Source organism: Cupressus sempervirens, chromosome 3 (assembly GCF_028749045.1).
Source record: "Cupressus sempervirens isolate cs-2001-9-10 chromosome 3, ASM2874904v1, whole genome shotgun sequence".
Taxonomy (NCBI): domain Eukaryota; kingdom Viridiplantae; phylum Streptophyta; class Pinopsida; order Cupressales; family Cupressaceae; genus Cupressus; species Cupressus sempervirens.
Window position 1 is genome coordinate 605,133,599 of NC_143120.1, and position 144,179 is coordinate 605,277,777.

Genomic DNA, 144,179 nt, shown 5'->3' on the forward strand with positions numbered 1-144,179 from the left:
GCCCTATTAGGAACCAACCTTGTTAAAGGTTACAAAACACACTGTTAGGTGTGACCCTATTAGAGGATTTAATCACCCTATTAGGAGTGGCCTTGTTAGAGGCCTTTAGACAATTCAATAGAATTGCCACCTTGTCAGAGGATTTACAAATAGCTGTTAAGCCAACTCTGTTAAGAGATTTAGATCACTGCTACAATGGTTAGAGAGTAACAATGACATGACCTAATTTGAATGCAATCGAATTGTTGATTACAGATCTCAATTTTGGCTTGTACTTGATCCTTCCTAATTGAATGTATCCTTTCAGCTTCACAAGGATTCTCAACTTATCCTTCTAATTCACATCCTCTTTTCATCACTAGATCTTCAAAATCTTTCATGCATTATCATTCACATATATTTCACAATTTCTAGCCCACAACTTGACCTTTTATTTATATCTTTCATTTTGTCAAATTGACTCAAATACAACTTAGAATAAATAATATTCATCTTCTCAGTCGGCTAGAACCATCAGATAAATCAATTGAACTTAATATTCCAAAATAAGAAAATCCTTTGTTAGCCAACCCTGCTCGATAGACACTAACTTAGAAATGATTTTCCTATGTTATCCAACTAAAACTCAGTCAACACTGCATCCTAGCAAAGTTCCTTTGGTAATCGAGTGAGATTGGTTAACATTGGTTCCATCCAAAATTTCCTTCATTAAGTAAGCTCGGTTAACATTCATCTTCTGCAAACTTTCCTTTGATGCTCGAGTGAACTCAGTAGATATTGCCTTCTAAACTAGGAAAACTCTAGATTGCTTGGTAGCCACAAAAAAACGTCTTCAATGCCCGAGTGAGCTTGACATACATTGTCTAGTAATGATATGACATTTTGTGTAACATCAAAGACAATACACAATTAATTAATTGTATCCAACAATTTGCATCCAAGGAAAACACCTTTCCTTTATAATAAGTCCTAAAGAATAAGTATTGAGTTGGCCTTGAGGATTTCCCAATTTATAATAATAACAGAGGACCATCTTAAAATATATAATTAATGTTACATTACAATTTCACATTTTATCTTAGATTACAATCAAACCATCAGCTCATAGTGTTCATAACTTTCCACTCGATGATCTTCTGCTTATGCCTTCTAAGCCAAGACATCTCTAACATGTCTTCAACCTCTATCTTAGTTCTCTTAAGCCAATTCCATCTTTGCGAGGAGATATAATCAAAACAATAGTACCCACTTTCCATAAATGTTGTCTTAAGGCCCCCTTCACTAAAATCCTCATAATTTTATCCAGACTTCAAATTTTTGTACGTGCTCTTAGATATAGCATCTAGACATACTGTAGAAGTGTGCATAAGTTGATCTTCAATCCTTGAACTGCATCAAATGCTTCTATCTCTGTAACTCTATTGATATTCACATAATAAACAATATGTTGACATTAATGACAAACACTATCATGAATGCAACACATAAACATTGAATCGTGTCTTCAAAAATGCTAATATACTCACCCATAGGAATATCATCAACATACATGCTAAAAAAATTCCTCATCCCCAATTTGTAGACAATATTGTTGCTTGGATTTTCTTCTTTGAGAGAGGCCAGAGTGATGTGACAAACTTTGGACATATACAGTAAGGTCTCAGGGAAAAAATTAACTATCACAAATCAACAATCTTCTTCTTCCACACCTTTGGGGACAAACATAGAGAAATTGGACCTATCCTCAACATCGATTTGGGAAAGCTATCGGGTAACTACTTGGGTGTACCACTGTTTGGAGGAGCAAGTAAATCTTCATTATGGAAGAACTTGGTAAGTAACTATTATGACAGAATGAACAATTGAAAGAGAAAATGCTTGTCCTCTGCAAGCAAAATTTTGATGTTGAAAGTAGTAATCTCAGCAATTCCTATTTACTCAATGATTTGTTTTAAAATTCCCAAAAAATACTCTAGAAAATTGAGTAAAAAATGAGGGAGTTCTTATGGAATGGGGCACAAGATCAAGATAAACTCTCACTTCTAGCTTGGGAAAAAGTTTGCACTAACAAAATAGCTGGTGGGTCAGGTCTTGGGAAGTAGAATTTGTTAAATGAAGCCCTAGGTGCAAAACTGATTTGGAAAATGTACAACAATAAATCTAAGTATTTAGATACAAATAATGATGAGAGAATTCCAACAATCATGAAATTTCTAAAGGTTCAACTATTTGTAATTTCATGATGTCTTCTAGACATGTTATAACTGATCATTTGACTTGGAAAGTTGAAAATGGAGAATCTATTGCTTTTTGGGCTAACTCTTGGAATGGTTTTGAGAACATACTTGCAAATGATGATTGGGCACAATTGAGGGATTGGTGCACGACAAACTAGGTAGAGAAATTAACTCACTACTTAAAATTTAGGAAAGACTCCTCAGGAAGGACAAGATCCTAGAAAAACCCGTTTGAATCTAATGTACCGACCCATCTTTTTTTTGGGGAAAGGATTACCTCCCAAATGGAGGATCCTTTGCATGGTTAGCCTTAAGAGGCAAAAATCTTACAAAAAAGAGGTGGCGACAGTTGGGTATCCTAGGTCCTTTTAAATGTCTTTTAAGTGAAAAAGTAGAAGAATCAGTGGATCATTTGTTGGTGACCTATAGTGTAGCCTAGACATGTTGGTCTATGCTTCAATCTAAACTCATGTGGCACAGTCCATTGCATAGCAATCTAAAGAAACTCTTTTAAGCTTAGACCTTTGCTCCAATTAGATCCACATTCCACTTCATTTGGAATTTATGTCCCCCAATAGTGACCTAGGAGATCCGGAAAGAACAAAATAGGGGAATTTTTCTAGGAAAATTAAAAACTTTAGAGAGACTCCTTTTAAGGATCAACCAAGCCATTCATTAAACAAAAAGTACAACTGCGAAAAAGTATGGCTCCATCAAGAACTGTTTACAAGTGTTGATCAAAGAATTCAATTGGAGTGGCTTGGGATTCTTTTTTGGCTTGTGAATATGCTTAGTACTATTTTTCTTACTTCTGATGTTGATCCTAAGGAGACTATGGTTTGGGAAAAACCTCCTAGGGGATGGTAGAAATGCAACTTTGATGGGGCCTCAAAGGGTAACTGAGGACCCTTAAGAGAAGGATTCATCATCAAAGATGCCTTAAGAGACTTAATTGTGCTTAGTGGTATAGATTAAGGGGTGATACAAATAATGTGGCCAACACAAAAACAACCCTTTTGGTCATCAGAGCTTCCAAGAAATTGGGGGTGTCCAAGCTACCTATAGAAGGGGACTCCCTTATCATAACTCCACTTTGGAGGATTTTAAAGTTACACACATCAGGAGACTAGGAAATCAGGGAGTGGATCGAATCTAATTTGAACATCAATAAAGCTGTGATAGAAGATTTTGCACAATTAGTTTTACCTGTGGGAGATGGACCTTCCACAAGTAAGTAGTTGGATAGTGTGCAATCTTTTTAAGAACCTTGAAAACTATAGATTGGATGCTAGTGTTGTTTGGAGGTAACCTATCATCACACACGATAAATTAAAAGAAATTTAGTTGTTTTAAAAGATAAATATAAATTATTTCCACTAATGAATGATGACTACATTTAGCAATGTGTGATTCATTAAATGAGCTGATAGGATGTTTTACAACTTCATAGTGAGGCTCTTGCAATTTTTCTCTCCATTGCCTAGCTTATCAAGCTGCTTATTCCTCGAGATAGAGGTGGGTGTTGTTGGGTCCAAAAAATAATAAAGATGGAGACTTCCTTTTCTATGACGGAAGTGAACCAACAAAATCCCTTTTATGGTCAAGCCACAAAACAACAAATGTTTGGTATGTTCACCTTCAAGGATGAATCTCTTTAAGAGGTTGTGAAAATGGTGGTGGGTGAAATATTTTTTGAGGTTAACAATAAGCATTGTGCAAACATGAATGTCTAGTCCATGATTATGTTTTGGGTTCTTTAGCTAGGTGAGCAAAATGCAAGAGTCGGGTATGTTATGACCAAATTGGTTCCAACCAGGTCAATAATTGAAATGGAGGAAATTGTTTATTTTTCCACTCCAAAAGTGGGAGTGTGGATTGGAGAGAAGAAATTGAGGATTGAGAGAATTGAAGGAACAAACCTTGTTCCCTTTGTGTGGAGGTTTATAGAAGGCCAAAGATATGCACATTTTAAACAAGTGTTGGAAGGGTGATACATGCTCAAAATGTTGGTTATGATGCATCTACTTGATGAAGATGTGAAGGCAATGCAAAACATGGTGCCATGGAGCCATGCTGATGAAGTAACCATGGTTCATAGTTTGCAAGCCCAAGCCCAAAACCCTCACAAGCAGAGTGAAGATGAGATGTGCTCGAATGAAAGACTAATGCATTAATGAGGAGAAAACAAGAAAAACTACCAATTGACATGGGTAAGACAATTTGTTTATGTGTTTTGCTTGTGTTTTGAAAATGTGAAAATGTAAAATAAAGAAAAAAAAAACAAAATGTAAACACAAATTTTGTTAGAGGCAGTTGAAATTACGAATTGCATTGGTTGGAGGCATAATTATCCAAATTATGAAGTTTTGGTTTCTTCTAGTGGTTAATGTATGGAGGACGACACCATGGGAGTATGTTTTTTTTGCAGTAATGACATGGTCAAATCAAGTGTAAATTTTGAAAATTTGAAGCTAGGGTTTAGGATTAAAAGGAGGAATTTGCGACTCCAATGGAGCTTTCTTTTTGGTGACCCAATAGTTAGCGGCCACTTGTCATATGGAGGACAACACCATGGGAGTATGTTTTCTTTGCAGTAATGACATGATCAAATCAAGTGTAAATTTTGAAAATTTGAAGCTAGGGTTTAGGATTGAAAGGAGGACAAAATTGGGACTCCGATGGAGCTTTCTTTTTGGTGACCTGATAGTTAGCGTCCACGTGTTAGGAGGAATGTTTTCGAGACTTTTTTGTAATCATCCAAAAAAAAGAGTCTTTTTTGAAGAACTTATGCTTAGCACTTATCTTTTTAAATTATTAATACAACATAAGCTCTATATGAGCTTGAGTCCCTTCATTTCTGATTAGTTTTGGAGGATGGATACTGTGCGTGTGAGCGATGAAATGTTAGTGTATTCTGTTACAAAATTCTTAGTACAATATCCTTGCCTACGATTCAAGATTTTTCTTACATGTGTAGCAGAGCAGTTGCAAGTTAAACATATCCATATTCTGAACAAATCTATTTATGCATATCCAAGTATCATGGCATGCCATGACCATATTTCTTTCAAGCATTTCTACCATGGAAATTGTAATTATGTCAAAAAAATCCATTATATTTTACAAAACGAAAAACCATGTGTATGACAATTTAAGTTATTAATAAGTTGTATACATCATAAATTTGTGGCTGGCTAAATTTAGTATGCAACATAAATTTCATGCATTGTAATTGAAAAATAAAATCCCTACTTGACTATAGCATGTGAATCAAAATCGATTTAAACAACAAAAAGTCAAAAATGGAGAGTTGTTTCAAAATTTAGAGTATTTCATAGGGTCTGAAAAATATGTTACAAAGTTTTTAGTACTATATAGAGCATATTTCAAATAGCTTCATGTTGTGAGTATAATGTTTAGATGTGAAATACAATGTGACATAAATACATTCAAGTTGTGGCATATTTTTTAGTTACTAACTTCTATAGTGTCAAAAATAAACATCAGTTTCAAAAATTTGAGCGGATGCTTTTTGTCATGTTTGTTGATGGTATTGGCACTGGTTTAAAATTACCATAACCTGTTGAATGTTAAGTTTGCAAATTCAGAGGGATTTTAAGTTACTAATTTGTCTTAAGCAGAATGCATGAAAGAGAAAGAAAAGAAGATATTTTTTTGACCTTTGGAAGTGTTGTTGATTGGTGCAAAATTGCAGCATAGGAGTTAGATTTTTTTTATGTGCTCTGTAATGTTAGTGCAACCGGTTATTTGTTATTAGTAGTAGCTTTTGATAGTGTAGCTTGTTCAATTTATAATTGAAAAAATGCAAGTTGTAGTAGCTTACAATAGTGGGCTCATTTATGATAGCTACGATTGTATTGTTCATGGTGATGATGAAGGTTCCTTATAGCTCAAACTATCGCATGAGATAGATTGTGTGTGACATGTCCTATGTATATTCTTCAAATGGTATTGCTACTAGCTCTGGAAAGTACTGTTGTAGAAGTCTTCCATTGAAATTGCATTCGAGGAGCTTGTCTTCAGTTTCAAGTATGCATTGCAGGTAAGGTTTGTATGTAAACATTATGGTCTGTCCATATTTGGTGCAGTGAGTGTTGGTTTTGTTCATAGGATCTGTTCAAGAAACAATTTGTTGGCAAACGTTGCATATAGCGTGATATGGTGAGAGATGCACATTCTTTGCCCTTAGATTTCCTGCTGCCTTTTGTTGGAGACAAAATAATTAATGTAAGTTAGTTTCAGAAGATTAGTTATAGACTTACAATACTGATTTGAGTGTGAGTTGGAGAAGGTTGTGTTTTTGTTACTTGTATGTTTGTTGAGAATAGTGCTTTTAGTGATTTTGTTGTTGAGTCGTCATGCATAATGTCAATGAAAGTAGATTGACCTAATCGAATGATTGCTAATCCTCTTGAACCTTGGCGGACCACATTCTTCAGCAGTAGGAGCAGTGGGTCAAGGAGTGTCGAGGATGCAAAGATTTCTTGGAGAGTGTTGTATGGGCCAGTATGCACCTTTACAACTATGAGCTGCATGAACCATAAATATGGATGTTAGATCTACAATGTATTTTAAGATTGTTTTCTGTAAGCTTTAGTAAATGTGGCTTCTGTTTAAGCAGAGTTACTTATAGTAGCTATGTCCGAAGGCAATGGTCTATCTCTAATTTGTAGTCTAAATTTAGCTGCCTCTTGACTATGGGATGCTATAAGGACACCCAAGATTTCGATTGGATATGTGCTTTGTGATATTCTTGTATCGAGTGTTAGCCTTTGCTGTTTGCAAACTGTTGGAATTATTTGTATTTTTGTTTCGGAGGTTAGCTGCAAGTAGTATTCAGCGTCACCCCTTTCAAATTGGCCTTTCTTCCTAATTCTGAACTTCTCCAAGCAAACACTTGCACCAGGTTGTAATGATGGTAGTAGTTTTTCTACTAGTGTATTTGTTATATTTTCTATTATGGTCATCTGTCCTTGACTATCAGTGAGCTCAACATGTGCAATTGATGTTTTCTGATCAATGCTTGAGTTGTTCTTGCATGTTGGTCCATATGTGACTAGAACATCACCTTCAAAAGCATTTGTTGATTGTTTTTTCAGTATCTCAAGTATGGTGGATGGCTGAGGTGTTTTGATCTTTGGTCTACAATGAACGAAACTGGGTTAGCTTGTTGAAGAATTCATAAAGGTTTTAGAGTTGTAAGTATTGATAGTAGAAATTGAGTCGTCAAGTGTACAATGCCTTTTTGTAGCATGTCCATTGTTTATTGAGGTGATGTTGTGGGCATGCACTTTGTCTTCTACTTTAGTGTTTGTAGCAGCCATGTTCTGAAAATAATATTGTTAGTTGAATTTTGTGAATGCATATTGATTTCATCTAGTAATACACAAATGAAGTTGTGGTTGGAGGACAACTTGTGTGAAATATTTGCAAAAAAGTCAACAAGCAAGTTTTGTAGGATTGACTGATTGAGGGGCAGATTGCAAAGTTGTTTGTTATACCTAAATGCATAGTGCTATTGCAAAATGGTCTATCCAATAGGTATTTAGTGTAGTAAATATAGGTGTTGCATTGTCAACATTGTGTATCCAAAAGTGGTCAAGCATGATTGATGCATGTGTTGTTGGCTTATTGATAAGAAAGTGCAGGTTTTGTTGTTGCATAAAGTGGGCAAGCATTATCTTTCATTTTTTTTCGAACTGAGCATGTCAATGTTGAAGTCTCCTACAATGATGAGTTTTGAATTTTGTGGTAATGAACTAGTAATATTTTCAACAAGTTTGAAGAGTTGTACAATAGGCGCATTTGGTCTCAAATACAGACTTGTGATGCGTAAGGGAGTTTGGAAATGCATGATGTCAATTGTTGTTGATTCCAAGTGGTTTTTTGCAAAGGTTTCTAGATTATTGAGTATGTTATCTTTTGCCCAACATGTTAGCAAACCATGGCTATGAAAGAAAGGGTGGCAATTGAAGCTCTTGTTTAACAATATGATATTGTCGATGTTTCCAATCCTTGTTTCTTGTAGGCACAATACAGTTGCATCAAGTAATGCATGATCATGAGCTATGTCTTGTTCATGTGAGAGTAAATTGTGTGTATTAAAGAAGCATTAAATCTATTGACCTGGTAGGATAGTTGGAAGGTTGTATTGTAGTGTCCATTATGCTGTTGTCTGAAGTCGTTGCATTTCATTTTTAACTTTTTTTGAGACTTTAAAATTGGCATGATGTAATTTTTGTATTAGGTACAATGATTCAATTTGATGAACACATGACAAAGCAGTCTGCGTTAGTCCATGTTGGTACACTCTAGTTGGGCCAAAGGTGAGTGCATCCATTGTGAGTCCTTGTGCTCTGTGTATGGTTCTTGTAGATGCTAGCCATATAGGGAATTGTGACCATGTTACTATTCTTGTAATTGTTTTGACTCTTTTGGCAATTCTTAATATTGGTGTCCAGCTGAGGGGAATAACATTGTTGTACAGGCTTTGCATTCATTGTCAACGAGATTTTCCTATTGTAGGATCATTGAATTGTATCCAAACAATGTCTTGTTGGGCTATTGTGTATGATTCAAAGATGCCATCAACACCATTCACTAGACCATCTTCCGTATCAAGATTGCTTGCTATGAGCTCTACCAATAACTGTGGTTGGCAAAGATTGTTGCCGGGAGCAATGTCTTTTCATTGTGGTATTCGTTGAAGTCAAGTGGTGTGTCTTTTGTGTCAATTGCTTGAAGGACGTATAATGTAGTGTGTAAAAATTTTAGCATGTTTTGGTTGTGTTGGTTGACAGATGAGTTTCTTTGAATTAAATGTGGTAAGGATGGATCAGTGAGAGGGTTCTCGTGGCACATTCTATTCATTTACAAAATGTCTTCGTCTGTTTGTGTAGAGGTTCTAGTTCGATTAAGTATTGAGATGAATTGTTGATCTGTTTGTCTTACAACTACTTTAAGTTCAAAGTATTTCACTGATTTAGTCCAAAATGTGTATGAAATTTGATCATTATGTAATGAGTGTGAGTCAAATATCCAATTGTCACAAACAGGTTGTGCTTTGTATAAGTCACCACAAAATATGATGTCTACATTTCCAAATGGTTTTGTTGGTGTGTGCTTTATTTGTCGTAGTCGTCGGTCAATGTTGTATAACATTGTGGAACCCACCAAGGAGATTTCATCAATTAGGAGGACTTGTACTTGTTCAAGCTTTTTGCTTAAGTTATCAAGTGTGTTTGAATCAAGGGGTAACATTCTAGAAGAATTGCAAGGTAGATGGAGAGTGGAATGTGCGGTGGTACCTCCTATGTTAAATGTAGCTTTACCTATTGAGGCAACTATGATGCCTTTGGGTTTAAGTGGGTCATTGTCTAGTTGTTTTTCATATAGACGAATCATGGCTTGGTATAGTACTTTCGTTGTAAATGTCTTCCCTATCCTAGCTCCACCTATCAAGAATAAGTAGAAAGATGTATGTGGTGCGAGTCTCTTGGTCATGACCATATCTTTTACTATTGCCTGTTGTTCTTTGTTCAAGTGTCGTCAAAAGTTGAAGTATTCATTGTTATTAAGCAAAAATGGGTGTGGTACTTCTAAATATGGTGCCTTTGGAACAGTGTCTATGCATTTTTGCTTGTTTGCTTGCATGATATCGCCAATAATGTCACAGTTTTCATGTTGAGCTTGTTGTTCTACCTCATTGGTTTCATGTTGGAAGATTGTTTGTGGATGGTTCTTAGTGTCTGTTTCTGTGGTAGCTTTGTCTATGTTTCCCCATCGATAATCAATTTGTGCAGTGAACATTTAGTCCATTTTCTCTAAATTTGTTTTATGTGCATTTAATGCTTCACTCCATGAGCTATGATTAGCTAGAAGTGTTTGCTCACTTATCTTGTAAGGTAGGTACAACATCATTTTCTCTCTACAGGAGTTCTCTTGATCAACATGTGGATTGTATCTAACGTAGTGTATGATCTATGGTCTATGTCTTTTTTGGAGCTTTGTTCTGCTACAATAGTAGAATGTACAATACTCTGCAACTGATAGGTTTTCTAATGCTTGTGGTCTCTCTATGTATTTGTCAATTGCAGATGCACACACTATGTTTTCTGAGTCATCTGCCTCTTTTGCTAGCAACTTTGGGCTTTTTAACATGAAGACTCTACTCTCGAATGGTGCAGTGTTAATGAAGATAGTTTTCCTCGATGATTTTCCCAAAGGCAATGACAAGGCAATGTGAACAGCTTGCTGACTTGACATTTGTTGGTAGTTCAACAATGCATTTCCTAGTTTTCTTATAAACTAGACCTTGTCATCATAAGCATATGTGCATTCTTTTCACAATCGAGAAAATGCAGTGGACATTGTCTTGTCTTGCTTTGTCATGTATGAACAACAATAAGAGGCTACATCATATGCGTCCAATATAAACTGCGTCTGTGTTTGTGTACCATAATCTTGGAACATGTTTTGCAAATGCATTTGTCCAAATATCACTCGGTTGTCTTTTTATCAAAAACACTTTCTTTGTCAATGCAGATTGCAACATTGTAATGTAATCATGTCCATTAAAGTTGAATTCATCCAAGAAGTTGTCAAATGTAGTTTCCCTTGCAAAGTGCATATTCTGTAGTTGTTTGAAGAATGTCTTTCCCTTCTCTTTCATTGCGTTGTTGATTATTACAAGGGGTTCTAAGATCATTTTTCTTCTCATTGGGGGAAGGGGGTAGTTGAATCAATAAGTTGATGTCCAATATTTTTTACAAGTTCTTGCGTGACAGTGTGTTTGCATCTTGATCAAGTTTTCATCAAGATATGGTGAGTTAGTTGAGATGTACTTGTCAACAAATTCTTCTCTCTTAGTATTTTGAAAAGCCCCATATATTGGAGCATCTTTTATCCATAGCATAAAGTGAATGTGTTCATTTCCACAATTTTGAAATTCTGTTACAAAATAATAATCTTGCACGTTTCCAAATAGCCTATCATTTTTCATCATCATTTTGTGGAATGCATTGACTCTATGATTGAAATATTGGCTGCAAAGAATTGAATTTTTTTTAATTTTGAAATCTAAATGTTTCTCTTTAATTGTTTCATTGTGTTTAGTCTCTTGTGCAGGAGATACATGTTCTAATGCTTTGCATAATGGTTGCCAATAATGTTCAGCACTAGTCAATGTCACAAAAAAGGAAGGAGGTCCTAGTGGCCTTATCATTGCAAATATATTCTTTCTTGTGTTGTCCAAGTAATTGGGAGATGTGCGTATGTTTTTGAATAATCTAAATCCTAAGGGTGATCTTAATATGTTGTCCAACTTTGTTGTGCTACGCATATCCTTTGCCAGCAATTTTCTACCCATCAGTTCACCTTCTCTTATGCAGATCCAAGCAATGGATGATATTTGTTGTATGATAACCTTAATGGATTTGAAAAATATATCTGTGATATGGGTTGCAAAGTCATTTTCTTCATGCATTAGTTCCCATTTCACAATTTTTTGGTAGGACAGGTTTTTTGTAATTTCAGCTGGGCATGGGAAACCAAAGAATAGTATAGGAAAGTTCATCTCTTCCAAGTATTTGTCTTGGAAAATGCCAAGAGGCTTTATGCCCTTAGAAGGTGCAATTTCAATGATGGTCATGTCAAGGTCTTTGATTGAGTAGGAGTCATTAAACCAATGTATAAGTGATTCAACTATTAGTTCTTCATCATTCTCGATGATCTCATCAGCCACTTCTGCGTTTGTTTCAATGTCTAGGGTCATTTTTTGCTTCTTATTTGCAATCCAAATTTCCCATTATGGGTTTATGTGCACATGTTTGCTACTATATAGTGGTGTTTTTGATAGAGCTGCTAGTGCATTCATTACACAAGCAGGTTGTACGTTGCCTTGGGCATATGCATTTTCATATTCTAACTTTCTTTTTAGCTTGATTGCTATTGTTTTTGTTTCATCTATATCTCTAGGTAGTGCTTATTGCACCTTGTCGAAGTCTATAGGAACATTAATAATTGATCCATTCAATCCATACTGTGCTCTTTTAAATCCTAATTGTCTAATTTGTGCAAAAGCTATGCGCAAAGATACTAGTCTCTCTTCTAAGGAACTTAGCATATTCACTGCATCTATTCGAGGGTTACGTCTTATGTTCCAAGGTACAACATAGGAAGGCACTTTGCCAAGTGACATTGCTTACAAATTGATTGGTTTACTTCAATCTTCTTTTCTATGGTTGTTATTGGTAGCATTGAAAAAGCCTTCATAGTTTCTTCGTTGACTTGGCATATATTTTTACGAAAGTGTAGCATTTGACACATAGTGCATGTTTTTGTGGGTGTGTCGTTGATCATGTGTTTGTATTAAGTAATTGACTCTTGTATTCTATTTCTACAAGTGCATACTTGTCTAGTTCTTTGCTGTTGGGACTTGCTTGCTAGTGTCTTTCTCATATTTTGGTTTGTAGTTGTCTTCATCTTGTTCATGTTGTTGTCATTATGTATTTCATTGTTGCTTTTGTCACGAATGACAGCTTTTAGAGAGTGCAAGGAGCAATGGTTTTTAATGTTTTTGTGAGTTGTACCTGAGTTGGTAACTTCAAATGAACTTTTGCCAGTTGTACATATTGTCTCTATTGGTTGAGCAATGTCACATCTAATGAACTCTATGTTGCTACAGTTAGTTGATTTGAATGTTGACATTGTAAATGCTAGCTTTTTGTCTTGTTTATCCAAATTTGACTATTGTTTCCTAAAGTACTTTAGTGGTAGAAGTGATGTTGAATTACAACATTCAGATAGCAGAAAGCTAAATGCAAGATTTTAGAATATAGATAAAGTACTTGGTTACTAACCTTGTATCAGTAGTAGTTGGCAGATTTTGTTACCTTTGTCTTGTTTAAGGTTGAAGCTGACTTGTGCTATCCTGAAAACCACAATATGTGAGAGAGATAAACATTTAGATAATGTTAGTAGTAAAATATATAAAATATTCAAATAAAATAATTTTAAAATATAGTTAAATAATTTTTAAAAAAGAAAATAAATTTTATAATATAAATTTTAATTGTACTTGTAGCTTGATTTTTTAATCTATCAAAATAATCAATAAATTTATATTTGTAAAACTTAAATAAAAGAACTTTTATGATTTGACATATGTTTACAATTAAAATTACTAATAAACAATTCTTTTAATATTATTATATTTATAAATCTAAGAAGTTATAATCTATAGGAAAATTATCATTCTTCTATTTTGAAATAAAATTAGCTGAATTACCTATTTTGAAATAAAATTAACTTTGCATTAACTGAATATATATTTTATAATTGTTAAGATTAAAATTCAGCCTAAACATAACTTTTACAATTCACTAAAGTTCTAAAGTTGATTTTGATTTTTAAAATTTTTTGTATCAACATTTAAAAAAATACATGAAAAGAGGAACAAATTTTTCATTCACTTTTATTTTTTCCACCCAAATTATGATTTTTGGAAAAGGATATGGGGATTCTCGAAATTTAGAGAAAGTACTAAAATATTTATATAGAAAAACAGAAAATTATAAAATTATAATATTTATTGTTGCTAGATATTGGAAAGATTGCACACTAGAACATTGTAATTTTTTTAATACTTCTTTTAAAGTAGAAGATATTAGAAAATGGAATTTAGTTTCAGCTCTTGAATACCATGCCAATTGCCACTAACTACTGAGAGTTGTACTTGGCCTGCTAAACGCTTCCCTAGTTTGCATGCCAGACACGTGTGTTGCCTTGGCTTGAACATTTTGTTTATTGTAAATCAACCTTGTATCGTGCATGAAATTTATCATTTTCAACAAGTGTAGTGCATGTCAATGGTATGTGTGAGCAAAATGATGTAAACAATTGTCGTTTTGAATGAGAAACGTGTAGAGAGTCTTGTAGGTCAAGTTAGGCTCTCTGCGATGGAATGTGTGCTGCTAGTGTTTTTTCTATTTTATTTTGGGATTGTTTTATGGCACTAGATAAATTATCTGTTCTAAATTTTTTTCCAATAGGGTTATCATGCTTCAGGGGATTCAGATATCCTTGGCCCTTGGTGTCTTTGGCCGACATGTATAGGTTTGCCAAGGCTGATTTTAAGAAAATCAGTACATGAAGGCATCTAGTTTTATTTTAAGAAAATCAGTACATGAAGGCATCTAGTTTGATTTCTTCATTCTTCCATGTGAATTTATGGTTTGATCATGCACAAATTCATGCTTCTTATCATAGACTCAAGGGGTGAAAGAATGAGAATTCACTGAAGAGATAAAAGCCTGTTGTCTTGTACTTGGAGATAGAACTGTTGACCTGGGGCAAATCCATAGAATTCATTGTCGACGAAGGCCATACCAAGATTGCAATGTCATTAGTTACTGGCTGTAATGGAGTGTATGTAGAGAGTAGTAGCAATGGCAGCACTGACAAAGTGACAGACGCAGGGAAGGAAGCTTCTCGATGCTTCTTGTTTGGTGCATAGTTTTTACTAATTTTTGCTAATAAATTTTAATTTTCTCCTTGCCTTTTTTCCAACGACCAATAGAAAAATAGATAACTATCTATTTTGAACTTTTAAAATACATATAAATTTATAAACGGCTCAGCTGGGGGGATTTTATAACGTGCTGGATGTTTTCCTGAACCTAACATTGAGGGCCTAGGAACTCGATCACATGACCATTGAGGCCATGGTTTGTGGGAAGGCAGCCATGGTGTTGCACTTTGCGAGCGTGGTGAAGAGTTTGATTGTGATCGAGGATTTCGGGTATACATTTAGTCCCACGCTCGAGTCCTTGAAAAAGGGGTTGGAGAGGGTTTTGGAGGATGGAAAGGGGGTTTTGAAGGAGAAGGGGACGAACTATAGGAGGAGGGCTGATAATCTGTTCACGACCAAGAAGATGGAGGTTGCTTATGAGAGGCTTCTTCTGTGCATTGATTTATTAAACAAGCTTCCTAATATTAAGCCAACAATATTTAGGGTTTGAGGTTTCAATGTCATGTAGATTTCAAGGTTTAAGACTACAAGCACTCAAAATCTCTTTTCGCACTGATAAAATTGTTTAATCTTAATGATGAATGAAATTGCAAATGTTTAGCGAACAACGACGAATGAGAAAGTGGAAGATGTGAAAGATCTGAAAATCTGTAAAAATCGTCTGCATTACACTACACATGTAAATTGGAAGTTAAAACTGATATTTTTCCACTACGTACCTTCGGTTCACAAACTTTGCTTCTCAATTCCTACTTGGTTCTGTGCTCTGAACTTTCTTCTCTTGTAGATATATGTCTCAATAACTATGGAAAATGCCGCTGGTAAGAACAATTAAAAAGAGAACATACAACACTATCAAATTACAATAAATGATCACAATAATAGTTTCTGACAAAGGCAGGTCTCATATTTATTACAACCTAATCTTTGTACTACGCTTCTCTTGTTTATATCTTTATTTTTTACAATTTTCTTTAAAAAATTACCCCTAGCAAAATAAACGTCCAACAATAAGAAATTATAAATTAAGTCACAAAAATAAATTAAAAAAATTAATCATCTCCGAACCTTAAGAAATGATATTTTTACTCCAAATGAAATTATTAGTCCCTGCCCCCACCAAAACCATTAGTTCCCAAGGAGTTGATATGGCCAACATTTTTACCCCTTTCAGTCTGCCAGCGTAACAAATTGATCCACGGCGGTGGATTTCAGCCTATCGGCGAAAAAAATCCACGCTCTCTCAGCAGGAAACCAAAAAATTGGTGTATACGGAATATTGTATTAAGTACGGCCGAGGTGAGGTTTTTACCTTCTAACGTAGAAAGGAACCGGAAAAAATAAATCAATGTTGAAAGATACGGTACCAGTATTTTAATATTGGAATTTGTAACCTGGATGATCTTGGGGAATGTTTGAGAAATTGTGCGAGACGAAGATGGATAGAGGATCGGCACAGAAGGCGAGAGATTCGTTGGATTTGGTGGTTTCCATATCAAATTTTCTGCAGACCGGGCTCGATCGGCAGAGTCTGGCAATTCTCATTGCTCTCACCGACCATGGAGTTAATCCTGAAGCACTCGCTGCTGTTGTGAAAGAGCTGCGCAGGGAAGCCGCCGCCATCAACCAACATTCTTCTTCTTCCTCTTAAGCAAGGTACGTTTTATCCAATTGAAAATGACCAGGTTTTCAACTCAAGCTTTCTCCGTTTGTTCTTCCATGCTCACTTACGACACATGAAAATGAATTTATGGGTAATGCACTTGCATCCCAAGCTACAAGTGGCAAGGATATCTAGGGCAATAGTAATTGTTGGGAAAATTGACAATTTTTTTAAAGTGAACCCTAAGAACAGCAGTTTTTGTAATTTCTCGTGCTGGTTTTGCATAAGTAAGCACTTTCTAGAACCGCCCAGTAGACATTCCTTGGATAATATATAGTGACGTAGAGAAAGAAATGTGTTTATTTTTTCTGAACCAACATGTATGGTCACTCTTATTATGGCAATGCTTGCATCTACAATACTGTGGATAGTTCATTCTTCATTGCAGGTGCAATGTCATTTACCACCTGAAATATCTACTTAAAAACTTCAGATTTATATGCTCAGACCATAAAATAAAATTACGGATTTCTCTTTAAGTTGCTCACAGCCTCTAAAGTATACCAGATCAGAAAATCTTACAGATATAGAATAATAACTGTCTTCGACAGTATTTTCAATTATTGCAGTATAAACCCTGGCTTTTTTAAAGAGGCATTTTGACATCATTAAGTATCCTCAGATCGTCAAGTACACTTCAAATCATAGATTGACATAAATTCAGATCAAAGCAGGATCATATCTACTTACAGGCCTTTGATTAATCATTATACATATCTGATACAGTTCATATTTACTTTCTCCGAGTTGCCTTTGATTAATCATTATACATATCTGATACAGTTCATATTTACTTTCTCCGAGTTGATTTCTGCCCTCTGAAGGGTGGACCGATTATTGATAGGATGCCTTGGAAGTGGTGCGTCCACATAGTGGTGCCTCTTTGCTAATCGTATCCGAAAAACCTCCTGGAAATCCACTTTTCTGGAAATGTCTGCTCTCTTGCTTGAACCCGCCACTGCTGATTTGCAGCTGTCTTGTGATGCTCCTAACCCTCAGCACCACGTAACCAGTAAAATATATATACAAGCCCAGGGATTGGCAAAGCTATTTGAACACTCCCAATATAATCAGTGAGAAAATAATCAAGAAAATTGCCTTGGTTATATGACTTAACAATTTTCTAGGAAGCAATACATTAAGCCAATGGAGAAGCAGTGATTATCATCATTATATACAGCAGACATTGAAGAAAACAAAAGGAAGTGATCACATTATTAGAAAGTTTGATAAAGGATTAACATATAAGCGCAGGGGTAAAAAGAGATTGACCAGTGTTATTAGTTTTAAATAAAATAATAATAATATTGAAGGTCAGTGACTTATCAGAAAGGTTGTGTACATCCCTCAAGGGCAGCAGTTTCCAAAAGTTGTGCCTCTGAAAACATGAAAATATAATGGCAGAAGACCACGATGCAGGAAGGCACTAAGGGAAGCAATTCAATTACTATGGTGCTTGAAACTCATTGAAAGGGAACCAACACCAGAGATAGAGGGAGAAACTGACATTATAGAAGATATTGTGGCAGTTTAAGATGGTTACACACAATTACCTACTGATACAAGACAACTAATGGACCTAAATCAATTTATAAATCGACGAGAAGATAAGAGGCAAGATAGGAGGCCTTGGGGTCTAGCTAGGTAAGGCAGTCAATCTGTGGAGTACAAAGATGCCTTAAATAAAATAACAATACCAACCTTCAATGGAATCAAAGGCATATCAGCAAGGTCATGGGTTCACAAGTTGGATACTTTTAACACTCAAGCCCTTGGAAGAGGAAAAACCAACACAATTTGCTACCATGGATGTGGAAGGAGTAGCACACGATTGGTGGCATCATGGGTTAGTTGCCTAGGGTCATGCCATGATTCACTTGTACGAGGAACTTGTTAAAAGATTGGTCACTCATTTTGATAGAAAAGATATGGAAATTTACTACAGGGAATTGGCCCAGTAGAAACATATTGGACTGTTGGAAACTGATGTTAATGAGTTTCAAAAGATTGCTGTAATGGTTTCAGATATGCCATATAGAAGAGATAATGTGTTTTGTCGAAGTTTTATGTGACAAATTAAAAGGTTTGGTTAAGGCTCATAGGCCTAGTTGATGCTACTGAGTTAGCCTATGACTTGGATGTTACACCCTTTGCTTAGTTTTAGAAGAAAGATAACAGCCCTTAGAATTTGATTAAAAAGAGTCAAACCTACAGAGAAACACAAGTTTCAATTATTTAAGAAGTGCATCTCCAAAAGTTGATCAGGAAGAAAAGACTATGCTTCTCTTGTAAAGAACCTTGGGAACCAGGACATCGTTGCCTAGCAAAAGGCAAACTTCATCTGGTTGAAGTACATTTGGAGAAGGAAGATCATGATGAGCCAGAAGATGGTTTTGAGGAAGATAACATAGAGGAGGCTTAACCTCAACAGATTGAATTGGAAGACACTATTGTTAGAGAGAAGCTGGACATAGCTACACTTTCAAGAATACTGAGAGGTAGACCTTTCCAGCTGAAAGGTGTTCTTACAGGGCAGTGAATGGTATGTTTAGTGGACAATGGTGCTGCTCATAACTTTATTGATGAGGGTTTAGTCAGTAGATGTGGTCTTCAGGAAGAGGAGTTTCCTGGATTACATTTTATTGTTGCAGATGTTTTTCTCCTGAGTTGTAACTGCATCATGATGTAGCTGAAAATTCAAATGGGAGATTATACTTTATCAAGTGATTTCTATGTTCTCGGTCTCATTAATGTTGATGCTATTATGGGACTTAAGTGGCTTGAGTCATTAGAGAGGTATATCTAGGGCTTCATTTATGGTTGAGGGTAAGGAAACAATATTGAAAAGCGATGGCAAATGGTGGACCAAGGATAGTTTTTGCTAAAAGAATTGAAGCTTTCTTCTAACACGATGATGTAGACTGGGCAACCCATTTCTTTGCTTCTAATCAGTCTACCCCAGATAAGGAACCGTCTTACCATGCTGATATAGAATCCATGTTAGATAAACATGGCATGGTGTTTGGGAATATTCTTCGCAGGTGTCCTGATAGAGGATTTAAGCATGTGATTGAGCTTGGAGAAGCTTCAAAACCAATGATTAGTACAGGCATCCTTGTCAATTCAAACTGTGATTGAGCTGTATCTGAATCACACAAGGGTTTGTTATTTTCTTTTTGATGTAAATCGGGTACGCCTGTAATCCAATGAATTGTACTGAACTGATTTAATCACACTTATTAGCTTTAAGGATTGAAGCTTATGTAGAATGTTTAAATATGCAAAATTCAGTTTTAAATATGATGAAATAGCTGGATGATTGATTGTTTTTCATGAGAGTTTTATGAAGGTAAATATTTCTGAGACTATCATTGTTAAATGAATCAAATTTGTTAAGAATACTAGTTAGAATATTTCAAAGCCTTACAGATTCTGCTACATAATCTTCCACCTTTCTCTCTTGCTTCAGCTGTGCTAACTCTCAGATGAGAATCTAGATCCTTCCCCCCAATCCTTTCTAACTTTCAGATGAGATTCTAGATCCTTCCCCCCAATCCTTTCTAACAAAATTTGGCTGAAGTCCTCCAAGGTGGTAACTGAATCACACCCTTATGTTACTATGCATTGTACCACCATCCATGAGCCATCCCTTCAAGATACAAGTGGCAGGAGCTCTTGTCCATCCAACATGGGATGGGCTGCTTAGATGGGGAACCTATCTCTACCCTCTCAATCATATTTGCTTACTAACTCGTACATAATTGCTTCTATTCTTTAGTTTCTTTTCCAACAACCAACCATTATAGGGGTTGGAGAGAAACACATGATAGGGTGCCCAAAACATTCGCGGCAACTCCCAACGGTATGAGATAAGACCCCTCGGCGCACGAGTTGTAGTAACTCATATCCATCCAACATGGGGTGAGCTACCTGGATTAGGAACTTGTCTTTGCCCTCCCAATCATATTTTTTTACTAATCTCTACATGATCGTTTGTAGGAGAATAAATACCTGAAGAATCTAGATAGGCTTCATTTTTAACTCTATTACAATACATAAGAGATTATATATTGAACTATATCATCACATCACATACTATGACACTTGCTAGATCACAAGACTTCCATTTCATGCTGAATGCAGATCACTTGTATCAAATCCGGTGTTCTTCTATTGATCATTTGATGTTTCTATGAATCATTGGTTGATTGAATGGAATACTTTGATTGCATGATTTTAGGTGTTGGCGAGTGGTGATTAGGTGGTGGTTGATTAGGTGGTTGATGAGTGGTGATGTCAATGAATACTGGCTTGATATAATGGTGAATGATGATTGAATGAATTTTGATTTGATAGATAGATGCTTGATTGCTGAATTGTTTGTTTACTTGATCTCAAAATGAAGTGATGGTTGATGGATGAATAAAGGATTTGTTTTGATGGATTCATGAATGATGATTGATAAGTGATCCTGCAATGCTTGGAATGAATTCTCCTTTATTGGTGAAAGGGTCACTACCTTTCATAAGAGTTGACTCACCACTTTCCATAGTAGCCTTTTAATATTTGTACTCCCTTGTTCCAAGATCAATGAGTAAATTTGCAATCATAAGAAGAAAATTTTAGTTTGCACATGACGAATCTAGGAGGGGCCAACATGAACACTATAGGATAATCAATGCATCCACCAAGTTTTCACATCATGCTTGAAAAACAAATGGAGATAGCTACCTTGAGGTATTTGAAGTTTGATGAAGAGAAGCATTCCAATTATTCCTTCAAGTACAACTCAAGGCATGAAAAAGATGTCAATTTTGGATATTTCTTGTAACTCTTTGATTGAACTAATTACAAAATGTGAGAATATTGAAAATAAATTTAAAAGCTAAAAATTAATTTCAGAAAATAAGATCACATTTAAGGTTAAAAATTTGTGTCATGTAATGCCCCGCCTAGAGATCCTTGGAACACAAGGATAAAACATGCATTGAATATTTTTTGTTTATAGATAACAACAACATAAAGTAACCAAGCACAAGAGTGAAACATCTAATCAAGATAACAAAATAGGGAACATGGCTAAACTCACATGTTCACCTTCACCAGTGGAAGTCTTACAAACACTTCCAAAGATCCCCAAGCACTAAATGATAACTTAGAATCAAAGATCACATGAATCACGAGAATACTCAAAGGAGATCTGGATAGCATCCACGGATCCCAAGAGGGGAATACTGAACTATCAATCCCAAACAAGATGTTCTTTTTTAATCCCAAAGTAAATGTTCCTAGCATGGTTAAACATACATGTCCATTTCCAACTAACCATAGCATAATTATAAATAGTAAGTAGAGACCCTCAAATGGTCTTGTGCGAGACGAGGGCTCAAGGTTACAACTCATCTGATGGACACAATGCTGAAATACAAATGTTGAACCCTGAAATCAGGCTAAGTCTAAAATCTTGAAATCCTAAAATTTGGCCGTTTGAAATCCTGTCAACTTTAGAAAGATGGAATCTTTCTCTAACTCCTTGAGAGCTGGAACCTATCTCAAATGTATCGTCATATATATAAAATATATCTTTAGAATAAGAAAGTATGTCACTTATGCGTAAATGATATATTATTTTATACATCCCATAACTAAATGATCAAGGTATAGGGAATAAGAACTCCCAAAAGGGTATCCAAATCGCCTTCCAAAACATATCAGACAAGTTGGGAAGTACCTGCTGTTTGGCTGAACAGGTCTTCTAATAGACCCAATACGATACTTAACACTACTGTAGTATGATACTTCATACAACGATGGTTCGATACTTTACCAGTATCATACGATATTCCATATATCTGCAGTATGATACTTTTCCAGTTTTGTACGATAGTTTTGGAAACCTGGGGGCAATACTTCACTAGTATCATACAAGATGCTGTCCTAGTGTTGTCTAGGTTGGAAAACAAGATCAATAAGCCAACCTAGTAGGTAAAGAGGGTTATAACCTCCACACCGGGGAGTATCGGAACCACCAAACTTGAGGAATGAACACTTGAGAGCATCAAAAGCATAAGATGTAGATAACTCACATAAATAACATGCTACTCTAAACCATGATAAATAACGTTGCAATGAAGTAAAGCAACATCCTCATAGGATACATGTACATAAGAAACATCTCAAAAAGGAAGGTGCAAGCATATGATGTAACCAAATCAAATCGTTCGTGCTTGTTTCCTCCCTACCATAATGACATCATGAGACCTTGAGGGTCCTAGCTATATCCACGAGCATGAACTCTCATTTCACCAACAAGATTGTTGGAGTTGCCTCATGAGATCTTTCTCATCAATAAACCATCCAATAACATCACATGAAACAAGAAACATTTAACATGCTAATCTACGAATAATATCGCTAATCCTAAGTAGTGTTAAGAAACATCAACTAAGCAATAAGATACAACATCTTGATAAAGGAATGCATCAAGCAAAATGCCAAGCATCATCTAAAAATTATAACAATTGTATCCAAAGTAAAGCATAAATCACAAGGAAACATACTCCACATACACTAAAGTACCAAGTGAACACCCAATAAGGCCTCATCTGGAAGTAGACCATTTTTGTACTCTAGTCCCTAACAGTGGTATAGGAAACTATGCCTCCCAACGACGTGGTACCTGCAGGCCCACACCCGCTATGCTTATGGAGATAATGACCCAATGACAATCATATAAGACAATCACCCATGGCTACCACACATGCCGATCAAATATGATACCAACATCTATATGATCATGAAGACAATGTAGTACATAAGGTCATTGGTCAGACCCACTAAAGACAACTATGTATGGACTCTAGTGGAGTGTGAGTTGCTTGGCGTCGGGAAGCCCAAGCTATACGTGTTATGGCTCAACTCCTTTGGAGAGGCTACATACCTGGTATAACTCAATTCCAACAGGAGGCCTCATGCTTGACATGGCTCAACTCCAATGGGAGGCCGCATATCGTGCCTTTGTATGATATGGCTCAACTCCCTCGGGAGGCCACATACCATACGAGTGCTCTCTTATCTTATCATCAAGTTTTATTACCCATTTATTAATTTGGTCATCACTTGTTTAAAACCTCTTCACGTAACATTGTTGACTGCTTTTGGGCCAGGGTAGCCACTCCACACGTCTACCCTACATACCCATGCTCATCACATGATGAGTGCCTAAAGACAATGCAAATTTCCAACCCAACCTCCAAATGAACAATCCCTCAATTGACCAATATCTGGGAGTTCAGATCGCGCAAAATCCCATCATATGCACACGCACATGCTCGTGTGTGGGCACACCCAACCTCATGAATGTAATCACATAATACCAGTGCCATAGTGGGATATGAGAAAAACAACAAATGACACAAGTAAAACAAGCTCACTCAACCGACCTATATTTGGGAGTACGAATTTGACATGAATTCCAATAAGACAACAAATCGCCAAGCATCATGAACTTACTCAATTGGCCTAAATATGAGATTATGAATTCTACACAAATCCCAATGATGGTAAATTAAAACTATGGTCGGATTGGAAACCTAACATAGATTCCAAATTTGCAACCAAAACAAGTGCCAAGAAATACCCAAGAAATTAGGGCAGCACACAAAACGAGGCGATGTAAAAATACTCAAAAATCAACGTTGTCGAAAGTTGAAATTAAAACCCATTTCCCAAATGGGGGTAAAACACCCTAATATCAAATAAAATTCAAGTTTCAAGCTCGTAAACAAAATTGAGCAGCAATTCATTACAAAAATTGAAATTGAAACTTACAAAAACCCTCATATGTTTATAACCTCCCAACTGGGTAGAACTGGCATGCCAAAATGGAGGGAAACACTAGTTCTCAACCTCCAACCAATTTACTATAAAAAACGAAAACAAAAAATGAGGCCAAAACAATAAAATACAAGAGCCCTACCTCGCAGCTAAAGCGGCTAAAACAAGAATGGGCGCCACGAAATAATGGGACCACCAACAACGATGAAACTCTAGGCAAAGGAGGAGTTTCTCGCTCTGAATCCAATGAGCCTATCCCTGCGACATCCCACAAGTGTAGCTCTCACAATGAACAAATTTTCAAATGCTCACAAGAGGGTTTTGGAAGATTTGCTCCAAAATCCTGAATTAAAATGTGAGAAGTGAGAATAAATTCACTTTTAGCCAATATATGCACTTTTTACAAAGTGACATATAAGCTAGATTATTTAAAATACAATACCCTAATTGGCTCCCTTAACCCAAATAAATCTGGCAATTCCAATTGCTTGGAATTCAACTACGACAAATTAGCCAGTGAATTAAAATAGATTAAATCAAATATAAAATTCCCATTAAACTATTAAATTGCAATTTTTTAATAACTTCCACAACCACTGCAGATTCCTAAATGCATAGGGACGCTCATGTGTCTAATCACAAATGCATAATGAATCTAGATTTTACCAATTAACCGGATGGTTTATTATATTAATTAACACAAATATGTAGCCCGTACAGGGACGACATTGGCCCAGCATGAACCGTCGGATCACTAACTCCACACGACACTATTGGGGATATAAGTCCTGCACAATAAACAACGCGATCAAGTGTAGATGCATGATAATAATATAGTCGAAGCAACAGTGTGAGAAATCATGTAAATAATAATTTAATTAATTTAAAAAAAATCTATTTAAATCATTCATTTGCACCATAAGAAAAGTTTACTACAAGAATGATGTAAATATCTATAACATAAGCACATTACAATACATCCAACGATATCCATCGATAATCCAGAACCATAATCTCATCAATCAAGCATAAGCATAAACAACCCACTAAAACCATAACATAAATCTAATCTCACCAAGAGTGTAGACCACTCATAGGTCCCAATCACGATCACTCGCAAAGCAAAATCATCAAGGTTGCATCCATCAGGATGACTTACAGAAATCAAATGGGAGAGGCACCACATGTCATGCTTTTAAATACTCATCTTAATATATGGAAAGCTCATTTTTCTACTTTGCCTCAAAGAAATATCCAAAGTTGCCAATATAGGTTCTACTATAGAGTTTGGGTATAACAATTTTTTTCCCTCTTTATTGTAGGTTTGAGCTCATCCGCACACACACATGTTATAAATTTATTTATAAATTTTCAAAAATTGAAGTTTATATATAAAAAGAAGAGTGATACTCATAAATCCATAATTGACAATAGAATTATAAATAAAATACCTCATATATCACATTCATAATTTGCAAAAATGTTGATATGCAAGTCTCAAAATGTCATTGCACAATGAAAGTTCAACCTACTATTGACATTTAATATTCATATTTTCTTCAGCAGATGCATCATACACAAGCTTGGGTACCTCATATTTTGCTTATAAATATTTAAAGGCTTAATACAAAGTTTTGCATGGTATAATTTGTATAGAGATTTGATGAGAATTTAAAACTAATGCATATTCTATTTCATATGCATATGCATACTTTGGTATATGTGCTTGGGTACCATCCTTGGGTACTCCTTGGGTGCACAAGTTCATTGTGGGTTGTTCATTGAAGGACCCACATAAACCCCAAGCACCCAAGAAGAACCTAGGAAGTAGTATCAATACCAGGACCTAGGCGTAAATAGCAAAACCCAGAATCTTATGAGATATCCATAAAGCCATTCAAGGGTTTGGCCAATCAAAGCGGCTGTTTGCAGATGCATTTGATGCCAAAGGGGAGATCGATTTTTGGATTAATGTTTCCCTGACTTGGTTTCAAACAATGCTATTACAAGATGTCATAACTTGTAATATGACATTGTCTTACACATAAGACTTCAAAATTTCATTAATCTTAAAACTTGATGCTCTCTTCAGTCTCATCGCTTTCTCGATTTTTCACCATTGCTTTGCATAAGCCATTCCCGTGAACAAGCTTGGCTGGCTTGATCTCTATGTCATATTCTTGCACTTTGGCCACCCAAGCTCCTCAGGTATTGCATCCATTATCTTGCTGGGTGAGGATGCTCTTCACGACGGAGTTTGGTATGTGCACTATGGAATGTGAATGCAGTATGTAGAAACATAAGTTCTTTAATGCTCTTACTACTGCATATGTGTGCTTCTCCATTCGAGAGTACTTTAGCTCATGATCTTTAAGTGGCACGCTCATGAAAGCAATAGGCGCTTGCACTCCTTCCTTGTTCTCTTGCATGAGGATGGTTGACAACGTATGTGTTGATGCATAATAGTAGATTATGAATTCCTTGGTATAGTCCGAGTGGACAAGGATAGGGGCTTTTGCAATGACACCTTTTATGTCCTTAAACCGCTTCCTTCCGGTGACACTCCATCTAAAGCTTGCATTTCCTTTCATCATAGCTAGTATGCATTTAGTTATTGATTGAGAAATTAGGACAAACCTTCTTAGAAAATTCACCTGGCCAAAGAATGATTTGACTCCTGTTTTGCTTGATGGCAGGTTGAGCTGCTGGATAGCTTAGACTCTTTTTGGATCTATGGGAATGCCTTCTTGTGATACTATGTGTCTGAGCAACTTGCCTTTTGTCACACAGAAGACTGACTTCTTTGGGTTGAGCGAGATTCTATGCTCCCTGCATCTCTGCAACACCTTCTCTAGGTCTTTCAAATGATCCCTTCTTCTTTTAGAGAAGACAGCAAGGTCATCTAAGTAGACGACTATGATTTTATCCTTCAAATCTCTAAATGATAGGTTCATGGCTCGTTGAAAGGTTGCTCCTTCGTTGATCAACCCGAATGACATCCTATTGTAGGCGAACGTTCCCCATGGAGTGGTGAACGCTGTTTTATGCTGGTCAGCTTCGTCCACTTCTATGTGATTGAAACTTGAGAAGCCATCCAACATGGACATCATCTCGAATCATGCCATGGTCTGCAAAAGGTGATACATATTAAGAAGGGTGTAGTTGTCCTTTGAGCAACGCTTGATTGAGATTTTTAAAGTCTACACTTATCTCATCGCTTTTCTTCCTAACAGGCACAATATTCACAATCCACGTTGAGTGGTGGATTCAATAGATAATCCGAGCTTTTGGCATCTTGTCTATCTTTCTGAAGATGGCATCTTCAATCCTAGGATTGTAATTTCTCTGTTTTTGCCTAAAGGGCACTGCATCAGGCTTGAGGGGTATCTTATGTTTGAACTTTCCATCCATGAAGTTCTTCAAATCTTCATATCCCCAAGCAAACACTTCTTGATAACCTATGAGCAATTTCTTCATTTCTGCTCTTTCTTTTTCAGTGCAACATTTCCCAATGTTGATCATCCTTGGGCTAAGTTCAGTTCCAATGTTTAGCCCATCATACTCTCCTGTGGTTCCTCCCTTCCTATCTCTTTCCCTTCTGACGTACGCATCATGCTTATTGAAAGCTTTTCTAGTGAAACTAGGTGAGGAGGAATCTTATTACCTTTTAGTTAATTAACGCCTTGTTCCTATTGTCGTAGGTCGAGTAGGTGGCATAATCAGTTCCCCTTCGAGCTACCAAGTGTGCCTTGATGTGATCGGTAAGATCTTGCTTATTAGGGATGATTGACCCTCGGGGAAGCAAAGCCATCTATCTAGAAGAATTAAATGAGAATGAGATGGCAACTCTGCTGAGTGATGGGGGACGACCCCTAAGGGGAATAAGGGCAAGCCTACTATTCTATGAGGTTGTGGTGCATGCAACGCCTTGTTCCAATTCTTGTTGTTTGGTGTAAAATCATCACAGGATTGGCACTTCCTTCAAAGTATTGTCCTTCAAAAGCTTCAGCTCCTTCCAGGAAGTGTTGAATCTTCTTGTCATCCTCGAAAATTTGTTGTGATTGCATTGTCGGGCCTGTTGGGACGGAACAGGACCTCAACTTTGTAATGCTGATCTCCCAAGTCTGGATGTGGTAGAAGCATTGACGCCGAGATTGCTAATGAGTCAGCTCTTGTATTCTGCTCTCTTGGGACTGCCTTAATGGAGAAGGCATCAAAAATTTCTAGCTCGTTCCATACTCTGTTCCTATAGTTGCGAGGTCGATGGTTCTTCACAGTTTATTGATTTCTAACTTGTTTAACAATCAGCTCTGCGTCACCTTGAGCTCTTAGGATCTTCGCTCCTTGCTGTTTAGGTGCTGCAATACCCAGGAGAAGGGCCTCGTACTCAACAGTATTGTTTATAATTTTGAACTCCAATTTGTAAGAGGATGCATAATTTCCATCAAATTTCAGCGTTCACATTTGCTGACCATCAGGCAGTTCTGTTTCTTCTTGTATATCAGGTGCTTTCGTGAATAACATGTAATTCCCAAACTCCATTTCTTGGTACAGGATTTGGGCTTTAGGATCATTTGATTTCATGACAGCGAACTTCGCTTTCTCTTCTTGCTCAAGCTCGACCTTCTTACTTCCTACTGGAATGATGACATGAGACCAATCAAGTTCAATTTCTCCTCCCATGTCTTTGCAAAAGCTTAAGCTCAACAACATGCCATAACTGGCTGGTATGTGTGCCTACCAAGATTGTCAATTTCAATCTTCTTGCAGGGTGTGCTGCTAAGTCTACTTGGGCGTCCTTGATTTGTGCTATGAGGGGAACTTGCTTAGCATCCAAGGAATAGCAGCGTTCAAATGTCTTAGTTAGTGGCAGACCTAAAGCTCGGGTAACTGTAGTAGGCACGACGTTATCGAAGGCTACTGAGTGTATAATGCAGTTACTCAGCGTATGCCCGTTAATGAATAAGGAAACATAGAAGGGGTGGGGTTTTTGACCAGGGGAGGTAGCTAAAATAACATACTCTTCTTTCATGGAATAGCTTGGGTAACACAGGCTCTTCTTTAGGAGGTGAACTCAAACTAGCATTGACATTAGCATTTATATTATCCCTACTACCTCCTTTACAGTAATCTACTAGCTTTTGCAATTGAGAAGGATTAGATTTAAGATAGTCCAAAGGAGATATTTGAATTCTAGTATCCTTACAATATTGCACAATATCAAATGAGTCTTGGGGCTTACCACTTTGCTCTTTTTGCAAAGTTGAGGGAACAGGCTCGCTAGCTGTGGTTGGAGTAGCTATAGAAGCATTATTCCGAACATGCATTTAAGTGGCGACATTCTTGTTCTTTTTGCCTCTCATCATTATTGCCATGTGTGTTTCATCTAGGGTGGCGAAGCAGTCACCTCCCCTTTCTGAATCCGACTTATACTCTAGATAAAAATTTCCATAGTCGCCATTAGGAGTAGAATCGTCTTCACTTTTAAGAAATTCCACAAACAGTTCCTTGGTGGTTCTCATTTGCATGTATCTTGTCATCTCAGGGCAGGAATTTCCATTGTGGTCTATAGTAAGATGAAAGACGCACATATTCCCTTTCTTTGGAGGGCTTCAATGGCTAGCCTCTACTGAGCATGCAGCAATTTTAACACTTTCCCCTCGTGTGGCTTCCTTGGAATGTACTGGTAAGGTTGCTGAAATGAGGGACCAGGTTTAGCAATCTGTCTCTTCAAAGCAATGACTTCATTTGACAACTTTTGTAACACGGCTTCAACATTATTAACATTGCTTGTCCTCAAGTTTGGTCGCCATGTTTTGAGCTGCTTGCAAATTTGTTGTGCGCTCTTCTCAATTGGAAACTTAAATCGAGAGGTATAGAGCTTATGAAAAATGTCTTTAGGTTATCTAGATTCGGTCTGCTAGCAGTTGGGATGCAATTGATCAACTTGTTGAATATGGCAATGAATTCCTGCATTGGAACACTTGGCTCCTTGATTTGGGTCAGTTGTGAGAGCAACATGTGTTCATCCTCTGTGCTCTTAAATCTTGCTTCAAATCGTGTTCGCATATCATCCCAGGTAGTAATACATCTGACTGGCAAATGCTGGAACCAATCAACCATGCCTTCAACTAGGGTCTCAACGGACATGCATACATCAATGTCTTCATGCTGTGGTGCTATGATGCTATAGGCCGTGAAGAATGAAGTAATGTGTTCTTTGGCCGACACCTTCCCATCTCCACTGAACTTTGGGAAGTTCTTGGATGCTCTAGGTAGATCATTATTTGTTGCCAGGCGATCTGGGCCTATTGCATTACCCCAAGGTATTGCCATGGCTCTTGGGAGAACAAATGACACGCGGCGGGAAGTTACCCTTGATGGTGTGACAACTACATGAAGAGTTAGTGCGTCATACACTGATGGAGCTTGAGTTCATAAAATTGGAGGAGAAGAGGATTTGCTTCATCTGCGACCAATAGGATTAATTGTTGGGAACAAAGCCTTTCGAATTTCTTCGAACACTGGGTCTAGAACAGCTCCTTCCACTCCTTAGGGGGTCCTCCAGGATAGGAAAGTTAGCTTTCCTTAGCTCTTCGTACATCGAATCAACTTGACCACGTCCTTTCACACTCCTGTTGTACTTTGGATCCAGGGTGAATCAACTTCTTACGAACAGGTGTGTAGACTTACCTCAACCTTTGCTACTGAAGCAACCTATCTCAATTCTCAAGTTGGGCCTTTTCTCGTTCTAGTACAAGGTTCACTCTTCTGTACTCGTTCCAAGATCTGCTTCTCCAAGTGAGTGTATTCAACCGATTCACAATGTCTTCTTGTTCGTCATGAAAGCCAAGATTGGGCTATAAAATTGGGATGAGGCCCTCATGGGGAAGCAACATCTTTTTTCATGGCCTAAAAAGTGACGCAACATATATATAAGAGTGCCAAAAACTGTTGTAACATTTTGCTAGGGATACTAATGATTTCTCTATAGACCCTTCCTTGCAGAGTTGCCAAAAATTGTTGGTTAACAAGTTGTCTCTCCTTGGATTTGGTTTTTCTCTGGACTCTTGAGTGCCTAATGTGTTGGAGAAATAGGCTGTTACCAACAGAGGGGTCAGTGTATGGTGATATCACTGCCCTCTGAATTGAAAGGTACAACTCCCTTGTATGCAAAGATTTGCAATGAATATTGTTTTTAATAGATCTTAATCTGAACAGGGTTATGCTCTTAACTAGAGAGTAGGAGAGGAAATTACCAGATTGCTCGTAGTTACAAGCAACGTAGATTGATTGATTGAATTAGACAACTCACAACATCCACATTTATGAACACCATAAGCCACTTTCAACTCTTTCTATACTAACTTCTACTCTATGCCACTACTCCCACATACACGACTACACTACAGAGATGCAAACAGAAACAAGAAAGTGAAGATATAATTAATAATGTAGTAACACTCAAATTACCCCGCCTAATTGTAGCAACACTCATATTACCCCTAACTCTGTAGTTTCACCATTAATACACTTCATTCTCAGTCACCAAGATGAACATGCCAGCTAATCTAACAAATTCAATGAAATAGAGGAAACGAAACATAACTGAAAATGAGAATGACACTAAGACCATCCATATTTCGAACACAACAAATAACACTCAAATTACTACAAATTAACAACTTCACAATCAATTGTCTTTCATTTCCATGCATATCTAAACTATGCGAACAACAAGCATTCAAAGCAAATTCAGAGTTTCACTTAGTAGTCTCAGCTACAAGGGTGAATTCACAACAAAAGTTTGCCAATCCTTGTATTAACTTTCAAAATTACATGTATAGACCTTGTTTAGAGTCTAAGCATTACATTTATCATTACATTGCAAAGTAAGTGAGGAGGCATAGCCAAAATTAGGAATGACAACAGTCATTCATTACAAAGTATACATCTGAAAAGGATGCTAAAAATGGCTGCAACAGAAGGAGAGAGATAGAGAGTGACACTTGTCTAAATTCAGTTAAAGAAGCATCACGAGAAGAATGTAACGCTTTTGGTTCTGTCAGTTCTTCGTAGGTGTTACTAATTTGGACTCATGTGCCTTTAAAGCATCCAACACTGTCCTTAGCTCCTTGACACATGGGATGTAAACATTATCTGCTCTGATGACCTAGTAGTCATGGTCCTCTGTCAATTCTTCCACCGTGGTGACTTTGGATTGGAGCTTGTCTGGTGCCTTCTTCAGGGTACAATCAATTGTAGTCAACACTGAGATCTTTGAATCTTGATAGTTGGCTGGACGTCGTTTCCAAAATGAATTCTAAGAATTTTGATTTCATCCGCTCAATGTCCACCAACTGTTTATTTGGAGCCACGTTTGATTCGGTGTGCAAATCTTTGAAGTACACAGATCTTCTCAATCACCTTCATTCATATACATTTCTCAACTCTTGCTTTGACTTAATTAGGCTTTCTTTCTTGAATTCCATTGATTGCTTCCAGTGGTGTAATGGTTCCTTTCCTGATGTGAGAATTCCATGAGTGATGACAACATTAGTCTTCATATCTATTACATCTTGTAATAGAGGCAATTCCCTTGTTAACTTCTCTGCCTTTGATTGCGTAGAGACTTGGTGAGCCAAGTCTCTCTCAACTTCGCCGCATCCACCAATAGATTGCCAAGGTTCTTGATCAAAGGAGGACCTCAAACCTTCATGTCTTCTATCCACGCATGACCTATTTGTCCAAAATGCCTCTCTTGTTGCAACTTAACAAGTAAATTCTTGTTCTCCTCTGCAGTGGGATCAAATGTACTTGGGGTGGCACTACTTGTTGGAATAGTTGCAAGGTGCCTGAGCATTGCTCTTATATAATCAGTGAGCTCCTTGTTAGAGGCCTTCAATGTTGCCTTAGCCAATTTGAGCTCTTCAAGCCTATCTTCAATTCTCACATTGGTGTATTTCCACACATTGACCATGGTGTCATGCATTGGAGGGCCCATGCCATGTGTTTTCAATTGGAAATCACTTGGGACTAAATCTTGAATTTTCCCCTCCTTCAGTGGTTCTGCTATTTCCATGACTATATGACCAGTGTTGACATCCGTAGCAAGAGCGGCTAGAGTCCTTGGTTTCGTCAATTTTGAGCATGAGGTTGGCTGCTGCATTGTAGTGTAGAGGGATCAAATTGCTTTCTCACAACTGGAGGAGTCTCATTCTTGCTTGAAAATGGAAAAGTCACAGTTTTAGTTATAGAGTGAGCAGGGGGATTGCCTTGATTGCCTCCTCCTTGCTATAGTTGTGCCCTGCCTTGCGCTTGATCATCTCCATCTGGGCTGCCTTCTAGAGGATTGTCTTTTGGCTGGTTGCTATCACCACCTAAATTAATTACTGGAACTGTAGAGGAATCCTTCCTAGCCACTTGCTCCTTTTACTTCTCTTTTGCTTTCTCTGCCTCTGTATTTCCAACATTTCCAGTGTCCGACAAAGTACCTTTTCCACATGTAGGAGTGACTTGTACATTCTTGTGTTTTGGTGGCTGGTGACCTCCTCCTTCGCCCACTGATTGAAGGGACCCATAGAGGTAGATTTAGTTGATGCAGTGGTTGAAGCGGCCGCGAATGATGCTTGAGCTCCTCCAGAAGCTACGCCTGTAGAAGAATCACCAGCTCCAGTTCTTTTCCTTCTAGCTCTTGTCCACTCCACCCATTTTTCAGTCCTTTTGATGATACTATCCATTAGGATCTCCATCTTATCAACCGTATGGCCTTTTAGTGGAGTAGACACAATGGATGTGTCTTTGATCTCCCTCTCATACGTGGATGACCTCATATAAGAGCCATTATCTTCAACGTTATCAACATTAATATTCATTTTATACAATTTGACTTGCTCAATGGTGAGCCTCGACCAAAACTTCTCCCTGGTTTGTACTTTTGTGTAACAGTCGGCCCAATAGTCCTAAATGTTTGGTACATGCTTATGGCCAGAGCCAAGTTGAAGATTGTTTTTTACATAATCAATAGGATCAAATTGAGGCCTTATTACTTCATAGTCCTTGAACTTATATTTGCCTTCAAAGGCCTTTATTAGGTTCTTTGCTTCTGACCTAGATGAACATGAGTATGATCCTACAACGATCGAGAAAGGAATTCCTGCCTTCCTAACAGCTCTACACAGGGCATTCACTGTGAGTATTTGGCTACATAGCTCAATAAGCACGATCCTATTGTCAGGATACCTTGGCAACCTCCATGGGAAACCATCAAATCCATTGATTCTGCTATAGGAGAAGGCCGGGAATTGGATGAAACAACATCCAAATTGGGTGAGCATTGAAATTGCTTCTGGTGAGAATCTCCTTTCAGTACATCCTTGTATCTCTCTGCACAACCTCATAGTAAATGCATGATTCACCTTTATGAACTCCTCATAGCTCCTCTCGAGTTGCAAATAGGGATAGAAATCATAGACCAGTGTCGTCTTTCAAAGTCTTCTACGCAAGGCAAGCCTAGCCACAAGTGGTGTGTTGCCAAAGTATAAATCAGATATGAAGACATGTGGAATTGTTTGAAAGCTTTGGCAGAATTCATTCAACTTGTAAGCTCATCGTAGATAATCTGGGCCCAATCATTATATTGCCCATCTACACAAACTACTTGCACCAGAAAGAAATGGCGCTCCATGAAGTTTAGGACTCAATCATATTCCTATAATCTCAGCTGTAGGGCCAAGATATCCACAATCTCTCTCTTTAAGCTAGTTCCAAAGAGAGTCTTTGGAACTTTTCTCTTCTTGCTTCTAGGTGACTGGAACCTGGTCGCCATGATGTTTGCTCTTCGCAAGGTCTTCTTTTCGTTGAACATAGAGGTAGACGATCCAAAAACTATGTCATAGTATTCATCTTTGGCCAGAATGTCAAATGCACTCTGCATGAGACCTATGTCAAAAGTAAGCAAGACAGAGTCATTTGGTGTCATGTCCGCAAATTTGAATGTAATAATTTAATTTAATTAATTAATTAACTGGTCCCAAAATTTAAATAATATAATAAAAGGACCTTTAATTAGTTACTTTAATTAATTAATACGGGGCCCAAGTTATTATTTGTATTTGTGGTTATGATTGATTTAATATATCTCGGACCTATTTTTTTATATTAGTTTCCATTGGTAAGTGTTGCTGTTGGCTATCTTTGTACACCCTCGGAAAGGTTTTGCCCGACGGGTATTTAAGCACGGCTTGTAGGTAGTCGTAGGTATGCAATTTGGATTATATATTTGTACTGTGAATTCCAATTGGGATTCTTTGTAATTTGCCATTTCGGAAGTGAAAGATCTTCCCTACTTGGCTATTTCCGGTTTCGGTGGGATTCAACCCTCACCTTATTCTATAGTAACCCCTCAAGGAACTAATATTCAAATGCAATTCTTTTGGTATTATTAGTGCAAATACATGGAAACGAGATGTAACAATGATGCCAAAATTTTTGATTCTGAATTATTACAGCAAAGTCATATGCTGATGAAGTACAATGATAATAGTGATGCCTGAGAATGGAAATGAATCAAGCATAGATATCGTAGCACGACATCCTGCATGAATACTGTAGCAATCAAAATTTATTCTCCAATTTAAGCACAAAATAGAACTCCTGAATTGAAGCTCTCCCAAATACCAAATTCAATGGATATTTCACCACCTCAAATGGTTGCAACACTGAAGAGTTGACGTTCTTCAATGGCTGGCTGAAATCGGAAACCCTAGTTTCTTCTCCCAACTTGATATCAAATGCAATTCACAAAATCGGATGATAAACAATGAAGCTCTCACCTCTTTTTATACTTTTCCTTGACCCTCGTAGAAGGAAATAAAATATTTAATAATTGTATTCTCTAGAAGTTTCCCCCTCCCAATAATTAATGCACTTGCTAGAAGCTTCTCCCTTGCAATAAAATAATTAATGCATTCTCCAATAAATTAAATTAATTAAATATAGTCACTTTTTTTTTTGTGACTTTATAAGAAATTAGTTTAATCAATTTTTCCTTATTTCTCCACTTAGCCTTCAGAGAATGTAAAGGTTAAGAACTCCACTGATATGCTAAAAAGATGGGGACATTACAGTCCACCTTCCCTGAAATTGCTTGTCCTCAAGCAACTTTAAGTCCAGATGCTGAAAAATCTCCTCATTCTCCCATGTCGCATCCTCAACTGGCAGGTCCTTCCATTTCACCAAATACTCCCTTATAGTGCGCCGCCTCAAGCTCCTTTCCTTGAAATCAATGATAGCCTTTGGCACCGATATCAATTTTCCCTTATCATCCAAGGGAGGTAATACTGTAGAAGGCACCACATTCTGACTCAACGGCTTTTTGAGCCTTGACACATGAAACACATTGTGCACTCTGCTATCTACGGGAAGCTCCAACTCATAAGCCACCTCACCAACTCGCCTGACGATCTTGAATGGTCCATAATAGCGTGGCTTGAGTTTCTCTGCACCACTCTTCTTGAGAGTGGACTGCCTATATGGCTGCAACATGAGGTAGACTATATCATCTACCTCAAAACTACGCTCAGTCCTCTTCTAGTCTGCATATTGTTTTGCTGGTTCTGAGCTCTAGCAATGTTGTCCTTGAGAGTGGCAACTATATCCTTACTCTCCTGTAATAGTTCACCTGCACAGGGTACTCGACTGTCACCCAACAACAAATCTAAGAAACTGGATGCCTCATAACCATAAAGTGCCATGAAGGGTGTCATTTGTATAGTCATATGGCATGTAGTATTGTAGCAATACTCATAGAGATATATCCATTTGACCCAAGCTCGTTGCTGAGCTGCCACATAATTCCTCAAATACCCTTCCACCCATTTGTTCACAATCTCCGTTTGACCATCGGTCTGTGGGTGATAACTGGTGCTACGTGTAAGCTCGGTGCCACACAACCGGAATACCTCCTGCCAGAAGTGACTCATGAAGTGGCTGTCCCTGTCACTCACAATGTTCGGAGGCAAACCATGTTATCTGAAAACCTCCCTGGAGAAGACCTTTGCCACCTGAGCTGCTGAGTATGTGTTGTGAAGTTTTCACACCATCGCCCCAAAATTTTTGGGGACCCCCTTTTTCTAATCGCCTAGGCAAATTTTTGGATTGTCCAACAATTTTGAGTTTTGAAAATTTTCAGCCTTGGACACCTTCAGGGCCAGTGGGGAGAAGGTTAGATTTATTTTCACCCAGTTTCAACTTGATTTTCTAGAGCCACCAATTTCATCCTTGAGCCAAACAAATTTTAAAGAGCAACGCTGGGTAGGATAAAATTGTAAATTTTGTACTTAGACATTTTCCTTTTGAAAATTTGGATATAATTGTGTAAATTTCGATAATTTTCAAAAATGAAAATTTTGTTAAATTTGGTCTTTTGGAAAATCTTGATTATTTTTGGTGAAGAAAATTAATTTTTGTGATGGTGAAATAAAATTGCAAAAATTGATTTTTGGCTTTAGAAGAAATTTTATTTTATTTTTGTCAAAAAAAAAAAAAAAAAAAAAAAAAAAATTATTGGCATAGCAAAATCGTTTTGGGTAAGAAATTGCAAAAAATTGGCTTTAATAGATTAAAATTGCCTTGAAAACTTTTGCCTTTAATGAAATTGGTAATTTAAAATTGAAAAATGGCTTTTGGTTAGCCAAAATCCAATTTTAATGACGTATTAATTACTAAATCCTTATTAAATGGAAATATTTAACATCTCCAAGGCACCATTTAATTTCTTTTTGCAATTTAGAACTAATTGGCAATTTTAAAAGTTAATTTTCATCATGGCAAAATTAATTTTGGTTAAGTATTTAATTGTGGGCCATAATTTTGCATTAATTATTTGTTTTTCTTTCTCCCAGGGTCCAAGAAGAAAGTTGGGTATAAGAGGAGGCCTCTCTCTCAATTCTTCCTCACTTCTCACTTCTCCTTCTCAAGGTGTTGGTGATTTTGCAAGAGCAGATCTGCACTTTTCTTGCTTGGCGAATTTTGTGGAGGGCGAAATTTGTGGGAGCCGAAATTTGTGGGAGATAAAATTTTGATTTTTGCAAGTGGCTGCGATTTTTGCCCTAGGTTGGGAAATTTTATTTGGAGGTGAATTGCATGATAAATTTCTAATTTGCAAAGGGATTTGAACTTCTTGAAAGTCATATCTTAGGCTCCGAAAAGTCGCTGTAAGTTTACTGGTTAAGGTGAATTTTCATCATCTAGAGTTGTAAGGAGTGCTTAAGCTGACATCCATCTTTCGTTCTAGTCTAAGGATTGCTCCGCTTGGTTCTTCTTGCCTTTTGGTCCACCACTCTACCATCCCGTAATAGGGCGACGAGCATGGAGGATGATAGTGCAAGTGAGAATCCCAAGCGGGCGAACACTAGGAAAGACAAAGAGGATATGATGCCCAAAACTTCCTTCTCAAAAATGAAGAGAATAATCGACACCAATATCTGTACAGTGGACATGATACGGATGAGGGACAGACTGAAGGAAGGACAATCCCCCTTGGCTATAGGTAGAGGTAATTTCAAATCATTTAGAGTTGCAAGGGGTCCTTAAGCTGACATCCATCTTTCGTTCTAGTCTAAGGATTGCTCCGCTTGGTTCTTCTTGCCTTTTGGTCCACCACTCTACCATCCCGTAATAGGGCGACGAGCATGGAGGATGATAGTGCAAGTAAAAATCCCAAGCGGGCGAACACTAAGAAAGACAAACAGGATATGATGCCCAAAACTCCCTTCTTCTTGAAAATGAGGTGAATAACCGATACCAATGGTGGTACAATAAAAGGATATACGAAAGGCAGTTGCACATCACAGCCCAGGCATTGACACTTCCATTGTGACCATGATGAGCAACAATGGCTTAGCCCTTGATTTTGAAGATATCAGAGAAGAGGATGTCAATGAGGCAGATTTTGGATCGAGGTTGGATGAGTTAGGAAAGGTTGCTATCAAGAAAAGCATTTGGGCAACCGTTCCTCTCTCAGTGCTATTATTGGATTTGCGAAAGGATATGAGAAGGATCATGAAAAGATACTACAAGCAGCAAACAGCGTGGCGAAGTTAGCGGAACTCAAGGCGAAGCACACACCTTGTCCTCCTATGGAAGAAGTTAATGAAAGGCTAGCTAAGTTCATTGCCTTAGCTAAGAAAATGAAAGAAAAGGGAAGATTTATATTAGAAGATCATTTGATGTAAGCCCAAGTGACAATTTCCCTTTCTTCTAGAATAGGACAAGTGTCTATTTCTAATTGGCCACCATTTTGGTGCCTTCTCATTGGTTGCTACTTTTTGCACTTTTTTTATTGGTCCATTGATGAGGTGGCAGCTTCTCATTGGCCGATGGGGTGGCAACCCTAATTAGGGTTTTGAGGATCCAATCTGGATCATTGATCTTGTTTTGATCTCCACCGTCCGTTGTATTTTTGGCCCCTATAAAAGGCCATTTGCTCTCACTTGTAAAGGGTCAGAGAACTTGTTGCGAAGATAATACCAAAATGCTCTCTTTTTCATTGTTGCGATTGGCATGTTGATCAAGAACATTGGGTGTTATTGCATGTTTTCTACTTCCACTTAGTTAGATTTCATTTCAAGTTGTTTAAGTTGTTCAAGTGAAAGTAAAGTAGTTGAAAAGTTGTATGGTAGCATTGGTAAATGTTTGATAGGGATCAATACTAGGCCACTAGCATCCTAGCGGCTGGTTGGGAAGCTTTGTGTGGTAAACTAGTTTATCATTCCTTTGAATCATTGCACCTGTGGAAGTGAGGCCGCTGGTCAGCTCTCATTAGGTTCGATCCCCGTCCATTTGCTAACCTTTCATTCATAGGAGTAGGAGTAGAATAGTGAGTAGCTGGGTAGTTGAAGTTTAGAGAGAAGTTAGGAAAGTAAGTTAAGTATTAGAACACATGCACTCACCTTCCACCACCATCACTTTATCGTCAACATCATCATCGGCAGACACACCCTCCATCATCGCAACCATCAACATTATCTGCCTCCGCACATTTCACAAACCGAGTCACCATCACCTTCATTCCACCAAAGTCTAAGTCATCCGCGAATGAATAGCGTAAGGCCGCCTACGTGATTACCAACAAATCACATCGATAAAATTGAGCATCCAAAAGAGTAAGGAACATTGGAGTTATTCTCATATCCCATGAGTAATAACTTTTCAAGAGAGGAGTTGCATGTTTGATATCCCATATTGAATATTCAAATCCTAATATGTTATGTAACTGATACAAAACTCGCATCAACAGTATGTAGTAGTGATAGGGAAGAAGTGAGCATATTTTGTCAGCCTATCCACCACCACATAGATACAATCGCACCCCTAGGCCTTGGGCAAGCCCGTGATAAAATCCATGGATATGCACTCCCACTTCTTGTCAGGAATAGGAAGTGGTTGTAGGAGCCCTGCTGGATAAGTGTGCTCTTGTTTGTTCTGTTAGCAAACAAGACACTCACGCACATACTGCAAAACATCAGCGTTAAGCCCCGTTCAAGTGAACCGCTCTTGAACTAACATGTAAGTCTTGAAATACCCGGGATGGCCTGCTGTAGGTGAATCATGGAATGCTCTCAAAATCAACTGCTTCACTTTCGATCCTGGGACTAAGTAAATCTTGTTCTTGTAAATGATCAAATCATCTACAAGAGTGTACCTGGCGTCGATCGCTGTTCCCTCCACTATTTTAGAGGCCCATGTGTCTCTGGCATAGTCTACTACAATCAAGTGTCGCCAATCCTCTGATATCTGAATCATAGAAGTGAGGTGTGGCCTGTGAGATAAAGCATCTGCAACAACATTTTGTGTCCCCTTAACATATGTGATATCAAAATCATAGGCCTGTAACTTACTCACCCACTTCTGTTGACGATCATTCAGGTCCCGCTGTCCCAAAAAGTGCCTCAAACTGTTATGATCAGTTTTAATACAAAATTTGCTGCCCACAAGATACTGTCTAAATTTGGCCAAGGAATGCATGATGGCCAACATCTCCTTATCAGTATGCTAAATGATCTCTCGGGCCCTCTGAGTTTCCTACTCTCATAAGCTATAGGATGCTTGTCCTGCATGAGTATAGCACCAACTCCCTCTCCAGAAGCATCGCATTGAAGCTCAAATGGCTTCGTGAAATCAGGCAATGCTAATATTGGGTATTTAGTCATTATTTCCTTGAACCGCATAAAACAGTCTTGTGCCTCTTGAGTCCACACAAATGCCCCTTTCTTCAGCAAATCTGTCATAGGTGTTGCATGCCGTGAGTAGCCATTGGCAAACCTTCGATAGAATCCACAGACTAAGGAACCCCCTCAACTGTGTAAGGTTCTCTGGTGGTGGCGAATCAACAATAGCGCGGATCTTTTCAGGATCCATCTGCACTCCCTCTGCACTAATGATGTGTCCAAGATACAACAGCTTTGTCATCCCCTAATCACATTTGAACTCCTTGGCATACAAGGACTCCCTCTGTAAAATGCTCAATATTGTCTCCAAGTGTTCTAAATGTTCCTGCCAAGTCTTGCTATAGATCAAAATATCATCAAAGAACACCAACACAAATTTCCTCAACTATGGTGGAAGAACCTGTTCATAGTGGACTGAAAAGTGGCAGGTGCATTAGTCAAACCAAAAGGCATGACTACAAACTCGAAGTGCCCACAATGACATCTGAAAGCAGTTTTCTCAATATCTTGCTCTCGAACTCTGATCTGGTGATAGTCTGATCTCAAATCAATTTTTGTGAAATAACAAGCCCCATGCAATTCATCTATCAACTCATTGATGCGTGGGATGGGATACCTGTTCTTTATAGTTCTCTTATTCAACACCCTGTAATCAATACACATCCGTAGAGTACCATCCTTTTTTACCAAAACAACAGAAGATGCAAAAGGTGACTTACTTGGTTGGATGTGTACCATTGCTAGCAACTCCTTGATGGTCCTCTCGATCTCATCCTTGAGTCGTTTTGGGTGCCGGTATGGTGTGATCATGACAGGCTTAGCACCTTCCTCCAGCTCGATAATTTGCTCAATGCCTCTGTCTAGTGGCGTACTTAGTGGAATCTTGCCGAATACCTTCTCATACTTGATTCTCAATTTTTGAATATCCGGATGATATTCAGTCTGATGTTGCTCCTCCTGGGTAGGCATCAAGGTGCATATTGCCACCCACTCTATATCATCATGCCTGGTTAATCTCTCCATCCGCCTAAATGAGATAGTCCTGACATCACCATTACGGATAGCCTTCAGCACATGAGTCCTGCCATCCACCTCGAATCATATCTCCATATCTTTCAGTCTCAGGGTAACCTCCTCCAAAGAATGTAGCCACTGCATCCCAAGTACTATGTCCATGTCACCCATGTTGACCACATGATAGTTCGCCTTGAACTCATAGTTGTTTAGGCGCAAAGGTAGATCTTGCACCATCTTGTCACAATGAAGAGTATATCCATCAGCTACCTTGACTCTCAATCCCTCGAACTTTTTAGTAATGAATCCACACCTCTCCACAAATCACGCATCAATGAAATTATGTGTGGCACCTGTATCCAACGGAGTAATAACCTTCTGTCCAGCCAAGACTCCTCGAAGTCTGAAAGATCCCTCTCTCTGAATACTAGACAGACGTGTCTCCTGTAAATGTAGCTTTGGAGCATCTTTTTTCTCAGCACTATCTACCTCCTGTTCACCCTCTACCTAATTAGGATCCTCATCCTGGTGCTTTGAGTTATCTGAATCCGAACCCTCGTGATAAGCCCACATCACCCAGTTAGCCTTCCCCTTAGACCTCATAGGACAATCATGACCAAACTCATAGGGACCTTTGCAAAAGAAGCATAGCTTCTTCTTACACAGGTCATTAAGCGTCTCCTTATCCAAAGGTGCAGCTGACTTGCTTTTTGAGTCATTCACCTTCTCTTTACCCTTGCTGAATCCCCCTTTGTTATCTCTAAATGATGAAGAACCCTTCGAACTAAACCAGTTTGCCATAGGTGCAAGTTCCATACTGCGGGCTTTCTTCATGGCTTCCTGTAATTTAGGAGGATCAAAGGCCTTTACCCACCCCTTGAGTGGTTCAGTCAATCCCTTTGTGAATAAAATGACTAGCCTTCGTTCTGAAATGTCAGGCACCATCACTGCAGGCTTCTGGAAGTCATTGATAAATTGTTCTAAGCCTCCTGACTGTCTCAACTAGGCTAACTCCCAGAAATAAACTTCAGGATCTTTTTTATCAAACCTTTCTATCAATCTATCCAGGAACTCCTGATAAGTGGTTACCTGATTGTGTTGCAATGTGATCATGCCATGTGTCCACCAATCATAACCTGCCTCGTCTAAGTGTAAAGTGGCATACTTGAGTGCTTCAAATTCTGTCATAGACTTCAGAGATAGGAAAGTATCCACCTTATGAATCCAAACACGTGCAGTCATTTTCCCACTGCCATCAAATGTGGGTAATGCCAACTTTTTGGTGACCTGTTGCAACTCACTGTGTTTATCTGCCTGCTTCTGCCTGGCAGCTCTGTAGTTCAGGTACCTGTCAAATGTCCATCCATCTTGTACATATGTTGGTAATGAATCCCACTCATTCCTCGCTTGTCAGAGTTCATCTGCAATATCTGTTACCATAGCATCAGGTGTGAGTGCTGGAGTTTCTTCCTTGAATGTAGGACGTGTGGGTTTGTTAGCTGTCCTAGACCGAGTCCTATGTTGTGATCCTGCTATGCTCCTATCATCCTAGTCATTATTATGATTATTTCTCCTATCAATCAAATGTTGCATCATAGCCATCATTGCCTGTATACTTGCCTCTATTGATTGTAGACGCCTATCTTGACGCTGTAAAGCCTCATCATCTCTCATAATTCTGGGTGGGCTTTGAGAATGTCTATCAGCCATGTTCTCAGCTGTGCTGGTTCCCTGTGTAAATAGAGCCCTTTTGTTTTTGCTTTTGAAAACTAAATTGAATGGTGGCCGCATAAACCTTGTCAAGCTGGCAGGAAATGACTCTAATACCACTGTAGTCAACCCTCAAGGAACTAATATTCAAATGCAATTCTTTTGGTATTATTAGTGCAAATACATGGAAACAAGATGTAACAATGATGCCAAAATTTTTGATTCTGAATTATTACAGAAAAATCATATGCTGATGAAGTACAATGATAATAATGATGCTCGAGAATGGAAATGAATCAAGCATAGATACTGTAGCGCAGCATCCTGCATGCGTACTGTAGCAATCAAAATTTATTCTCCAATTTAAGCACAAAATAGAACTCCTGAATTGAAGCTATCCCAAATACCAAATTCAATGGATATTTCACCACCTCAAATGGTTGCAACACTGAAGAGTTGACGTTCTCCAATGGTTGGCTGAAATCGGAAACCTTAGTTTCTTCTCCCAACTTGATATCAAATGCAATTCACAAATCGGATGATAAACAATGAAGCTCTCACCTCTTTTTATACTTTTCCTTGACCCTCGTAGAAGGAAATAAAATATTTAATAATTGCATTCTCTAGAAGTTTCCCCCTTCCAATAATTAATGCACTTGCTAGAAGCTTCTCTCTTGCAATACAATAATTAAATAAAATATTTAATAATTGCATTCTCTAGAAGTTTCCCCCCTCCCAATAATCAATGCACTTGCTAGAAGCTTCTCCCTTGCAATACAATAATTAATGCATTCTCCAATAAATTAAATTAATTAAATATAAAGTCTTTTTTTTTTTTTTTGAGTTTATAAGAAATTAGTTTAATCAATTTCTCCTTATTTCTCCACTTAGCTTTTGGAGAATGTAAAGGCTAAGAACTCCATTGATATGCAAAAAAGATGGGACATTACATATTCCGTCGCCTGTAACACTTCGCTCAGAGCTGGCAAATCAGAGCACTATCTTTCGACAAATATTAATTAAAGGATATTCTTGTTCAAATCTCCTTTTTTGTTTGGTGTTACTTGATAAATTTAGGATTGATAGTTTATGGTGCATGACTGAACTTGTTTACCATTTGCACCCTATCTGTCACTCACCCTGCTCAATGCAACGTTCGTACCATCCTCAAAACCTACCGTACAACCTCCATTACTACATCATATGGCCTTCCCTGTTCCACCGTACAGACACCCCACACCTCCCATTCATACGACCTTATTGGCTACCTTCTACCGTACTACCACTACACCATACGACCCCTTTTGCATCCATCTACTATATGACCATTATACTGTACGACCCTCTTGCCCTCCATCTATCGTATGCCCATCACTGACTACATCGTACGACCATCAAACATCCATTGCACGATATACCTGTTTGTCACCGTACAACAACAATATCACTGCTTGCACTAGCATACGACCCCCCAGTCATTCATCTTCGTACAATCACATCGTCTTTGTAGTCGCCTACGGAGGTCAGGAACATCACAGTGGTATCAGATCAATTGCCTTCGGATCGAGATCCCCTTCGGATCAATTTCCCCCGTCGGATTGTGTTTCCCTTTGGATCAAGTTTTCCTTCGAATTGAGATCGCTTTCAGGCTGAGTTCACCTTTGGAACATTACAGTGGTATTAGAGCAATTGCCTTCGGATCAAAGGTTCCCTTTGGATCGAGTTTCCCTTTGGACTGATCAATTTCCCCATTCAGACTGAGTTTCCCTTCGGATCAAGTTTTCCTTCGGACCGAGATTGCTTTCAGGTTGAGTTCACATTGGGAACATTACAATGGTATCAGAGCAATTGTTGTAGGGTCTAGATTCCCCCCTTTGGAACAAGTTCTCCTTCGGATCAAGATTGCCTCCGAACAAAGAACCCCTTCGAGACGAGATTCCTCGTGTCGAGTTTTCCTTTGGAACATTACATTGGTATCAGAATTGGTGATCTTGCCAGCCTGCTAGGATGATTGAGAGATTTTGGTATTTGGATCACACTATGGCACCTGACAGCGATGGAGAGTGGTGGTTGAAGGCACTAAAAAAGATTGACAAAGAGCTTAGCGAGAGTGTTGATCTTCCATTAGATATATTGGAAGTGTGTTTGTGTCAGGTGAACCAATTACCTTCAAGATTTACAGAGAAAATCCTCTCGCCGATTAAGGATGCCTTAAGTCAACCTAGGCTTTTGAGACACCATGACAAGGATAAAAGATTGGCAGTTGTAGCATGTCTTAGTGAAGTCTTGAGAATTTCGGCTCCTAAATAACACCATGATAGAGATATTGCAATTGATAGTTGACAACTTTCAGAGTCTTGATGACTTCAGTAGTGACCCTTTTTGTAGGAGATCTACAATATTGGAGAATTGTGCAAATGCCAAAGTAAGTAACCTTGTCTTAGATCTTGAATTGCAAAATTTGGTCAATGATATGTTTCGTCACTTCGTGGTCACCATCAAGGAAGATCATGATAATAAGATTCCAGTTGCTATGGAGAGTCTTATGACTTCGTGCATTGAAGATATGGATGAAATATCCCAACCCATCACATCTATGTTATGGGTTCATAATCTAGAATGTATCCCCTCTATAGCAGCATATAGATTGGTCAGTAATGTTTTCAAGCATTGTGAAGAAAAACTAATATCTCATTTGCACAAGTGGGAGAAAATGGATGACAACGATAAGGGTGATGCTTTACATGAGGAGAATCAAGGCATGATTACAGGGCCGCTTCAGGAGGATTTGCTAAATCTTTCTACCACACCAACATGGGGAGAACACCAAAAAAATGAAGAGGTTGCTTGCATGGATCTTGTGAAGACATGGATGGATCAAGTTGTGCCCAAGGTTGTGCCTGTCACCAAGGCATTATCCGTTGAGGAAGTTCTATCAGTTGCCGAAGTTGTGTCCATCATAGAAGTTGTCTGTGGCTGAGGCTCATTTTGTCATCGAGTTTGTGTTCATCCCCGAGATTGTGTCCATCACTAAGGTTGTGTTTGTTGCCAAGGCTTTATGTTTGTCACCGAAGCTGTCTATCATCGTGGTCTTGTCTGTCGCTAAGGTTGTATGTCCGTCATTGTCGTTGTGTCCATCAATGTCATGTTCGTCACCGATGTCGAGTCCATGTCCGTCACCGTCGTGTCCATTACCGCCATGTCCGTCACCGATGCCAAGTTTGTGTCTGTCGTCGAGTTTGTGTCTGTCACCAATGTCGAGTCTGTCGTTGAGTTCATGTTTGTCACCGTCGTCATGTCTGTCACCGTCGAGTTTGTGTCCATCGTCAAGTATGTGTCCATCATTGAGTGTGTGTTCGTCGTCAAGTTCGTGTCCATTATCGTCGTGTCATCATCGATGTCGAGTTCGTATACGTCACCAACATCGAATCTGTGTCCGTCATCGAGTTCGTGTTTGTCACCGTCGTGTCCATCACCAATGCCGAGTTCGTGTCCATCACCATCATTGTGTCTGTCACCGTCGTGCTCGCAACCGATGCCAAGTCCATGTCCGTTGTCAAGTTCGTGTCCATCATCGTCATTGTGTCTATTGTTGTCACCGTTGCCATATCCGTCATCGTCATTGTGTTCGTTGTCATCACTGCCGCCTTGTCCTTGCCATGTTTGACGCTGTCGTTGTCGTCATGTATGTCATCTTTATTGTGTCCATTGTTGTCACTGCAACCGTGTCTATTGCCAAGTCCATCATGTTCGTCATTGTCGTTGCGTCTGTCAACGTCATCGTGTCTGTCACCGACGTTAGTATGATTCTGTTGTCAAGGGTGTATATGTCGCGTTTGTTGTGTCCGTCGATGACATCATGGCAATCTCTGTCATCATTGTGTGTCCGTTATTGTGGCTGCATTGGTTGCAATAGCTACGTTTACCGCCATTGAGACATTGCTCGCTATCGAGGCTTCAACTGGGGTTCTGTGTGCCATTGAGGTTTTATCTACAGCTAAAATTTTGTTTGCTGCCAAGGTACTCTTCGTTGAGGTTTCTTCTACCAAGGTTCCCTTTATTGAGGTACTCTTTGTTGAGGCTCCCATCATCATGGCACCCTTCACTGAAGCTCCTGTCGTCGAGGTTCTCATAGTCGAACCCCCCTTTGTCGACATTCTCACCACTGAAGCTCTCTTTGTCAAGGTTTCCTCTGTCAGGAATATAATAGTGGTTAGTGGGTAAGTTTGTGCCAGCATCAACTTCTGTGTGCATGACCATACCCAAAGAGATTTTTGAACATAATGTCGTGAAAGATTTCATCAATTTGTTTCATTGGGATCCTAATGAAGGCTATGACAATGTTTATATTGGAGTGGCGCAATGGATGCTTAATGACAGTATGGTGCAAGGGAGGTTTGATGACAATTCATTCATTTCGCCTGCGTGTTTGGTTTGGGATCTTGGTGACTTAGGATACGACAATATTTATATAAGAGTGGTGCAGTGAAAGTTTGATAGCAATGTGGTGCTGCAGAGGATTGACGTCATTTCGCTTGTCTTGCCTGCGCATTTGATTTGGGACTCTGGAGCTAATAGTGTTTCATTTGATCACAATTCACTCATTTCGCTTGCGTGTTTGGTTTGGGATCCTGGTGACTCAGGATACGACAATATTTATATAAGAGTGGCATAGCGAAAGTTTGATAGCAATGTGGTGCTGTGGAGGATTGATGTCATTTCACTTGTCTTGCCTGCACATTTGATTTGGGACTGTGGAGTTGATGGTGTTTCGTTTGATGGCAGATTGCTTGAGGGCAAGCAATTTTGGGCAGCGAGGATTTGTCATGTCCCCAAATTTGAATGTAATAATTTATTTAATTAATTAATTAACTGGTCCTAGAATTTAAATAATATAATAAAAGGACCTATAATTAGTTACTTTAATTAATTAATATTGGGCCCAAGTTATTATTTGTATTTGTGGTTCTGATTGATTTAATATATCTCAGACCTATTTTTGTATTTTAGTTTTTGTTGGTAAGTGTTGCTGTTGGCTATCTTTGTACACCCTCGAAAAGGTTTTTCCTGACAGGTATGTAAGCACGACTTATAAGAAGTCGTAGGTATGCAATTTGGATTATTTATTTGTATTGCGAATTCCAGTTGGGATTCTTTGTAATTCGCCATTTCGGAAGTGAAAGATCTTCCCTACTTGGCTATTTCTAGTTACAGTGGGATTTAACCCTCACCCTATTTCGTCGCTTGTAACACTTTGCTCAGATTTGGCAAATTGGAGCACCATCTTTCGACAAATATTGATTAAAGGATATTCTTGTTCAAATCTCCATATTTTTTGGTGTTACTTGATAAATTCAGGATTGATAGTTTATGGTGCATGACTGAACTTGTTTACCATCCGCACCCCATCTGTCACTCACCCTGCTCAGTGCAACATCCGTACCACCCTCAAAACCTATCGTACGACCTCCATTACTACACCATACAACCTTCCCTGTTCCACCGTACAGACACCCCACACATCCCATCCGTACGGCCTTATTAGCTACCTTCTACCTTCTACCGTACGACCACTACACTGTATGATCCCTTTTGCAGCCATCTATTGTATGACCATTATACCATATGACCCTCTTGCCCTCCATCTACCGTGCGCCCATCACTAACTACACTGTACGACCATCAAACATCCATTGTACGACATTCCTGTTTGTCACTGTACAACATCACTGCCTGCAATCCATACACCCCCCAGTCATTCATCTCCATACAATCACATCGTCTTTGCAGTCGCCTATGGAGGTTAGGAACATCACAGTGGTATCAGAGCAATTGCCTTCGGATCTAGGTCCCCTTCAGATCGAGTTTCCCTTCGGACCGAGTTCCCCTTCGGATCAAGATCCCCTTTGGATCAATATCCACCTTCGGACTGAGTTTCCCTTTGGATCAAGTTTTCCTTCAGACCGAGATCACTTTCAAGTTGAGTTCACCTTGGGAACATTACAGTGGTATTAGAGCAATTGCTTTCGGATCAAGGTCCCCTTCGGATCATATTTCCCTTCGGACCGCGTTCCCCTTCGGATTGAGATCCCCTTCCGATCAATTTCCCCCTTCGAACTGAGTTTCCCTTTAGATCAAGTTTTCCTTTAGATTGAGATCGCTTTCAGGCTGAGTTCACCTTGGGAACATTTCAGTGGTATCAGAGCAATTGCCTTCGAGTCGAGATTCCCCTCTTCGGAACAAGTTCTTTGGATTGAGATTGCCTTCGAACAGAGAATCCCTTCGAGACGAGATTACTTCAGGCCGAGTTTGCCTTCAGATCATTCATTTGGCATTTTAATTTGCTTTGTTGTTGCATCATATCTGGCTATACACTCTTGGACAAGCTCTGGTGCTTGGATGACCATTGGGAATCCAACGGCGTCTACTAGCCCACTCTCTTTGAGCTTTTGAGTGATAGGATGAATGGGCTCAAAATTCATTCTCCTGTGTAGATCATAGAAACGGAAGGAGGTATCTATTTAATCTTTCAATTTACTTTCGAAACTAGGCAAACAATCTAGCATGCCTGTTCTTACAACCATCAATCTATCTATAACGTCGCAGAGCAAGACGCAATACACACTTAGGATGAAACATTGCTGTTTCATAATGGAGAAGTGAAAACACCTACTTTTCGATTTTTATTTCGTTGAAATCTGATTGTTGGGCTTCAAATTTCTTGCATCACACGAGTGAGGAGTGGCCTATTAACTCAAAAATGCCCTTTAATGGCGTAACAATCAGATTTACCATTAATATGGTAGGTTAATGACTCCCCACTACGTCATTCACATCAGATTTACCTTTAACAGGTGGCCGTACAATAAATTTTGTAAGATTTAGCTTTTAAGCATTGGAGTAGTGAAAAACTTACTTTTCTGATTCTTCATAGCATATAGGCTTTCAGAGAATCACTACTTGATGGGAGACTCCAGCTTATGAAGAAATCTACTTTAGTCACGAAGAGGCCTTCCCTCCTCTCCGAAAAACACTCCTTTTAACTAAGTTGCGGGAGTAGCTATTTCATTACCTCTCTGACAAGCTTAATAACTTATAATTTTACCTTTGTCGGGGTTGTGGCACATGGACTACTACTTAGACATTGGAGAAGTTCATTTCCTTCTTTTCAACAAACTTTATACTTAGCCTTTTTCTCTCTTTCAGGTGACTTGGAAAACATTATAATGGCATCTTCAAGAGAATATTCCTTTTTAAAATAAATTAAGCCGCTACCAAAGAGTGCACTTTAACTTAGCCTGTTGGAGAAGTGGCACATAGTGTGCTCTTCCGGTCAAAGGAGTAGCCAAAACTAGTGAAGCTCCGATAACACGAACACTAAGATGGAATTTTGTCAATTCAATGAATCTCAAGCTCTAAACTCCTCTAAACGTCTTCCGAAAGTGAACACTTCATATATATACTCCATGCGTTTGATTAAATTCGTAATACTAGATGGAAATCCTGTAAGCATATTATCTCCTCTCATCACCAAAAATGCAGATCGACTTCCTCTGTCGAAAAAATGACTTTTGGACTACTTCGAGCGGGGAGCAGTCATAGAGGTGAAACTTTGTCTTAGTGCTAAGACTAACTCCTTTCTTCATTTTCGGGAAAATTTAGGGACTCCTTTGCCTTTAACACCGTGCTCTTATCATTTTTCTTCAAATTCCGTTAACACTATGCTTCTGGATGCCACCTTTCTTCGTGAGTCAGAATCTCCTTGAATGAGTTTTGCTTTTGGCTGAGGAGTAGCCAAATAGGTGAATTTTTGAAAGGATCGTACTTGGGCAACTTTTGAATGATTCAAATGAGTCTAAGCTCTCTTCTCATCAGGGGAAGACGCTCTACAACAATCCCACCTAATCCTAGGACAATGAAGACCTCGACACATCTGATTTGCATAAATCCTAGATGAAGGGTTGGGGAAGAAGGCAGAGCAGTGAATTCATGTAAGCCTGCATAGTGAGAGTGAAGTTGAAATCGATGTGAAGAAAACACCTAAGGGGAAAACTAGACTTGGACACTTAGAATGATTTGCATTGGAGAGCCCAAGCTAGAAGCTTAAAAGGGGGACTAAAATGTGGGCAACACATATGTTGAACAGTTTTTGCTTGAAGGGATCAATCTTCTTTCCTTAATGGCAATGATCTCCTCTAAGACAGAATTAAGGATCAGTAAAGAATAAATAATAGTGAATTAAAGGAGCGATTTAGTCATGAAAGGACATACAGTTAGCAGCAAAGGACACTTCTCATTCTAACTGTCACAACCTTGAAGATTATCACCCTTCAACCTTGATGGAGGAGTCTAAAATACATTGATCAGCATTCGAGGAGGACATTTGGACAGCAGAAGCAATCAGATATACAGCAGAGGAATCTATGTGATATCCTCTTGATTTATTGTGGTAAGAAGTAGTAGTTTTACTTGTATTTATGTCAATTATATATAGATTTGTATATATATTTATGCCAGATTATATACACATGAATTCATTTTAGTCATAAAGCATACACATGAATGCACGTAGTGCACAAATGATGAAGTATACACATGAATACTTGTAGGAATTATATCTAAGGCATAAGTCACGCATACAAATATATGCAAGGCATGAGTTATATACAAGAATGCATGAAGCTATTTAAATGCTTTCAAAGCAAAAAGTACACATTCGGCATAAAATAACGAATACATACTAGATACACAGCATGAAGCAATACACTTAAATACACAGCAGACATGTAAGACTTGAAGCAATACACAAATATTCATTAGACATGTAAGGCATGAAGCAAGAAATAAATACATGTGAGGCATGTAAGACATTAAGCAAGCAATAAGTACATGCCATACATGTAAGGCATGAAACAAGCAATGAGTACATGTAAGACATGAAACAAGCAATAAGTACACATCAGACATGTAAGGCACAAAGCAAGCACTGAGGAATGTTCTTATGGAGTAAACATGCATGAAGTTATTAGTTTGTGAAGTAAACACACATGTACATCTTATTATGAAGTAATTGGTAAAATACTTGTTTGTTATTAATAGGGACCGAAAGGTCATTATATACAAAAGAATAAAATGATGATTGTAAAGAATAGAAACATTCTATTTTAACAGAGAAAGCTAAAAAAGCGAAAGCTAACTAGATATTTACAATAGATTACCATTAACTAATAATAGACGACCATCTATTATCGTAATACTTTCTCTTAATAGTTAATCTATCTAGAACACCAAGCTGTCCTCTGAATTTGACAAACTTATTAGGACCAAGAGGCTTGGTGAGAATGTCTGCAGTCTGCCTGTGGTAGGAATATACGGCAAATCTATAGTCCCGTCTTCAACCAGCTGTTGTATGTAATGACAGTGAATGTCCACATGCTTGGTTCGTTCATGGAAGATTGGATTTCAGACTAACTTGATAACGCCTTCATTATCAACAAACAGAGTAGTTGGTCCTGCTAGTGACATCTGCATATCCTCAAGCATCCGACGAAGCCAAACAGCTTCACATCCTGCCTTAATAGTCCCTTTGTATTCGGCCTTTGTAGAGGAGAGAGAAATTGTTTGCTGCTTCTTATTAACCCATGTGACTACACCGGATCCCAAACTGAACATATCCAGAAGTTCACTTGTTATCATCAACAAAGCCTACCCAATTTGAATTTGTGAACCCAATGAGTTTAGGATTAGAACTTCGAGAGTGTAGAAGTCCATAATTTGAAGTGCCCTTCACATAACAAAGCACACGCTTTGCTGCCATCTAGTGATCAGCCTTAGTAGCTGTCATAAAGCGTAAAATATAGCTGACTGTGAAGCTGATATCAGGCCTAGTAGCAGAGAGGTAGATGAGACTGCCTACTAGTTGCTTGTATGTATTATAATCAACGGAAGGAGAATTAGACTTTGCGGATATCTTGAGACCTTTCTCCATAGGTGTAGATGCAGGCTTGCAATCCTGCATACAGAATTTGTCTAACAGGGCCTTGACATATTTGGACTAAGAGATGAATATATTAGAAAACAGTTGCCAAACTTCAACACCTAAGCAATAATGCATGAGCCCAAGGTCAGTCATATCAAAAAACTGGCATAAATTCTATTTGATTCCCTAAATCAAAGATGCCGAACTGCCAGTGATGATTAGATCATCCACATAAATAACTAGAAGGATGATGTCATTGTCAGTAGTCTTGATGTACAAATTTGAGTCTAAAGAACTCCTCTTGAAGCCTTGATCATTGAGGTACTTGTCAATTTTTATGTACCATGCCCGAGGGGCCTGCTTCAAGCCATAGAGAGCTTTTACCAATTTGAGAACTTGATGGTCTTTACCAGCAACCTTGAAACTAGGAGGTTGTGTCATGTAGACCTTTTCATGGAGATCACCATTTAGGAAAGCACTCTTGATGTCCATCTGATGGACCTTCTAGGCAAACTGTGCTACCATGGCTAGGACTAATTTGATGGTGCTCATCTTTGCAGGAGGAGCAAAGGTCTCTTTATAATCAATGCCCTGACGCTGAGAAAAACCCTTCGCTACTAAACGAGCTTTGTACTTATTAAAAGTACCATATGATTTGTATTTGATTTCGTAAACCCATTTGCAGCCAATGGGTTTCTTCCTTGGTGGAAGATTAGAAAGGACCCAAATGTTGTTCTTCAATAGGTTCTGGTGTTCAGATGTCATGGCCTGTTCCCACTCTGGAATTCCTTTAGCCTCAGAATATGTTTGAGGTTCAAACACACTATGAATGTTGGCCATGAGAGAAAAGTTAACTCTGTAGTTTTGCTCTTTTTTCGAGTAGTTCTCCCATCAATGAGCTCATCATCATGAAGATCAACAAGTGTCTTAGCCCACCACTTAGGCCGGATAGGAGAATGATCAACATGAGTATCAAGAGATGCATGATGATCAGGTTCTTCATCAGAACAATCTGGATCAAACTCAGGTGAAGCGTCTACAAAGCGAGGTGATCCTACAAGAGAAGCCAGAGGTGTCTTTACAGGTATCACTGGTATAACTGGAGTTGCAGGCGCTTTTGGAGCCCTCCCATCAGGTGGACCTGATGGAAGCCGAACTCCCAAATCATGAGCCTTCATAGGTTGGTTTGCTAGATCAGGATCAGGAGAAACAAGCATGAAAGGTCGTTGCTGCTCATCAAAGACTACATCACGACTGTAGATGAGACGAGATGTCTCAACATTGATCAAGTGGTAGGCTTTGTGAAGATTGCTATATCCAACAACCATGAGTTTCTGACTCTTGGCATCCAACTTGGTGCGTGACGCATCAAGGATCCAAACAAAAGAAAGGGAGCCAAAAACTTTTAGGTGACTGATTTTGGGCTTGTGACTTGACTAGGCCCCTTCCGAAGTTCTACCTTTGATCGCCATTGTAGGTGATCAGTTCAATAGATAAATTGCAGTGTTGATTGCTTTTGCCCAAAACTTCTTCGGAACATATTTATGTTCGAGCATGGATCGAGCCATCTCGGTGATTGTGTCCTATTTCGACGTTCAACTACACTGTTTTGTTGTGGCGTATGGGGTGTGGTTAGCTGGCGTTTGATGCCATGTGTATCCAAGAAGCTAGAGAAAACATTAGAACAAAATCCACCCCCCATTGTGTGATCTAAGAGTAATAATAGATTTCCCAGACTCTTTTTCAACTAAAGGTTTAAACTTTTGAAATATAGGAAATGCATCGAATTTCTTTTTAAGGAAATACACCCAAAATTTTCTACTAAAATCATCATCAAACAACAGAAAATACCTGGACCCAAGAACAAGAGGAGTGGCCATAGGGCTGCAGATATTGATATGAACAAGCTGAAGTACCTGAGAAGCTCCCCATGAATTGCCATTGGTGAAAGGTGTGCGATGTTGCTTCCCAACTTAGTATGCATCGCAAACTCCAAGCTGCTGAGGCTGAATCTTTGGCAATTCAAGAACAAGCTCATCCCAAGCAAGCTGTGAGAGATAATGCACATTTAAGTGCCCATATCGTTGATCCCAAAGTGTGCTGAGAGAAGACCGCCGAGCAGCCATAGCGAAGTCTCGAGAATCACCAGAATCAATAAGTCTGAAAAGATCATGATCCTCAAGACCCATTGCAACAGTATACTTAGTCGCTCGATTAGTGATGGTGCACTGATGTGAACTGAAGGTGATTGTCAAGTGTGGAGAATGTTGTAGCAACTAACTGAGTGAGAGTAGATTTTGTTCCATCCCTGGAACATAGTACACATCAAGGAATATCCCACCAGATTGAATCTGAATGTTGCCTTTGCCGACAACCGTGTACTCTTCTCTGCCACAAAAAATAACAAAGTCTGAATAAGGCTGGTAGTCAGTAAACTAGTCTTTGCAGTGAGTGAAATGACAAGAGGCACTTGAATCAATGTACCAGGCATACGACTTCACATGATCTATAGGTTTTTAGCCATGAAGGCATAAAAGGCAGACTCTCCCTGCTCAGTGTGCTCTGCACTATTCTCTTTGGGCTGCGAACCTAATTTCTCAGATTGTGCAGCTAAGCGTTTTCGACATTCAACCTTCATTTGTCCAAACTTGTGGCAGTAGTTGCATTGAATGTTCTTCTTTCGGGAACCATCTGATGCTGGAGCAAAAGAGTTCTGCTGAGATGGTTGCTGAAACTTGCTTTTATCCCTCTGAAAGGATTCAACAGCAAAGGCTTGCTCTGTGGAGGTGGAGATGGCGCTGCTACTGAACTCTTGTTTCCACTGATCTTGCTGAAGCAATAGTGTGCAGAGATCAGTGAACTTCAAATCAACACCAGTAGACGTGATGTTGAGAGTCTCGATAAAATGCTCATAGGACTTTGGTAAACTCCGAAGAGCGATAACCACAATATCCTCTTCATCTTGTGATCGATGGCAAGTAATTGATCACGGATTTCGTGAATCCTATTCAGGTGTGCTTGGAGCAAGGTTCGCTCATCCATGATAATAGAAAACGGTGTTCTTCAAAAAGAAAGCTCTGGTTTTGTTAGACGTCTCATGAAGACCTTTGAGATGTGTCCAGATCTCGGCTGCTGTCTTGTTGGATGGAGTATGAGAAAGCTGATCATTGGCCACGGATAAATTTGAGAAGCATTACCGCCTCTCTATTATTTAGATCCCATGTATCCTGATCAGAATCCCATGTATCCTGATCAGAACTCGGAGAAGCTAGACGCTTCATAACACCCAGTACAAGTTGATCGGTGTTCCAATATTCAAAAATTGTGATGATCCGATGCTTCCAAGTGCCATAATTTCGACTGTTGAATTTGGAGTTGTGCTCGAGCAGAATGTTTGTGAGAGATGCCATGGCACGTTTTTCAATGAAAAAAAGTGAAACTCTGTAAAGGCACATTCTTCAAGGCAAAAAAAATGGAAGACAGAAAAATCGGAGAGTGACCCAGAAGAGAGCTCGAGAAACCTAGAAGAGAGCTCAAAAAACCCAGAAGGAATATGGTGTCATTTTTTGGATTTGTTGGTTCGAAAATTGAGGCATCCAGAAAAATTTGACAACCCAATTGAGCTCTCAAAAAATCCACCAAGAATTTGAAATCAAAATATTTTTTCAAGGTAAAAAATTAGGGTTTCAAAAAAAAATGTAGGTGGCAGCCATGAAAGCTCGGATTTGCAGAAAAATGGCTGATTTGAGACAAAACTTGCTGATTTTTGTGTTAGGGTTTGACTAGAGGTTGAGACGAAACTAAAGAGGGTTGAAGACGTGGAGAGTTGACTCCACAAACGGCAGCAAATGCAGGTCTGAGGTCGCAAAAGCCGTCTGTAGAAAAAATGCCTCAAAAAACGACCATTTTAGTTGGTAAAAGCCATGGTTTTTGAACATGAGCAGAGGAGAAATCGCCCTTTACTGACATGTGCGGTTAATCACAATTTCACCATGCGATCTCTTCAAATTGTGATTTTTTAAAATCCTCAAACCTTAGCTCGCGATTTTCAGACTTTGTTCTTCGAAAAAAACCTTAGCCAAAAATTAAACAGATTTGTGAAGCAAGGTTTGTAAGGAAAAAAATATTTTGAAAATAATGATCTTTGAATTTCAATTAGGAAATTATTATTTTCAAAAAAATTTAACCATGCTTTGATACCATATTACGAAAGTAATTGGTAAAATACTTGCTTGTTATTGACAGAGACCGAAAAGTCATTACATACAAAAGAATAAAACGATGATCGAAAAGAATAGAAACATTCTATTCTAATAGAGAAAGCTAAAAAAGCGAACGCTAACTTAAAGCTAACTAGATATGTACAATTGATTACCATTAACTAATAATAGACGACTATCTATTATCGTAATACATCTGAAGAGTATGAATATAAAATACACTTAAAGCAAGTATGTTTGTATTAGTTAGGAAGTAATATACTTAAAGAAAGCATGTTTATATTATACAAGTAGTTCAAGGAACATACATATTGATATAGAAACACAATCCTAGCCTGCTTGATTATATTTTTAACTTATATTATACAAGTAGTTCAAGGAACATACATATTGATATAGAAACACAATCCTAGCCTGCTTGATTATATTTTTAACTTACTCAAGAAAGGGTTGAATAGTTAACCCTAACTAGGTGGTGATTAAGGTAAGTTTGTCTTGCAGAATCACAAGATCATACTCTGATATCAATTGTAATGACCCTATTGAGACGTTAATTGATTTACCCTAGAATTCCCAACTAGGGTTTGGATTGTGCTTGGAAATGAAAATTTTAATTTAACTTGGTCTTTGTAATGTTTCTTGCTAGGAGGCTACAAATTTCCAATCGCAATGCATTAAAATCAGATTAAATTAAGAATTAATTAATAATTCATAATACATTTGACAGCTAACATACTTAAGCCTCAATTCCTTACTTCTCTTCTAATCATTAACCCTACAAGTAGGCTCCCTCAAGGCTTCAGGACCCTGTCTGTACCCCATCTTGGGATTCACCTACCTTGCGAGGATTCACTCTGCCTGTCCCTTACAAAACCAACCTATCCTCTTAAGGGACAATAGTGAGTGAAAAGGAATAGGCTAGGAGAGTACTGACTTCAAATGGATTATGAATAGTTATGAGTACACTATTATAAAATGATATTAAAGCTACAGTATAAATATGGGGCCATAAATTGGCCCCTTATTACTAGCATTTAAATATAATATTCTGTAAATCAGTATTGATGTATAGGTAAGTTTGAGCTTGCCAACTTTCTATTATACAATGCTTGCCAGAAGTTAAATATGATATATTTACCCTCTGAACTCTTCCTCGTGCAGAGTATTAAATATAATTTATTATCTCTAATCTTTCAGTATTGAGAGCTTGATCTGCTGAAACTTAAAAGATATTCCATTATTCTTGATATCTTTTCCCATCCTTCTTGATTGAATGTGTTTGCGACTTCATCTTATACCCTTGCACATGGGAATTGTTGCCTCTAAAAGGACATACCTTTCTTTAATTGTATCCCCCCAGTATTAGATGCATATTTTCACAACAAGGTAAATTGATTCACTTGATCTAATCACACTCCTCTATTTCATGATTTTGGCAACTTTACTTGATAATTAGTCTTCTTTAGAGGTGGCGATCCTAGGGTCTGGTAAGTCATTAACATCTTAGTTTCTTCATAATTGAAGTCTTAACTTTTTCTTATCCTTCTAGAACAATTGATTACAACATTGACAAGAATTTTTGGCCCTTTACGTGGTCTCCCAGCTTGTAATCAAATCTTGTTTGTGAAACATAGATAATATTAGGAAGAGTGCTTTTTTAGCCTTAATGCTTCTGGTTAGCTAAAGTTTTGTAGGATATAATTGTAACATCCACTTTTTCCGGGTCTAAATTAACAAATACCATACTCAAAAAAATACAGTTTCTACTTCGTTTCATAGGAAGACAGTTATATCATTCATATTCATGTGAAGAAGATTTACCGTTAAAATCAATTAGACAAATTTTTTAACTAAAAACTTGAAATACCATCAAATGAAATTACTACAGAAATTGAAAACCACATACCTCGAAAAACTGAGATTGAAATCAAGATAGGGATGCTTTTGCAATCACCCAGGTTAGTCCACAAATACACTATAACAATTTCATATGATGACTTATCATCTACAAACCGTTATCTTAAAATCAAATGATAATTACAATTAAATACCACTATATTTTAAATTAGGGCATCACATACCACTGTATCAATTAGGGCATCATTTATCATCGATTCATTTAAGGCTTTTGATACCGCTATATCACTTAGGGCTTCCAATGCCACGGATTCTCCTAGGGCTTCCGATACCACGGATACAATTAGGTCTTCCAATACCACGGGTTCAATTAGGGCTTCCAATACCACAGATACAATTAGGGCTTTCAATACCACGGATTCAATTAGGGTTTTCGATACCACTGTATCATTTAGGGTTCCAGTCATCTCTCGATCAATTAGGGCTTCAGATTCCTTCCCTTCCGATTACTTAATTGTGACAATAACTTAGGATTAGAACATTTACTCATATTCAAAATTCATATAAATGAAAAGTAATCCATAAAATCTATCTTTTGCATCTAGGTGAAATAATGAAATAACACAATTAATCTTACCTTCTTGCATTTTAACCATAAAAGCGATAATACTTGTTTTCGACAACCAATTGAATGTATGACTTATCTTTGTTTGATGTGTGTCCGGAAACTTGTGGAGAGAGGAAACATTGTCAAGGGCTTAACCACCCAACCTCAAACCAAATCTTATCTCCACACGATCTCTAACAAGAAAGGCCCTCCCTACTCGGAATAGACAGGGTTCATCTTGCCATCCACTGGGCTTCTTGGTAATTAACTCACCATACGACTTGGCAACAAAAGATCACTATAACAGGAATATGCATGAACTATTAATTAATTCATATTAAATGATAAATATTGAAATGTCATATCTGATACTGATTCATATTATTGGTGATTCCTTTCTCACACCTCATCACCCTTCTTCTCGGCTACACATCTGGGTGAGTCCTAGGTATTCGGAATTCTCAGAGCTGATGACTCTATCAATAATTCAAGAAGTTTTAATACAACCATCATTCAAATTCCATGATTATGTTCTTTAAAGATCTCAAAATTGACGACATTCTTGACAATATTCTTCATTAGTGGAGCATGCATGAGCTAAAGTAATGTTTAATTATCATGTTATTATCTCATTCTGATAACATGCTTGTTTATTGTAGATTCTCTGCACCTCCTCACCTATTTCAGGCCAGCAAGCCGGTGACTCCCTGGTGCTATCAAATTATATTCATTGTGTTACTTCACACCTTCACCATACTCTGGCATTGCGCCTGGTGAATTCCTTGGTGTTCACTTATGAAGATATTTATATATGCCAATCAGACTGTAATGGTTTAATACTGGAATGTTACTCCTTTGTCCTGATTCATAAAAGATTCCAGAGATATTTATCTTTTCTCAAATAAAGAAATACGGTAACTTAAATCAGAGAAAGGGAGGCATCAGACTTAATTAACTATTTTATGTATTGCAAATAGAAGCGACAGTTTAAGATACATGACAAACTTGTGTTTGAATCAGAGACATAACATTCTATGCTGTTACTATGAAACCCAATGACTTAAACGTCAGCTAAAGGAGTGATTTCATGATCATTACCATTCAGGAAAAGAATAGAAAAGGAATACGATTTTGTGGAATATATCATAACATCTTACGTGACTATGCTGATTGTGTGTTGGATGAGATCGCCAATCCTTAGCTGAGACCTGTGGCAAGAACACTCAGCCGTAAGCATAGTATATCTGCTAATCGGTTGGGGGTTTGAATGTTTAAAAGGCTTGAAAGCCGAGAGTAGGAAAATAATGCCGATATATGTTAATGGTTTCATAATATAGACTTGAGCCAGACCTTACGGCTTCCTACAATTACAAGAAACCATACAAATTCCAATCATAAATTCGATTTAAATCCCCAAGTAATTAATCGATTAAAACATAGAAGAGAAGAGGAAACGATTAAAAAGGAAAAAGATTATAAAATGGTTCCAAATGCCAAATAATAAATTGATTTCCAAACCAAGTGCCAATTGGCTAAAAGCGAGGAATAATAAAATGGAAAGAATAGAGTTATAATTATAATTCAAATGTTATTAAATTATGAACATTATTATAATCTTATAGGTACATATAAATATCATTTTGTTAAATTATTAAATTGTAATGGTGCCGAATCGTTTTATATTATATGCACGTATTTAAATATGAAAGATAAATTAAAATCCTTTAAGATACATTTTATAATTAATTTAATCATAAATAATCATAACTCATGCGAGTCTCGCAGATGTATTCTATTTCAAATCGCTAGGTCCTTTACTCATCTGCCCAGTGATGGTGATGCCTTGCCTAATTCTTTTTTGACAATGCTTCCACCCCTTCGACATGCTCCCTACAAGGAATTTTTCAGTAATTAAATTATTTAATCATAAATAATCATAACAATTAACCTTTCATCTTAATTTCATGAATTCGTGATTAACGATCAACTAACATGTCATCTTCACTCGAAATCATAACGACTAACTATCTTACCATTTTGCCAGATTATAACAAATTAAACTCTGCCAACTGACTTCATGCGAACCTCAACGGCTATATTTCAAGCTAGGTCAAAAATTGGGATGTAACATCCACTTTTTTTAAGTCTAAATTAACAAATACCGTACTAAAAAAAATACAGTTTCTACTTTGTTTCATAGGAAGACAGTTATATCTTTCATGTTCATGTGAATAAGATTTACTGTTAAAATCAGTTAGACAAAATTTCTTAATTAAAAACTTGGAATACCATCAGATGAAATTACTACAGAAATTGAAAACCACATACCTTGGAAAACTGAGATCGAAATCAAACTAAGGATGCTTTTGCAACCACCCGGGTTAGTCCACAAATACATTATAACAATTTCATATGATGACTATCATCTACAAACCGCTATCTTAAAATCAAATGATAATTACAATTAAATAACACTATATTTTAAAATCAAATGATAATTACAATTAAATACCACTATATTGAATGTATGACTTATCTTTGTCTGATCCATTTCTGAATTTCTTTTCAAGAACATCTGCCATTTATTTTAGGTTAAAATCTAGAGGTAGTTAAATAATTACATTCAGCTGAATTAGTTGTAAATGTTTTAAATTTGTAATCAAATCTACTCTAAACAAATCTTGTTTGTGAAACATAGATAATATTAGGAAGAATGCTTTTTTAGCCTTAATGCTTCTGGTTAGCTAAAGTTTTGTAGGACAGAATATTTTAACCAGGGATTTGTTCATGTTCTTCCTCAAAGGTCCCCACCAATTTTCTACGAGATCAGCAGAAACCTTGTCCTTGAAAGCTTCATAAAACTCAACAGGAAGACATAAGTTTTTAACCAGGGAATTTATATGTTTATAATAGAACAGACTTTGTAAGGGGAAACATTTGATAGCTTTTTTCTCAAACATCCTAATGTCCCATATTCTCTAAAGAAGGATAAAAAACATTCTTCTCAGCATAGAAACTAAAATAACAAGTAGAAAAACAGTAGAGAAAGGCGAGGTTCTCATTATGTTGCAGAAAACAAACAAGGCCATTTTTACTTCCTTCGTTTGACACCTGTATGTGATCCTCTGCCTGCATGCCAATGTGAAGAACATTCCTCAAATATTAAGCTCTCCACAAATCCTCATAGGCTGGAGATGCCACCTAGACCCAGCAATGCATGCTGGAGTAGAGAAAATAAGCTCTCTGCCACAGTTTCCACAGGATGGGAAGCTCCACGTTGCATTAGGCTATGTATATACCAAGTAATATTTTTCTTTTGTCAAATTTCTTATGCAGAGATGTATCAATAAGTGTTGAATTTCATGGACAATGTAAATGTACTAACACTATTGTAATTTCTGTTTTCCAAATTACGTTCTCAATGAATATGTATATGATATTTAACAGGCATGTCTCCAAAGAGACATGTCTCTTCAACTTTCAGTAGTTTATCAATAACATATGTTTATAATGATTAAGAATGTGATATGTATATAAGTTTTATCCGATAGAAGCTATAAAACATTAACCCTCCCTCTTAGCTATGGAGGATAAACACGCATATTACCTCAAAGTAATATAAGGATGTCTTTCATAATAAGATATTCAACATTATGATATCACATTTGATATTATGAGTATTGGTCTTCCAGAATATCAACATATGATATTCACCAAGTACTCAATAAGGTTTGATATCACATCTCATATCGTGAGTATTGGTCTCCCAGAATATCGACATTCGATATTCACCAAGTACTCAAAAATTTTGATATCACATCTGATATCAAGAGTATTAGCCTCCCAGAATATCAATGATATCCATTAAGTACTCTAAATAAGGTTTGTTATCACATCTGATATTAAGAGTATTGGTCTCCCTAAATATCAATGATATTCACCAAGTGCTCTTTGAGTAATGGCCTCCCAGAATGTTGAGATGCAAGACATTCACCATATACTCAATTTTTTTGATCTCATAATACAAGTTATTGTAAGATCATTACCTTACAACAACTTCTCCAAATACAAGTGATGATTATTTGGAATTCGTCACTTCCTCATGTACACAAGGGGTAGGCCCATTAAAATCACAGTGACAAGGTATATTCATGAATTACAGTCCTCTTGACTGCTGCAATTTATTAATCATTAGAGAATTCATCTCAACACGGTTTATTCTTTTTGAATCAATATGATCAAAAGATCACCGAAGGTTGATTGAATCATATCCTCTTTCTACTCCCTCTCTTTCAAGATTGCCTTTAATGTCAGGCTCCCTCTAAACATCAAGACTCCCATTTTTCTTCTGCAAGAACATACTCGGAGGAAAAGATCAAGGCAAATAGCTCTTATAGTAATAAAAAATTCCCTTTAATAATTATTCTAAAAAAAATTGTACTTAATTGATGATGAATTAGTTTTATTCCAATAATCAATGCAGTCAAATGATCACAAACAACATTAATTGAATTAATATCAATTATTATGCTATATATACAACTTAATATCAATTATTATGCTATATATACATTACCACATCATATTATAATATAAATAAATCCTTGTATATAATATATTCATGATCTCCATAATATAAAATACATATTTCCTTAATTTACCTTTACCTTTATCTATTGTGGAGGCCCCAAGGTTATTATCTCTTGGTCTTCCTTGGTGGCAAGTCCCTTCTATTCTATGCGGCATTCGATTTGGAATCACTTATGATTTAAATCTCGATCAATATTCTTTTCTTATTCTCCCCTTGGTTCCCATGCTTATAATTCATTCAACTTTTATTTTTTAGTTTGATTTGTAAGTGGTGGGACCGCTTACTAATTCAAATGTCACCATTCCATATTTTAATCGGCATGCGGGGGTTATCTATTCCTTTTGCCTTTCCATCTGTCACTGCTATCAACACCAAAAAATCATATTATCTACCACTTTTGATTCTTTGTATCTCATATCATTCTTGGCCTCCTTGGTCCTCTATTATCACCGTACTCATAACATGTACTCTCAACTCCATTGTGTGCTCGCTCTAACTGTATGATTTCAAAAGCACCCATCGTGCTCTTATTAATACCTTCTTGTTCATCCATGTAGGAGTGCGGTTTAATTAGAAAGTGAATTTTCTAATGGACTTCGTCAGTATCATTTAGATCATAAAAGATTTTCCCTTTCCAAATATAATTCTTCTTTCACCTCTTTCAGTTCCATACCTTGCGATGACGTACTCTCCCTATACTATCCTACGATGTCTTACATGAACATTGTATGCCATGCCAAGTGGTATTGAAACACCTGTTCTGAGCAGCAAGCATTTCATGTGGAACTCAAAATTCGTGTGGAACTCGTTCCATGCATTGCAACAAATACAATTACATGTGTTGCAATGCATGCACCAACAAGATTGAGATTTGTGTGGATATAGGGCTTGGCCATTCCAACCATCAATTTTATCGATGGCATTAAGCCATTCATACACACAGGTTGGAACCTCCAAATGCGCAAGAATTTAAAGAGCTGACTTCATGACCTGATCTGTCACTGGTCTATCAAAATCTTAGATATCCTCTTGATAATCTCAAGATAGCCCATCAAGCCCAGTTTGTCATGTCCCCTTTTCAAATAATTAAAAATAATAATCTTTGCTAAGGCAGGCAGGCCCAAAAAGGTGAAGTTTCGGAAAAAGGGGATAATCTTTGGAAGCTAATGGACTAATAAATGAAAATTATTATTAAAATATATTTTATTAACCCCTCTTAGACGTGAGTTAGGGTTATGCCCTCTTTTAAAGAGTTTGGAGGCATTTTGGGCTGATTCGAGAACTTGATTTTTGCTCAACTCTTTGTTGTTCTTCAGAGGCTGCCAAACCTGTGGAGAAGGAGACTCAAGAACAGGAGTTTGCAGGTTTCCAGGAAGGCTAAGGACGGGAGTTTGAAGCCATTCCATGTGCAAGCTCATGTAGAGTTTGCCTTTGTGCTGAACAGTGCAGATTTGTGGGTTTTCGGGCGTGTTTTTTGTAAGAGTTTGGTGTTTCCAATTGAGTATTTCATATCAGTTTGGGTTGCTGCTGTATTTCAGACTTTAAGATGTTAAAATAGAGCTGAATATATGTATTTGGTCATGATTATACTTCTATGATATAGTGCTTTTGTGGTGTTTCCGGCTATTTTGTGTTGTTTTCGGGAGCTCGATGAGCATTGTTTTTGTCCTCCGTTTGGGAGCTGTTGTGTAAATGTTATACAGATTTGAAAATGTCATTTTGTAGGCCGTTATGTTGCTGAAATTTCTATAAAAATGTCCACTTTCAGATTTGTTAATAATATGTGAAGCTATGAAGTTTTTGACACTATTTCCGGCATACCCGATTTGGGGTTTATTGAGAAATTGGTAGATCTTTGAAATATTAGTTGTTTGATCTTAAAGATCTGATTAGAGGTTTGAAATATCATATAAAATCAGAAAAGGAACATTTTAGTGGTATCAGAGCTATGATCTTGCCAGCCTGAGGATTTGTAGAAGTTTGCATGTCAGTTTTGACAACTACCCAACTCTTGCATGTCATAATTTATGGTTGCATGTTGCTTTTAATTAGTTGCATGTCAAAATTTATGGTTGCATGCTACTTCTAATGATTTGCATGTTAGTTCTTGGTGAATTTGGTGGTTGCATGTTGCTTCTAATTAGCTGCATGTTAAAATCTATGGTTGCATGCTACTTCTAATCATTTGCATGTTAGTTCTTGGTGAATTTGGTGGTTGCATGTTGCTTCTAATTAGCTGCATGTCAAAATCTATGGTTGCATGCTACTTCTAATCATTTGCATGTTAGTTCTTGGTGTTTGAAGAAGTTATAACCTATTGGGGTTACACTCTACTTTATCCATAATGGACAGGTATAGTACAGAGTCTCAGAGGACACGATCTTGGACAATTGATATCCAGAGTCAGAACAGTAGAAAGGATGGTTATTTAGACATTCGAGATAAACTTAGGAAAATAAGCCATGACATGTCTGAACAGTTGGTTGAGCACCACCGTATGATGAATGACATGTTGTCCGACCCAGCTAAGGTGGATAAGTTGACCAGATTTCTATTTGGCAAATTTTCTCACAGGGCAGGTGACACAATTACCAAGAACTTGCATGAGGAGTTTGAGAAACTAGCTTATAGCCAGGTAGAGGTCTTAGATTCTACTCCGCCACAAGAGGTAGTGAGAAAGGATATTATGCAGATTGATAGTAATGGTCAACTTGATACTCAAATTGAGACAATTGTATACAGGTCGTTAAAGGGTGATGTCACAGGTATTCAGGATGGTATAGTTACAGCAGGCAGTGACTACAGCGTAGTGGGTTCAGATGATGATTATGAGGATGTTGTTGTGCATGATGGTGAGATACCTAGTAGAGATGAGCAGACATTGAGCATTCATGAATTTGCTGAGAAAGAGTACTAGGCACAGTTAGATGCTTCATTACATGAGTTTGAGGCTGGTAGTACTTCGCATGATTTGTCTAGCCAGTTGAAAGTGAACAAAGACAGTATTGTGACTTCATTATCTCATCATGACAAGTATGTGGAGTTAGTTGGTATTGGTCATATTACTCAAGTGAGGATTTTGCTTGAGTTACCAGCTGATTCTAGTTTACAGATATGGACTCGAGATTGTTATATTGGCATTTGGGATTCAGTTGACTGGAGATCTTTAACACTTTTTGGTAGCAGTGTTTGTTTGGGTGCTATCATGGATTTGATTAGCAGATTGCACGGTGTTGTCTTTTCTTGTGCTAGCAGCTTGTCCGATGTTGGTATTAGTTTTTATATACCGGTGTTGGGCTTTGTTCATATATCCAGTCGACCATACTTGCTGGAATGTGTTGATGATCTTTCATATTTGGCAGTGTGTACAGATGAGTCCCAGGATCATATTGGCATTGATGACATCCAGGAGGATGTAGTGGGCAGTTTTGAAGACTTAGTTTCCTTGGGTACAAAGGAGTTGGACAACAGTGCTATAGTTTTTGATACTCCGTTTGTTGATATGAGCTTTAGAGTTGATTCATAGGATATGGATGGTAATAATCTAGAGACTAGTAACTTTGAGGATACTCCTTTAGACAGTGCATCAAAGGAGGTTTGTAGGAGATAGTCAAGCCAGTGCCATCATGTGTCTAATCAGTTGAGAGTTAGTGAGCGAGACATTGCTATCGCTTGCCAACATTTCGATGCTACTCATCAATTGTTAGCAGTTTATGGATGGGGTTCTCCTACTAGTGATGAGCAGGGAGGCAGTTATCTTTCCTTGACAGAGTTGCACTCTTTATGGGAGGCTATCCAGATTCTGAGACAGGAGTATATGCAGTTGGTAGCTGACAGAGATTATCTTATGGAGTGGGGCAGTACAGCATATGATGCATTGTTGGCCAAGGAAGATGAGGTGAGTGAGCTTACTGAGCAGCTTGAGGTGACTTCTGAGATTCTTGAGAGTACACAGTTGGCTTTCAAGGAGTCACAGTTTCATTTGGCTAAGGTGACCATGGAGTTAGAGCAACTACAGTCTTTACTAGATTCTGTACAGTCACAAGCTGTGGTGTCTGATGATCCGAGGATGTCCATGGTCGAGATTGTCAAAGATAGTGGAGATGGGGATGCATCCATCCTTGATACTAACATTGGCATATCGGGTTCATCCCCACTAGAGTTAGGTTCAGTTGAGTTGGGTGCTGCAGCAGATTGTTGTGGTATGCCTGACATGGTGATGACCTCTAGCACTAATGGCACGAAGACTAGAGATGCTGTATCAAAGACCATGTGTGATGTTGGTGAGCCGATAGTTGGCATGGTTCCTGTTAGTAATACTACTCCCTTGGCGATGTCTTTAGAGGTAGTAGTCAGCTCCAACTTGGTTAGTGATCGATTGCAGTTAGTTACATCTGGATTGCAGTCTGAGCCATTGACTGAGATTGGTGCATTCTATCAGCATTACATTGTGAGGTATGCTCATCAATTTACCTTTGATGATCATGTTGATGAGATGATGATACAGAGATGTACTTTGGTTCCTAGTGCTTATCATCAGTTATGGGATAGTTTAACGCCTCGGGATGAGAGTTGTGATGGGCACGACATGGCGATAGGTTCTGCAGTTGACAGCTTGATAATACATGACTTAGAGCAGGAGTTTCGGAGTGATGCTTCAGCGGGTGTTGTTATTGATTCTACTCCTTTGGCTATGAAATCTCCTAACTTAGCTGGTGATCAGTCACAGTGGGTTGTATCACTTGTTCATGGTGAGCTGTTGACTGAGGTTGGTTTTTTTTATCAACATTATATTGCAAGGTATGTACATCAGTTAGCATTTGATCCTTGTGTTGAGGAGTTGATGGCAGACAAACTTGGTTTGGGTTCCATTTCTTGCTGTTTATCTTGTGATGGCTTTTCACCATCAGGGGTGCATGGGAGTTATGGTTATGAGACAGTGGCTGGTGATCTGCAGAGTTGTGTTGACTGCAGGAGTTGTACAGTGTGTGGATTCTCCATACTTGGTATAGTTTCATTCGAGAGCATTCACCATTGTTGCAGAGTTGGATTGTACATTCCGTATAGGCCAGTAGGATGCGTTGATGGTATTTACTATGTTGGCAATTTGATTTGTCCACTTTACTTGAGTTTTGATGTTCTAAGAGTTTGTGTCTCGTGGGTTTCTGACTGTGGAAGTTGTGACTTTGGAGTTTGGTTGAGCAGTAATTGTCAGTTTGATTATGGATTCCTCTTGGTTATATTGCAGAGGATATTGCAGGAGCCTGTGTTAATTGACAATAGTATAGTTCATGACTACATTTGGGATCCAGGTGGATTGATTGGTCTATTGTTCAGCCATTGCTTGAGGACAAGCAATATTTGGAAGGGGAGGACTTGTCATGTCCCCTTTTCAAATAATTAAAAATAATAATCTTTGCTAAGGCAGGCAGGCCCAAAAAGGTGAAGTTTCGGAAAAAGGGGATAATCTTTGTAAGCTAACGGACTAATAAATGAAAATTATTATTAAAATATGTTTTATTAACCCCTCTTAGACGTGAGTTAGGGTTATGCCCTCGTTTAAGGAGTTTGGAGGCATTTTGGGCTGATTCGAGAACTTGATTTTTGCTCATTTCTTTGTTGTTCTTCAGAGGCTGCCAAACCTGTGGAGAAGGAGACCCAAGAACGGGAGTTTGCAGGTTTCCAGGAAGGCTAAGGACGGGAGTTTGAAGCCATTCCATGTGCAAGCTCATGCAGAGTTTGCCTTTGTGCTGAATAGTGCAGATTTGTGGGTTTTCGGGTGTGTTTTTTGTAAGAGTTTGGTGTTTCCAGTTGAGTATTTCATATCAGTTTGGGTTGCTGCTGTATTTTAGACCTTAAGATGTTAAAATAGAGGTGAATATATGTATTTGGTCATGATTATACTTCTATGATAGATTATCAGTGCTTTTGTGGTGTTTTCGGCTATTTTGTGTTGTTTTCGGGAGCTCGATGAGCATTGTTTTTGTCCTCCGTTTGGGAGCTGTTGTGTAAATGTTATACAGATCTGAAAATGTCATTTTGTAAGCTGTTATGTTGCTGAAATTTCTATAAAAATGTCCACTTTCAGATTTGTTAATAATATGTGAAGCTATGAAGTTTTTGGCACTATTTCCGACATACCCGATTTGGGGTTTATTGAGAAATTGGTAGATCTTTGAAATATTGGTTGTTTGATCTTAAAGATCTGATTAGAGGTTTAAAATATCATATAAAATCAGAAAAGGGACATTTCACAGTTGCATTACACCAAATTTAAACATCGACTGGCTATAAGACTTGAGGTTTGTAGCATAGGCTTCAGAGCTTCATAGTGCTCCCAACTATCATGTGCAATACGGACAAGGCCATCAAAATAAGAACTCAGATTATGTTCTGTCTATAGAGAGAAAGTAATATCATGTGCAACATCTTCGATATGACTAAAAGAATTGTGAAACTTGAGACTCGGTTCAATTTCAAATTTCCATATGAAGGGTCTTATAAGACCGAACTGCTCTGATACCATGTTGAATTTCATGGATGATGTAAATGTACCAACACTATTGTAATTTTTGTGTTCCAAATTACATTCTCAATGAATATGTATATGATATTCTAAGTTGCCAGTTCGGATTCTGGTTCGGATGCAGGTTTGACATTTGGGTTTGAAATTCAATCATTTTTTTTTTTGGGCTGGGTTCGGATTCGTTTTGGGCTTGTCCGTACCATATATATATGTTGTAGCAAATACGTTCATACAACACTATGCTAATTTTGAAGTAATTTAGCAAAACACACCATCTATATATATTAATGATTTAGTTCGAAACACTCATCTTCAAGGCTTTACCTGTAGGAGCTGATAGTACCATGAATAACTTGAGGTTGCTTCTCTGTTTGATTTATTAACTAATGATCAATATTATAAACAGAACATATTCAAAACAACTACTTGCAAAAAATCATGAACATATTCAAGAAAACATTTAAAAACTCAACCAAGATATTATCCTTTCAAGACTATAAATGCAAATTGAAAATCTGGAACTCGTTGGTCCAATGACAGCTGATCTCACACGTTGATGCTAAATATGGAATTAAGAATTCATATTGGACAACACCAAGGCCCCGTTTGGTTGCTGGAATATGAGTGGAATAGGAAAACGAAATTAGAATATGTTTTATATTCGCTGTTTGGTAAGCTCAATTAGAATTGGGAATAGGAAGACATATTCCAATTTTGCCCCTAAAATGAGCATATGTTTATGCCAAAAAATATTTGTTATTGGAATAGGCCATTTCCATTCCCATTCCGATTTTCCATTAAAAATTATTTTTTATATTTTTTTAAAAATTTAAATTTTTTTTTTTTTTTACTTTTACTTTTTGAATTTTTTTGTTAAATTTTTTTTAATTTTTTTTTTAATAACAATTTTAAAAATTATATCTATTTGTTTAAAAAAATGAAAATGAAAATGAATTAACTAAAAAAATAATAAATTTAAAAAAAATTTAAGAAAAATGTTTTTAAAAATACAAAACTTAACCTTATTCCTATTCTATTTTTGTACAACCAAACAATAGATTAACATATTCCCAGTTGAATTCCAAGTGCACCAAACAGGATTGAAATTGCCTATTTCTATTCCCATTCCTCATTTCCATTCCCATTCCATTTTTCTATTCTAATTTTCTATTCCTATGCCAGCAACCAAACAGGGCCCAAAGGAAACAGAAACTTATCATAAAGAAACATCTGAAAAACGAATCATTCCTCAAAACACGTTCTCCATATGTGATTTTTGGTATTTGTGATGCTATGTAGTTGCCAGCCTGTGTCACACTCACTGTGAGGACTTCGACAAGGAGACAGATGGCTCAGAATTCATTACCATAAATATGACCTGTAGCAGCGTTAAAAACTTTAGCTTGTGTTTCACACAAGGGCAGTAGCTGAAATGTTAAAAACTTGGTGTGCAAACAAAAAGGACAATAAAATTAAGCAATTCCGCGCAAATTCTTCTTACAGTCGGTCAACATCACCAAAAGTCTCTCTGGGTTCGATTGCATAAAAGAAAATTCGTTTAAAATACTCCTAAATTCAACCATGGTCCCTTTTGCCGAATGTGCAGCGACTTTACCAGTCAAACAGCGAATTTGACACGACTTCTAATCTAATTCAAATTTACAGTGAATCGACTTCCGAATTTTCCTATAGGTGAGCGAATATGGTAACTTAGATGATATTTAAGAGGCATGTCTCCAAAGAGACGTGTCTTTTCAACTTTCATTAGTTTATCAATAACATATGTTTATAATGATTAAGAATGTGATTATATATATATAAGTTTTATCTGATAGAAGCTACAAAACATTAACAATAAGCAATCCAATATACAAGTCATTAGATCTTATAAAGTATTTCATCAACTTGTAGAGTATTAAAAATTATGTGAACTGAGAATGTATTAAACACCATACATTCCCTCAGCTCATTTGCATAACAGTTTGAATTCGCATTACAGAAATTAAACACAATGTTTTGACCTGGATTTGTTGACAACAGTATGACTTGCTATTCTTCATGTCAGTTTGAAATAGATTGTTATTTTCCATGTTCAAGTGGGTTGCAACCATCTCTAATAATGTTTTTTTATTTAGTTAAAGCAAGTTTCGAAAAGGCCCAGGAACCCAAAACAAAACAGGTTTTAGGAGGGACCTGAAACCCACAACATAAGATGGGTATAAAGATCCACAATGAAAAAAAAAGCAAAGATAGGACAAGACATAGGCAGGGAAAGGGGAAGAAGACAAAGATCATCCCCCCCTACGAAAACAAGGAACAACCACCTAAGAAGAATAGACAAACAATCATCCAGCTTCCCAAACAATCAACTAACGCAAATTAGGATTTCCCTTTGGATCTCTTCTTATGAGATCCTAGGGTCATATCAAAAGGAGAGGACTTCTTAGAATGTTTTCCTTTTACCTTTATCCATCCCTCTTCAACCTTAGCAGCCTGAGCATGCCAAGCCAACGGGTCCACAAAACCAACACAACTAGCAACAACAGAGGCAACAGACAGTCTAGGGACGGGAGCCGAAGAAGAGATTGTAGCAGCAGACAAACCATCCGAACCAGTAGCAGCAGGGACAGAAAGCTCCCTAGGAACAGAAGGTGAGACAGAGACAACATCAACTAATGAACCATCAGTTACCATTAGCAGGGACAACTCCCGGAGGAATAATCCTCTCTGAAGCAACATCAGGAACACCATTTGAAGCAACATCAGCAGGGACAACATCATCATCTGAAGCATTATTGGCATTCAGTTCCTTGGAATGTTCCAGCCCATTCACTTGAGTAGAGCTCTTCAGAACAGTGTAATGTTGAGAAGAGGCACCCCCTCCAAGAAGAGGGCTTCCTTGATTTAGCTTTCTCTAACTCACATTCTGCCACAATATGTCCAGTCTTAAAACACTTTCTACATCTGAAAGGGAATTCTTCATAGTCCAACGGTTGAATCCAGGAACCCTTTGGAGACTTGAGTTTGATCTCATTAGACAACCCCTTGGAAGCATCAATGTCAACCAAAATATGAGCATAGGTGGAGTGGAGAATATCAGAAATTCCATATCCACTATTAAAAAATCTCTTAAAAGTATTATCCACTTCCTATAGGAGCAGTTTCACTGAAGAGGGAGGTACGGGAGCCTGAACCAAATTGGCATCTTGCAGAAGGATTCAGAAAAAGGGTTGAAATCCTTGTGCCAAGGTTTCATCATCGAAGGGAAACGACCCAAGTAAAAAAATGCTTACAAAGAATTACCTGTTTGTCCATAGTATTTTCAAATATGGTGATAAATAACCCTAGCCAAAGGGAAAATCTAGACTGGATCAGAAATGATAAGACTCCCAATGCTTAGACATCCACTCATGGGGAAGACTAGGCCAGAAACCCTTAAATCTGTAAATAATTGCAAGGGGTGAAAGATCGGTAGCCACCTGATTTATCCCAGCATTGTTTCCTCAAGCGTAATAACTATGGACCGACAAACCAGGAAAGGCACAATCTCTGCACCCTTACCCCCACCAACAACAACTCCTCTCCCCAAATGAGAAATTCCAAGCAAAGAACAAGCCCTTGGTGGGCAACCAGCCAAACCCCCATTCCCAACAGCACCAACAAACGATCCAAAGGGAACAAATGCCCCCTTACCGTTATAGGAAGAGATCCCACAGCAGGCAACGATTGAGCAGGAGAGTCCATCCCACCATTGGCCTGGGCCAGAAAGGAGGCACCAGCATCAGACCTGTGAGCTACCGCAGGCAACTACACATCCAAGGGCATGGGGGGAAGGAACCTTTGTTAGCACAACACCTCCAATGCAAGACAACACACTAGAGCCACCAACGACACCAGAATCGCTAGCAACAGATCCGTCAGCCCCAACAACAGATCCATCAGAGACAGTAGCAAACGCTAGAGCCCTAGCAGAAGCCAGGTCCCTCCTAGCTCCTGCATAGCCCCCACACAATGACCAAGACAAATCACTCCATTCATAGGAGAAAGGTGTCTCCACCGATGCCAGACTGAACAGAAATGAGATTTGAATTCAGTGGGCACGAGGATGTAGTGAATGAGATCAACATTGACAATAGTATTCAAATAGTGACAATTTATATTTTTCACAACATACATTTCAAATTGTTCTGGTCGGTGCCTATTTTAAGAATCAAAGTTGAAAGAAAAAAGATACAACAATAATAATGAGAATGCTATCTTCAAGCATGTACGAATAGTCATGATAAGAAAGTAGTGGCTCTGGCTTTCAATTGAATGGATGCCTCTAGTTATTAATAATGGAAGCACTAAGTGACTAGACAACGACTATTTTATTCTCAAAATTTGTAGGATGAAGAGAAAAAGCGTACACTTTTTAAAACTTTCCAAGCTTCCCAATAAAGCAATGCCAAATCATTTCCAAAAGAGCCTTGTAAAAATATCGAATTGGTATTTTGGAACCCAGAAATACCATAAAAAAGTTGTGCAAAGAAACAAAGCATGAATTGTCATGTGTAATAGAAAATTTTCTTAGTTCTATTTGTTTTTACAAATGAACCTTTATTCAAAGTTACGATATTTTTGTTTGATGAGGATGACTTACATATTAGTATAATTACACTGGAGATTACCAACCACTCTCAATAATATGCTACATAGAATTTAGTACTTAGAAAAATTCATGGTAAACATTTATAAAAATCATCATGTTTACTTTATAAACTTGAACAATTATTTTCCATATCTAATTGATCCTTCTTATTGAACTATTAAATCTGGGTTGCTTAACCACATTCTCATTTTATCATATCTTACTCCAAAAGACATCACATATAGGCAGGAACTTTGACACTCGCATCCCTTGTGTGCTTGCTTTTAACTTACAAGAGTATGGTACTTAAATTTTTTCTTGCATGCATATAGATGGGTTAAGTCTTCCATGACCTCCCTGAATGATCAAGTGGTCTCTCTTTTCCTTTATCAAGCTTATAATAATCTCTCTCTGTATTTATGCGATGAGCATTACATGGCGGGTTCCCTTTGTGACTGTAAACACTGTTTGCTTTCTATCAGAAACTCTTAATGTTGGAATTAAAATGGTGGTTTAGTGGCAAGAAATCTAGAATATACTGAAGAGATTCATCATAATGAAGGGAGTTTTTTTTGTGTATTCTGTTTTCTGGTGTGAAAAAGTTTGTAAGCTCTAATATCTGGCTGAAGTATTTGGGGTTTCTTTTGGTTTCATGAGCTGTTCGATTTTGGATAATGTTTAATAATAAATTATTGTCTGCTTGCAGTAATATTAAAGTACACAGAGGCGGAGATAGAAGAGCTCACAGAAAAGTTTAGTTCTTTGCCACCACAGTTACTAGATGTACACATGCAAAATGACTGGTGATCATGGAAATTTAAATGTAGCTAGTATATTACAGTCTTGTCTATCCTTGTTATTGGGCCGCTTGAAATTCATGTAAATTCTGAGATATCTGCCATGCGTGGAAGCTTTAACAGTTGCTTAGTTTTGTCAATTATATTGGTTTTTTCCGCATGTTCTGAAGTAACGTTTGCGTGTTTTCATAGCATAAAAGTCATACGAGTGGGATGGTTACTTGCATGCATAGCTTGCGATAAATATTTTTCTTGGTATCTGCATTTTTATACATATTTTCTAGTTGACCGGGTTGCTCCAGGTATTTTGGGGAGCAGGTGGGTTGGTCCATGTCATGGTATTAGTTTGGCATTCATTGGAGAATATTCGTGTGCAACTGCATTGTAATGTCAAGAAGAATATTGGTTGATTCAATTTCAGACAGGCAAGAAATTTCGGCATAAGTTTGATTGGATAGATTCCGTATTTCTTTAATGATATTTGTAGAAAATCACTGAAAAAAATAAAATCACTGATAAAAATAAGTCTTTCTAGTCCAACCAATTGCATAATTTTTTTTTGAAGGGAATGTATGTTCAAACATTGAAGGGTTTACGCTGAGTTCTGCAGAATATTTTGTAGTATATTGTAGTGAAATATTGCATGGCATATGCAATCAGCTGCCTATGGCTCAATTTTTGTAGCATTTTACTGCTTAGTTTTCTCAGCTATATGTAATTTTGATTGCTTATGCTCCTTTCAATTAAAAAAATATTTCATGGCATAGAGAGATAATAACCATAATAATTTTGAATGTCAGTCCCTTCTAGATTTGTCACCCACTGTTTACAGTCATCATCGAAATGCTGTAAATAATCATTGCTTTTCTAGCATGCATATTATTTATTTACCAGTCATTGCTTTGAATTGCATTTTAAACAACAATAGAGATTGGTGTAAATAACAAGTGTATCAACAACCCACCAATACTACCTTTAAGAAAAAGTTCTAGCTTTTCTTTCCAACGAGCGATCTAAGGAAATATGACATACACTTGATTAATATTACACAAATAACAATTGAAGCGATCCAACAACTGATGTGCAGGTGAAGGTGAAGAAGAACTAGTAGGAATAAGCTTTTTTGGGGTTCTGCCCAAGCAAACTATACAATTAAGAGGTCTCACTTCATCTTCAGAACCTAATAGCTTATGGATGATATAAAATCCTTTGTTAAAAAGAAAGTAGCTTTCATTTAGTGCTAAAGTAATAATCTTTTTGGATATACTAATAACATATATAGACATTTGAAAATTTGGTTGAAATACCATTGCAATTGATAGCATCCAGACTTTTATGTTAAAGTTGTTTTTGATTTGCATAGGAAGATTACAAGCTGCCTTCAGAAAAAGGTTTTGTTTTAAGAGTTGTAGATTATTAATTTATTTTAACTACACAACATAAGCTAGCTTGCAAATTGTTTTTAGCTCAAAACGACTAGTTAATTTTGACACTCTAAATGAACCATAATACACAAATGAATCATAATACAAGACAAAATTTACTTAATTATTTAATATAATATAAAACACGATATTTAAAGGAATGAAATCTTTATTAGCCCAATTACAATTTGAAAGAATTTTTTTTTTCTTTTGAAGAAGACCTAAAAATTGCACAAAAAACATACAATGTGCCCTACAACCAATTTTTGAAGAAGTAAGAATTAGTGGAAGCATGATTTTTAAGTTCAATCTATGGAGATTTGGTAACAAACATTATTTTCTTCCACTATAATTCAAAAATTTTAAACTCCTATTTATTGTTTTTGATAAAGTGAAAACATGTTTCGAAGAGGTCTTGAAACGCTGCATTTCCAAGACTAGTCACTAGATAAAACAAGACAAAACTAAGAGTAGGGGGCAAACCAACAAGCTTCCCCACTAAGACGAGAAACTGCATGAAAGGAAAAATGCCCAAGAGAAATCAACGTGCAACCCAAGCCAACCAAACACAATTAAGATTTATCTTTCGTCTTTCCCCTTATGGAAGGAAGGGTCATGTCAATCAAGGACCAAGGAGATTTTGAGCATAACCCTTATTTATCATTAAAAAATGAATATTTTTTGGATATTGATTAATATATCATAGAGAGACCTATTATTAGAGACTTTGGTCAACCTAATAGAGATTGGTTGATGAGATGCCACTGTAACAATTGATACTATCTAGTGTCTATTGAAACCCGCAGCTAATGCATGGCGGCTTTTGTTCTTGCCCATGATGGTCTTTTTAGGGCTTCCTCGGAGAAACATGTTAGCATTTGTTCCCTTTTATGGCAATGGTTTCTGTTGGCGGTGTCATTGGTTTGGGGCTTTTTGTCTACAGTTGTTTTGGGTTTGTTGTCTACGATGCTATAACGTAGATGATGCTAGGGTTTTTGCACTTGGGTCTTTTGTTCATGAGGTTGCGTTACTAATTGTTAGTGGGTCGTCTATGTTGAGGACTTGGGTTGTCGACCCTACTACTAATTCTCAGACACAGGTTCTGGCTCCTACAGCTGCGATAGTCAAACAACCTAGTCATAGTCTGATGTTTGGTGTTAGTGCTAATGGCTTAACTTTGTCGATGAAGGATCTGTTTATTGCTAGCATGGGCTCTTTGTTTTTGGACCCTACACGACCTAATTTTTCTGTTGCTGGGTTAAGTTTGGTTTGTTGTGGGGTGTTGGTGTTAGGGGGTTTATTGACTTCTGTGGGCTCATGTATCTAATAGGGTCTTTGTTGTGCACTCTCCTACGAGGGTGGTTTTCGATAGGGTCCTCTTTCTATTGTAGTTGCTCCCAAAGCTGCTATTTCGCAACACAAGAATCCTTTCCCTATTTGCAAATCCATTGCTTTTACGCTTTCTTTGGGGACTGAGTGGAAGGTTGTTCACAATACCAGCACTTTCACCTTTCATGAAATCATTTGTAGATTTAGGGGCTTCTGGTTGAGCGTCCTTTCGCTGCATGATTGGATTTTCCAAAATTGGTAATCAATCATATCTTGTACAATTTATATTTTTCGAATGACCAATGGTTTTCTCATTGCTAAAATTTATATTTTCCGAATGACCAATGGTTTTCTCATTGCTAAATTTGATATTGCTACGGATAGAAATAAGGTCTTATGTGATCACTTTTCCTTTTTCTTAATGTTAATTTTTTTGTAATCTAGCATACCTTTTCCTATTTCGTTTCTCCAAATCATGTGATTTCAATGGTCAACCTTATTGGGTTATCTTTTTTTTTTGCATAATGCCTTGCTTTCATTTTCAAATTTTATTTGTAAGCAACATATTAGGTCACTTTCCTTGTCTTTCAGCTCGGGTGGGGGGAGGATTCTTTCTTCCAATTTCTTATCTTTTACGAGGACCTATTTTTTTAGGACCGTGTCTCATATAAAATGATATCATTTCTTGCATGGAATTATTTGCTCTATACTAGGATTTGTTGGAATATTCAAATGGGAAGAGTACTTCTGAGAGTGGGGGGTGCGGGGTGGTGGTGAATCAGAAGTAACTAATTTTTATCCTTTTAAACCCTCATTAACACATAACTGAAAGTAAAGTACATGCATGTAAACATATAAATAAACATGAAATGAAAGCATGCATCAACACATAACACAAGAGATTTGGTAACCCAAAAACCCTCCAGGAATAAGAAGGTAAAACTGGGGTGGGGATGACACCCACAAAAATTACTGCAGCAATATGTTCAACTACTTCTGATGGTCTGCCCTGTTAAAGGCTTTACACTATGTCAATAGTGACCTAGTTAGAGGATTTACAAACACTTTACATGAAGTGTCACCTTGTTAAAGGATTTACAATAGGTTGTTAAACCCACCTAATACATAGGATTTTCAATCACCTTCTCCAAAGGTTCTCTTACCTAGCTGTTAAGCTAACATATCAATATAGGATTTTAGCATCTAATACAATGGTGAGAAAGTATTAGAACATTTGACTTGATAGAATGCAATCTTCAATTGCTGGGTTCAAGTACTAGATCTGCTCTTCTTGTTCTGATCCTTGTTTGATCTGATCTCTGTATGTGTCCCTTTTTCTGTTCTAATCAACTAGAAATGAAACTGCTGCACTATTCCTCTAAGTCTTTCTTTCTTCACATTGAAATTTTTCTATAATCTCCCCATACACTATTCTCATCCTAATGGAGTTTTCAACCTCCTTTTAAAGATTGTGAAAACTTAGGGTTAGGTATGGATCTACGATCCATATTGAATCTCAAATTCCTGCTCATACCTTGTATTTTTCTCATTGGTTGCATGCCTTCTCCATTTTTTTGATTGGTTGCATGCAGATCGCATAGGGAATGTAAATGATTCGTCCTTATCCTTTTTCTCCTTCGAAATCTCTCTAAGTCGGCTTCAAAAATGATTTACATCTTAGTTTGTGGAGGCACAAACTATTATGCTAATTCTGTGTTACTCGGCACATATTATATTGCTGATGCTCGGCACATGAATGTTCCTGTATTGTTTGGCACATGTTACATTTCTAGTTTGCTCGACACCTAGTATACTTTGTGTTGCTCGACACATGAATATTCCTGAATCACTCGGCACATACTACGCTTCGTCTTACTCGGCACCTGAATACTGCTCGGCATCTATTACTTGCTCGACACCTATTAAGATTCTGACTCGGCAAGTACTATAACTCACTCGGCATACATGGTGTACTTGGCATATATGGTGGAATTGGTTAAGTGTGTTGACACTCGAATGTCAAGCCCATTCGAAGGCCAACAATCCCCCCCTTTGACATGAGTGTCAAAAACATTTAACTATGCATTAATGAACTGATCTAATTGAGTACAATCTTTATTCTTGCTCAGCATCCATGCAAAATTTCAAAAAACTGTAATGCCTGCCCCTAGTTCACATTTCTGTTATTTTGTCGAACTCTTTTAGGCTAATTTTATGTTTAATGATTAGTAGTATTGTTTGGTGATTATCAGATATTGTCATAGATTCAGTTGATTTTTACTCTATATTTCATATATGCATGATGATTATACAATGTTTTCAGATATTGATGGTTTATTATCACATGTGCTTTCTTATGGATATTTACCCCATATTGCATGTGTATGGTGTGCGTGTTTGTTTTCTTTATGTATGGTGTTTCTGATGTGGTTAAGGAAGGGAGTCGTAGTCACCTGCTAGTCGGGATCTACACGATGCACCACTTCCTGCCATTGTCTATTTAGATTAGAATATTGTGTTTGTACATGCGTGGATTTTATGCAGGTTGCAGGTATCGGGTATCGACTTCCCTGAATTGCTAGGATGAGCGTACTCTATCGCATTATCTCAATGGTAAGAGAGGGGAGATAAGCTCTTAAGTCCAATTCTTAAACCCTTTAGCCAATTGTCCTAATTGATAATTAGGACAAGTATCTGAGTTAAGCATCCTCCGAATGCATCAAATGATGTTATTTCGTGATTATAACCCTTTTGTTTGATTTAGTATGTATTTTTCTACGATGGGTTTTCGTATGTTGCTTTATGAGTCCTTGATGTATTTTCTATTAATTAATTCTAATTAAAAAGATTAATTAATGATTTAATTTAATAAAAAATTATTATGATATTTTAATATTTAATTATATTCAATTAATTGAGAAATTAATTAAATAAAAAGAATTAAATTTGGAGATAAAAGTTTAAGGATAATTTAGAACATTATAATATTTATTTAATTTAATAATAATATATTTAGAGTTCATTTTTAAATAAATGCTAAATATTATTATTAATTGAATTAATAAATATTGTATCAATTAAGTTTCTAAAATAAATTAAAAAAGTGAAAATATATTAATTATTAAAAGTTGTAAGATTACATGATGCGAGCATGTGTTGAAAATAAAGAAATAAATTAAAAGATAAAATAAGAGGAAATAATAATGTTATTTTAATTTCTTAATGTGCGCATGGGATTAAAAGTAATAAAGATTAAAAATAGAAGTCAAGTGAAAAAATTAAATAAAGTTATTTAATGATTCATTTAATATGCATTAAAAAGATAAAGCAAAGATAATAAAAGTTAATTTTGGAGTTAACTCAGTTGAGCAAAGAGTCTTCTCGGGTGAATGCACAATTAGTGCCCCGATTTGAGGAGAAGACTCTTTATCACAACTTTGGGGGTTCATTTTTGGGGGACACGAATTTGGACAAGCAATTTGGGGACAAATTTGGAAGATGAATTTTGAGAACGAAATTTTGGGCATGAATTTTAGAGACGAATTTGGACGCAACTTTTGGAGACAAATCTTCTCAAAATTCTCGTGTGTTTGTGTATTAGCATCAGGTTCAGGTAGGGTCTTGTGTTTTGATCACTGATTGAATTATGCAATTTGATGTTCCTGTCTACTCCGTGATTGTAAGAACTTGTCTTCTCGAATGTGTCATTTCTTCGTTCTGGATCTTTTGCTATTCGATTTCATTTGTAAATCTAGATTGAAAAACTGTTTACGAACCTCATTCAACAAAATTAAATCGGGATTTGAGTTTGAGTTAAAATGGAGTGGAGAGAATTAATTGGGGAGAGTTTTGAGATTAAAAAGAAAATTTTAGATTGGAAATTCAAAAAAAGTTGGTTGTAATTTTTTTACCAGATTAATGTTGTAAAATAATTATAAAAATATATATACATTAAAAAATTTATGCGGGGAGGGTATTTAATTTGATTAAACTTTATTTATAGAAAGTATTAATTAAATAAAATACATGATGATTGAATTATAAAAAAAATGTATGTATATTTAAATGAAAATTTTAAAACAATATATATATACCTTTTTATACAATAAGTGATGGAGTTGTTTTTAATGTTTAAATTAAACATAAATTAATAAAAAATTATACAAACAATAATAATAGTAAATAAAAAAAAATATATGAATCTCCTCACCTTTATGAATGGTCGGCCTTGCTGCCTGCGTGATTGCAGGAGTACCTGCGATAGGTACAGCAGTGGGGCCCTTTTCATTATAAAGCGTAGGATTGAAAGTCATTAAGTTTTTAATTATTAAAATTTTATTATTATTATTAATAAATTTGTTAATAGTCTTTAATATTATTAATTTGAATTTAGTTTTTATTAAATCGCATAGGTTATGTGTTATGTAAAGTATGTTAAAGTTTCATAAACCTTTATTACTACTTTAGTAAAGTAACGTTTCATAAAGTTTATTAATAATTTATCTTAAAGTAGGATATGTTTAGAGTTTTATAAACTTTTATTATTATTTTAATTAAAGTAGTTTGTTAATAGTTTTATATAGATTTTAGTTATTATTTTAATTTATAATATTATTAATAATGAAGTTTATTAATAATTTATTAATATTAATTAATTAATTTAATAATACTTATTTAATAAATTTAATAATAAATAAATATTATTAATTAAAGATTCTTTTTAAATAGTTGTATTCATTAATGACTAATTTGTAATGCTAAATATTAATTTATGTGAATGCGAACATAATTATTAATTGATTAATTAAAGATAATTTAATTAAGTTTGATTAATAATTGAAATTAATTTAATGGAATTAAAATTACTGTTAATAATTAATAATATTGATTATAGTTATTCTAATAAATCGTTATTTCTATAACTTAAGTAAATGAATGGTTATCTTCCAATTATTCTTTCAAGGAATTGATTTTTATAAAGAGGGTAACTTCATATATTTTTGAATCAAATAAATGGATGACTTGTAGACTTAACAGATAATTTGTAAGAGCAAATTATGAGACATATTTGATTGAAACCTTACTGAAAACTGAAAACCTTACTTTTAATTCAGCAACATGTTTTCTAAATCAAACCAAAACTTTGATATTTTCTATGTCTCTCTATGTTCTTTTGGGGTTTTTGTAACGCCCTGCCAAGGGATCCAAAAGAATTAACCTAAAGTCTCACTAAGTTTGCTAAACATTTTTTTTTTTTTGTAAGAAAGTATAACATACACATCAAACACATAGTAGCGGAAGCAATAACATGTAATCATCGACAAACATAAATTGCAAGTTACATTTCTTAAAGATCCCAAGACGTTGAGTCACGTTTAAATTTAATTAAATCTAAGTCTAACAACTATCACATACATATGAAAGAATAATAAGAAAGTCCCATGTCCATAATATACATTTGTTCCGAATGCCTCTCGGCAAATTAATTCGGAATGCTCAATCATCCACCGTACAAGTCACAGGGTATGAAAGGCTTAAAAGAATATACATATGTAAAGATCAAGATACAACATCCTCAAATCCATGATACAAAGTAAAGTAAAATATATGAAACTATTCACCATACATGATACATCCATAATGATAAAACATCTATCATAAAAATCTAACCATCCATCATAATAATCCAAGAACATAGTGAAGGTAAATGCCAATCACGAAATCTCCAGCCATGGTGACCATGGAACGGATCTCAATGGTAAGAGTAAAAGCACTACCACCCGACCGCGTGGAACCTAAATGGTCCACTCTCACCGCGCTGAGGAGATAGTCTCAAGTCCCAAATAGGATAACAAAACCTATAATCATAAATACTCTCTAAGTCCAGGAAATCCTATAAGTATGCTAACTCAAGGGTTCCTAAAAAGATCGACATCTACATCCCAGAGGTACTACAAGACACGTAGGAAACCTAATATACAAGCGGAAAAGTGTCATCGCAAAAGTCATGTAGAAGTTACCCGAGCAATCCCTTAGGAATCCCGGGTCCCTACTGATCCTGCGGCCACTAGTATCCTCTCGTACTGACGAGGCATACTATGGAATGCAAGGTCGTAACCAAGCGTCCTCTCTACCCCATCCTAGCCTGTACTAGCACTCAAGACATGGGAGAGAACATACAATTATCTTGTTAGGTTCATTTTCTCTCATTTAGTGTAAATGTTTTCACTTATTAAAAACGACTTACAATGGGTTTCTCAAGGCAGCCTCTTAGGGCTCCGACCCCCATTGCAAGCCACTTCCTGACTCTTACACATAGATAACCTACCCTAGCTCATGAACTCATAAATCAAAGAATCATAATAAAACCACCTCAGTCCTATACAAGCAACTGAGAAACATCATAAAAGATAATCCACAAAATTACATTAGTTCTTCATGAGCAACAGATAATATCAAATAGTAATCATATGATCACAACAGTTCTCTATCAGCAACTGAAGGCATCAATGATAAGTCACAAAATCCAATGGTTCTCCAATGAGCAACCAGAAAGTAATACAAGTATAACTGATCGAGACTCAGAAATGGTTATCAAATATAACTGATCGAGACTCAAAAATGGTTAAGTTAGGTATCTCAAATACATACACCTCAGCTTCACACAAAGAAACTGGAAAGCAATAACAAACAGTAAACACAATCATGTCATAGAGCACTTCATCACATTACCATGGTCGGGTTAAGAAAGATCGAGACCAAATCATCATGACATCACATTCACAACCCCGAGCCTTTGGTAACAACCTAAACTGGTCAACGCTAAACCAACCCCAAAACATTCAAAGCACAAGACAACATCAAAGTCTCAGAGATTGGATCTGAAAGTATATTATTTGAGTTAAGGTAAGGTTTATGTTTCAGTTTAATGTCGAATTTCAAGTAACAAAGTTTTCATATCTACCCTTTTACGATTAACCCATTTCTATAATAATTTCCATTAAGTCAATCTTCCAAATCTACTATTTAATCAGATAATATTCATTATTAATTAACTTTAATTAAACTAATTTTAATTAAATTAATCAATAATCATTTGATCTAATTACTTATTTTAATCTAACCATTAATTGTTAATTTATTAATATTTAACCAAAATTATTAATAAATTAATATTTACAAACTATGTTAAATGCATTATTATTTAATTATAAAATATTAATAAAAATTAAAATCTTTATTAATTAAAAACATATATATTAAAAATTTATTAATTAAAATTTTTATATAATAATAAAATTTGTTTTTATAAATTATAAAAATTATATATAAAAAAAAAACCAAACAAAAAACAAGTTTAAGCATACGTTTATAGCCCGTCGGCTGAGGAGACCACTGCGGTCGCAGGGCCTGCGGCGGCAGGTACTCTGTACCTGCCGCCGCAGTACCTGCGACGCAGGTACTGTCAGCCGGCCGACCGTGGGGGTGGGCACGGGATAATTCCCCCCCCCCCCCCCCCCACTAATAACATATGAATAAATTTATAATTTTTTTTTTCTTTTTGTTTTATATATAATATTTTATATTTTTAAAACAAAAGAATACCATTTCGTTATTAATAAACAAATTAATTAAGAATATATATATATATATATAAAATTTCTTTTTATATATATATATATATATATATAAATGAAAGCATTGAAAAATTGGTTCCCTTCTTTAAATTGATATAGAAAATATAGTCAACCAATCGAACTTCTAATTTAGAATTTCGGTATTAGATTCAACCCTTCCCATTTAAATCTTATGTATACAGAAGTTTATTGACAAGCATCTGATAAATTCCAATATCGTAATGTTTTAACATTCATCACAGAGAATTCCAGATTTACAAACCCCAGACACGAAGAAGATAGGAAAGGATAATTGTGTAATAAATCGATAATCGAAAACACAAGACCCTACCTAATCCTGATGCTATTATGCAATCTCCAGAAATTGTAAAAGAATTCGCTCCTCTCAATAACCTTCTTCCCAAAATCTTTCTTTGGTATTCGCCTTCTGAAAATCGCTTCCAAAAGATGTCTCTCCCACAAATTCCCGTCCAACTTCGTATATCTCAAAAATGAACCCCCAAAGTTGTGATAAGCAATTTCTCCTCAATTCGGGGCACTAATTGTGCGTTTACCCGAGAAGACTCTTTGCACAACTCAGTTAACTCCAAATTAACCTTTATTATCTTTTCTTATCTTTTTGCATTCAACTTTCATGCACATTAAGTTGAATTATTAAATAACTTTATTTAATATTCCACTTGACTTCTATTCTTAATTAATTTATTACTTTAATCTTATGTGCACTTTTAAGAAATTAAAATAACATTATTAATTTCTATTATTTAATCTTTTAATTTAATTCTCATATTTAAACTCATGTTTAGATCATGCGATCTAGAATTCTTAATAATTTAATATCTTTCAACTTTTAATTTATTTTAGAACTTAATTGATAACATATTTAATTAATTTAAATAACAATAATATTTAGCATTTATTTAAAAATGAACTCCAAATATATTATTATTAAATTAAATAAATATTATCCTGTTCTAAATTTATCTTTGAACTTTAATCTCCAAATTTAATTCTTTAATTAATTAATTAATTAATTAAATATAAAGATATCATAATAATTCTCTATTAAATTAAATCATTAATTAATCTTTTTAATTAGACTTAATTAATAGAAAATACAACAAGGACTCATAAGGCAACATACGAAAACCTATCATAGAAAAATACATACCAAATCAAACAAAAGGGTTATAATCACGAAATTACATCATTTGATGCATTCAGAGGGTACTTAACTCAGATACTTGTCCTAATTATCAATTAGGACAATTGGCTAAAGGGTTTAGGATTTGGACTTAAGAGTTTATCTCCCCTCTCTTACCATTGAGATATTGCGATAGGGTACGCTCATCCTGACAATTTAGGGAAGTCGATACCCGGTACCTGCAACCTGCATAAAATCCACGCATGTACAAACGCAATATTCTAAGCTAAACAGACAATGGCAGGAAGTGGTGCATCGTGTAGATCCCGACTAGCAGGTGACTACGACTCCCTTCCTTAACCATATCAGAAACACCATACATAAATAAAACAACACGCACACCATACACATGCAGTATGGGGTAAGTATCCATAAGAAGCACATGGAATAATAAACCATCTAACTAATCATCATCGATAACTGAAACCATTGAATAATCATCATACATGCATGAAATATAGAGTACCAAGTAATCTCATCATATAATAAACTGAGTGTAAACATCATCTGATAATCTCTAAAATAATAATACTAATCATCAAACATAAATTGGTTTAAAAGAGTTTGGCAATGATATCAGAAATGTAGCTAAAAAATGTAAACTAGGGCAGGCACTACATCCACCCCCCCTAGACTTAGGCTTACTCCTAGAAGCCTATAAACAAATAGGGATATAAATCCCGTAATCTAGATGCATCCTCCCATGTAGCTGAAGAGTCATCAGTAGGGTCCAATTGGACCCTTACCTGCTCTATGGTTCGACCCCTGAGGGTCAACTCCCGCTGCTCCAAAATACGAATTGGCTCCAAAGCCAGCTGCCCGTCCTCTACCTGCAATGCATTCCAATCAAGAATATGTACAAAATCAGGGATATACTGTCTAAGTATTGAAACATGGAAAACATCGTGAATGCGAGCAAGGCTGGGTGGTAAAGCAAGATGATAAGCAACTAGACCAATCCTCTCAAGAATATCGAATGGTCCCACAAAGAGAGGTGCTAGCGTTGAGCCCTTTCCATAACGGATCGGACTCTTCCGCGGACGCACTCTCAAGAAAACCTTCTCTCCCACAACAAACTGCTTATCTGACCTATGTGCATCAGCATACTTCTTCTGCCTATCCTGTGCCATTGTCAAGTGCTCTCGGATATGCACCACCTGTTGCTCCATGTCACGAAGCATCTTTGGACCCAACATGATGCGATCCTCAAGGCTATCCCAACTCAAAGGTGTACGACAAGGGCGTCCATATAAGGCTTGGAAAGGTGCCATGCCAATAGAACTGTGATACCCGTTGTTGTAAGCAAACTCCACTAGATAGAGATAGTCCTCTCAATGGGTCTGCCTATCCATTACGTACATCCTCAACATATCTTCGAGAACCTGATTCACTCTCTCTGTCTGCCCATCTGTCTCTGGGTGATATGCTGAACTGAAATTCAACTGCGCTCCAAGATCATGCTGTAGTGATGTCCAAAATGCGGAAGTGAAAACATGATCCCTATCCGAAATGATCTTTCGGGGAATACCATGTAGTCTCACAATGTCACGCATGAAGACATTAGCTACTGAAGCTGCAGTGTAGGAAGACCTGATTGGTGCAAAATGTGCCACCTTAGTCAACCGGTCAACGGTGACCATGATAGCATCATGACGACGAGGAGTCATAGGTAATCCTACTATGAAATCCATAGAGATGATGCCCCACTTCCATGAAGGAACGAGATTCGGTTGCAAAAGTCTTGCCGGATGTTGGTGTTCTGCCTTGACTCTCTGACACTCAAGACATCTAGCCACAAAATCAGCAATGTCGCGCTTCATCCCGGACCAATAGAATAAACGTCGCAAATCTGCATGCATCTTCTTGACACCTGGATGTGCCGAGTAAGGTGCACGATGGGCCTCTGATAGGATCAATATGCGAAGCTCATCCAGTAGCGACACATAGATCCTTCCTGAATGTCTCAAAAGGCCATCTGACTCAAGGACATAGCCTGAAAACTTACCCTCTGATAGGATCAATATGCGAAGCTCATCCAGTAGCGACACATAGATCCTTCCTGAATGTCTCAAAAGGCCATCTGACTCAAGGACATAGCCTGAAAACTTACCCTCCAAGGGTCTCCCTGAATTGATCTTACTGCACACCTCCAGATACCATGGATCAGTGGGGAGTGCCTGAAGTATCTGACACCTCAAATCGACACTAAGAGTCATAGATGATATCACATGTTTCCTACGACTCAAAGCATCAGCTACAACATTATCCTTCCCCTAGATATACTTTACCTCAAAGTCATACTCGCACAAAAACTCCATCCAAAGCCTTTGCCTAGCATTCAGATTAGGCTGCGTGAATATGTACTGAAGACTACGATGATCGCTATGAGTTCAAATCTATGTCCCAACAAGAAATGTCTCCATCTCACTAAGGCATGAACTACTACGGCTAACTCAAGGTCATGTGTAGGATAATTCAACTCATGATCCTTGAGTTTGCGTGATTCATATGGAATCACTCGACCATTCTGCATTAGAGCTGCTCCAATACCCTCAAGGGAAGCATCTGTACACACCATGAAATCACCTTCTGGATCAGGTACTGCTAAGATCGGTGCACTGGTCATAAGCTCTTTGAGTTTCTGAAATGCTTCTACACACTTTTCTGTCCAAAGAAACTTCTTTCCTTTCCTCTGAAGGGAGGTAATAGGGTGTGCTATTCTGGAGAAGTTTTGAACAAATCTGCGATAATACCTAGCTAGACCCATGAAACTACGAATTTTCGACACAGTAGTGGGTGCAGGCCAATCTACTATTGCCTGGATCTTCGCAGGGTCTACAGAGATACCTTCGCCTCAAATAACGTGTCCCAAATACTGTATCTCTGATTGAAAGAAATCACACTTTGCCGCATTGGCATAAAGTTGATTATCTCTCAAGCATTGCAAAACTAAACTCAAATGTTCCTCATGTTCATTTTGGGACCTAGAATATATCAGAATATCATCGAGGAACACAAGAAAAAATCTATCAAGATAGGAACAGAACACCCCATTCATTAAGCACATGAAAACTGATGGAGCGTTCGTCAGCCCAAAGGGTACCACTGTGAACTCATAATGCCCGTAGCGAGTTCGAAAGGCGGTCTTATGAATATCAGCCTCCTTGATGTGAAGTTGATGGTATCCTGACTTAAGATCAATCTTAGAGAACACTGTAGCCCCCTTGATCTGATCAAATAAATCATCAATCCTTGGTAAAGGATACCTGTTCTTTATTGTCACCTTATTAAGCTGTCTGTAATCAATGCAAAGGCGCAAAGAACCATCCTTCTTCTTCACGAAGAGCACTGGAGCTCCCCATGGTGATACACTAGGTCGAATACTACCCTTGGCCAAAAGTTCCTCTAACTGCAAACGCAACTCATTTAGCTCTTGAGTGGTCATACGATAAGGAGCTCTAGAGATAGGTTCCGCTCCTGGAGTGAGCTCAATGCTAAAATCAATGTCTCTCTTTGGAGGCATGCCTAGAATCTCACTCGAAAAGACATCAGCATACTCCTGTAAAATAGGGTGATCTAGGGTCTTCCTCGTAGATTCTTCCTCATCAAGCTCATTTACCGTAACGGCAAATACCTAACATCCCTTACGAAAGCTTCGCTTTAGTTGCATAGCAGAGATCATCCGTAGGGATATAGGCCTCGGTATCCCCACAATCTCAACATCCTTCCCTTGGTCATCCTGACACACAATGGTCTTCTTTCTGCAGTCTATACTAGCCCTATGAGAGCCAAGCCAATCCATACCTAAGACCACATCGTAGGAGCCAAGAGGAATAACTCGAAAATCGACTGAAGTCTCAAACCCTCCTATGCTAAGTCCACATTTATGAACTACAGAATCTGTGGAAACTTTAGCGCCTGAGGCTAGTTCCACTTGCCAACCAAGATCTTGCTTAACCGACTCCAGCTTACACTTATCAACTAAAAATGGAGAAATGAAAGAATCTGTAGCACCTGAATCAAATAATACAGAGAGAGGTGTACCTCGGATAGCTCCTGTAGTCTCAACTACTGTCCCCTGATGGTCTGCCTGACGGTGATCCACCGCTGCAAATACTCTATGAAATCCACCTACATTTCCGATTGTAGGCTCAGATGCTGCTGGCCTAGGTCCTGAATACTGAGATGCTCGCTGTGGGCAGTATGCTGCAATATGAACAATCTGTCCACACGAATAACATCCCGTGCCTCTACCAGATCCTCTCCCTATAGGTGGTGCATTCGACCGCTGGTGGCTACCCCTGCTAGCAAAAGACTGGCTGCTCTGTGTAGGCTGAGATTGCTGATTCTGTCTATTATGTTGAGCATTGCGATTAATCCTAGAGTTGGATCCACCGCCACCACTCTGTGCCTAAGGGTAAAATCCCTTATGCTGTTGAGGCTGCTGCTGAGAATGCTGCTGAGAATACTGATTCCTCCTAGGGAAGGGAGGCTTCCTAATTCCACCGGAGTTGTGGTTGCCCTTAGATCCTACTATAGTAGGCGCTCCCACAAATCCTCCTTGCCCAAAGTTGACACTCTGCTCTACCAGGATAGCTCGATGTACCGCATCCTTGAGGGTCTTAGGCTCAAATACCTTAACACCCCCAATAAAACGATTGTTGAAGCCTTGAATGAAATGTTGTGCCAACTGCGCTAGGTTGTCACTGAATCCCGAAAAAGGCATGAGCTCATAGAACTTGCACTCATACTCTACAACGGTCATAGTGAACTGCCTCAGGTTATGGAACTCATCTGCTCTATGCTGCTTCCATTCCTCTAGTAGGAATCGCTCATGAAAACTCTCCTAGAAAATCTCCCAAGTGACACTACCCATGTTAATGCCCAACTTCTTCTCCTCAATAGTCCACCAGGTGGCCCCAAATAACTCTAGATTGGTAATGGAAAATCTCGCTTTGACATTACTGTCAAAGTCCTACATAGAAAAAATCCTATCAAGGGCAATAAGCCACTACTCAGCTACATACCCAGAACCTTGCCCATTAAAGGGCTTGATCTTGGACCTCTGAAGATCCTTCATCTGAGAAGATACTATGGATCTATGTCGATCCCTCTGAGGACTCCTAGATCTGTGTCTATGCTCATGTCCAACCTGGTGTGCTCTATCCTGCTCAAGAACAGGAGGTAAGCGATCAATAAGGGTTCGCATCATTTGCCTCAGATCAACCTCCTCAGAGTCGGCATGTCCCTCTTCGTGGTTCTCTTCCTGATGTTCACTGACATGCTCTTCCCTATTCTCTTCCTAAATGGGGCTCTCATGGATAGACTCATGAACACTAACATCTCTGCCTCGTCCACGGCCTCTGCCACAGCCAAGGCTACGGCCCCTAACGGAAGATCTCGTCCCAGATACCATCCTACAATAATATCCAAGACACAAGATGCTAAAATAACCATGAACATACTACTGAAACACATAGATAGAAGACACATGATTTGCAAACAAGATATTTTCAATTTTCAGTTTACCTATAATCTCAGTTTAAGTATAATTTCAGTTTTGAAGACTTAATTGTTGAAGTATGAAAAAATAAGGTAACTAATAGTTTTCATATTGTTTTAGTTCAACTAGTTTCAAGTTTCAGTTTAAGGTTTGCATTTTTATTCAACTAGTTAACACTAGTGGCATTCCAATATACCCAGAGCTCCCAATGTAGAAACTCGCGCTCTGATACTAGATGTAACGCCCCGCCAAGGGATCCAAAAGAATTAACCTAAAGTCTCACTAAGTTTGCTAAACATTTTTTTTTTTTGTAAGAAAGTATAACATACACATCAAACACATAGTAGCGGAAGCAATAACATGTAATCATCAACAAACATACATTGCAAGTTACATTTCTTAAAGATCCCAAGACGTTGAGTCACGTTTAAATTTAATTAAATCTAAGTCTAACAACTATCACATACATATGAAAGAATAATCAGAAAGTCCCATGTCCATAATATAAATTTGTTCCGAATGCCTCTCGGAAAATTAATTCGGAATGCTCAATCATCCACTATACAAGTCACAAGGTATGAAAGGCTTAAAAGAATATACATATGTAAAGATCAAGATACAACATCCTCAAATCCATGATACAAAGTAAAGTAAAATATATGAAACTATTCACCATACATGATACATCCATAATGATAAAACATCTATCATAAAAATCTAACCATCCATCATAATAATCCAAGAACATAGTGAAGGTAAATGCCAATCACGAAATCTCCAGCCACGGTGACCATGGAACGGATCTCAATGGTAAGAGTAAAAGCACTACCACCCGACTGCGTGGAACCTAAATGGTCCACTCCCACCGCGCTGAGGAGATAGTCTCAAGTCCCAAATAGGATAACAAAACCTATAATCATAAATACTCTTTAAGTCCAGGAAATCCTATAAGTATGCTAACTCAAGAGTTCCTAAAAAGATCGACATCTACATCCCAGAGGTACCACAAGACATGTAGGAAACCTAATATGCAAGCGGGAAAGTGTCATCGCAAAAGTCATGTAGAAGTTACCCGAGCAATCCCTTAGGAATCCCGGGTCCCTACTGATCCTGCGGCCACTAGTATCCTCTTGTACTGACGAGGCATACTATGGAATGCAAGGTCGTAACCAAGCATCCTCTCTACCCCATCCTAGCCTGTACTAGCACTCAAGGCATGGGAGAGAACATACAATTATCTTGTTAGGTTCATTTTCTCTCATTTAGTGTAAATGTTTTCACTTATTAAAAACGACTTACAATGGGTTTCTCAAGGCAGCCTCTTAGGGCTCCGACCCCCATTGCAAGCCACTTCCCGACTCTTACACATAGATAACCTACCCTAGCTCATGAACTCATAAATCAAAGAATCATAATAAAACCACCTCAGTCCTATACAAGCAACTGAAAAACATCATAAAAGATAATCCACAAAATTACATTAGTTCTTCATGAGCAACAGATAATATCAAATAGTAATCATATGATCACGACAGTTCTCTATCAGCAACTGAAGGCATCAATGATAAGTCACAAAATCCAATGGTTCTCCAATGAGCAACCAGAAAGTAATACAAGTATAACTGATCGAGACTCAGAAATGGTTATCAAATATAACTGATCGAGACTCAAAAATGGTTAAGTTAGGTATCTCAAATACATACACCTTAGCTTCACACAAGGAAACTGGAAAGCAATAAAAAATAGTAAACACAATCATGTCATAGAGCACTTCATCACATTACCATGGTCGGGTTAAGAAAGATCGAGACCAAATCATCATGACATCACATTCACAACCCCGAGCCTCTGGTAACAACCTAAACTGGTCAACGCTAAACCAACCCCAAAACATTCAAAGCACAAGACAACATCAAAGTCTCAGAGATTGGATCTGAAAGTATATTATTTGAGTTAAGGTAAGGTTTATGTTTCAGTTTAATGTCGAATTTCAAGTAACAAAGTTTTCATATCTACCCCTTTACGATTAACCTATTTCTATAATAATTTCCATTAAGTCAATCTTCCAAATCTACTATTTAATCAGATAATATTCATTATTAATTAACTTTAATTAAACTAATTTTAATTAAATTAATCAATAATCATTTGATCTAATTACTTATTTTAATCTAACCATTAATTGTTAATTTATTAATATTTACAAACTATGTTAAATGCATTATTATTTAATTATAAAATATTAATAAAAATTAAAATCTTTATTAATTAAAAACATATATATTAAAAATTTATTAATTAAAAATTTTATATAATAATAAAATTTGTTTTTATAAATTATAAAAATTATATATAAAAAAAAAAATCAAACAAAAAACAAGTTTAAGCATACGTTTATAGCCCGTCGGCTGAGGAGACCACTGCGATCGCAGGGCCTGCGGCGGCAGGTACTCTGTACCTGCCATCGCAGTACCTGCAATGCAGATACTGTCGGCCCGCCTACCGTGGGGGTGGGAACGGGATAATTCCCTCCCCCCACTAATAACATATGAATAAATTTATAATTTTTTTTTTCTTTTTGTTTTATATATAATATTTTATATTTTTAAAACAAAAGAATACCATTTCGTTATTAATAAGATTTTTATTAATAAACAAATTAATTAAGAATATATATATAAATTTATAAATATATATATATATATATATATATATATATATATATATAAAATTAATTTCTTTATATATATATATATATATATATATATATATATATATATATATATATATATATATATATATATATATATATATATATATATATATATATATATATATATATATGCATTGAAAAATTGGTTCCCTTCTTTAAATTGATATAGAAAATATAGTCAACCAATCGAACTTCTAATTTAGAATTTCGGTATTAGATTCAACCCTTCCCATTTAAATCTTATGTATACAGAAGTTTATTGACAAGCATTTGATAAATTCCAATATCGTAATGTTTTAACATTCATCACAGAGAATTCCAGATTTACAAACTCCAGACACGAAGAAGACAGGAAAGGATAATTGCGTAATAAATCGATAATCGAAAACACAAGACCCTACCTGATCCTGATGCTATTATGCAATCTCCAGAAACTGTAAAAGAATTCGCTCCTCTCAATAACCTTCTTCCCAAAATCTTTCTTTGGTATTCGCCTTCTGAAAATCGCTTCTAAAAGATGTCTCTCCCACAAATTCCCGTCCAACTTCGTATATCTCAAAAATGAACCCCCAAAGTTGTGATAAGCAATTTTTCCTCAATTCGGGGCACTAATTGTGCGTTTACCCGAGAAGACTCTTTGCACAACTCAGTTAACTCCAAATTAACCTTTATTATCTTTTCTTATCTTTTTGCATTCAACTTTCATGCACATTAAGTTGAATTATTAAATAACTTTATTTAATATTCCACTTGACTTCTATTCTTAATTAATTTATTACTTTAATCTTATGTGCACTTTTAAGAAATTAAAATAACATTATTAATTTCCATAATTTAATCTTTTAATTTAATTCTCATATTTAAACTCATGTTTAGATCATGCGATCTAGAATTCTTAATAATTTAATATTTTTCAACTTTTAATTTATTTTAGAACTTAATTGATAACATATTTAATTAATTTAAATAACAATAATATTTAGCATTTATTTAAAAATGAACTCCAAATATATTATTATTAAATTAAATAAATATTATCCTGTTCTAAATTTATCTTTGAACTTTAATCTCCAAATTTAATTCTTTAATTAATTAATTAATTAATTAAATATAAAGATATCATAATAATTCTCTATTAAATTAAATCATTAATTAATCTTTTTAATTAGACTTAATTAATAGAAAATACAACAAGGACTCATAAGGCAACATACGAAAACCCATCATAGAAAAATACATACCAAATCAAACAAAAGGGTTATAATCACGAAATTACATCATTTGATGCATTCGGAGGGTACTTAACTCAGATACTTGTCCTAATTATCAATTAGGACAATTGGCTAAAGGGTTTAGGATTTGGACTTAAGAGTTTATCTCCCCTCTCTTACCATTGAGACAGTGCGATAGGGTACGCTCATCCTGACAATTTAGGGAAGTCGATACCCGGTACCTGCAACCTGCATAAAATCCACGCATGTACAAACACAATAGTCTAAGCTAAACAGACAATGGTAGGAAGTGGTGCATCGTGTAGATCCTGACTAGCAGGTGACTACGACTCCCTTCCTTAACCATATCAGAAACACCATACATAAATAAAACAACACGCACACCATACACATGCAGTATGGGGTAAGTATCCATAAGAAGCACATGGAATAATAAACCATCTAACTAATCATCATCGATAACTGAAACCATTGAATAATCATCATACATGCATGAAATATAGAGTACCAAGTAATCTCATCATATAATAAACTGAGTGTAAACATCATCTGATAATCTCTAAAATAATAATACTAATCATCAAACATAAATTGGCCTAAAAGAGTTTGGCAATGATATCAGAAATGTAGCTCAAAAATGTAAACTAGGGCAGGCACTACAGTTTTGGGGTTGACTTAGTGCTGGCCAGTCTTAGGTTGTTACCAAAGGCTCGGGGGTTTGTGAATGTAAGGTTATGATGATTTGTTCTCGATCTTTTCAAACCAACCAAGGTAATGCGATAATATGCTCTATGATGGATGTATTTACTGTTTGTTATTGCTTTCCAGTTCCTTGTGTGAAGCTGAGGTGTATGTATTGAGATACCTGACTTAACCATTTTTGAGTCATCAATCAGTTATATTTGATAACCATTTTTGAGTCTCGATCAGTTATACTTGGATTACCTTCTAGTCGCTTTGAGAGGACTGAAGTGTTTGTTTTGATCTTGATGATGTCATGTCGTGACATGTTTTGACTTGACCATTTTGGAGTCTTCGATCAATATTGTGATTTATTATTGGGATACTTTCTGGTTGCTCATCGGAGAACCATTGGATATTGTGATTTATCATTGATGCCTTCAGTTGCTGATAGAGAATTGTTGTGATCATATGATTATTATTTGATGCTTATCAGTTGCTCATGAAGAACTGATGTAATTATTGTGGCTTATCTTTTATGATATTTTTTCAGTTGCTTGTATAGGACTGAGGTGATTTTGTTATGATTCTTTGATTTGTGATTTCATGAGCCTAGGGTAGGTTATCTATGTGTAGTGTCAGGAAGTGGCTTGCAATGGGGATCGGGGCCCTAAGAGGCTGCTTGGAGTAACCCATTGTAAGTTGTTTTTACAAGTGAAAACATCTCACCTAAATACTGACTTAAATGAACCTAATAAGATAATTGTATGTTCTCTCCCATGCCTTGAGTGCTAGTACAAGCTAGGATGGGGTAGAGAGAATTCTTGGTTGCGACCTTGCATTCCATAGTATGCCTCGTCAGTACGAGAGGATATTAATGGCCGTAGGATCACTAGGGACTCAAGATTCCTAAGGGATTGCTCGGGTAACTTCTATGTGACTTTTGCGATGACACTTTCCTGCTTGCATAGCAGGTTTCCTACGTGTCTTTGTGGTGCCTCTGGGTCTAGATGTCTATCTATGTTGAACCTTTGAGTTAGTATACTTTTAGGATTTCCCAAACTTAGAGAGTACTTGTGTTTTGTGTTTTGATACCTTGTTTGGGACTTGAGACTATCTCCTTAGCGCGGTGGGAGTGGACCATCTAGGTTCCATGCGGTCGGGTGGTAGTGCTTTTACTCTTACCATTGAGATCCATCCGAGACACCGTGGCTGGAGTATTACTATTGGCTTATACCTTCATTCTGTTCATGGATTATTATGATGAATGGTTAGATTTTATGGTGGATGTTTTATCTTTTTACGATGGATGGATGTATCATGTATGGTATATAATTTCATTTATTTTACTGTACTTTGTATCATGGAATTGAGGATGATGTATCTTTATCTTTATATATGTATATTCTTTTAAGCCTTTCATACCCTGTGACATGTACAGTGGATGATTGAGCATTCCGAATTAATTTGCCAAGAGGCATTCGAAAGAAATGTATATTATGGACATTGGACTTTCTGATTATTCTTTCATATGTATGTGGTAGTTGTTAGACTTAGAATTAATTAAATTTAAATATGACTCCATGTCTTGGGATCCTTAAGGAATGTAACTTGTGATGTATGTTTGTTGATGATTACATGTTATTGCTTCCGCTACTATGTGTTTGATGTGTATGTTATACATTCTTACTTTAAAAAAAAAATGTTTAGTAAACTTAGTAAAACTTTAGGTTAATTCTTTTGGGTCCCTTGGCGGGGCGTTACAAAAACGTTCAAAATCTTGTGAGCAACAATATACCTTATGGCTCCCCCTGAGTTGATTATGCCTAGTCCATTCTTGAAACTGAAATTTTGTGTTGATGTGCCTGATTCTCTCTGTCCTTTGTCCTGTTCCTGTTCCCTGTGCCTATATACTATATCTGATCTGTACAAGTTCCCTGTTTCAGATATTTTTTCCACATGCTTGTCAAAATTTTGCATCTCCCCCTCACTTTGTCTAATTTCTTGTCTCCCCCTTTTTGGCTATCTATAGACTTTCCACTTTATTCTCAAAATGAATGAAAGAATGTAATCAAAATTATCAAAATTTGGTATTCTCCATATATCTTCATATATCTCCCCATATATACATATCTCCCCCTAATGTATATATCTCCCCCTTTTTGACACTGATGTCAAAGGGTTCTAAGGAGTAATACCATACTTAGCCAAAAATGTACTATTTACCTCTAGGAGTATCTTCAGAGCTGCATCCCAATTCTCCAATGCAATGTCCAGTGACCTGTGCTGGATGGCAGTCTCTGTAGCAAGGTGTACAAGTCCATCTAGGGTAGAAAGATTTGGATCTTTCTTGAGGTCTATTTCTGTGTATGCTTTCTCCTTGTGGAGGACCTCTAAGTGTGGGGTTATGGAGGACTGGATTTGCATTAATTTTGCCTTTATGTTTACCTCCTCTGCTGTTAGTACAACTAATTCCCTTTGTGTGTGAAGTGTCTATGCAAAATGCTTCTCACTCTGAGCTAGATTTGTTGGAAGTTGCATGCTAGAAATCTTGAGATTTCTTTCCAAGCTCATTATTCTTTGGCTAGTCTCTTGTGTGAAGTTTGAAAAATCACATAGTTTGTTGTACAATGAGAAAGTCTTCCCAAGTACAATTTTCACTCTTTCTAGTTTCTTAGCCAATTCAACTTGTTCTAATGCTATATCATTTGACATTTTCTCATTTACTTTGCCCTAGAATTTTCTTTTTGACCATTTTATTAATTTTACATTTGTATCATGGTCTTCATTAGTCACGTGGTCAACTATATTTGATAGTTGTTCTACTATAGGCCTTGTTTCATTTAGTGACTACAAGCTAAAGGCATCCATGAAGATGTCCTTTATCTCGTTCAATGCTTTCCTATATTTGTATTCTCTTCTTAATACTTCTTGTCTTTTTCTCCTATCCAGTGCACCTTGTATTTCATTTATCTTTTCTATGGTGAGGGTGCTGGATTCATAGGAGGGAATGATGATCTCTTCATCAAGTTTAGGATCTCCATAGTGAAGTATCTTGGCTACCTTTCTAGAGCTCGAGCCTGGTGTTTGAACTTGCATTGATATCATATCAGTGCTTGGATTTTGAAGAGTCTGAGTGGGAGTACCAGTTTTTGGTAATTCAACCAATATCTGTATTGCAACTTGCTCCTCATCTCTTGTCTCTTCCTTCTTTTCTTCCGACTTCCCTTTATCACTGACAATTGCTAGGGGTGAACCTGTTGACTGTTCTTGTTTTCCTGTATCTTCCCCTATTGCTGCACTCGACATCTAAAGTGCATCACTTATTGCTTTTGGTGGAGATGGTGGTGGAAGTAGTAGTGTATGTAAAAGGTTGTTCCTTTGGCTTCACCTTTTCTCTTTGAGGTGCTGCTACTGCTCTTTGTAGTTCATCTACACTCACCAATACAGGGCTTGTACACAACTGTGCCTATAGAGTAGATTGGTGAAGGATCTTTGAGAGATCCTCTGTAGTTAAAGGATTGATGTTTTGACATGAAGTGTCAATAACATCCTTTATTTTTATGATCTCTGCAGGTGTGATGGTGGCATGAGGAGGGCTAGGAGGTGGCATTTGTGTGTCTTGCACACTTTGTTCTTCTTGTTCATCTAATGCCTTTTCCTCTCCTTTAGCTGTATTCTCTTCTTCCTCCTCCTTATTTACTTCCTCTTCTACTCTTCCTTCCTTACCTTTCTTTTCTTCTTCACTTTTCTTCTCCTCCACTTTCTCTGTTGTCTCTTTTGCTTCTTTTCTCTTTGAGCTAGCCTCTACCTTGTATTCCTCATCAAATACATCATCAACTGACTTGTATATTGACTTCCACAATTTTGTGGATTTATTTACAACGTCCTCTATCTTATTTTGGAGAATGCAAAATGCTCTATTTTTAGGAGAAAATTTTCTATTATGCCTTTTATTTGCCTTAGCTATTTGACCTTTAGTCTAAGTCTGGCAGTATTGTAGTTAGGGTTGATTCTCTTATCTCCTTCTCCATTTGTAAAAAAAAATGCCACTTATCTACAACTATCTTGTATAGCTCCTTGGGCATTGTACTATCTAACTCTAGAGGTGTGTGTTTGTATTCAACCATCATTGTATACACTGATTTCTCTATTTTAGTTTTCTCTTCTTTATTGAGCTTATTGAAGTCTATAGTTTTTAAACCATTCAAGTTTTCTTTTCTAATATTTACACATAACTTGTCAATGGTAGACTTGGAGGGATGACTTACCACTCTAAACTGGCTGTTGTCATCTAACTTTGTTCTTTCTTCATCTGTGTCTGGCTAGGCAACATATTTCCTTCTCTTCCTTGGTTCTTCACCAATTTGCATTGTGGCTTTCTTCTTCTCTTTGGCTTCATCTTTTGCCTTTTGAGTTGCAGCCTTGGTGGTAGCCCTTGTAGTAGGCTTTTTTGTTTTGATCTCAATGGGCTTTGTCCCCTTCTTTGCCTTGGGTTGGGATGCAGGTTGAGTTTTGGCTTTCCTTTTGGTGGCTTTGGCTTTAGTGGGTGCTTCCTCGACTTCTTCTACCTCAACACCTTCTTCATTGTCCTCTCCTAGGCCCTGTGTCAATTCATCTGGCTCTTGCCCTTGCTCACCTTCTTCCTCACTATCACCTTCTACTTCTTCTACCTCCTCTTCTCCTACTTCACCTTCAATATTTTCCCCAAATGTCTTCTTTATTTTTCTTACCATTTTATCTTTCTTCTTGACTGCAGAGGTTGTCTTCAAATTTGTTACCACCTTGGATTTGACAATATCATAAGTTCCAAAATGAGGAGCATCTTTATCAATTTCTTCTGCAAGTAAAGCAGTGATTGCAGCTGAAGCTTGGTCTACATCAAGCTCATATCCAAGTGGCCTAAGCCATCTTACTCTAGGTATCACTACTCGGATGTAGGTGCAATCTATGTCAAACAAGAAACAAATGTTATTTACATGCTGCTCAACCAATGATACTGGTATCCTCATCCTTTGTTTCATGGACTTCTTGAAGTCCTCAAAGTAGCTTGTCATTTGAGCATCAAAATTGTCTCCCATTTGCTCAATAAACTCATTGACTTGTGTAACAATTGTCTTGTTTGGATCCCATTTTACCTTTCATGACATAGAAAAATATGCAGACCAACACTAATCCAAATTTGCATTGAGCTCCTTTAGATTTCCTTATGGTTCTCAAATTTTCATTTATTTGTTGTAGCATGAGCTCTGCTAGATCATAAGTGTGGTCCTTCTTCACAAGTTTGTATGCAACATCTATTACTATACATGGCACGCTATTCAATCTGCTTGATTGATAGAATTTATGAGATATGACTATGATAGTGAAATCAAGTAGGGGATCAGTGATGGTATCAATGGTGATTCCCCTATTGTTCCATTTGACACCACTGTTTTTCTCTATGGCCTCCTTTTTGTCACTTCTCAGGGTCTTAAGCCGATCTAGGGTTGAGAACCCAGTAACCCTATGAAAAATTTTCTTTGTAATCTTCACTGGCCCTATTTCTAACCAAAATGATCCATCATGAATTTGACTCAACACTATACAAATCCATTTAGTCTTAAATATAATGAGGAAAACTAGGGCTTTAGTTAAACCCTTCTTCTCAATAATGAAACTCGTCCTTCAATATACCCTTGTCACACAACTTATCAAAGGCATTGAAAATTTCTAGGTCACCTATGGCTCCAATCTTATAGTTATAACATTTTCTAACATCTTGGACCATTACTACTTTGTTTGGAATGATTGAAAAAGCACCAGTTGGGTCATTTTTATAGGCAACTTCGGGTATTGGCCTAAATTCAGGCTATTTAACTTCATTGCTAACAAGTTGAATCTCATGATCATCCTTTCCCTTTGTGGTTTTAGACCCAGATGCCATCTTGACCAAACTAGGGTTTAATATTTAAATAAACTTTTAAATATTGTGTAGCTCGACACTTGATGAAATACCTTTAAATTGAAGAGTTTGGGTTGGATTGCTGTTGAGATCAGTGCAAATCACTGCAAAATGGTTGTTTGGTCACCTCTTCACTCTTCTCATTTTTGTTTTGTGTTCGAATGGCTTGAAAATGAGTGATTTTCAACTTTATTAGGTTCAAAACCTAGCATTTATTGCATAGTGCTTAAAATTGTACACTTGGCATCCACTATTTTTTATTTACTTGACAACCACTAACATATCTCATTCGGCATCAACTAGAATTTCCAGCTTGACATATACTGGAGTTTCACTCGACATCCAAGGGTAGCTTGACATCTTCTACAAAATTTTTATTTTTTAACTTGACATCTTTTCTCATGTAGATTTCTTTTTGGCAACACTTCTTTGTTCTTTTGGGTTGATGTATGATACATCTTTGTATATATTAGCCCCATGTACCTGTCTTGTGCCTAATTGGATGAAGTGTGATCACTTGACCTCTTGGGTGAAGTGATCTCTCCATTTTATGTACTTGATCCATCTCTTCTTTGCCATGTCTTTTTCATTTCTGTCTTGATGTGTTCCACATCAACTTTTTCTTTACCCTTGTTGACTTTTGACTTGGGTGCCTTGGCCTTTGTTGGGCAATTCCTGTTGACATGTCATGTTTTCAAGAAACTAAAACATGTGGTTTGGCTTAACCACTTACTGTAATTTCTCTTGAAGTGTGTTCTCATGCAGTTCTAAGGAACATGACCATATTCCTGATAATAGTGACAAATTTTCCTGGTATTGTAATCCCAATTGTAGTGGTGTACATTGTTGTTTCTCCTTGCAGGTTGATTAGGTGTCCACATAGGCTTTGATCTACACTCAAAAGCTCTATGTCCATACTTTTTGCAATTGTAGTAGTGACCTTGAAATCTCGATGTCCTCATGGTTTTGGTTCTGCAGTCTTGTGTTGAGTGTCCTTGCATGTTACACTTGTGACAATAGCCTTTGTTTTTGGATGTGTCCTGCAGATTGGTCTTTATAATCCTACAAACATTAGTAGTGTGCCCCTTTTTATTACAGGATTGACAAGTAGGTTTGGTGTTCTTACCTTTGTTGATCCTTTCTGCTACAGCCTTGGATGATTCTCCTTGTTCAGTGCTGGTGTAACCAAGTCCTGAACTATCATTACTAGCCCTTGGTGATTTCAGTAATTGCTCAAAGTACTTGATAGCCTCATTGGGTTTGTTGTAGCTTTCTGCTATCTCCTTTTCTCTCTTCAATTCATTCTGCATCTTCAAGGTGGAGATCTCAATGTCCTTCATGTTTAACTCATGATGAGCATTCATCATCTAGCTTAAGGTGTCTAGCTACATGTTTGAGATCTTTTTAAACTCAATTATCTTCTCTTCCAGCCTATTGGTGAGATTTCTCTTGCCATCTTCTATCATGGCCTTGTCTTCAATAGCTCTTTTCTTTTGTTCAGTCACTTCAAAAAGCATTATGGCTTGTGATTCTTGTTCAAGCTTGAGTAATTTTTTTTCTTTAGCTTATGCTCTATTTTTCTCCATCAGTTCTGCTATTGCTGCATCAAATTCTTTGGAATCTCCATTGGCAAACACTTGTGTGGTGTCAATCTCCTTGTAGTGTATGCCATTTTCAGCTATGGCTATCTCCTTCCTTCTTTTCAAGAATTTTCTTAGTTCCTCTCTAGCTTCCTCTACTTTATGTAGAGCTAGATGCACATTAATCACTTGATTGTCAATAATCTTCCCAAGTTTGAAGATTTCCATCTTCTGATCTTTTTCACCAAGCTGTTAGGCTTCTCTTGGTGAGAACTAGATGCTTTGATACCAATTGTTGGAATATTCAAATGGGAAGAGTACTTCTAAGGGGGGGGGGGGGGGTGTTGAATTAGAAGTAACTAGTTTTTATCCTTTTAAATCCTCATTAACACATAACTGAAAGTAAAGTACATGCATGTAAACATATAAATAAACATGAAATGAAAGATCAACACATAACACAAGAGATTTGGTAACCCAAAACCCCTATAGGAATAAGACGATAAAATTGGGGTGGGGATGACACCCACAAAAATTATTGTAGCAATATGTTCAAACACTTCTGATGGCTTGCCCTGTTAAAGGCTTTACACTGTGTCAATAGTGACCTGGTTAATGAATTTACAAACACTTTACATGAAGTGTCACCCTGTTAAAGGATTTACAATAGGTTGTTAAACCCACCTAATACATAGGATTTTCAATCACTTTTTCCAAAGGTTCTCCTACCTACTTGTTAAGCTAACCTATCAATATAGGATTTTAGCATCTAATACAATGGTGAGAAAGTATTAGCACATTTTACCTGATAGAGTGCAATCTTCAATTGCTGGGTTCAGGTACTAGATCTGCTCTTCCTATTCTGATCCTTGCTTGATCTGATCTCTATATGTGTCCCCTTTTCTGTTTTGATCAACTAGATATGAAACTATTGCACTATTCCTCTAAATCTTTCCTTCTTCACACTAAATTTTTTATATAATCTCCCCATACACTATTCTCATCCTAATGTATTTTTTAACCTCCTTTTAAAGATTGTGAAAACTTAGGGTTAGGTATGGCTCTACGATCCATATTAAAACTCAAATTCCTGCTCATACTTTGTATTTTTCTCATTGGTTGCATGCCTTCTCCATTTTTTTGATTGGCTGCATGCAGATCAAATAGGGAATGTAAATGATTCATCCTTGTCCTTTTTCTCCTTTGAAATCTCTCTAAGTCAGCTTCAAAAATGGTTTACATCTTAGTTTGTGAAGGCACAAACTATTATGCTGATTCTGTGTTACTCGACACATATTATATTGCTGATGGTCGGCACATGAATGTTCCTGTATTCCTCAACACATGTTACATTTATGGTTTTCTTGGCACCTATTATACTCTGTGTTTCTCAGCACATGAATATTCCTAAATCACTTGGCACATACTATGCTTTGTCTTACTTGACACCTGAATATTGCTTGACATCTATTACTTGTTCGACACCTATTAAGATTATGACTCGACAACTACTATAACTCACTCAGCATACATAGTGTACTTGGCATATATGGTGGAATTGGTTAAGTGTGTTGACACTCGAATGTCAAGACCATTCTAAGACCAATAGGATTTTCTCTTTTTTCAAGAGATTTAAATCTTTGTTTACAATCTTTTCATTGCTGTAAAGGACAAGTCTATTATAAATCATCTCTATCTTGTGGTACATAACGTGTTGCCCTTTTCCAAGTATCCCATTCATCTAGAAATATGGAAGGTGTATACTTCTCCTTCTTTTTCCTTATGTTCATCTTTTTCAAATGATCTATTATCTATATGTTGATGAGTATCTTTTATATCATGAAATCCTCCCTTGAATGGAATTCCTTACACACATTCCTTTCTCTGTTTATGATATTGACATCCTTTTCTACAACCTCTTCCTTTCTTTTAAGTGTACATCATTTTACAATTGATCTATCACTTTGGGCATAATGTTATCCTCTCTGTCTCTCAAATATAGGGGAAAAGGTTCCCTCTTTCAACCTCCTCTTCCTTTCTAATGATATATTTTCCTTAGTGGAGTGGTGTTTAATTATCATGTGACATATTTTTTTACATTAATTTTTTTGTTAAATTATGTATTTAGGTGTGTATCATTGATCACAACCCTTTCTTGTTTTTCAATCATATGCTCATCCTAAACAAAATAACCTGAGGGCTTAAAGTGTGTCATTCTTAGTCAAAATTACCTTTTCACCTACTAGTAGGAGGAATAAGGTGAACTCTTTTTCCCCTTCCCCTATCTTTCACTAAGGTTTCTTGTACATTATTTCATAAAGGATATCTCCTTAGTGCTAAAGGTGGGCTTGCTCTTCTTCTCTTTAAGATGTCAGTATAGGTCCATGTTATTGTTCAGGAGGGGACAAATATGCAACCTCCTTGTGTATTAGATAACCAATTCATAAATCATTTTATGCCCTTGTACATTTTTTAGTGTATTGCTAAGGAGAAACTTATTTCCCTAGGATAATACTTTTACATTCCTGTGCATTAAATTTAGTATATTCCTAAGGAGAAAATGCTTTCCTTGGGGTAATCCTTTGGTACCCATGTGCATTATCTAGAAAACTCCAAGGAGATAATTCTTGCATTGGGGTAATAATCTAATGTTCCTATGCATTATGTAGTGAATTCCTAAGGAAGAAATGTTTTCCTTGGGGTAATCCTTTTGCACCCTCTATATTATCTAGTGAATTTCCTAGGAGACAATGCTTTCATAATTTATCCTTGGGATGGTTTACTAGCATAGTGTATTTTGCTAGACCATCAATCCCATCTTTGCACCAATCCTCTTGTCTCTTAGGATGAAACTAGCATGACAATTTTTTAAGATTACTTCCTAATCTTCCTTTTCTTTACTAAATAGATCACACAACCTAACACAACTCATTTCCTAGTGCAGTATGTTCAAACATAATACACTTTGATAGTTTGTGTAATTTATGGCTTCCTTTCTCTCTTTCCTTAATGATCCCATAAGCATAACACAACTTGATGGTAGGTTGATCATGGAGTCTTGTCTCATATTTTATGTGTTCTATTTCTCTTCTTATGGAACCACTTGTGCTCTTGGAATAACACTCCAAATATGAGACTAGTGATTGAGATTTTGTTCATCAATGTGTCTTTAAGTATTTGAATTAGAACCTTTGTTTTTAGTAATAACCCCTATATTATGTCTCTTTACTTTTTTGTCCTTTTTTTTCCTTTTCCTTTTTATTTATGATCTTTTGTGCACTTGTTCCTATACATTAGCTAGTGAATTCCTAAGGAAGAAGTGTTTTCCTTGGGGTAATTCTTTTGCACCCTCTGCATTATCTAGTGGATTTCTAAGGAGACAATGCTTTCATAATTTATCCTTGGGATGGTTTATAACATAGTGTATTTTTCTAGTCCATCAATCCCATCTTTGCACCAATCCTCTAGTCTCTTAGGATGAAATTGTAGACACCTAAATCTGATTACATTACTAAGTAATCTTATTTAGTCATCTTCTAGGACACTATTGATTAAATATTTTATATTTAATTAATTTTTTTGTCATCCCCTAGTTAATTAATTCATTTAATTAACTATAGTCTAATTGATAAAATCAAATGACAACCCAAAGTCAAATTACCAATTAAATCCCTATTCTTCTATTAAATTAAATAAATGCATAAATCTATTTAATTTAATCCCCCACCCCCATTTATTAAATAAATCATTTAATAAAATAATTCTAAAATCCCTAACCATTCCTAAAACCCTATCATTACCCAAAACCAACCCATTCACCCATACTAACCTCACAACCAACTAACTAACCCATTCCATTAATGTGAAGCCACTTACCTCCTAACCCCCTCCTAAGCTAAGCCTAATCCCCCTCCTAAACATATGCACAACTTTAAGCATGGGTGAAGACTTTGAAGAAGTAGAATCCATGTGCTCCCCTTTCCTTGCATCCTAGCCCTCCCTCATCCTTTCTCCATCTTTGCATCTTGGTCCTCCATGATGAAGTCCTCTCCCTTCACAATTCATATTGACTCTCATGCAAACTTATAATGCCCCTTTGAAAAATCATCAAAAACTCACCCTTACCATGCAGAAATCCATACTCACCCCATACACCTTATCTTATCCATTTGAAGGCTCCTACCCCTTGAAGGCTTGAAGCACATTTGAGCATACATCCACCATCATTCAGACACATTAAAACATCAAGGTCACACTTGAGGAGCTCACTATTCTTGGTTTGCCTTCCTCAACAGTGTTTCCTTTGTCTCATCATAAGTACTATTTTTCTATTTAGATGTGTGAATGTTAGATTATTTCTTAATGTTCTTAGCACACTAATTTAATAGCAATACATTTTGGCATGCTTGGTAGGAGCCTGCATTTGGGTTGCTTTTAATCATTTATTGCACTTATGCTTACTAATAAAAAAACTAAAATGGTGTGCCTTTTGTTTTACATGTTTGGTTTTTAACGCTGTTTGTAAGTGTACTAATATGTATCTTGGCAATGTGCTTCCAACCATCTTATCCATTTTCTAATAGAAAAGTCTAAAAACACATAAGTTTTGCAAACCTATGGCTATGAGTTTATAGGTAGAATCTTGCAGGATCACGAGTCCACAAATGCGAGATTGAATCTATCACCACCCTTACCTAACACGTGGCCATTAAATTCTTCTTTCGTATTCCTTCTCTCCAATATCTTTGTGGGAACACCTGTTACTGCTAGCAAGTTCGCTTGCGATACCTGTGAGATCCCTCTATCAAAAGGTTTAGTCCAGAAATCTAGTTTAAAATTTCACCTTCAAACCCGTGCTTAAACTTTTCTGCAGGAATGCCTACCAAATCAATGGGATCGCTATGTTGTGGGAACACTTTGTAAGTATTTTTCCCACGACCCACAATTCTTTTCTTCTTCACTAGTTTTTGCCCCACGATCCCGCTTAGTTTGACTGCATTCTCGCACTGCAGGATAACAGGTTGACTCCTACAGGTTTGTAGGGTTTTGTTAATTTGTTCATGGTAAATTTTTTGCAAGAGAAGTAGCTTGTAGACGTGTTTTTATACTTTATCCTTTAACTGTCTATTTGCAGGTTTACTATAGCTTTTGCAATAATCAAAATTCAATCTTGAATGCCCTAAAGACAAATTAACACGCTTTCAAATGGAATGAATGACTAAGTAGTAAACAATTCTTAGTGCCAAGTGTAAAAAAGAATGAATGTGATGAACCTTAAATTTGGGCATTAAAGAAAATTGTGGGTTAAACACTTCACAATTTGGTTCTAAAAACAAATTCACACAATCTTGAATGCCTTAAAGAAAAATTTCTCTTATTCCCATCCTTTTAGAAGGTTTCATCTAGTGATTTTATGATGGTGACTCGATTTATTATGTTGAACATCGTTGTTAAGTTGGAAAGAACTCTTTATGTTAATCACGAGTGTTTTCAAGCAGTCAATAGGAAGAACACATTTAAAGCTTAAAAAATAGAATGAATCAAGTGCCTTGCATGTATTGAGATTGTGCCTTTTATCACATCTTTGACTTCTCTATTTCATGCAAAATAGAACCATTTAAACATGTGATGCATATACCGAAAGTTGTTAGCAAGATCATCCACAACAACCTAGGAGTTGTTCTAGCGAGTTCATCATCCTCTAGGAAGCATGTCCCCTTTGGATAGAAGCTCAAATTGGTAAAATCCTCTGACTGATATATAAATGAGAAGAAGGGTAAACTTTCTTGTCCATCAAGCAAGTTCAGGCAGTGTGTTTCTGGGGGTAGCCTAAGGTGGGAAAAATTTCCCACGATTTCAACATGTCCAAAATAGATTCTTCAGTAGATCACATATGTAACAATCGAGTGGCTGACTCCAAAGATCTTATTACGAACCAACTTAGTAGCCACCCTTTTATCCTTGGTGTGTTACTCATGGTGCAAGAGAATATAAGGCTTCTCTGAAGTTACCTGATAGATGTGTTTTCTCTGGTAGAGGCATAAGGCTACTTGGGTTTCATCTCCAAGAGTTGTTGTCCCCACAGAAGGGGGGCTTCTATTTGTCATACCCTGAAGGATCATTGATGTGTGAGTTTGTCGATCAACTCTTGTATTGACTCACATAGGTCCTTATCCTACTTAGGCATTTTATAGATCCATCACCTTCAGATCATGCTTTAGAAATCCAATCCCATCCACATCACAAGATCATAGATCAAAAGCCTACACCATCTTCATCATACTTAAGCATTTGATGTCACTTTGTTGAGAATTGTCTACCCTACATTCTGCATCTGTCACACTATCTCGATTATCCCTTAACTAAGCATTGTTTGGGGTAGTCTATCTTTGTCACATGTTTTCCCCATCACCTTGAGAAAAAGGTTGGGCTCCACACTTGATCATCATTTGTCTTCCAAAAGGTCACAAGTATACCTTAAAGTTGACATCACCATCATATATACAGCTTACTCATAGGGACAACATCCTCTCTATTACTTTGACATCACATCACTCATCCTTAGCCCTCATAGGTATCATGTCATTAGACATAAGGTCCTTCCTACACATTTGTCATACATCTTTGTGCATCCTAGAAAATCCTTACATTGTAGGTGTTATATCCTTAGAGCATTTCCACAAAACCATCCACCTATCTATCCTTGCACTCATTCTCCTACCATCTTGCACTTCATCCTTAGGAACACTATCATTTCATGCCACCTACCACATATCTTGCTAAGAATAAAAGGAAGAAGAAAGACATGGATCCTAGTCTTAGAAATAGTTTTGCTAGTGCACAACCATACCCAAAAGTATCTGAAATCACACATGATCCACTACCACAAAATTTAGAAAAATTTGGTCGGTCACTAGACATAGAGGCCTTTATGAATCAACCTAGACATACAACCATTGTTAATGCCATCATAGATCAAAATAGAGAAACCATCATGGAAAACTTCTTAAGAGATAACGTTGGTGTCTTTGACTTTGGGAGACCACAACCTTTCGACATATTAGATCCTACAAATCCTTTGTTTGGATGAATACAACCACCTATCGATCTATTTGATCCTAATGACCCCCTTTTTATACCAAACAAAGGATGTCAATCAACACAACTAGAACTCATAGATCCAAATATACCATCAACCTAGCTCAGTGCTCCCATTCTGCAAAGTAATAAACCTACCATAACACAATCATTAGTCCACACCACACCCCAACATACCACTACTACACCTTTCACATCTATAAGCACGACCACCTTCACTACACCAATTTCACAATCTACTTCCATCCCATTTAGTAGTGCTATATCCTTCTTCCCTTAATTTTCTACTTCCACTTCATATGCATCTACCAACACCCTGGTTCATCCCTCTTAGGAACACAACCAATCAATACCTTATTATAGCACATGGATACCGTCCTTGGGGTCTAGCAATCCATCTTTTATCCCACACACTATGTAATGCCCTGCTTGGAGATCCTTGGAACAAGGATTTAATACAAGCCAAGATATATTTTTTTCAAGTATGAATGCACATGACAACATCATATAGGGATCACATAGATCACAATGGAAGACTTCACTAACAATTCGAGAAACCAATGAATCTCCAAATGCCACTACAGACAAAATGACAGACAATGAGAGATGCAGAATAAAATTTGAATTAAAACATTCTGAATTAAAAATGCGACACCAAAGGATTGAAGAACATCTAAGAGGGTACCCAAAAAACTTCCCAAAAAGTTTGGGTATTATTGAAAAGTTCCCACTGTTTGCCTGCACAAGTTTTTTGCAAAATCTAGGCGATACTTTAAATCAACACTGGGCGATACTTTATACTATCATGCGATATTTCTCAAGAAGGAGGGTGAAACTTTTAGGGGTTAGGAAACACATCTCTTAAGGGTGTATGATACTTTACAAGTATTGTATGATACTTCTTCAATGGGGGTGCGTTATTGGAAAGTATCGTATGAAAAAACTCTAAGAGGCATGCGGCACAATCAGGGAACACATGACAAAAATCCAATGGGCTTGCAACACAAAATTCTATCACCCCATGCTGACACATGGTCACCTAGGAAAAGAGAGAAAACTCCTAAGGAAGAACAACTAGAAGAAACTGAGTTCAGAACGTCCACACCGGGGAGTACCGGATCCACATAGATCGAGGAGAGAAAACTCGAGTGCATAAACAAAAAGAGACATGAAACAAGAACAAGGAACATCCATCATCTAAACCATAACAGTAAAAGAACATACTGAAAGCAACATCGTAGTGTACCAAAATAACATTGCAATAACTAAAAACAACATCGCAATGTACAAAACAACCAAACTAAGTACGCGGTTCCTCCCAACTGTTAATAACATCATAAGACCATCATGGATCCTAGCCATCCCCTGTGCATAACATCCCAAGCCACCGATCAGATCGTCGGTACTATTGTAATAGGGACATCACTACTAAAACATGCTACAATATAAGCATAAGGAAATCTAACATGCTAGTAGTAAAGCATAAGATAGTCCTACAAGTAGATAACATCACCTATCACATGCTAATCATCATAATAGGCAAATCTAACATGCTAAACCAATAAGCAATAGATAATCCAATACAACAACTCACATCATCTAGTCATATGCTAAACATCATAATATGGGAATGTGTCAAATAAATTAACATAATCTAAATATGATATCCAAGCATTCCAATGAAAGCATAAATCACAAGAAAGCGTACTTTAGAACCCGAAGTACCAAGTGAACACATCCAACACTAGGATAAAAGATTGTCTCTGTACACCGGTCCCTAGCAGTGGTGAAGGTAGCTACGCCTCCCAACCACATGGCACCTATAGCCACACCCACCGTGCTGATGGAGATAATGATCCAACCAAGAACACACAAAAATAACATTCATGGCTAACACTCATGCCAAACAGTATGATGGTTGTAACCAAGAACCAAAGACTATGCAAAGAGTACAGGTCTTGGTCAGACACTCAATAGGCTACTAAGTAGGGGCTGACATCATGGAGAGTCACTTGGCATCAACAAGCCCAAGTTGGTATTGGTAGCTCTCCAGTTCCCAATGGAAGGAGCACATCCCGAATCCTTTTTATTATCTTTAAGTTTTATTAACACTCGCACATTTTATTTAGTTATCACTTGATTACAAAGCTTCTACATGCCAACCCTCAGAAATAGAAACTCCCTCCATATGCTACCCTACCCTATCCATGTTCATCCTACGACAAGTGCCTATGGGCATGCACATTCCCAACCCAACCCCAATGATCATAACTTTCGAAAGTACCACGGAATGTCAAGACCCGCAAGTCTTCTGAGAAAGGTACACACACATACTCATGTGTGGCACACCACCATCACAAAGATCATAACACAAGGACTGGATGATAACACAATGCAAAAAAAACCCAACTGAAAGCAACTTGGAAGGACAGATTCTACACGAATCCCAAAGCCATAAAACCATACATCAAGAAATCACTCAACTAGCCTCAATCTTGGAGTATGGATTTTACAGGAATCCCAGTGATGCAACAAGACCAAACATCGTGAACTCACTCAACCAAACTCAATTCAGGAGCATGGATTCTACACAAATCCTAATGTCCACGAAACAAAAGCAAAGGTCTAAAAGAAACTACAACACCAGGTATAAAATCACTCAATTGAAAACAAAGTTGGGAGTATAGATGCGACACGCATACCAACACAAAATAAAAGTGCAATAGTGGTCTGACTGATATCCAAATGGATCATCTAGGTCCATTACCCACATTGTGCCAAGAAAACTCGAGAAAATAGGGTGGCACTCAAAACGAGGTAAAAACCCCAAAATTGTGAAAAGCTTTGAAATTAAAACCCATTTGACCTTTGGGTACAAAAACCCCAAAAATCCAAAAATAATCGAGTTCGAATAGTGTATGCAAAAATGACCAGCATAATGGTGCAAAACCCCAAACCCTCAACTTGAAAAATAGAGAAATGCTCATACCCAACCAACCGGGTAGAACCAACAAATAGAAACAAAGGGGAACACTAGTTCTCAGCCTCCTAGCAAAGAACTACCAAAAATAGAACCTAAAATAGAGTATAAACAATAAAATGGGAAAGCCCTACCTCATAGCCAAAAGGACAGAAATGGGAAACTGAACCATAAAATAAATAGCCTATAGAAGTAGCTGAAAATTGCCGCAATCCAAGGTTTCCCTGAGCTAGATCCAACAAGCTCAACCTCATGACGATCCCACGCCCATGGCTCCCACAATGAACAAAACAGTAAATCCTCATGAAGAGGATTTTGAGTTTTACTCTCCAACTTTTGAATTTGAAAGTGAGAAGTGAGGAATTAAATTCCTTTTTGGATACTTATTCACTTTTTGAGTGAATAATCGATTAGGGTAAATAATTAGCCAACCTATTTAAACCCCGAATTGACCCAAACAAAAATAGGCTATTCCTAGTAGTAGGAATTCATCTATGGAAAAGCTGCCAGAAAATAAAATAAATCAATTAAAAAGCCTGAAAACCCAAAAACACATAAATTTCCTTAACAACTTCCGTGACAATGTGAACCTCTAAATGCATAGACACACTCACTGGTCTAATCACATAATGTAAATGAGTTCAACTTTAATAATCACCAAAAGGTTTAATTAACTAATTAAAATAAGGATACGTTGACCATACATGAATGACATTGGTAAAATATGAATGACTGAATCACTAACTCCATGTGCCACTGCTGGGGATATAAATCCTACACACTAAACAACACAATAAAGTGCAATTGCATATAATAACATATCCAAACTAATAAATGCATTAAATCACTGAATTTAACCCTTTATTTAATTATATTAAAATAATCTATTTACATCACTCACATTCGGATAAAGCATAACAACACAGGAATGAATTAAATAACTATAGCATTAAATCCATCACATGACGTAATCAAAGATATGTGCAAATATCGGATAACCATATACCATCATAAAACACGCTGTCATCTCCAAATGGCATCATCATGCAATAGGATCGACTAAACATCATAGTAATCTAACATCTATGATACTAAAATCAAGGTATAACATCTGACCCTCGGGTCATCTCAAATGTAAAACATAACATTAGTAATAAAATATCTCTTGGATCAAAATATAACAAGGTAAATATTCGCAACACATAACCAATGAATCCAACATGGACAATCCATTTCTAATTATTTAAGCTTTTAATCATGGTAGTTACACAACATGAAGAGGCACTTAAAATGCATAAGTGAAAAAAGTCATAAACATGACTAGCCACTACTACAGGAACCTAGTCCAGTGTAGCACGGTAAAAGTACATGGTTAAATCTCTACACACATCTTGGGGTAATCACAGAACAACATCATGATACCACATTGATCCAGGTAACCATTGGAAAAAACCTTAGTGAACTGTAAATCTCATCATAATATCATAAATCAGCCAAAGCATAATCAAAGCAATAGATACAAAAACATAAATCCAACGACTTCAATGGTGTAGACCACTCATGGTCACAATCATGATCCATCACAATGAAAGATCAACAAGGTTGCATCCATCGGGATGACTTACATAATTCAAATGGGAGAGGCACTACATCATCCCCCCCAAAGACTAGGCTTACTCCTGGAAGCCTACAATCCAAGAATAGAAACCAAAACACATCAAAAAAAAGAAATCAAAACTGAGCAAAAGGGATGACTCAACAAACTCTCCACAAGTCAAACCCAAATCACTCCAACATTCTTAAACCATCACGTCAACCCCTAAATAGGCCAACCATAAGAGAAAAGGTGTCACACTAACACAAGGTCCTCCAACAAGGAACCTTCTATGTGCTAGGAAAAACCCATCTAGCCATAAAGTCAACAATACAAGGTAAGGAAAAACCCACTCTATCTTGTCAATAGGTGCCCTACTACACCATGCACCTACCAAATGACCGCAAAACTAGGTCAACACACTACAGACTTCCAACAAGAGTTGAAACCATGGGGAATAACCATCCCAAATTCCCAAGAAAACTATCATGTTACACATGATCATTCTAAAATCCCCATAAACTCACCCTTAGAACAAAGAAGATGATGGTTTACTAACAAAATTATGCACTCCAAAAGCATACTCACCACCAAGCATAGGAGCACTTAGTCCCTCTCTAAGGTACAAAAGATCAACTATCACTGATAACTAGGCTTACATAACCCAACCAGACAAGGTATCACCTTTCCACTAGGTTGCAAAGAATACAATAGTGGACAAAACCATGTAATATATGTATACCAACTCATAAGAGGGTAACATGTGTCTAATGATATCATGTTCTTCTAGCACCATGGTGGGAATATCACACCCAACCTACTGCTCAACTCAATCTCTAGCCTCAAGTCAATGGTTAATGAGAAAACTTGATTGAGACAATCCTCTTGAAGAGACAAGCTTAGGGAGAAAGAAACTACAGACTATTAGGACTGAGAGGGAGTCTCTCTCAACCTCTACACTAAATCAGCCCAAGATGAGTTAGGGAACTCACAATCCCACCAACCATCAACATACTCAAACAACACTAACTGACCTATGACACAACCACACTAGCTTACTTTCTCAAGAGAGAAGAAAATAGAGATGTGCCCAATCCATGTCCAAAGTTGGATCTAGACTCATCAAAATATTGAGTCGCTATCCAATGACAAGGAAACATCCACCACAACTAAGGAATGCTCACAAACCACACTTCGCTTCACAAGGGTGGGTCGATGCTATAGGAAACACATAATCCCAAGCACAAATCTCAACAATTATCTCATAGATTATGAAGACTAGATAACTATTCCATTAAGAATAACATGAAATTTAAACTTCTTCAATGGCCATAAATGTGATGTGTCATGATTGAATTGACCTCTACTCGGTAAAAAGGTACTTGAAACATCGATCTGCACCTTCAGAAGTGTGAAAGAATTGCTCAATGTTCCCCAGGAGAAATTTTGCATTAGCACAATCTCGCATGAAGTTTCTTACCAAACCTAGCAAAAAAGTGCAATGAACTAGGTGAGAAAGTGCATGATCACTAGTTTCTCGCATGAAATTTCAAAACAACACAAAAATTGCTTTCACTTCGGAGGCCATAACTTTCACATCTAAACTCAGATTGACTTCGTTAGAAAAGCGTCAGAAAGATATTGACAAGGCCTACGACATGATGGACCTTAGAGAGTCCTAAATTCTAAGAGTTTGAAACACCACTCAAGACAACCCAACAAAGGCAAAAACAACAGTCTTGGTTACCAAGACAAGCGACAAACAAAATGCCCAAAACCACTCAAGAGCACACATGCCTAGAATGAAATAAGACATGAAAAGCAAGGTAATTCACACATTGAAACTATCATTACTTATCTTTCATAATTTCATTAATTTAAACATAACATAAGCATTAATGCACAATGAAACTGAAAGGTTTTCAAAGCAAGGGTTCAAGAGTCACTTTCCATAAAATAAGTATATATCTTTTCAATTTTCTTTCCAAAACAACATTAAGTTTAATCACCATTTAAACCATTCAATTATTTTAACTTTACATCTACTACAAGCACACTAGCATGTTCTCTATGATATTATTCCTTGTACATACGACTAGAGGTTCGAGATGAACATGATAGAGTCATAACACACAACTAGGCAGTAGCTAAAACATGTAGAATAGTCACCATGAAACATAATCAAAAGGCCCAAATGGGGGAATCGTCAAATTCAATAGTAAATCCCAAAAGAGCTCATTTCAACAATAATTCAAGTGTGACAACAGCCACAAAGAGAGCGATAGAGAAATTTGATGACTAGTCGAAGAGAGGAAAATACTGAAAACCAATGCTAGCCCAACAACATGAGGAAAGTACCTCCAGAAAAATAAAATAAGGCATCAATTAAATCACATTACATGTGATGACTGATAATAATCACACAAGAGGGATAGATCACCACACAATGCTAAGGATTACATCATCCCAACAACGTTAGAGAAGACACTCACTCACATCAAGTAGTATACCATCAATAACCTCATGCATATGTAGACAACAATAATTTCCATGCAATGCAATATTTAGATATCCATCAATTTAATGCAATTTCCATAAACTTATAAAGCATTCAGATTGGGGACTTAATTCATTAACCCAAAAGATCTAATACAACACTTACTTGCAATGATTCATAATAAACACTCATTTTTCAATGAAGGGAACCATTTCATTACTATAATGATAAAATACAGAGTCACAAATAAGATTCATAAATCTACTTACAAATAGAAGAAATTAGGGAAACAATGCACTTTACTCTACAAGGAGAAGCAAAAGAAGGCACTCAAAGCCAACACATGGACACAAATCAGTGGTTCCATCCAAAAAGGGTCAGACAGACGCAACCAACCAACAAGGCACATTGATTCCATTAACACAACTAGGAAAGGCTCACTTCCTTCTCCTTATAGTGCTCTAGTCACATCTACTAGACAAGCAAGTCCATCCCAAGTAGATACTAAAGCAACAAAGATCATGAGATCTTCACCAAGGCACTTGCACTCAACCAACACAACACCAACCATATGGGCAACAGATATGCAGAGATCACAATGTTTGAACATGGGCTCTCATACTAGATGTAATGCCCCACCCAAAGATCCTTGGAACAAGGATTCAATACAAGTCAAGATATATATATATTCAAGTATGAATGCACATGATAACATCATACAGGGATCACATAGATCACAATGGAAGACTTCACTAACAATCTAAGCAACCAACAAATCTCCAAATGCCACTACCAAACAAAATGATAGACAACGAGAGACATAGAATAGAATTTGAATAGAAACATTTTGAATTCAAAATGCGACACCAAAGGATTGAAGAACATCTAAGAGGGTACCCAAAAAACTTCCCAAAAAGTTTGGGTCTTACCGAAAAGTGCCCACTGTCTGCCTGCACAGGATTTTTGCAAAATGTAGGTGATTCTTTAAATCAACACTGGGTGATACTTTATAGTATCGTGCGATATTTCTCAAGAAGGAGGGTGACACTTTTAGGGATTGGGTGACACATCTCTTAAAGGTGTATGATACTTTACAAGTATCATACAATACTTCTTCAATGGGGGTGTGATACTGGAAAGTATCCCATGACAAAATTCCAAGAGGCATGCGACACAATCAGGAAATGCATGATAGAACTCCAATGGGTGTGCGACACAAAATTCTATCACCCCATGCTGACCCATGGTCACTCAGGAAAAGAGAGAAAACTCCTAAGGAAGAACAATCGAACAAAATTGAGTTCAGAACCTCCATATTGGGGAGTACTAGATCCACATAGATCAAGGAGAGAACACTCGAGTGCATAAACAACAAAAGACATGAAACAAGAACAAGGAATATCCATCATCTAAACCATAGTAGTAAACTAACATACTGAAAGCAACATTGTAGCGTATCAAAATAACATCACAATAACTAAAAACAACATCACAATGTGCAAAACAACCAGACTAAGTACGCAGTTCCTTCTAACCGTCAATAGCATCATAAGACCATCGTGGATCCTAACCATCCCCCGCGCATAACATCCCAAGCCACCAATTAGATCATCAATAATATTGTAATAGGGATGTCACTACTAAGACATGCTGCAATATAAGCATAAGGAAATATAACATGCTAGTAGTAAAGCATAAGATAGTCCTACAAGTAGATAACATCACCTATCATATGCTAATCATCATAATAGGAAAATCTAACATGCTAAACCAATAAGCAATAGATAATCCAATACAACAACTCACATCATTTAGTCATATGGTAAACATAATAATGTGGGAATGCATCAAATAAACTAACATCATCTAAATATGATATCCAAGCATTCCAATGAAAGCATAAATCACAAGAAAGCATACTCTAGAACCCAAAGTACCAAGTGAACACATCCAACAATGATCGCACTAGGATAAAAGACTATCTCTATACATCGGTCCCTAGCATTAGTGAAGGTAGCTACACCTCCCAAACATGTGGCACCCGTGGGTCCACACCCACCATGCTAATGAAGATAATGATCCAATCACAAACACACAAAAACAACATTCATGGCTAACACTCATGCCAGATAGTATGATGGTTGTAACCAAGAACCAAAGATAATGTAAGGAGTATAGGTCCTGGTTAGACACTCAATAGGCTACTAAGTACGGGCTAACATCATGGAAATTCGCTTGGCATTGACAAGCCCAAGCTAGTATTGGCAACTCTCCACTTCCCAACGGAAGGAGCACATCCTGAATCCTTTTTATTATCTTTAAGTTTTATTAACACACACATTTTATTTAGTTATCACTTGATTACAAAGCTTTTGCATGCCAAACCTCGCGAAATAGACACCAGGCTACAGAGATAGAAGTCCCCTCCATATGCTACCCTACCCTACCCATGTTCATCCGACGATAAGTGCCCATGGGCATGCATATTCCAACTGAACCCCAATGATCATAACTTTTGAAAGTACCATGAAAGGTCGAGACCCACAAGTCCTCCGACAAAGGTACACGCACATACTCGTGTGTGGCCCACCACCATCATGAAGATCATAACACAAGGATTGGATGAGAACATAGTGCAAAGAAAAAAACCCAACCGAAAGCAACTCAGGAGGACAGATTCTACATGAATCCTAAAGCCAATAAAACCATACATCAAGAAATCACTCAATCGGCCTCAATTTGAGTGTATGGATTCTACACAAATCCCAATGATAAAACAAGACCAAACATCATGAACTCACTCAACCAACCTTAATCTGGGAGCATGGATTCTATATAGATCCTAGTATCCATGAAACAAAAGCAAAGGTCTAAAAGAAACCATAACACCAGGTATAAAATCACTCAACTGAACATAAAGTTGGAAGTATGGATGCGACATGCATCCCAATGCAACATAAAAGTGCAATAGTGGTTTGACTGATATCCAAAAGGATCATCCAGGTCCATGACCCATATTGTACCAAGAAAACCTAAAAAAATAGGGTGGCACACAAAATGAGGTAAAAACCCCAAAATTTTGGAAAACTTCAAAATTGGAACCCATTTTAACTTTGAATACAAAACCCCAAAAATCCAAAAATAATCAAATTCGAACACTGTATGCGAAAATGGCTAGCATAACGGTGCAAAAATCCAAACTCTTAACTTGAAAAATAGGAAAATGCTCATACCCGACGAACTGATTAGAACCAACAAATAGAAATGGAAGGGAACACTAGTTCTCAACCTCCTAGCAAACAACTGCCAAAAACAGAACCTAAAATAGAGCAAAAACAATAAAACAGGAAAGCCCTATCTCACAGCCAAAAGGGAAAAAATGGGAAACTAAACCATAAAATAAATAACTTGTTGAAGTAGCTGAAAATCATGACAATCCAAGGTTTCCCCGAGCTGGATCCAATGAACTCAACCTCATGCCAATCCCACGTCCATAGCTCCCACAACAAACAAATTAGTAAATCCTCATGAAGAGGATTTTGGGTTTTACTCTCCAAATTTCTAATTTGAAAATGAGAAGTGAGGAATTAAATTTCTTTTTGGATACTTATTCACTTTTCGAGTGAATAATTGATTAGGGTAAATAACTAGCCAATCTAGTTAAACTCCAAATTGACCCAAATGAAAACAAGCTATTCCTAGTAATAGGAATTCATCTATGGCAAAGCTACCAAAAAACAAAATAAATCAATTAAAAAGCCTAAAAACCCAAAAACACATAAATTTCCTTAATAACTTTCGTGACAATGCGAACCTCTAAATCCATAGGCACACTCACTGGTCTAATCACATAATGCAAATGAGTTCAACTTTAATAATCACTGAAAGGTTAATTAAACAATTAAAATAAGGATACATCGACCATACATGAACAACATTGGTAAAATATGAATGACTGAATCGCTAACTCCATGTGCCACTGCCAGGGATATAAATCCTACACACTAAACAACATGATCAAGTGCAATTGGATATAATAACATGGACAAAGAAATAAATACATTAAATCACCTAATATGACCATTTATTTAATTATATTAAAATAATCTATTTACATCACTCACATTTGCATAAAGCACAACAATGCAGGAATGAATTAAATAACCATAGCATTAAATCCATCTCATGACATAATCAGAGATATGTCCAAATACCGGATAACCAAATACCATCATAAAACACACTGTCATCTCCAAATGGAATCATCATGCAATATGATCAACTGGACAACATAGCAATCTAACATCTATGATACTGAAATCAATGTATAACATCTGACCCTCGAGTAATCTCAAATGTAAAACATAACATGAGTAATAAAATATCTCTTGGATCAAAATATAATAAGGTAAATATCCATAGCATATAACCAATGAATCCAACATGGGCAATCCATTTCTAATTATTTAAGCATTTAATAATGGTAGTTACACAACATGAAGAGGCACTTAAAATGCATAAGTGAACAAAGTCATAAACATGACTAACCATTGCTACATGCACCTAGTCCAGTGTAGCACGGTAAAAGTACATGGTGAAATCTCTACACACATCTTGGGGTAATCACAAAACAACATCATGATACCACATCAATCCAAGTAACCATCGGCACAAACCTTAGTGAACCATAAATCTCATCATAATCTCATATATCAGCCAAAGCATAATTAAAGCAACAGATACAGAAACATAAATCCAACCACCTCAATCATGTAGACAACTCGTGGTCACAATCATGATCCATCACAATGAAAAATAACAAGGTTGCATCCATTGGGATGACTTACAGAATTTAAATAGGAGAGGCACTACACACTATTAGGAGCAACCCATTTGCTATCAGTAATAACACCACCACCTCATTTCCACTAGGTCCTTGGAGTTTGACGCAATCATAGGGCCCACCTACCAACCTTTTCAATAGAAATCCATTCATGCCTAATTTCCAACCACCACCTCCATCCTCTATTAACCCCACACCAACCATCACAAATTATTTTTCCTTGCTACCTCTAGGAAGAAACCAAACCATAGCACGCAGTTGGTACCAACAATGGGCACGTTTCCTCATACTAACTATTTAGTTCCATACAACTCCAAGTTGCCACCTCAGCCAAGCACACAATATCCACCACCTCCACCCTTCCAACAAATCCCATTGTAGTCATCACATGTCCAAACCCCCATACAACATCTTCAGATTGGGCAATAGTCTCACACCTACCCTTTGCTGTAACAACCACCCTTTCAAAACTACATCCAACAAGCACAATAATATGTCCAACCACCATTCCAAAAACCCATAACTCTCATCCCAGTAGTAACACTATCCACATCTCATCCACTGCAGCATATGAATGAAAGTTGCCTACCTTCATCTGCAAAATTAGATACATACCCTCTATTGGGGCATAAGGATTGGGGACACCAACAATAACTCCTATCAACACTAAGTGGGAAGAAATGAAAAGTTTCCTAAAAGAACTAAAGGATGGAAATGAGTCCAAGACCTTCAAGTTTAAAAATGATGACTGTCCATATCCATTTGAGAAAACTATAAAAATGCCGCCCTTCCCTAAACACTTTGAAATCCTAAAATTTGATAAATTTAGGGGGAAAGGCAATCCAGTCACACATGTCAAATATTTTTATATGCACTGCCAAGAAGTGGCTTACAATGACATATTCCTCATGCGGCTTTCTCCTAAAAGTCTAGGAGGTCCTTCTCTTGAATGTTTCTATTGCATACCCCATGACATAGTTAGTACCTTTTCTAATCTTTTAGAAGCCTTTGTGGCCTAATATGCTCACCTAGTTGAGACCGAGTTATCTATAGTAGATCTAGTTCAGACCAAACAAAAGGAGGGAAAAGCCTCACAAATTACTTACAATAGTAGAAAACTCTCACAACTTGGATCTCATGCACCATACTTGAGCGTCAGCTTTTCAAGATGTTCATTAACAATTCACATCCTAGTCTTGCACACCACATGGTTATGAATCTCTTGCAATCATACAAAGACATCAAAGAAAAGGGGATGGGCCTTGAGCAAGGAATCATTAAATATGGTGTCATCAAAATTTACAAAAAAAACACCCAAGCCCAAGGGAAGTACAATGAAAAACCATGATATTGGAACAAAAGAAAAAATATGGTCACTGATGGTGCCACTGATACTCGACAAGTTCAAGTGGTGGGAGCAGTGCCTAGTGCACCTACTACTCATTTTCAACAAATGCCACAACAATAAATTTTTTCCTATCAACAAAGTATGTACCAACAATCAATCCCACAACCTCCATCACAACACTGTCAACATAGTAGACAAGAACCAAATCCTCCAAATTGGACTAACACCATTACTATCACACCTGGGCCAAGTCCACATGTCTAGAGAATATCCTGAGTATACACCCCTTTGGGGGAGCCACTTGATGTCATTTTTGAAAATTTGGCTAAAAACAATCTTATTCGACACCCATAGACTCAACAATTAGAAAATAATTAATCAAGGGCATCCTAGTATAAAGAAAATGAGTTCTACAAATTTCATCACGTTAAAAGGCACCCCACTCTCAAGTGTATGCAGATCAAAGACTATGTGCGAGATATCATCGATCAAAAGGAAATCATAGTGGGGGCAAAAACCTCCCCAAATGTAGGGTTATTGATATACCCAAATGCATTTCCCCCACACAACAAAAATGTGAGCAAAGACCTTGTGAACGATACTACCACTAACAACACCAACAAACCAAACAATGATCAAACCAAACAAGGTGATAATCACAATAAATCATAGAACTATACATTGAAATATTTAGACTATGGAAATTTGATCGTCTGCATATCTCAGATAGAGCCTTCTGTAAATGTAATAAATATCAAAGGCCCAAACCATCAATGTGTAGTTACCACAAGAAGGACTCGACTCAACATAGCTGGACCATCTACACCTATCCTAGCAGGCCCATAATATAATATCTTGGAACACCTTGGGAACATGCCGACCCAAATCTCCATTCTAGATCTTTTGAGCACTAGTCCACTTTACAAAGAAATCCTTGATAGCGCCCTTCATGAGTCTTGTTTTCCCATAGACATCAATGCCACCAAATTCTGAAATTTGGTAGGCCATCTCTCTACCTCATGCACCTTGTCCTTCAAAGCTTCTAACATCCCAATTGTTGAGCCAAATCATATCCTTTCGCTCTGCATAGCTGTCATAGTTTCTAACTTTGTTATCAAAATGGCCATGATAGATAATGGATTGACCTTAAATATCTATACATTAAAGCTCATCAAACAAACAAGATATACTAAGGTAGATATCATAAATGAAGTCATCACTATCAAAGCCTATGACAACTTGGATTGGACCATCAAGGGAACTATTCTCTACCTATTAGGGTTGGCCCCACAACTCAAGAGATAGTTTTCCATGTAGTTGATTTTAACCTACCATTCACAATTCTCCTTGGTCGACCATGGATTCATGCTATGAAGGTTGTTCCCTCCACATATCATCAGTGCGTCAAATTTTTGCATCGTGGCACTGAGATAACCATCCATGCTGATCCTAAACCCTTTTCTTATTACAATGCAGTCAACACCTCATACGATAACCATTTCCCTAGAATCAAGATTAGTAACACCATGACAAGATCCTCTGGTACTTGCCATGATCTAGCTACCATACTAGCCTCCACTCTTTCCATGGTTAAGATCAACTACCAAGGTTGTGGAAAATACAATATTTCAAATGCCTTTGCTATTGGTGCTCTACTATTTGATCCACATACTTAGGGGCCTCCAAACTATTAGAGCCCAAAGTCATCCATGACTCCCCAACTCAACAACTCAAGCCCACCACATTTTTCACCAATGCTTGAATCCTTAATGGAGAAGAAACAACCCTTGGTATTAGTACATGGTTATACAAAGACCCAACTTCAAAAGGTAAAGAGCTCCTTCACTACTTCAAACAAACATACCCACACTCACATCACCTTGCTACCAAACCTTGTGGTTTTTAAAAAGGAGGTGGCCTGGTCCCTAAAGAGTTAGGAATCAAACAATTTGTAGAAGCATACAAGAAAGAGAAAAAGAATTGTCTAGGCTATGGACTGCCCGCAACTGGGGTCACCACAAAAGACGTCATTCATTTTTAAACATCCAAAAAAATCTTGAAGAAGCCAAAGAAATCCTTGAGGAAATTGAAAAGCAAGCCTATGTTGATATTTTCCTTGATGAACTCATCGATTGGGGCCAACCAAGTGTTATTCATGTCAAAAAGTTCTCTATGGAGCATGTGGTCCTCAAATTCATGGGAACTAAGACACCACACAAAAAGATGTCGCCACAATAAACTTATGTCTACACATTGGATCCCAAAGGTTACTTTGGGGAGGAGGAAATCTCTAGTCACAAAAATGATCAAAAGAAAGAAAACAAAAAGTAAAATAGAAATGTAAAAGTATCCCTTGGTGAAAAATCTTCTAGAGTGCCATTGGATCACTCAAAAAATGAAATAAAAATAAAGGACATATCTAATGGAGAAAACCTTTTTGAGGCACCTAGGGATGGAGATTTCATCCTTCCCCTGCAAGATCATAGGCCTACAGTATCATCAATCCTAATAGAGGACACCATACTAGTCACCATCAGTCTAATGAAGATGCCAAGGATAATATACATTGCAAAATATTTACTACCAGAACAAGCATACCTTCTCATTGAGGTGCTTTGGGAAAATATAGGTCAGTTTGCATGGTCATATCAAGACATGCCAGGATTTGATCCTAAGTTAGTGGTGCATCAGTTGGCTATAGATCTAAAGGTTGAACCAATGAAGTAGAAACTCTGAAAGATGCATCCCAAAGTTTCTCTACTAGTCAAAGTAGAGTTAGAAAAGATGATAGATGCAAAGACAATTCACCCCATTGACTATTCAAATTGGATCTATAACATGGTACTAGTCACCAAGCCTTCGAGTGTTATTAGAATTTTCACATATTTTAGAGATCTCAGTAAGACTTGTCCTAAAGAGGTTTTGAGTGTTTGAACAAGCATGCTGAACATGCCAACAATCCTAATAAGGCTGCCACTAGGATGAACAAGGCTTATCTAAGGGGTGTCCTTGATATACACAAGGTATATGAGGCCCAAATTTGTAGATGAAAGAAAATACTGCCACACATCCAGGGGAAGATGGTAACCCAAATCTCCTCCTTCACTTCCCAAAGGTATAAAGTTATTTGGGGCTTAGCCAAGAGTGACAATATTATGCTTCCAAGAGAGGTGTCTTTCGATTCACCTCTTGCTATTTATACTCTGCCAGAACACTAGAGTTGAGGTCTTCCCAAGGGGTGATGAAATTTCCTTGCAGGCCTCCTAAAAAAGAAAAAAAAAAACCACTTATTTCTTGTTCATCCAAGATCACCCAAAGGCATGAGGGGAGAGAATACATAAGTGGTCTTGGGGTTTAAAAGACACTTGTTCTTTCCCAATGAAGCTTTAAGTTTTCTATCTACTTGAAGACACTCGTGATTGAAACATGCAAGGTTCTTTCCACCTTGAAATGACACCAACATAAATGAAAAATGTGGATTCATCAACAAAAATGTAAAGCGAGCGTGTGTAAATAAAATGCTGAAAATGAAAAATGCTGAAAATAAAAATCAATTTCCTTTATGGCATTAAAGAGTGTGTGACTTTATTTGAAGTACCAAACCCAAATGTGTTCTAGCCTAAGCATTCATGTCAATTTTAAGCACCAAGTCCAAATGTTATCTACCCTAACATTCATGTCACTTTTAAGTACCAAGTCCAAATATTTTCTATGCTAACATTCATCCATTCAAATGGAAGTGATTAAAGCATACAAGTTTATTAACTTTTGAGTGTAAGTGATAAAAATCACTTCAAATTCCCTTAGTGATGAAAATCACTATTGGTTTTGTTTTTAAAATTTTCAAGGTTAACTCTCTACACGAAAAATCATTAATAAAAATTTGCAAGTCACCAGTTAGCAAAAATAATTTAAAAACTTAGGCAACTCTGTCTATAGGCACAGACAACAAAATGCAGGCACAAACGCTGAAACTCAAAGATGACAAAATACAAAGACGTCGAAAAATGCAGATGACAAAGGAAAATTTAGTAAATTTTTTGGTGATGTGGCACTATGTCAGATGCAGAAGACACTGTAAAATGCAGAGACACCAAAATTTGTAGACGACAACCTAAGAACCATACAACACACAGACAATAGAATGATACTCGCAGACAACAAAGGAAACTTCGTAGACAATAATTCAAGAAACCTAGATGATAGAATGTTCTCCTACGTAGACGCTAAAGTAATATTTCTGTGGAAAAGGTGAGTTTTTAAGTTGTAGCAGAGACGCTGGTCTGTGCAGACACTGATCTGTGCAGACGACACTGCAGCCTACGGAGACGACAATGCGAGGATTTCTACGGCTGAACAAGGTTTGTTTATGAATTTTTGAAATGAAATAAGGGATGTGAGTCCCACCGAGCATGTCAAAATGTGTGCTAAAAAATGTGACCTATTGGGAGCACGAATCAATAGATAAATATTAGTTAAAAACCTCAAATATGTATCAAAGACTCATCAAAATGAAAGAACATTAACTAACTAATGCTTGCTTGAGTTTTATAACTCTAAGAAGCCAACAAACCAAATCCTCTAGCCACCTCTATAGCTCAACAAGGGTACCTATGAGAGGCCTTGTTGGTGTGTTAAGATGGGGGTATGTTTGGTGTGCTTTTCCAAACACAACAAAGTATTGAATCTCTTGAGTGGATGTGCAAATTTGAGTAATTATGAAATATGAACCTAGGCTACATGAGATGAAGAACACCTCAAGAAATGGCTATGGAGAAAGCCATACTTGAAGGCATTCAAGGATGAAAATGAGATGTAACCAAGAAAGCTAACTAAGTATGCAAGCTATACTAACATGTAAATGTAATGGAAATGTGAATGCACAAGTAAACTAGATGAACAATGCAAATGCAAAGCTAAATCAACTACCAAATGGTTAGTATGCTTCTAGAAATCACCATGAAAACTACCATGAAAGCTACTATGAAAACTCATACTAGCATGCAAGCTCAACTATAATGAAAATTCAAATCTCAAACCAACATGATAACAATGCAATAATGAGAGATCCAAATGCTTGAGACAAGGCCTCTATTTATAGTCTTGAGGGAGGGCTTGGTGAGGTGGCATCCATGTAGGTTCCACATAAGGTGATATGCAAACCATGCAAGCAGTCAAAAATTCAAAGTTTGCTCACACATGTGTGAGTAAACTTGAGAACAAGAGTGGGAGACACGAGTACAAAGGGGAGTGTGTAGGCATGCATTCTCACACATGTGTGAGCACACATTTAGGCTAATGAGGGGGGCTAGGAAGGAGATTAGGATGATTAAGTGAGATTAGAGAAGAAGTAGGCTTAAGAGGATGAAAATGATGGGTGTAGGCTAAGTTTAAGGCTAGGCTTAAGATTAAATTAAATAAGATTTAATTCAATCATAGGTTTAGAAGAATTAATGGGATATTGGGATTTAAATAAATAAAATTTATTTTAAAAAGGAGGAAATATGGAGGATCATGTGTTAAATTAATTTAACACATTAGGGCTAGGAGTATTTAAATTAAATTTAAATACTTAAGAGAATGAAATTAATTAATTAATTAATTTAATTAAATAAGTAGAAAAATGTGAACAATATAATTAATAATTAATTACAATGTCACAAGCAATATTAATAAATTAATATAGTCTTTAGGGATGATTTTAAGCGTCTACAGGTTTGCTTGCCTAGGGCATCACATTAAAAATACTTTTCATGCTTCCCATGGGCTCTCTTTTGATGTAAATAATGTACAAGGAGTATAGTTACAAATCCCAAGATTTTGTAGATTTCATACGGTGAGAAATGGCCCTAGGACTCCATTTTGTGTTGGTTGCCCAATTTAGAACAACAACTTGCTAACTTACACGATAATTTATTTGAACACACATAACTCTCTGAAACAACCCACAAAATAAAAAAATAAATGAAGGAAAACCTCTAGTAACACTTCCAAATTAGAAAACCCTAAGTCTGATCTGTACAAAGCATGAAAAAACACTCAAAATAAGAAACCATTGTAATAATGAAAAATGTTGATTACATTATGTACAATGTCATTTATCCTTCTTCTAACCTCTTGAAAAATTTGAATTTGACCTTATATAGGCTTGGAATTTATTTTTCCAACTACTTTAGTGGTTGAAGGGCTCCCACGAAGAAGTTGCTCTTTTTGCATAAAAGTTGCAAAAGTTGTCAATGATAACTTTGCAAGAAATGAGAAATTTTTGCAAATTTGCATATTTTCTACCCAAACTTGCTCTACTCGTTACCAAACTTTCAAAAAAGCCTAAGATGGATCCAAAACACCTAATAAGGACCCTAAAACATTTTATTACCTTACTTGGTCCTCAAAATCCAAAAATGCTTTATGGAGCCAAATGAGCACTTTTTGAGAAATTAGGAGCAATATTGCATATTGGGACTCTTCAAACCTATTTAACTTCACCTTATGAATAAGTTGACCCTATTATTACTCTAGTGATGTTGCTAGCATCACTACAAGTCAAAAGCACCAAAGAAGCCCTAGGTTTACCTTTTAGCCTACCTAGGTGCTCTTCCTCCAAACTAGTCCAAGGTAACAAAATGCTCGAGGGTTTAGGGTTTAATGAGAGACTAGTCTAGAATAACTAAATTAGTTTGACCATGTGATGAAACTCCCTAGTAAGTATCTTAAGTCTCCTCTATAGATTTTGTATTTTCCTCTAGTGGTGTTTTATTGTCAAATGTATTTATTGATGATGATGTACTTTCATTGATGGCAGTTGGTGTATCGTTGGTTGTTGTAATTTTAACATGTGGCTTTTAACTTGAAGTGGATATATTTAATCAACTTTATCTCTTTATTTTGATGCTCATTTTGTACTCAGTATATGTATATTTACTTGGTATGTGGTGTTGGTGTTAGATTGAATGTCCTTTCGATTTTGACTATCTTTCCTTCTTTAGTAGTTGTGTACCCTTGAGATAGTTTTGGATATTAGGATTCCTTACCTAGGATTGTTTAATGATTGATTAGTTATATGTGGATCATTCATTATCTTCCTTACACGATGGGAGTGGAAGCCTGACTAGGTGACCATGTAGTCAAGAGGTAGTGACTTCTTATCATTTGGGTCCCCCTCAGTTTGGAAGATGTTGGATGCCCGTTGATGTAGTTGTACCATTATCATTCCTACTCTAATTTTAGAGCCTTTTATTTAGTTGATGTAGACGTGTTATCATGTATCATGTATTTTGATGTACTTGTATCTATTCTCGTATACCCTACGACATGTGCAATGAATGTTATTCGTTAGATGTATTTCATTGTATCAATTGTATTATGTTTTTTCTTACGAGATGATGTATCCATTATTTATCTATGATCATGAAAATTGTACTTGCTATTTAAACTAATTAACATGAACTTCTTAAACATGACTCAACGTGAAGGATCCACAGAGGAATGAAATGTGTATTGTATTTGCATATGTGTAATAGTTGTGTATGTGTATATTGCTTCCACATTAATAATTTGATATTGTTTAAAATTTTAAAAAATAGTTCAATAAAATTTTTAACATGTTAGTTTTATTTCTCTTGGGTTTCGAGTGGGGCGTTATAGTATCTTTAAGAACCGAATGACAGGAAAATCTATAGAATAAATATAGTATAAGAAAAAGAATATAATTTATTGGTTAAAAGAAGGAGACCACATTTTGGCTTTTTTTCACTAATCAGACATCATAATTTTTTTTTATGGATTTTACTAAATGGGGTCTTTTGGCATTATATTACTTTCATATAACTTTGAGAGATGAGGGTTAAGGTATAGACAAGAACCTAGAACTCTAGTTTCTTGAATGCCTCGCTAGGATCATTTTCATTGCATAAAATGCACTATTTTTGGCCCCTATTTCCTAGGATGAAGTTAGGAATGCCACCTTCTCCTTGGGATCTTTGAAAGGTTCAAGCTAGATGGGTTCTCATTTTTTTTCAAGATTTTTGGGACATTGTTGATTTGTATGTGATTTGTTTAATTAGGGGCTTCTTTAGGATGGGCAGATTTCTCAAAGAGTTAAATAATTTATTCATCAACCTAATTCTCAATATTCATGGACCACTATTTACTCATGATTTTAGGCCTATAATTATTTGTAAATTTTCTATTTGGTTCAACCCTATGGAAAAATATCATTAAATCCATGGAAGTGGTTGTGAATGGTGCTAGATGGAGAATTGGTGATGGTAAGAGGGTTCTATTTTGGGAGGACACCTTATTTTTGAGGAGCCCCTATGTAGACATTTGGTTTTGTACTTTTAAAGGAAAAATACAAGATTATATTTGGTAAGTTTATTGGTGATTATTGGTAGCAAGATTTTTGGATTAACCTTGACCAAGTTCATGTGGATCTTTTGTGCCTTCAAATTTTCTTATACGCTTTCATTCTAGTTAGATGTGGAGGATAATTTGGTTTGGAGGGTGTCCCACTTAGAGATATTTTATATTTCCTCTTTGTATCAATCATCTTATCCTCTACCTCTATACAAAAAGGCCTAGGTAAAGAATTTTATTCCTAAAATTAATTATTTTCTTTGGATCATTCTCCATCATAAGTTGTTAATAATTGATGATTTATGTAAAAGACATATTTTGTTACATAATTGGTTCTATATTTTCCTTCATTGTACCTTTTCTCTTAATATCTGGGATCTTGTATTGTAGCGATGAAACCTCAACTGGATGTTTTCTAAAACAATTATGGATTTACATAACCAATGGAAAGCTCCTCCTTCCAATTGGGTGGTTAAATTACATGGTCACATATCTTTCCTTGTGTTGTGTGGAGCATATGAAAAGAAATAAATGATAGAATTTTTGGGAAATTTATCTCTCGATAAAGGTTATCTTTGACAAAATGTTTAGATCCATAAGAGATAGCATTAATGTTCTTACTATGGAACTAATGAATGGGGAGATGAAACTATGCAAGGACTAACTTAATGGTGTCTAAGGATTGGTAGGTCAAAGTTGGCATCTCTATATGGATAGTTAATAAACCTATGGGTGGAGTGTTTTGGACCTTTCCTGCTAAGGATTGGGTGAAAGCTAACTTTGTAGAGGTATTTAAGGTAAATATAGGGCCAAATAAGTGTGAGGGAGAGATCAGGGATGAAAATGGATATTTTATTGTGGTAGTGGAACTCCCCATGTGTAATCAAACCAACCAATTCATTGAAGCTATAAGGGCCTATCAAGGCTTTTCCTTATCCCATCAAGACAATTGCAAAAAAGTATGGATCGAAGGGTACTTCATTAATATTATTTAGTGTCTTAAGAGAATAAATGAAGCCGCATGGAGTTTTATTATCTATTCATATAGGGAAACTGATAGGTTAATGGATTTATTTCTATTAAGGGGGTTATTGTTAAAATAATGATGTCTTGGCTTAGGAAAGATAACCTAAAGGACGATGTCAGAGCCATGCTTGGACATAATAGATTTCATGGAAAATGTGGTTGCATCCCATAACTTCAATGATTTATTTGATGAAATGAATCATTATTACCTTTTATTTAATTTATCCTAAAAATATTTGTAAGAGATCCATTCATTATTTCTTACATGTTTTCAAGGCATTTCAGGGCTTTTTTTGATTTTTGTTTAACCACACTTCTCATTCTATCAAACAATGTTATGGTTCAGGTGTCTACAAACATTAATATAGGAGGTGATAGATGTTGTGTCAAATATATCCATTATGATAATTTGAAGGCTAATACTACTAAATCACCTTGTAAATTGAGAGATTACATGGTTGGGACCCTAAAGTCACTAAAATGTTGTCCAAGGAATGGAAAGAGGGAAATTTGTATATATTCAAGAAGTAAGTTGTGGTCAATGAGAATCCTAATGTTGATGTAATGGATTTATCTACTAAAGGCATTAAATTTCATAGATATAGATTTCAAAGTGGCAATCAATAAATTTTTGAAATCTAATAAGGAGAAGAAAGAATCGGTTAAGGTTGACAAGGTTTGTTATTATATGAAGAGTATTAAGTTGGTGTGGTGGAAATTGCTAAAGATGATAATGGAGTATATAGCTCTTGAAGGTCACTTCACAAGGTCATTTGGGCATCATTTTTTCTTTCTTAATTACTTCAGACACAAGTTGAGGGTCTCATTCTCTTTCTATCTCTTGTCTTCCCTAATATTGATATTATGGGAGATAGGGATAATCCTCTTTAAAAAATTGGTTTACATGAGGAGATTTTTCTTTTAAATAATGAACACTTCAAATCTATGGCCTTTGGTTCCTAGTATCTCCTATGTCAGGTGATGGTGGCATGGAGACTTCCAATTATAATGATGAGTACTAGTGAATAGATATGGAGGAAGAGGATTTTGTTCCTCCTAAAATGGACAAAAGAAAATTTAATAGGTTTGTCAAACCTGAACCATTGGGAAGGGAAATGTGAAGGGTTCAATGAAGTTGTCTTCTCATCCTCCTATTTATGGTAAAAATATTGTTGGAAAGAAATTTAAAGCTTTTCCTCAGATAAAGAGAAAATATGTATTTGCAAAACTCCCAGTGTGCATGAGGAAGATGTTCTTGTTTCTCCCTAGGCCTTGAGTGATGTCCTTTCTTATCACCCTTGTATGGAAATATATCATAGGGATCATTCTCCTATTGTTTTTATTGTTGATTATTTTAAGATAGATCAAGAGCTTGTTATTGGAATTTTGGTATCTTCAAGGCATGGGTTGGTAGATTATTCTAGGCTTATTGCATGGGCCTTCTCTAAAATTAAGAGTTTAAACTTAAAATACAAGACTCTAAATAGAAAGATGGAGGTTCTTGATTCTAGTAATGTGGAGAATCTTAATGTCAATAGTACTAACATTAAGAAAATTTGGACAAAGGAGGAGAAGAATTGTAATGTTGAATTCCTAACTAAAATAGTTGATGACATGAAAAAGATGAAGAAATACTATGAAAGAAAAGTTTTGGAATTAAAGGATGGGCTAAAGAATATTAAGGATTCTCTCCAAAATATTGTTTCTCTTATTCATAAGATTATCAAGCCTTATTTTGAGAATATGAATACCATGGTGACCAAGTTAGAGAATGTGCATTAGGAAATCATGATTGTTGAGTTGGATTTAGACAAGGACAATAGACCTGAAAATTCTATTAGGCCTAGCAAGAGAACATGAACCAATTTGAAGAGGAAGGTTGTAAATAATCCTAGGAGATTCAAAACATGATAAATGTGGCATACAATATGAGCTAATTGAATGTAAAGGTTTTAATACCATAAATAATATGACCTAGTGATGGTGTTCTTACTATAATTTTTGTTGTCTTTTTGTTGATTTTTTTGGGTATTTTTATTTTGGTGTCCTTGTTTATTTATTGAGCAGTGTAGTGTCTATTTGTTTAGTTCTTTCACATTTTATCTTGTAATATCTTGATGTAATGTTTTTGTTAGATTGTGGTGACTGATCAGGAAAGTACTGTACATACTTCATAAATAGTGGGGTTCGAGGCATCGCCCCAAATTTTTTTTTTTTGGGAAATAGCCGACATATTATGGCCGACATGTTATAACCCTAAAGTGGTTTAATACTTGTATAAAAAGGGCTTAGGGTTGGGTATTTTTGATAATGTTGTGATACAAAATTGGTTCTTTCGGCGGTATTGAGCTGTAAGGGATTACAGATTGTAATTAGGTTGTAATCACTGGATTGTAATAAGATCGAACTTGCTGTTTGGTGGACGTAGCCCAGGGATTGGGTGAACCACATTAAATCTTGGTGCCTTGTGTTCATTTCTGTGTGTTCTATTATTTTCTGTTATTGGTTATATTTGCATGTAGTTTTTATTTCTGTCCGTGGTTTATCCTAACAAGTGGTATCAGAGCGAGGTTGTCTTTCAATTATCCTCTGTAGGAAAGTCTCACGGTTAAGTGGGAGTCTCACAGTTGAGTGGGAGCGATGGCAGATGAGGGTAAGTTGAGGGTTGACAGGTTTAACGGGCAAAACTTCTAGTTATGGAAGATGCAAATGGAAGACTATTTATATCAGAAGGATTTATGGAAGCCATTGGATGGAAAAGCCAAGAATCAGGGAACTATGTTAGAGGCTGAATGGGATCTTTTGGACAGAAAGGCACTCGAAAGCATTCGGTTATGCTTGGCACCATCGGTGGCATTTAATATTACAAAAGCAAAGATGACAGAAGATTTGATGAAAACCCTAGCGACACTGTATGAAAAGCCCTCCACTTCAAATAAGGTATTTCTCATGAAGCGTTTATTTAATATGAAAATGGCAGAAGGTGGATCTGTTGCAGATCATTTAAATGAGTTTAATACTATTACTAGTCAATTATCTTCTGTGGGTATCAATTTTGATGAAGAAATTAGGGCTCTCTTGATTTTGTGTTCTTTTCCTAAAAGCTAGAATGGCTTGGTAATGGTGGTGAGTAATTCTGTTCCTGGATCTAGTACCCTAAAATATGATGATGTGATCGGTGTTATTTTGAGTGAGGAAACTCGTAGAAAATCCTCAGGTGGATCTACATCAGGAAGTGCTTTAAATGCACAAAGTAGGGGTAGAATGACTGAAAGAGGAAGTAACTCTGGAAATCGTGGGAAATCAAGAGGAAAGTCAAAGGGGAGGAGGTCTTAATCGAGAGGACCAAATGATTGCTGGTACTGTGGGAAACCAGGGCACAAAAAGAAAGATTGCTGGAATCTCATAGAGGTTATTTCATTGATTATGTCCAAGGGGATTTTGGGCTTGTTTATTTGGGGGATAATGAACCCTGTCAGATTGTTGGAAAGGGAAAAATTAAGATTAAGTTGTAGAATGGGAATCATTGGCTACTACATGAGGTAAGACATGCTCCAAAACTAAGTAGAAATTTAATTTCAGCAGGGCAACTCGGTGATGAGGGTTGTGTAGTTACTTTTAATGATAAAAATTGGAAGGTTTCAAAAGGTTCCCTTGTAGTAGCAAAAGGTGTGAAAGTAGGCACCTTATATCTTTGTACAGGTCATATTGTTCCTTCTACTTTGATTGTTTCAGAGAAAAATGAATATTCAGGAACAATTACTGCAGTTGAGCAGGGAGAACAAATAGGTGCTGTAGATTCTGATACAGCGCTGTGGCACAATAGACTTGGGCACATGAGTGAGAAAGGTATGAAAGTACTTCATTCAAGAAAATTTTTACCAGGTCTAAAATGTGTGAATATGGATTTCTGTGAAAGTTGTGTGTATGGAAAATAAAAGAGAGTGAGTTTTGTAAAGACAGGGAAGGAAAACAAAAAGGAGAAATTAGAGCTTGTGCATACAGATGTATGGGGACCGGTTCAAGTATCTTCCCTTGGTGGCTCTCATTATTATGTTACATTTATTGATGATGCAACTAGAAAAGTATGGGTTTATTTCCTTAGACATAAATCTGATGTATTTCAAACTTTTAAGAAATGGAAATGCTTGGTTGAAAATGAGATTGGTAAGAAATTAAAATGTCTCAGATCTGATAATGGTGGTGGGTATTGCAGTCATGAATTTGAAGATTATTGCTCCACTAATGGTATTCATAGACAAAAAACTATTCCAAGGACTCCACAGGAAAATGGAGTGGCTGAACGCATGAACAGGACTATAACGGAGCGCGCAAGGAGCATGAGGTTGCATGCTGGGTTGTCCTTACACATGTGGGCGGAGGCTGTCAATACTGCATTATATTTGATTAATAGAGGTCCCTCTACTACTTTGGGCTGTGGTATTCCAGAGGAAGCATGGATTGGTAAGAAGGTGAGTTATTCTTTTCTCAAGACCTTCGGTTGTGAACCTTTTGCTCATATAGACTCTGAAAATAGAACCAAGCTAGAAGCTAAATCAAAGAAATGTATCTTTGTTTGATATGGCATTAATGAATTTGGTTATAGGCTTTGGGATTTTGAAAATCTTAAAATTATTAGAAGTTGGGATGTCATATTCAATGAGAAAGTGTTGTACAAAGATCTGTTGCAGCAACATGAGAAGAAAGAAGATGATTATGTAGTGCTGGATGATACTCCAAAAGCTGATGTTCCAGCCATTCCTCATGATGTGCAACAACCGCAACAACAAATACCACACACACCACTGAATGTTAGAAGGTCAACAAGGCAAATTAGACCTCCACAAAGGTTTTCTCCCTCTTTGTATTCTATTTTACTTACTGATGCTGGTGAACCTGAAAGTTATGATGAAGCTATGCAGGTGGATACTGAGATTCAGTGGGAGTCTGCAATGAAAGATGAAATGGACTCTTTGCTGAAAAATAAGACATGGGATTTGTGCAAGTTGCCTGTAGGTAAAAAGGCTTTACAGAATAAATGGGTTTACAGGTTGAAAGAAGAGGACAGAGGTAAGAAAAGATTTAAGGCCAGGTTAGTTGTAAAAGGATTTGCACAGAAAAAGGGAATTGATTTTGATGAGATATTTTCTCCTGTTGTTAAAATGACTTCTATTCGTACTATTTTAAGTCTTGTGGCTACTGAAGATTTGCATTTAGAGCAGATGGATGTTAAAACAACCTTTCTTCATGGTGATTTGAATGAAGAAATATATATGGCTCAACCATAGGGTTTTGAGGTCAAAGGTAAGGAGAACTTAGTGTGCAAATTGAAGAAAAGTTTATATGGCTTGAAGCAAGCACCTCGGCAATGGTATCTAAAATTTGACAGTTTTATGCATGAGCATGGATATAATAGGTGTCATTCAGATTACTGTGTTTATTTTAAGAGGTTGGATGATGATAGCTACATTATTTTATGTCTATATGTTGATGATATGCTTATAGCTGGGTCTAACATGCATCATATTAAGGGGCTAAAATGCCAGTTAGCACATGCATTTGCTATGAAGGATTTGGGGGAAGCAAAAAAAATCCTTGGTATGAAGATTTGCAGAGATAGGAAGAACAAAACATTGACGCTATCTCAAGCTGATTATGTTGAGAAGGTGTTGCAACGTTTCTCTATGGAGAATGCTAAAGCTGTCAGCACACCTTTACCCAGTCATTTGAAATTGACTAAGGAAATGTGTCCCAAGACACATGAAGAGGAGGATAAGATGTCCAAGGTACCCTATGCTTCAGCTGTAGGAAGTTTGATGTATGCTATGGTATGCACTAGGCCAGATATTGCACATGCAGTGGGAGTCGTTAGCAGGTATATGAGTCATCCAGGATTTGAGCATTGGAATGCTGTCAAGTGGATTCTCAGATATTTGAGAGGAACATCCAATAAGTGTTTACACTTTGGGGGCTCTACTACTAATTTACAGGGCTATGTTGACTCAGATTTGGCTGGGGATATTGATACCAGGCGGAGTACTACAGGTTATGTCTTTACTGTTGGTGGGGCAGCTGTGAGCTGGGTTTCTAGGTTACCGAAGATTAATGCTCTCTCCACTACAGAGGCAGAATATGTTGCTGCTACAGAGGCAGCCAAAGAGATGATATGGATTTAGTTTTTCTTGGAAGAATTGGGACATCCTCAGAAGGATAATTATTTGTTCACAGATAGTCAGAGTGCCATTCATCTTGCTAAGAATTCAGCTCTGCATTCGAAGACCAAACACATACAGTTGCGGTATCATTTCATTCGGTCAGTTTTGGAGGATGGATAGTTAAAGCTGGAGAAGATCCATACCAATGAAAATCCAATCGATATGTTGACAAAGGTTGTAACAAGGGAGAAGCTGAACTCCTCTTCAGCTTCAGTTGGTCTTTTAGACTGAACATGAATAAAAGAATAGTAGAGTCCAGGATGGTTTGATCTAGTGGGAGCCCCATGTGGCAGTGGTATTGCTACAGGATCAGTCTCCAAGTGGGAGACTGTTGTTTAGTGTGGAGCCTGATCAGTCCCCAAGTGGGATATTGTTAGATTGTGGTGACTGATCAGGAAAGTACTGTACATACTTCATAAATAGTGGGGTTCGAGGCATTGCCCCAAATTTTTTTTTTTGGGAAGTAGCCGACATGGTAGCCGACATATTATGTCCGACATATGGCCGACATGTTATAAACCTAAAGCGGTTTAATACTTGTATAAAAAGGGCTTAGGGTTGGGTATTTTTGATAATATTGTGATACAAAATTGGTTCTTGCGGCGGTATTGAGCTGTAAGGGATTACGGATCGTAATCAAGTTGTAATCACTGGATTGTAATAAGATCGGACTTGCTGTTTGGTGGACGTAGCCCAGGGATTGGGTGAACCACGTTAAATCTTGGTGCCTTGTGTTCATTTCTTTGTGTTCTATTATTTTCTGTTATTGGTTATATTTGCATGTAGTTTTTATTTCTGTCCGTGGTTTATCCTATCAGTGTTTTGGGTCCCTTCAAATCTACTTTTTACCTTAATAACTCATTAGTAAAATAAGACCCATAATCAATAGCCTTATCAACTACAGTTATAAAATATGTGTACTTGGGAAGAAAGTCATTGATTCATCTATTAGCATGCATGAAGTTATTCACTCAATAAAAAAGAGCTAACAACCAAGGATGGATCACAAACTAGATAAATATAAATCCTACAATAGGGTTGAATTAAAATTCCTTTTAGAGTCCTAGAGAAGTTTGGTTTTGATGACATGATGATGTGTGACTAATGTACATTATTAATTATAGTGAATGGAGTCCCAAAGGGCTTCTTTGGCACCTCTAGAGACATCATATAGGGTCACCACTTGTTCTCATATCTACTCATCATGTTGGCCAAGGTTCTATGGAGAAATATTCTAAGAATGGTTGATGTTATTAAGCTCATTGGAGTATGCATTGGATCTACATTGCCTCCAATTATTCTTTAATATTTTTTTGATGAAACTACCTTCTTTTATTCTATCGTAGTGGTTGAAGCTAGAGAATGGAACTAGTAGTAGTGGGTTTTACCAATGTGGGAATTTATGGATAGAAGGGAAAAATATTGGTAGCATTTTTTGTAGTACAATAGATTGATCTTGAGATGAACATACAAGCCCAACCATAGTAAATAGGGCTTAAGTATGCCAGAGGAAAATAGATGAGAGGAA

At 36.9% G+C, this 144,179-nt stretch overlaps 1 protein-coding gene across 1 annotated transcript; it reads left to right on the forward strand.

The window, feature by feature from the left end:
• The first annotated feature begins 15,967 nt into the window (after positions 1-15,967).
• On the forward strand, positions 15,968-77,892 carry LOC149568128 (mitotic-spindle organizing protein 1-like). The gene is made up of 2 exons (XM_089821129.1): positions 15,968-16,443; positions 77,358-77,892. Exon 1 carries the CDS (start codon positions 16,199-16,201, stop codon positions 16,436-16,438), a length of 240 nt encoding a protein of 79 aa, XP_089677255.1. The 5' UTR covers positions 15,968-16,198; the 3' UTR covers positions 16,439-16,443; positions 77,358-77,892.
• Positions 77,893-144,179: the final 66,287 nt, after the last annotated feature.

What these genes read in the sequence shown, in the direction of transcription:
- LOC149568128 (XM_089821129.1), top strand. Translation starts at nt 16,199, where the DNA reads ATGTTTGAGAAATTGTGCGAGACGAAGATGGATAGAGGATCGGCACAG.